The sequence below is a fragment of the Pseudonaja textilis genome, chromosome 5, assembly GCF_049901715.1.
Source record: "Pseudonaja textilis isolate UNSWEBS1 chromosome 5, rPseTex1.2, whole genome shotgun sequence".
Lineage (NCBI taxonomy): Eukaryota > Metazoa > Chordata > Lepidosauria > Squamata > Elapidae > Pseudonaja > Pseudonaja textilis.
The window spans coordinates 32,003,504-32,115,130 of record NC_141994.1 but is presented as its reverse complement, the minus strand read 5'-3'; the positions used below and the strand labels follow the sequence as shown (position 1 = coordinate 32,115,130).

The 111,627-nt window shown below is 36.2% G+C and overlaps 4 protein-coding genes and 1 long non-coding RNA gene across 19 annotated transcripts; 2 read left to right on the top strand and 3 right to left on the bottom strand.

Annotated features, from left to right (window-relative positions):
* Positions 1-4,976: 4,976 nt before the first annotated feature.
* On the bottom strand, positions 4,977-13,058 carry YEATS4 (YEATS domain containing 4). The gene is made up of 7 exons (XM_026699705.2): positions 12,850-13,058; positions 9,658-9,777; positions 9,159-9,225; positions 8,970-9,064; positions 7,984-8,076; positions 7,634-7,721; positions 4,977-5,555 (listed from the first exon to the last, which is right to left on the bottom strand). The coding sequence occupies exons 1-7, from the start codon at positions 12,898-12,900 to the stop codon at positions 5,386-5,388; spliced, it is 684 nt and encodes a 227-aa protein (XP_026555490.1). The 5' UTR covers positions 12,901-13,058; the 3' UTR covers positions 4,977-5,385.
* Positions 13,059-13,090: 32 nt separating this feature from the next.
* LOC148125587 (uncharacterized) lies at positions 13,091-39,284 on the top strand. Its single transcript, XR_015743977.1, has 3 exons — positions 13,091-13,265; positions 17,689-17,805; positions 39,153-39,284. It is a non-coding gene; the product is annotated as an uncharacterized LOC148125587 (long non-coding RNA).
* On the bottom strand, positions 20,098-50,308 carry CPSF6 (cleavage and polyadenylation specific factor 6). Of its 8 annotated transcripts, none has more exons than XM_026699719.2 (12): positions 50,205-50,308; positions 42,547-42,756; positions 42,060-42,163; positions 41,265-41,410; positions 40,781-40,843; positions 39,227-39,400; positions 37,621-38,125; positions 35,688-35,780; positions 34,683-34,798; positions 31,797-31,950; positions 30,543-30,735; positions 20,098-20,513 (listed from the first exon to the last, which is right to left on the bottom strand). In XM_026699719.2, exons 1-11 carry the CDS (start codon positions 50,262-50,264, stop codon positions 30,546-30,548), a joined length of 1,815 nt encoding a protein of 604 aa, XP_026555504.1. In that variant the 5' UTR covers positions 50,265-50,308; the 3' UTR covers positions 20,098-20,513; positions 30,543-30,545. The 8 variants fall into 8 exon arrangements, with proteins under 8 accessions (XP_026555504.1, XP_026555514.1, XP_026555531.1 ...); XM_026699729.2 differs by having other exon boundaries at positions 30,543-30,732; XM_026699746.2 differs by lacking the exon at positions 35,688-35,780.
* CPM (carboxypeptidase M) lies at positions 50,020-92,979 on the top strand. 6 transcript variants are annotated; one of them, XM_087935590.1, is made up of 12 exons: positions 50,020-50,038; positions 68,256-68,412; positions 74,476-74,525; positions 74,688-74,736; positions 76,812-76,909; positions 82,820-82,992; positions 83,814-83,998; positions 86,929-87,099; positions 88,387-88,539; positions 90,281-90,429; positions 90,651-90,806; positions 91,243-92,979. In XM_087935590.1, exons 2-12 carry the CDS (start codon positions 68,259-68,261, stop codon positions 91,288-91,290), a joined length of 1,386 nt encoding a protein of 461 aa, XP_087791716.1. In that variant the 5' UTR covers positions 50,020-50,038; positions 68,256-68,258; the 3' UTR covers positions 91,291-92,979. The 6 variants fall into 6 exon arrangements, with proteins under 6 accessions (XP_087791716.1, XP_087791718.1, XP_087791720.1 ...); XM_087935594.1 differs by lacking the exons at positions 50,020-50,038; positions 74,476-74,525; positions 74,688-74,736 and adding an exon at positions 67,808-67,962; XM_087935593.1 differs by lacking the exons at positions 50,020-50,038; positions 74,476-74,525; positions 74,688-74,736 and adding an exon at positions 67,959-68,079.
* On the bottom strand, positions 91,792-106,199 carry MDM2 (MDM2 proto-oncogene). 3 transcript variants are annotated; one of them, XM_087935596.1, is made up of 11 exons: positions 105,740-106,199; positions 105,559-105,649; positions 103,944-104,018; positions 103,107-103,240; positions 102,019-102,068; positions 101,667-101,728; positions 100,824-100,884; positions 99,629-99,783; positions 97,299-97,448; positions 94,752-94,829; positions 91,792-93,212 (listed from the first exon to the last, which is right to left on the bottom strand). In XM_087935596.1, exons 2-11 carry the CDS (start codon positions 105,640-105,642, stop codon positions 92,661-92,663), a joined length of 1,401 nt encoding a protein of 466 aa, XP_087791722.1. In that variant the 5' UTR covers positions 105,643-105,649; positions 105,740-106,199; the 3' UTR covers positions 91,792-92,660. The 3 variants fall into 3 exon arrangements, with proteins under 3 accessions (XP_087791722.1, XP_087791723.1, XP_087791724.1); XM_087935597.1 differs by having other exon boundaries at positions 105,559-105,646; XM_087935598.1 differs by having other exon boundaries at positions 105,559-105,646; positions 106,062-106,199.
* Between the last annotated feature and the right edge of the window lie 5,428 nt (positions 106,200-111,627).

The following is a 111,627-nucleotide window of genomic DNA, read 5'->3' as shown; positions in this document are numbered from 1 at the left end:
CAATTCTAGGCAAGCTTTAAAAAGTAAATATAAAAGCAATTAAAATTAAGAATAACTAAAATCAAGAGGACAGACAGCACTGGGACGAGATCTTTTCCTTACCATGTCAACCACTTCCAGTGAAGAGCACCCCCATTGTGGTTCCAAGCCAACTGGCAAAATCAAAGCATTGCATAGATCATGGGTAGGGAAACTTGGCTCTTTTATCACTTATGGACTTCAACTCCCAGAATTCCTGAGTGAGCCATAAAAGGTTCCCCATCCCTGGCCTACTGGTTTTTCAGTAGTGGGGAAAATCAATTTTTGACTTGAATGGGACTGTTTCATATACAAAGGTAGGACATATGTCCTACCTTTGTATATGAAACAGTCCCATTCAAGTCCTACCTTTGTATATGAAACAGTCCCATTCAAGTCCTACCTTTGCATATGAAACAGTCCCATTCAAGTCAAAAATTGATTTCCCCCACAACTGAAAAACCAGTAGGCCAGGGATGGGGAACCTTTTATGGCTCACTCAGGAATTCTGGGAGTTGAAGTCCATAAGTGATAAAACAGCCAAGTTTCCCTACCCCTGGCATAGATAAACCCACAGAATCATCAGTTGAAGTTGATTCAAGTTAATCTTTACTTTTACTTCATTAAACTTAATTGTGCTGCTTGATACATGAATATATTTCATAATTATGGCTCCATGTTACCTAAGGAACCATCTCAAGCTAATGGTGGATTGGTCTGCCTCCACCCATACCTGCAGAAAGGGCATGCTGTGAACCCTGTCAGTCAAGTTATTCTGCAGCCAGGGTCCAAGAGAAGAGCCTTTTCTGTCATGGTTCCCACCCTCTGGAACACTGTTCCTCCTAAGAATGTGTGCAGCCACCCTTTTAGCATCCCAAAAGAGCTTGAAATCATGATTCTGCCAATTGGCAAACTGGAGGTAATTAACGCACTGAGATAAGACCCTCTCATCCTTGTGTACATTTTGCTCCTTCCTTTCCACCGTTGCTAATTTTAAGGCTATTTTAATATTAATGTTTATTTAGTACATTATTACACTAATACATTGTTTCTTGTGTTAGATCTTGTGTTGATTAATCCACAAAGACCAAGAGGCTCTCACTTTTAAATTTGCTCTAAGACATCTGATTTAATGTAGAATTATATGCTAAGGTAAATTTGGCTTTGTTTCTTCAGTTCTCTAAATTCAGTATTTTGCAGGATTGCCTGCTGCAAACATGCCTAAAACAGGCAGTCTGACCTTTGCAGCTCCTATACACATTATAAGATATAAAAGTGTCAGCAAAAGTATGCTATGGCTGTTAAAACCCACATTTTCCCCTTGTCTTACTGCTTTTTAAAATACAGTACTATTAACTAGAGGAAGATGGTGTTTCATGGTATCTAAAGCAGAACAACTAGATTCTATAATAGTATCAATATGCTATCATAGTATCAATATGCTATAACTCTCAAGACTCTTTTTTCCACTATATATTCAAAATGGACTGTGATTGATATATGTGTGTGTATACAATGCATTCAGAAAGTATTCAGAGCCCCTTCACTTTTGTCATGCTGAAGCCTGATTCTACAGTTGTTGAAATCCATCTACACTCAGTACCCTATAACGACAACATGAAAACTGAATTTTAGAAATGTCTGTAAATTTATTAAAAAGAAAAAACTGAAATATCACATTGGCATAAGTATTCAGATCCTTTGCAACAACACTTGAAATTTAGCTCAGGTCCTCTCATTTCTCTTGATGGTTGCAACATGTTCCTACCCCTTGATTAGAGTTCACCTGTGGTAAATGCAATTAATTGGATATGATTTGGAAAGGACACACTTCTCAATAAAAGGCCTCACAGCTTACAGTGTATACTGTAGCTGAGCAAAAGCCATGAGGTCAAAGGAACTGCCTGCAGAGCTCAGAGACAGGATTATTGCAAGGCATAGATGGGGAGAAAGCTACAATAAAATTACTGCTGCACTGAATTTTTTTCAGGGGCCTACATAATTCTCAAATGGAAGAAGTTTAGCACACTCAGGGGTAAGAAGTGCACCCAAACTTTTATCAACTTGGGGAAAATTATTACATATAAAGATACACTAAATAAAAAGGGGGAACTAAAATCCAGACAAGAACTAAAAGAAAGAGTACAATTGGAATGTGGGGGCATACTTAAAAATCCAATTACGCTATAAGAAAGACAAAAATGAATGGGGCATATAGAAAGGACTGATGACATTAGATAAAATATTACTAGGAACAGATGAAAAAGCAATTAAGATAACCTACAAATACCTATTGGAATATAAAATGGAGGAGGAACAAGTAAAAGAGGAATCTATTTTTCCAATAGCTGGAAAAAGGGGTGAAGATTAAGAATATAAATTTGTATCGTTAAGCACATTAAATACCCAGACAACACAATGTTTATTAAGCACTACAAAATGTTTTTAATAGAAAATCAATTATAAAAGAAAAAGAAAAAATTGTAACAAGAAACAAAAAGCAACTATCTAGATGGCTGCATTCATAAACAAAGCAAATACTGCCAGCAGTTCATTCAAGACAAGATATTTTGAAACCCCTTATGGCAATTTTGACAGCTAACAAAACCAGAATGATATAATTAATTATTAGAGCAAGCAGCCCCCACTCAAAAATATAATACAGGACATAGCCATCAGCCACAATAACCCAACACCCTTTCAGAACACAAAGCCCATATTGCACAAATCCCAAACTTCAAAGTTAATGAACCATATAAGAACCCTTCCATTCACCCAGTTGGTTGGTCGGCTGCTCCAGAACCATGAACTCTGGTGGTTCTGTTCATCAATAAATGGACCTTATTTCCAATCAGTCTCCAGGCTCCATTTTATTTCCAGATCTTTCTCCCGGGTTGGAATTGAACAAGATGGATTTTCCTTCCAACACAGGACTCTTCCAAGAGCTGGTCACCCGGTCAAACTGAGCAAACTTAGTAAGGGAGGTGACCAAGAACCCTACGGTCACTCTGACTGAGCTCCAGAGATACTGTGTAGAGGTGGGACAGAGTTCCAGAAGTACAACCATCACTGCAGCCCTCCACCAATCTGGGCTGTATGGCAGAGTTGCTAGGCAGAAGCCTCTTCTCAGTGCAAAACACCTGAAAGCTTGCTTGGAGTTTTCAAAAAAGGACTCTCAAGACTGTGAGAAACGAGATTCTCTGGTCTGATGAAACCAAGATTGAACCATTTGGCCTCAATTCTAAACATTATGTCTGGGGGAAACCAGGCACCGCTTATCACCTGCCTAATACCATCCCAATAGTGAAGCATGGTGGTGGCAGCATCATGCTATGGGGATGTTTTTTAGCAGCAGGGACTGGGAGGACTGGTCAGGATTGAGGGAAAGCTGAATGGAGCAAAGTACATGGATATCCTCTATGAATTGATATTTCTTCTCTCATCTACTTCACTAGGTAAGATCATCCATCCATCCTATCTCTTTGTAGGAATCCCAGGAAACTACAGGTATTCTACAATTGATTTTAATTGTGCCCAGGTTTCATCTGCAATCATGTGCTTATCTGAGCACAAAAGCTTTTACCCACCCTCATCAAACCTATTGCAAACTGGACATTCACTTCAAAAGTTGACACAAAATGTTAAGCTAAATTACTATATTAAGCCAAATTATTAAATCATGAGGATTGTGTCATAAATATTGCAGTGGTTGTAACATTGGATTAATTTTTCTTATGAATAGCTCAAAGTGGTGAACATACCTAATACTCCACCTGTGAGTTTTCCTGCACATTTTAAACTTTTGGCATTTCTGATTACCTTCAAGCCTTGGGCTGTTTAAAGATATTTTCAGAGTTATGAATCAGACAAACAGTAAGAAAACTTACTGGAGATGCTTCAATTTTCAGGGGCCCATTTATTAGCCATGGAGGAAAACCATTTCCTAAATCATTCCCAAACAAAGAAATGTAATCCTTTGTGTTTTGTAGTTCTTCCCTTACAAAAGACCCTGTCTTCAGCCAGGCAATTAATTATTATTTTAATAGTTTTATTTTTTAAAGTAGCCCCCTTTATACTGTATATATTTACATATGGTTTAGGTTTTCCTGGTTTTCATTATTTTTAAAGTTTTGTGTAAATTTGTAATTTTCAGTTATTAGTGAACTGCAACACTTTCTGAATGGACATAAATAAATTGTTAACAAAAAAAAATCCAACTTTGTAACAAGCTTACATATTATATTACCAACAAAAGGAATTGTATAAAATTATATACTTTTTGGCAGTGGTTTGCTCTCCAAGCTTATTTCAATTTAGTTTCTGAATGTTTTGTTACCAGACTAGGTAACATCATCAGGATTTTCTTGTCCTATTATCCTTAGTTCATAAATGTCTTGTATACCAGTTTGGTCATGTGATTGGTTGTTTATTTGGAGCTATATTTAAATTCTGAGCAGCTGATTGGTTCTCTTGTTGGTTGTGTGAATGGTCTGGTTTCTTATGCATTCATATACTGGATCTAGATCAATATGCTTATTAAGTTGCTCCTTTGGTAGAATACCAGGCTTCAATAAATTCACGTGTGGTGGGTGCTGGCATAGCCAATGATTTGTGTTCCTTCCCAATTGAACTGGTGTTGTTTATTATCAAGGTATCTGAGATCAGGGAGTTTTGGTTGTGCCATTTAACTGCTGGTTGATATTCATGAACCCTTGTTTTGAATTGCCTTCCTGTTTATATAAATTATATACTTTATATTTTAATATTAAAGAAAATATATACGTTTAAACAAATTACTTTTATTAATGGAACTGTAGAACAACAGGCATATTATTTCCAAACAGGGTCATCATCAGTTTTGTCCTCTGTAAGGGTAAACCTACCACTGATATTTCTTTATACAGCAGTTCTATCTCAAGTTTCTGAGAAATCTGGAAAGAAGATAATAGGAGACTTGGTTTAGCTGCCTATAGTAAAGTTTTATTTCTCCTTAAGGCAGTGATGGTTTAGGTAAATAAGTAGAATTTTGACTACACACTTAATAACAGTATCACAGAAGAATGTCATATATTCCTCAATACATTAGAACATGAACAAGTTGTACCAGCAATTCATTCTTTTTCTTTAGAAAAAGTCAGTTTTAAGAATAAGTGAAGACAACTGCAACTTAAAACTGAAAATATTGCTTATTTTCTAAAAAAAACAACACTTAGTGAAATGTCACATACTGAATCTCTTTCTTTTTGCCTACCAAAAAAATCCTCTCCAGAATGTCTACATGCAATTCTTCAGAGAAAAGGGAATATGTTATTGGTTCCATGATCAAAATAGATTTCACATGAAGTCTCTTAAAGTAATAAATAGGTATTATATATCTTTAGATTGATCATCATCCTCAAGCTTCCTTATTTCATTTTTTAGACAGTTGATAGTTTCACGACTTGCTTTTAATCTTTCTTTAAGTTCTGCAATCTCAAAGCTGGTCTTCTTCTTAGCAGCTTCCAACTTCTCTCGAGTTTTTACTTCTACACTGGCAACTGGAAAAAAAATATATGTGGTGTATTGCTTATTTCAATATTTTTTTCAATGTTTAGAAAAGCAATCTTTGTTATTTTGAATCAAAAAGATTAAAATATTCTGGACCGAGCACCATGTGCTTCTGTTTGCTAGTATAACACAAACTGTATTTTTAACATACAATGCCTTTAAATTGTAGCTGCAATAAAAGTATCATTTTAGGAATTCAAACCAACTGGATTAACTTAAATACAAAAGATAATCTACATAAATCAAAAGTTCTCCAACAATAGATTGGAAGCCCTGAGTTGCACTGGGCTGGACACATATGGCTTTCACTAAGCTGCTGGCACAAGGCCATTATGGATTCCAGATCTTTGATATGTTGTGTTCACAACACCTCATACAATAACCCAAATGTGCCATCCAAGGTGACCTAGCCAGGATCAAAGTTGTCTCCCCCTCCTCTCTTTCAAGGACAGTGCTTTCTAGATTTCTGAAGGAAAAGGATTCAGTCCTCTTGCAGCTTTTCTGGGAAAGATTGTGATCCTTGTCTCAGCATAATTACAGTGCAAAATAAATTACTCAGCTTACTGATGCTACACACAACAGCCACTATTATTACTGCACTAGTAGTTAATTATGAACCTCTAAAATAAGCTGTTTAATAGCCTGAAACCCTCTCTCGATACAACAGCTGGAGAACGATAAATAAAAAGGTGTCTAGTTCTCTAAAAAAAATACTATACTAATTGAGACTTGATTTCTCCTCTGTTTGAGTGAGCCATTTTTTTCTAAATGCTTCTTTAGCAGGAAGAAAAAACACAAGGGCAGGCAGAAATAAAGGATATTTTGCCATCTGCTTCAGAATGGCCAAGATGGAAGTCAATTCAAATGTTCATCAAGAATTAAATTGCTGACCCGATACTAAGAGGTATTTAAAGTCCCAAACTGGTGGGCACTGTGGTTGGCTATCCTCATATTAATGTCATAAATAGCTTTCCCATAATTAGCTGAATAATGTAGGAATCCTCATTTTTAAAGAAGGGAACAAAACAAATCCAGGGAACAAAACAAATCCAGACAACTATCGCCTCAGCCTAATGCTACAGATAAGAGACTCGTTTGTTTGATCTGCAAGTTATATGAAGAAACTACCATGAAAGTTTAAATAGATCAGGCAGTGATATTAAAGAAAAAAATCTGGGCAAGAGTTGTGCCCTTCTTGGTTAATTTTGTATATCAATATACTTTGAAGAAGTAGAATAGAAAAATTATTGATACTTTTGAACTTTGATGTTGGAGAGGACTTCACAGAACACTACAGATACCGCCCCCAACCCCAAAAATCTATAATCAAACCAACCCAAAGTTCTCATTAAACCACAAATGACCAGATTTAAATTATCACACTTTGGACTTTGTGAATAAGACCTAGTTCTCTGGAGAAGTTTATAACGCTGAGAAAAGTAGAAAAAGAAGACAATGACCGGCAGCAAGATAGACTCAATTATAGCAGTGATCATTAGAAGACCTAAAGGACCAGGATGGGGACAAACCTTACTGGTAAAAATGTAACCATGTAGTTGCTAAGAACTGACACCAACTTGATGGTGCATATTTAACCATCTATCAACAATATTACCACATAACTTGAATTCCCATGGCTCCTGATAGAAACTCTCTGTACTTTCATAAGCAGGGTAACATGATGTTGCTCTCTAGAACACAAATAGACGCACACACGGCTTCTAAAAAGATGAATGGTAATTGTAAAATAGTGTGCTCATAGTTAATTAATTACTCTATAGGGTCATAACACCACAAAGTGTGAGGAGCATGACTTAAATAGTGAAGACCATATAGGACTAAAATATGATTATGCAGAACTGATCTTTCCATACCTTTTCATAATTACTTTTCTCTATCTGGATATTATAAGCTGAGAGGGTAAAATATAATTTTCATGAAAGACAAAGCTCAATTGCAGATCTTGTTTAAGTAATACAATAATGATAGGAAAGAGGGTCTTTAAAATCAAGTTTTAGTTTATCTAAAATCAACACATACTACTGAAATCTTGGCGTTCAGCACTTACATTCTGTTTCATGCTTATAAGCACCAAGTGTTAATTGACGAGATGTAGTTAGCAGTTGCTGCATCATAGCAGTGGGATCCTGAAAAATCTATTAGAGAAAAGCAATACATTTCTATTATTTGCTAGACTATGTAATGTTTCACAGTAAAATGGACAATACATATAATTATGCAATTTGGTTACTAGAATATTCCAGTCTAATGGATCTTTCCTCCTGTATATTCAAACATGCACCAAAAAAATTGGGGAACCATCCTCTAGTGCAGATTCAGACTATCAGAGTATGAAAAGGAAAGGGAAAGAAGGGGAGACTTTCATCCCAAAGTTAATGTAATTTTTTGTTATCTTACCATCTCATCATAAAATTCAGAAACAACCGTTTTCTTTCCCAAAATGGCATTTGTATCAGACTGAAACAGTTTCAGCAAATGATACAAAGTCACCTGTGCAATAGAGAAATCTGGTTACTACCCAAATATACAAATCAAACAGTAGAACAGAAATCGAATATTTTACATTTCAGCTTGCCATGATAACTGAAACTGAAAATTTACTTATATAGACAAGAATAAATAAACTTAAATGAATTAGTAATTACAAGTCACTTGCGATGGAACTGCACTATTTGCTGACTTTTTTTTTTTCAGAAGGCAAACCTTTTAACCTTCATTACTGACATTTATTTTCTGTAGAGACACAGGGAATCATTTTAAGATTATGCTGCAAAATAAAAAAAAATGTTTCCTCATAATTTGGCACATAGAATTGTTGTATCATTTCCAGAGACAAAGCAAAGAATGCCCAAAGTAATATATTTAAGTGATTCATCCTCTAAATATAGGTAAAAATTATCAATATTTCCCCAACTGTTATTTTAAACAGGATGCACTCTTCCAGGTTCTCAAAATTCCAGCTAAACTCCAGCTAAACTGAGCCATGTGTCAATCACAAATAATTTATTTTTGATTATACCATGAGCAGAATTATAGTCATTGACTGGTTTGGGAATTGGTGACAGATGAATTGGTGACAGATGTAATCCAATTTAAAAGTGTTTAAAAAGTCATGTTCAAACACATACGGCTATACCCAGTTAAGCTCTCTCTCACGCTAGTGCTTTTTTAATAAACATGGCTTAAAACAATTCAGCTGGCTTTTTTTTTTAACCTTAGCACAACATTCACAACTTTTACTGTTAAAATTCCTTTCCAACAAATACTAGCAATGTATACAAGACCCACCACATTTTAGGTAATCTGAAATAGAATGTGATTTCTTCAAGGTAATCAGATGTATAAAACTGAGTACTGCCATTTGCATTGGGAAAATTACTTACCGGCCTTTCATTAGGATCAATAAAAAATATCTTAATGATGATTTCAAATTCACCCCAACCTGTTTCAGTGATCTCATATGGTGGTTTAGTTACCACTAAAAAAGAAAGAAAACACTAAATATTAGATAATCCAACTTTATAAAATAATGAAACCATTCTACTTTCATCAAAGACTTGTTTACATCATACCTCTCAGTGGATTACCATAGCTTTCATGTAACTTGAACTGGATTTTCTTTACATAAGCAGACATATCCTAAAATTAGAAAGAGTCAATAAGAATTTACATATGTAGTTATGCTTTATAATGTTTCAATGTTCCTTCTAGTCTTTTTGTTACACAGTATTCCATTGATTAATTCCAGTACTTTTTACAGATTTTGTTATTTTCCTCATGCAATATTTGTGTGTCCTCCAAACTATAATAGATGATAAGACATTCTGAACAAATCACCAAATACTTGGTATATTTATCAAGATGTGACCTATATTCCATATAAAAGTTATAAAAGATTTCTAGTTAGCCAATTTCTGTAGATCATAATTTTCACAGGGCATTCGCTACAGTTTTCCCTATATATTTTGTCTGACTGTACAGAATAGCAATTTCCTAATTAAACATTTTAAATACCCAAAATATTCAAAATTGAAAACATTGCAAAATATTATTGAAAATATTTTTGCTTACCTCATTCCTATAAGGCTTAACATAAACTGTCCACTGATGTGTATGCCCATCTTCTTCTCGTTTCTTGCCAAAATAGCGGGCAACATTACCATAAACAATGGGTTTTACAATAGTCACACCCTTGAAGGAAAAAAGTAAAATCATTTTACATTCTTACTTTGAAGCTTTAACACAGAAAGTTAAAGATTATTTCTTAGATCAATTTTTTCTTTCAGAACTCAGTAAAGGGAGCCAGTTTGGTCTAGTCATTAAGGCACAAGACTAGAAAGCAGACACTGAGTTCTAGTCCTGCCTTAGTCATGAAAGCCATCAAGGTGACTTTGGGCCAGTCACTCTCTGCACTCACTTCACGGGATTGCTGTTGTGGAGAAAATAAGGGAGGAAGGGATGTTGGACATGTTTACCACTTTGATTTTTTTGTAAAAATAATAAAGATGAGTTACAACTAAAAAGTAAAAACAGAGGATTAAAAAAAGAGGACTATGGAGAAAGTGGATTACCTAGACCCCCTTATCCTGCTTAAAAAGTTGAGAAATTAGCAGATCTTTAGACAAATCCATTTTTGCAACCACACACACTCCTGGATTGACAGGCCATACAATCACCCATTCCTTACTCACCTTTCATCTGAATCACTACAGTGTGCACTAGTAGTCCTTGAAGACGACTCAGAAACTACAGTTAATCTGGAATGGTGTCACAAGGAATTAAAGGACCACTCCTCATGTGACACGACTGTTTTTCTAGCTGATTACTAGTAAGTTTCTGTTTTTGACCTACTAAGCCTTTCATGTCAAAGTGCATGGACACTTTGAAATTGCCTGGCTCTAATTAATACTGTCCAATTGATAGGATCTGAAAGGGTAAACACAGCTTTAGGTTTGTCACTGGTAGTGTCACTTGGTAGATAACATGTATAATCTGTTGCTATGCCTGACCTTTGGAACCAAATTCTCCCTGAAAACTGGATAGCCCCAATTCTGCCTGCCTTGTAAGGCTTTAAAAACTTGGTTCTTTCCCCAGACATTGGGTAAACAAGATTTGTGCCAATTTTGACTCATTTTTGTTTTGGAATGGCTGAAGTTGCCTCCAGCACAATATGTTTAGTATACTTAATTTTAAGTTTAATACTTTAATATGGTGATTGAGAGACTACATAAATTGATTTGATGAATAAAATTTAAGAAATTCAGTGTTGTTTATGTAAATGTTGGATCTAACCTCAAGTCATACTTAAATCCACTAAAATAAATGAAATCAGAATGGTTATGAGATATCAGCCCCACTAATTTCAATGGAACTACACTAAGCAATATTATATTTGCTATGAGCATTTAATTCACTTTAATATTCAGCTTTATACAGCTTCCAATGTTTATCAACATTGCAAAACAGTATCAATTTTATTATGATTCATTGTGTCTCTTTAGCAATGCCTGATTGGGAAATGATAGATATCCCATGTGGAACTCTGCAGGTAGTCCTCGACTTAGAACAGTTCGTGACCATTCAAAGTTACAATGGCACTGAAAAAAGCGACTTATGACCATTTTTCACAGTTACAACCTTTGCAGCAACCCCATGACCATGTGATCAAAATTCAGATGCTTGGCAACTGGTTCATATTTATGACAGTTGCAGTGTCCCAAGGTCCCATGATCACCTTTTGTGACCTTCTAACAAAGTCAATAGGGAAACCAATTCACTTAACTGGGTTATTAACTGATCAACTGCAGTGATTCACTTAACAACTGTGGCAAGAAAAGTTGTAAAATAGGGCAAAGCTTACTTAATAAATGTCTCACTTAACAAAAGTAATTTTGGGCTCAATTGTGGTCGTACTTTGAGGACCACCTGTACAGAGTTTCCTGAAGACAGAAAGTTAGAAGGTAAATATAAAAGTAGTGTTGAAAAATTTAATATTATAAAATAATAAGCAATCAATGAGACATATAGTCAAATCAGTAGTTCCAACGGGTAAGAAACTTGAACTCTTGGTTGTGTAATCCAATTCAAATAGTTCTAATTATATAAGGTACAAATGTACTTGATACAAGCCTTCAAAATTACAAAAATTTAGAGACCGACTATTTAAAAAAATTGTCCTCAAGGTACAACAGTTAATTTAGTGACCATTTGAAGTTACAACAGCACTGAAAAAGTGACTATTTTTTACACTTATGACCACTGCAGCATCCCTATGGTCACCTGAACTAAATACAGATGCTTGGCAACTGACTCATATTTATGACAACTGCATTGTCCTGGGGTCATATGATCCCCCTTTTGTGACCGTCTGACAAGCAAAGTCAATGGGGAAGCCAGATTCACTTCACAACCATGTCACTAACTTAACTGCAATTATTAACTTAACAACTGTGGCAAGAAAGGTCATAAAATGGGGCAAAATTCACTTAACAATTGTCTCACTTAGCAAGAAAAGTGTTGGGCTCAATTGTGGTCGAAAGTTGAGGTCTATCTGTACATAAATCCAGAGACCAGCATCATTTTGAAGAATACCTTACAAATGTCATTTTGTAAGTCAATTTGAATGTCATTTGTTTGTATTACAGCAAACTACACCTTCATCATACAAAACCAGGTAATATTTAATGGAGAATTCATTTTAACCATAAGTAGGTACTGTATATGGGTTTTTAAATATTAGCAATTACTTAAAAATTTGCAATAGCTTTAGCATCCTCTTTCTTACACCTATTAACTCTAGGAAGTCATAATCTAATGAAGGATATACATAAAATCTGAAGTAATATAAGTGCTAAGTTAATTCAGCAACGCCGTTGGAGAGCAACGAAGAGATTAAATTTAGGGAGAGTTAAATTTATACTTAAAACTAGGAAAGGTAAGTGAAGCACAAACAGCTTTCCAAGGAAAGAATTACAGTGGTTCAATCTTCAAAAACTTGTATGAACATCAATTCGTTAAGTCTCTAAGCTACAGAAGATTCTTCGGTGTTAGTTGCAGCACAACCCAGACGGTTCCCTCCTTCGAAACCATTTGCTCCGCAAGCCTCTTAAACCAATCGGTACACTTGAACCTGTGCAACGCACCGCCCCACGGGACCAAATGTGCGTCAAACCCTGCGATCGCCTTGGGATCTAACATTGCCCTCAGGAGGAAGAGAAGCCGTTTGCAAATGAACCAAAAGCTCCCTCCAAGAGGTCTTCGCACCTTCACTCTCCCACCAGAGTCAGGCCCGAACTCAGCCATTCTTTTGAACATATTGCACCGGAAGGAAAGGCTCCTCGCGCCGCTCTAGCGCAGCCAGGTCAAGGCAGGCCTCATCTGCCCGCCCACCGGCCGCGAGACCAGCGAAACCTCCCCTTCTCTCCGCAGCCCGGTGTCCACCATCCGGGCGAAGTGCGCGACCCTCATACAATAACTTCCGGGTGAGATCAACGTAACGCACATTACAGGCGCCTTCCTATTTGCAGCAGGAAAACAGCGGGTTGGTTGTGTCACGTGACCTCCCGTCGCTTTAGTTTGGCGAACTTGAGATAAAAGTGAAAGCTGGAAAGAGAAAACAAGAGTCTATTCGTGTGTTGCAATCGTGCTGGTTGTAAAATGCTACATTTTGGAACGCAAATGTAAGATTATAAATTCAAGTTTGATCTACTGGCAGCTGTTGGAATGCTCCTCGGAAGTTTCTATAATCCACGTTAGCATACTATGAATTTCAGAATACGTACATGTCTATGTACCAAGCTCCTTTCCCCAAAAATGTTATCTACATTTAACACTAAGCACTAGCAATATTGTTGTAATGAAAATGGGCGTTGTCTTACCTGAACGCCATTTCTCCTTGTAGGCGACAGGTCAGGAGTGGGTTCCTCTTGTCCAAGCAGCTAGCACAAAAGCAACCCACTCCTGACCTGTCGCAGCCTTACGAGGGAGAGCCATCAGTTTAATAAGATCATAGAATAAGAGTTGGAAGGGACCTTAGAGGTCATTTAGTCTAACCGCCTGCTCGAACAGGAGTGTCTAGTCTAAATAAACTTCCTAAACCAATATATTAACGGTAAACATTTCAACTTATAAGGCTGGATTGTGGATTATTCCTTCAGCATTGTCTTTCCTCTAGAGTATCGTTAGAGGAATGGATATACAAGTCACGCTTTTAGTCTTTGGGATGCTTTTGTCACTTCTGCAATATACTGGTATTTCCACTTTCTCAATTAGAAACGGAAGTATTTGAGGTTCTATTGTTAAATGTTGTTAGTGTGCTCTTGTAAATGCATTTAATGTATTTTATTCCCTATGCTTTTTATAAAGCTAGAATTGAAAGGGGACATCAAAGAACTAACATGGTGTAGTCGTGGTTAAGGAAGGCATCAGTCTAGAAACTGAGAAATGAGTTCTAGCTCTGCCTTAGGCACAAATCCAGCTGGGTTATCTTGAGCTAGTCATTCTCTCAGCCATAGGAACGAGGCAATGGCAATCCACTTCTGAAATCTTGCCAATAAAACTGCAGAACGTACCCAGGCTGTTCTCAGGAACTGAGTTCATACACTGTATACTTATTACTATTGTTAGAGCTGACTTCACAAATCTACTTGTCTCCAAGAATGTTGCACTAATGGTCTTATAACACTATGCTAGTTTCAAATGAAAGATTGATATCCAACAAATAGAAAACATAAATTTTAGGATTATATGGAATTAATAGTGTTATCTTAATAATGGTAAAAGCTATTCCAAAATACCCATTATTTTAAAATACAAGTTGAATTTGACATCTAATCTTCTATGTATATGTGAGCTTCAGCTTGTCTTGCTAACTGTTGTTACCTTTAAACTTCACAAATTACAGGGACATGGTTAAAGTCCCCATGAAACATGTTCATGATTCTGCATTTAGTAATATCTGAATCTTTTGCCATTCTGTCATTTAATTTAAATTTCATCAGGATTCATCTGGAATGTAGCTCATTTTCTTTCTTCAAAAGACAGGATAGTAGCTGGAAATTAAGAACTAGCAGACTGAAAAATTTTAAGGGCATTGATAAAACCTCCTGTGGAAAAAAGAAATTGATCAAAACAGCTTTAAGAGAAATTTTATACTGAGAAGGAAGTTAAAATAATCAAGTATGAAAAGAAGACAACAAAATGGATTCCCCAAGGATATTTGATTAACTTCAGAACTGGAAATACTGTAAATCGATTATTTCATTATATAAATGTACACTGTACACAAGGATAAAAGGAGATATATTAAAGATTAGTGACATCAGTCACTTTGTTTATATGAATATGTGTACAGAGAACAGTAATTCATTGTGTGTTTACATAGCAACAATTGACAAAATGAAAGAAACATATTTTCTATTTTGTTTTTCACAAGGTATTTTATTCAGCTTGTTATTTTTCCTTTTTTCAGTAAGAACAGTTTACATTTAACTTTAAAAAACCCCATAGTTCCATGAAAAAAAGACAAAATAGACTTAAGCTTTTATTAAAATGTGCTTTATTTTTCCCCATAAAAGGAAACTTCTTTTGCAGCTTAAAAAAAAACCAAAAAAATACCAAATTCTTAACAGTCGCCTAAAGACTAAAAATAAAGGTAATTAAAATCACCAAATGATGAAACAGAAGTGAAATGAAATTTTAAAAGCCATTTCTACAGGCAGAGATTTGGTTTATAAAATTTCATATGGTTTGACATTATTCCCTCTTACCTTGTGAAGCCATTTAAGTTCCAAAAATTCAACCCATTCAAGATGTTCTTGAGCTGCCAGGTATTAGAAAGTCAAAAGAAGCTGGGTTGGTTACATATACCAAACAATTTAAAATCTTGGTGTACATGGTGCTTTTTACTTTCATGTAAACATTTGTACAATCTATGACATAATAAATTCCAGCCCCAGCCATGTAAAACTATCTAAAATAGTAGTTAGCTCCACAGGCACTAAAGAAATATAAAATGAAAGTTAAATTTCCCCATTTTTAAGGCAAGTATTTACAAGTAAATTCATAGAATCTCAATGATTCACAAAAAATAAGCTGTTATCTAAATCATGCCAAATCCATCAATAAGAAATGCAAGATCATAGTTGCTTGGCATTTAATTTCACTTTCAAGAAAAGCAATTATAAATTATTCTAGGAATCCAATTGAAAATAATTCCCTTCTCTGCTTCAAGTGTGCACCTGATGTGTATGTGAGAATAGATAGCATAAAGGAAGTTCTTCAAAAAGATACTTGGCTATTTTGGCTCTTTCCACCATCAGCAGTCACTTCCCAATAACCTGCCAATAAGGCAATTAGCTTTTGTCTGCCCACCCCTTTAGATAGAACACCCTACTCCAAATGCTGATTAATTCAACATTTTGTGGAAGGTTCTAAAATTTTTGCCTAACAAGATTCTCAATGATAAATGCTCAACTAAGTACAAGGAAAAATTGTCAGAGTTGCAAGAAAATTGTAAAATTGTCTAATCCCCAAAATTTAATACAATATAAAAAAGATGTCATTCTCCATGGAGAAAGCAGGGCTCTGCAGCACTTCAAATTCAAAAGTATACCCGTATAAGAGGAAAACTTATCATCACCTTGTATTGCTCCAAAATAGTTATACTCCATTCTCAACATCATGCTGCAGGTGTGTGAGTTCAGAAAAATACTTATTTAAGGTGTTGCAGGTAGGCATTACATTGGTCTCTCTGCATGATCTGAAGCACTATTTTGCTTCAAAATCCATACTGTAGCAGAGTTCCATGTTTTTATTGCATTTTTGGATCTCAGCAGAGTTGGACTAAAAAATGTATGAAAACAGAAACTACTGATATCCTACTGATATCCTATGGTCTTACAACATTCTTTCGTTTTGCCCCACTGCAGTCCCATGTGCTATTCCAGAGAATGTGTTCTCAAAAGTAGCTTTTTATTTGAAAGACTGTACCCCAAAAGCTTGAAATAATCTACATTACATTTGCAATTTGGATACTGTGGCATTATTTTTATTTAAACTAACAATTTACAACTGCAAAGAGAAAGCAATATTTGATGGAAATGAAAATGTATTAATAGTTTGCATAAGCATGTGTATGTTTTGCTGATAGCATAGTATGTACACATAAAGAAGGAGTATCAAAGTTTTATATAAAATATTTCTAACGTGCTTTTTAAAATACCTTGTTCTCAGATTAACTGTCTGGTTGTTAAATAAATCCCTACTACTTTTTCTTGCTCAGATTAAAATGTTATTTTCATTAACACAATTTTGCCTATTTCTCAGATTTTTAAAGATTGACAAACAGTTGAAGTATGCACATTTTACAGAGTATGTTTAATGCTTTTACATTAAAAGCTGCATTTTAAGGCTGTGAAATCTTACATCAAACAAGTAAACAATGTGAATAAGACCCTACATATAAAAATTAGTAGGAAGCTGAAGTTGGAGTGAGAATCTAACTGCTATCCAATATTGTATTTACAAAAGAGTTCTTAAAACTAAAGTCATTATATACATTTAAAACCTGCAGTTCATATTTGATAAAACTTGAACAACCAAATAATCCAGGAATAATAAAAAGCAGTCAAGCATACACACTCTCAAAACTAACCAGGATTTTCATTCTAAAATTCATTAGTAACATGCATTGCATTCCCACTGCAATATTTGCAAACAGACTGTTTGGACAGACACATGATAGCTAATGGGCAAGATTTTAAATAGGACAACAACAATTATAATTAGTATTAGATAGTAATAATACTATCTGCTTAATATGCAATTTGAAAACTTAATTCTAAAAACATATCCAGCTATATGTATTGTTAGCTGAATATATTGAGAGAAAAGCTATCCAATTAATAAATTCACTGTTCTGGCTTAAGTTTGAATTAGTTCAGAGTACCACCTGCTGCAACCATGCACATTAAGAAATGTGACAGTGACATTACAAGCAGATGCTGACATACCTAAGGACATTAATCAATTAATTTAGTTCTGTGTTTTCATTTTTATCGATAAAAACCATAAAATACCTATTCTTAATCTATGAATATCTAGATACAGAACATCAAGTACCTATTTGGACATTTTCGTATCAGAAACAGAATAAATGCAGAAATCCAAACAAACTTCAGTAGAAGCCTAGAAAATATCCAGAATTTTTGTTACTGTCTGGTGAGTATGCACAATAATATATCCTGAGTTTGCTCACAGACATATCACAACTGGAATGCCTTCATTTGTCTTAGTATCTTTGGAATTCTTTAAATGTTTATTGAAATTAATAATTCAGATTGGACAATTTTTACCCACAATTTACTACCACACATCAGAAACTTTCACGCTACATATATAAAAAGTTATCAAAAAACCCATTCATACTCTGATTTTTGGCAAATCCACTGCCAGCAATGGAAATCTTGAGAAGAAAACATAAAATAATCTATATACAGTAATAACACTACTTTTCAACTGTAAAAAGTTACACTAAAGTAAGTTATGATTTTAAATTATTTTCATTTTGGTGCTTGATACTTGAACTTGTCCAAATAAAATTTATCCATGATGCATATCTAACTTACCTGGCTGTTTCTTCAGCTTTTGGTTTTTCCAGTTTTTAGTCCAGATTCTTTGTGCACATTTTAGCTAATTAAAAATGCATTACTGCACTGGAATTCTTAGGGCTATCACAACAACCCTAAATAAACAAGCCATTCCAAGCATATGAGCAACTTCCCATTTTCTGATGATATACCTATTCAACACTGCACAAAGGAAACAACTCAAAACCTTAAGTATAACTTTTAAATAACAGTATACAGACCCAAACATCTTAATATTTTACTTCAATTAATTTTTACTTCTCATCTTCTACCTATTTACTTCTACCTATTTATTTATATGTATATACACACACTCACACACGCACGCACACAATGAAATTGGAGGCTAAATCAAAAGTAATATTAACATTTCCACATATTAATTAGGTAAATTGATCATAATAATATGCTTAACAGAAGCCAATGTCACATAAAAATGTGTTAGATCAAGAAAACAAACCAAGTATGAATCATAAGAATGTTCAATGTACAAAAACGATAAAGGCAGCCATTATAAAAATCTTTTCAGTGAACATTAACATATCCATACAACTCCAGTTATTAACAACTAAAAAATTAATTTGAAATAGACAAGTCTATACAGTAGGTTAAGTTGCACTGACTGAACTAAGCACATGATAAACTGACTTTTACAACAATGTAAACCAGTCATATTGGATAACCTTCAGAGAGATATTTTATTTCTACTCTGAGCAGAATTATGTATAGAACCAGTAGAGAAAGTTGAGTGCTTTCATGTGCAGCTAATAACGGTGGATACATATAGTATGCATATTTACTTAAATGCAATTCCACTTTCAAAGGGATTTACTTCCAGGTAAACTGAAACGAAGATCCAGATAATACCTTATTATGAATATAACTGAAACATACATATATTTTAATATGTATGCTTCATTTATCTTAAAAACTGTAGATGTGTCAAGGATGCTATTTAAAATTATTACTACACAATTATATTCATTAAAAACCCAAGACTGATCATGGTTTTTATCAAGTTATAATTGCAGAATATATATGATGTATTTAATTTCCTATCTCAGCAAATTTATAATCCAATTTATTGAAACTGATTAAATATTAAAAAAAATGATTTTCATTAATTCACAAACCAATTACAGTAAATTTTGGGGAAAATAAACATTTAAAATGTTGACAGCTTTGAAAGGAGAAATTAGGCAGGTGCAAGTAAGAATCTCAGAAGTCTGTTTTTATCAACAAACAACATATCGCTGAGCACGATTATAAATCCACTGTTGATTCTGGAGTACATCAGATTTACATTTGCTTATTGGGACAAACTACATTTTACTGTTTAAAGAAACTGCTGGAATTTTTATTTTTCATGTTTGGTTTTTTAGGGAATTCTTTTGTAACTATTTTTAGTTGACACAGTGGGTCTATGTATACGCTATCAGAGTATTTGGAAATAGGACATAACAAAAAAGTAAAGAATGACCATCATCTGAAAATGCCTAATCTTTTTTTTTAAAAATTGTAAATAAATATGGGGTATTTAGTTCTGTATATTGCAACAGAAGTCTTTAATTCAACTTAAGCCTAAATCTTCTCCAATGGAATTTCAATCTACAAGGATCAGAAACACTAATTTTTTGGTACACCTTTAGGCATGTTCAAAAACCATCTATGTAAAACTGGCTATAAACTAATAATGTGATTTCTATTCTAGTTTCATCATAAAGTTATCAAATACAATAAATTGATGCATTTGTAAAAAATATGCATTTTGTTAGAGACATTTAACACCATTAAATATTGCTGAACACAAGACGCTCCCTGAGGTGTAAACATCAAATAACTCGAACAGATTTACACATCAGCCCCATCAAACAGTTTATTACAACACTACATCTATTATAATCAAATTGTTGCGCTTTACAGACATTATCTTGAACATTTAAACAAGAACCAACTACTATAAAAACAAGCATTTACTTGACTTCTTTCCAATTGCCTGCACATTTTAATTGTCAAATATATATATAACCAGTAATAGTTGCAAAAAGCTATATGTTTTAAATCACACAGGTTCCTTCAAATAAAAACAGCTAAGCAACATAAAAAGTAAGAGAGCTACTGGTTACCATATATGCAGATTTGCTTTATTCAGATCTATTCCTGTTCAATTTATCCATGAATCCTTTACAGCTCTGTTCGATCACAAGAAGCAAACTGCTGGACAAGCCTCTTTCCACGAAGTTACATTTCTTTTCTGGCGAGGTGCTCCTCTTCCTTCAGCTGTAATGTGTTAAAATTTGTGATGTAGATTTTGCTAGATCCCACAGCAAGCAAAAATGGTGGTTTAACTATACGTACACAATTTACAAACATCAAATCTATTTCAGCATAAAAATAAAAAATGGAAATAACAAGAATTTGTTTGAAAACCTTCCAAATTGCAGGTTGATCATTTTAGAATCATATTACAGGAATATATAGATACCTAATTTTATAAAAAGTAAACATAAATAGGAATGTTTCTTCAGATCAACATTCAAAAAAGTGCACAGAGGATTATGTATCAGCCAACCCATTTTGTTACATTGTTTAACCATTTTAATTTTAAAAATGAAATTATGTGAACAGCTAAATAATACAACCGTTAAAAACAAATTAATCTGACAAATAAATTATAAACAGTTCCTTTAATCTATGTAGTAATTCATGCTTAAAAGTCACATAAACAGACAACTAGATAATATGTATATAAACTAAAAGAAATGTGGAAAAATGAGAGGAGCTTGGTTCACTTCTAAACACAGGTAGCACTCAAGTATGATTGACTCTCAGGTGCAGTAATGTATACTTCTAAGCAGCAATCACACAAGTTTTTGGTACTTTGAAAATATCAAAGTCAACTCAATAGCAAAATTACTAAAGACTTTACCACAGTTACATAACTCTGCTATGATTACATGCTATGATTATATTTTTGCTTTGGATACCAGGAGTAATTCTTTAAATTTGTACTAAAACCAATAGCTGTGACACAAATAACGCCCCCTTGAAAGACAATTAAAGGCTAACATTCTTGCTTTTCTTCAGGCAGTATCAGAAACTACTTTTAAAAGTTTACTTGGTTTAACAAAAAAAATGTGTCCTAACACCTGAATTCCAGAAGCAAAACACTCAAAATTTATACTTCATATCTTTATATTCTAGCTAATAAGCTTTTTAAAAGTTCCACACTTTTTAATAACAATGTTATTGTAGAATATTCTATATAAAATCTACATGTAAATACACAAACACTGCTTGGTAACTATTATAATTGATATTAAAAATGATAAAAATACATTAATATATACGTTTGTTCATTACTATCTCAAATGCTGGCAGGAAGCAAGCTCCTAAATATGTTTCCAGTCTTAAAGCAGAAATTTTAAATCTTACTGTAAAGTAAGTCACGCTGAATCCAGTGGAACATGGTTCCAAAAAAGACTGTGAGGATATAGCATAAAACATCAAAGCAATAATTTCAAAAAAAATCAGACAATTTAAATGATTTGCAAAAGTACATATTGATATATTTGTACGCAGATATCTAGATAAATAATTTCAGAACACAAAGCAATATGCAAATGCCATAAGGTCACTCTTACTACTGATACAGTTCAAATTAGAAAAATTAATTCAATTAATAAAAAATTCAGATGCTCTTTTATCACACAATGGGTTTTAAGCAAGTGAGAATTTAATTACTTTTTACTTTGAGTGTTAAATATTTGGATTTTTTTTGTTGCACATTAAAACCCTTTTAAAATTGGTTTTATTAACAAGGTGAATCAAAATGTGCAAATTGTGATTAAGTTATAATGCACAGATGGAATCTCAGTTTCAGAGGAACAAAATGACAACTGCAAGACTATTATAATTTATCATTCTGAATACAGTGTCCATTAAGTACCTAAAGAAATAAGCATGAAAAAACATAGCAATAACTATAATAAACTATTTCTAAAATACTATCTTCTTGGTAAACACATTTTTAGATTACAATAATAAACTTAAGCACAGATTCCAAGCTTCTAAGGTATTGTCAGATTCTATTCTAAAATATTTCAATATAAATAAATTAATGAATTTATACTAACATTATTTCCATTGGTAGGTAGCATTTTTTAAAAAGTTATACTAGCATGTTGTGGATTGGGAATACTGTAACACAAAATCAGACTAAAAGTCTGTTTCATATACTGGGAAATATTAAGTGATTAAAAATTTTTATAGGATCATTGCTATTTAGAGACTCAATATTTATATTAAAATTATTACAATGGTGGTATAGTTTTGATATTACCAATTTTCTTTCATAAAAAGAAATTATCTATTCCTTATATTAAATACATAATATGTTTTTATTGGCCAATTATTTCAGTTGAGATGGCTGCTGCAATATCTAAATGCAAGTCAAAAACCCAATAGTTTTCACAATTCAAAGGTTTTTCACTGTAGCTTCAGTAAATAGCAATTCAGTCCTTTTGAATAGTTCCTAAATAAAAATGTAAAGATAAGGCAGGCTTGGGAACTATGAAAGCGATTAGGCAACTTCTCATCCTCTCAATTACTCCCTTCTTTCATTCTTTAGAGCAATTTATTTCCCAGTCTAATAATCTCTTGTGATACCAAACCCAGGTAAATTACTTTTTCTTTATTTTTAAAAGAGCAGGCAGAATTTATGGACATTATGGAAGACAGATGCAGTGTCACAGAACACACAACCCCCAAAACCTGACCTTATTTTTACAACTGCAAGCCCATGACTCTTTAGTATATTGTAATTCCTCATATTCAGAGCCTGACCGCTCCACCTCAAAATTCTCAATGAGATTAACACCCATATTGTAACAAACACTTATTTTTCAAGCATACATGACACAACCATAGTTGCAAATCAATCTTCTATGAACTCGTTGGCTTGTTGTACTTTAATGGATTATGTATTTTAATGGATTAAGTATGTTAAAAATGTATACTTTATTTCCTTGCTAATTAAATAATTTGGCTTTTCGATTCCAAAGAGACTCTTAACATTAACATTTCAGCTAATGGGAAGGAAAATGTATTCCAACGAAAGTCCAATTATGTATGTCTGCTTTTTCTGTTCTTTTACTTTTACATACTATTAAGTATTATATAGTTGTATATTCAAAATGAAACTTGGGAGGGGGTATGTCTTACTTTGCTTTTACTTGAGTTAGAAAAAATATTTACTAGTTTTGCCTAGTATTTGTCTGTTTATACAGCTACATTACAAGAACTCAAGTTGAGTGACTCAATTCTGGCTAACTTAAATTATCTGCATCATCACAAGATTCCTTTGGTTTGGCCATTTCTCCCTTCATGCAAGAGATAAAGAAGCCAGGAAGCCACAATCTTTTTATCTTTAATCCAAGCTAGTTTCCATATCTTGTTGGCACTAAGTTTTTATAAAACAGTTTCCAGTTTGCATTAGTGGAAAGCAGTTTCCTGCTCATTTATGTGGCAGAACACAAAAGCAAAAGAGATACCATATTGATACATAGTTGTGTGGCTAGGATCTGATAACTGATAATGCAATCAGTCACAATTTCTCATAATTTCAAACTGTAATCATGACAAATTCCACTCAGTTCCCAAAAATAATCTTAAATTTTCACATATTTCTATATATTTTCACATTGAGATGTATGAGAAACTGGTAAAGCTAAAACTGCAGCAAATAAAATAGAACAATACTGTTGAATTCCTTTAAAAGTTCTCAAACCACAGTAAGCAAGAAATGCACTCCAATATATTCATTGAAAAATGAATTTCAACCCCATGATCTTTATCACTTCCAAAATTCATATAAGGAAAGCAGTTCAAACCAAATTTTGTTATGAATCTATTAGAAAAGAGTGATTGTATTCACAACCATAATTATGAGAAAATGAAAGAACTGGACTAGCATAAAAACCATAGCACAAATATAACAGCAAAATTACTAACATGCACAAAATTGCTATTTATTTTGCCAATATAGGTGCTCACAAAATAATTCTTAATAAAACAGGTAGATGATTAATTATATTTATAATCACATTTTTTTCAACCACCAGCACTAAAGAGTACCAGTAAAATAAACATAAGAAAAAAAAGACATAAAATATACAATCACTTGGAATAAGAATTTCAGTTACAAATATCGTCTTTTAGATTTAAAATAATGCTTTCTAGCAAAGATTTTAAACAAAAATTTGGATTATAAAAGGGAGAAACATAGTTGTTGCCAACTATCTACTCTCTCTATACATTTCACTGATTTTAAAACAAATTAGCATTGCCTCTTAAAACAGGAGTAACAGTATTGATTAGTCTGGCATGAATATAGGTATTTAATACATCTGCCTAATCCATTTAATATTACACTTTACAGGGTCATGAACAGGACGTGACCGACTTAAATTCTAAATATAGTCTCAGTCATCTGATATGCATTTGGTACATAATTATTATGATCTTGTATCTTTATTTATATAAAGTTTATGCAAAATAGACAAGGGATGAAGTATACAATCATTATGCTTGGACACAAGCGTTGATTCTATTCTGTTAGGTTCTATTTTATTATGTGCAATGCCTGTACATAAAATGCTGAGCAGATGGGGGGAATGTTTCCACTTTTCATTAGGTACTGTAGCCTACCCCATCTGGTGCAGTGTGCATATGCTAGATTATAATTTCCATCATCTTCAGACAGTATAATCATTTCCTGTACCAACTGGAAAATGCAAACAGTAATCCAACATATCTGGAAGTCACTAGATGGTGAAAACTACACTGAATGTGCAAATACAAATATTCCTCCCAAGAATGAAACATTAGATTTTTTCTTCACAAAAAAAGACAAGACAATTTTAAGAACATGCTTTGTAATAAAACAAAGAAAGAAGCCACACTTTAAATTTTACATAAATCTGACCAAGAATTATGTGCATTCAAACTATGGTACTTTTAAATTACAATGAGGTTTGCTTATAGTGGTTTGAGAACAGAGATACATTTATTGTCAAATGAAGCTCAAATCTATCAATGCTAGGTTGATTCATTCTCTTTTTAATCAAGAACAAATCACCGTAAGCAAGTAAGTAAAAACACCAAATTGAAAACTTTCGAAATATGTTAGTTAAAAATCTTGTTTGTAATGTATATAACATGTGCCAGACTTAAGAAAATTTTTAATTTCCTGCATTTTTAAATGCTTATTCATGACAAAGCATAAAATTAAGCTCATCACATGAGATAATCTACAATTTTCCTGCCTGAAGCAATTTTAGATATTATGATTATTATTTCTATGCAATTATGTGGCTTTTAAATATGGGTATCATCCAACACAAATATGATGATCTGTTGGTTGTTTGCACATGAATTTCTGGGTTTTGTAGTAAGTACAAGAAAAGATACACATCTGAAATACTTACAATTTTCTTGTACTTTTATGACAATTTACAAAAGACATAACAAAAATACAGAAATTTATGAAAATGTCCAAAATAATCCAGCAGCCAGAAGAACATTGTCAAGGCACATTTTAAAAAATGTAATTAAACACATTTGAACCAGGTGAAAATCCATTTTGGGATCATTCAATCATTAACCCCCAAACAAGATTGGAAAGTTACATCTGATTTCAGAGGAACTACATAAATACAAGTAATTCCTAGGGCTGTAGTAAATGTGGGTGATTATCACCTTAACATTCAGTTATAGGAAGAAAGAGAAAACAAATTTTGGCACTTTCAGAAACTCTTGTTCAAAGGTGAGTGGTAGAGTTCTTGCAGTGTATGACTGCAAGATATAGGGGTTTCATCTTACTCATAAAAACTGAGTAGGAAAAATCTGTACAAACTTCAGAAGACCACATAGTAGTGAAGTTTTGTGAAGTCATTAAAGAAGAGCTTGTGCAAACCTGATTTCCTCAGGATCTGAGGATGATATCTTGCACAGTGTTTTTCCACCTAAGTCAGAAATATTTTTTCTCTTATGGGATGAAAAAGCTTTTGACACCAACCCAATATGACTAATTAACCTATTTATATTTGGAAAACATTATACACGTGTGTGCGTTCAATATCCTTCAAGTTTTAGGTTTGTACTAAAAATTCATTAAACTGACAGAAAATCATGTCACTATGTTACAGGTACATCTAGTTATATTACTAATTACCAGATGACACATCCAGAATGTAAGATTATGTACTGCTGATACATACAGCATCTGGTTTAATTAAAAACAAAGATGTAGGAGAAAATTGGGATTTAAAATTGTATCATTTATCCTTCAATATACTCTTTGGATAATCTATATTTTTAGGTGGACAACATGTCAATGTAGATGGAAAGTATCAGTTAACACAAATACTGTGTAATTTAAAGTGTGAGACGAACGTTTGGCTGGTTGTTCTATAATCAACACAGAAAATAACTTTGTTACCTTAACCATCTTCCTTTATATATAAAAAAATCTGGTACCCTCAAATAACATACATGGTATAATTACAATTCAGAACTGATAATGCATCTTTTTTAAAAAAAGGGTTTTATTTCAGAAAAACCAAATATAACTTTCAGAACCGGAGTTTTATGATTGATACACAGAACTCTGTATCACTCCTTGAGGCAGACATCTCATTCTATCTCACAATGGCAAGTGCTACTTATTTTCATATAACAAAATGTAGCTACTTTCATGTAAGTTTCCCAGTATCTTTCAAAACCTCAAATTCAAGTCTCCATTCAAATTCCTCCTAAGAACTATAATGTGAAAACTTAAAACATTGTATTTTATGGTTAGATTGCAAATTACATGGTAATATATTTCATATTTTAGGAATTTATTTTAGGTATAAATTACATAGTATTATTTCAAATTAAAAAATTTAGAAGATTATTCCAAGCATTAGGGCAAATCATATTGCTTTATATTATTTGATTAATACTTAAATTCATAGAATTTGAACTTATTGTACTGAAATTAGGTAACTGAAAGACTGTGTAAACTGGAACACATGTAAACAATGAAATTTGAAGGACATAAAAGCAAATAATAATTTCAGGCAAAATTCCTCCAGTTTGAATTACATGTGCAAGGATCACTCTATAGTCTATTCAAAATGTTTAATAAACTAACAACAAAGGCCAAATTATCATATTTATATGTAAAACCCCTTTTATTGTTTACTGTTATTTCACATTGGCCAGAAGCCAGTGGGAGTTTTACTTCATTCCACTTATCACCAATAAAGTGTTTTGAATGGGATGGCGATAGCTGAGCAAGAAAAAGAAGTTCAAAACCATGTTGGGCAAATGTAAAAGAACAGACAGAACTTTCTAGGCTTTTAACATCAAGTCTTTCATACAAAACAACTAGTGTGTATTTAATGTTCTTTAACTGATATATCAACATAATTATATTTTTTTAAAACATATATCTCATTTTTAATTAAAGGATATTACTTTTTCAGGCACTGTTTAAATTAGTAGGATATTCACATGGGCAGATTAGCAGGATATTAGCTATTAACTGTGACTGCTAATTGTATTACTAAGTTCCTGAAATGTTCTTCCTCAAAAATTTATTTACATTTATTAAGAGGTCCTTTTACACTTTGACCCAAACAGAAATCATGTGGCCTTCCAGATGCTGACAGAATACAACTTCCACAATAATATATCATTCCCTCTGGAATTTGGGGATAAGTTTCTCTAAAATAAGAATTTTCTTTTCTTCCCATCACTGGTAGATTACAGATTTTAACAGTTAAACATGCATAAAGGGCAACAGCTGTTATATTTATAAATTGAATAGCAAAACTATAATAATTCTGTACGAAAAACTCAACTTATATTTGTATAATTACTGGAAGTAGACACTGCAGTAAGATAATAAAATACCCAACTAATGGCCCTGAAATCTTCCCTCAGCACATATAAAATACCCACCCCCATATTGGCCCGTGCATCATTTAGTAAAATTCTAAGCATTGATAAATAAAGCTGTACTGTACTGCTGTACAGCAAATTCCAAGAACTTTTAGACTTGCAAGAAGTACTACAAATGTAAGTATTTTGGATTGAAAGTCTACCTTGTGCACAAATGTTTCCATAACATTTTTTGAATGAAATAAAAAATATGTAGGGTTAACAAGTGAGGAAAGAGGCTTAATGAATGTCAGGTGTAAGGGAACCTGGACTGCTTTAAAAATACTGTAAACGTTAATTCTTACTTGCAAATAACAAACATTTGTAAACATCTTACAAAAGAAACAGATCCTGCAAATAAAATTAAGTAAGAAGAGCATGCAGGTCAATAATAAATATTAAATACCATCTACTCAGAAAAAATTAAGATGATCAATAGTAAGAAAATCTAATATATTTTCACTTTGTATTGAGTGTGCTAATTATTCTTGAAAAAAATCATGAATTCCATGTGACAAATGTAAAAAAGTTTGAAACTCAAAATGATACCCATTATATAACGTGAAACAAACATGTTCATTATTCTCTACTTATGAAACAGATACCAAATAGCTATTCCTATAGTAGTAAACCGTCTTTATTAGATAACTGAAAAAACCTTGGAACCAAGAATGTCAATTGCTATACAATAAAAAAGGAATGTAATGATTCTCTAATGAGAAACTTCAAATAATTTTTGACCATTATTAGCATGTTCAAATAAATGTTCACACTTTTTTTTAAAAAAAAGGCAATAAACTGATGCAACTAAAATTTTAAAGGAATGATAATGACTTTTAAATGACCAGAGTCCTGGTGATGCAGTGGTTGCAATGCAGTATTGCAGGCAAACTCTGCCCACAGCCTGGAGTTCGATCCTGATGGGGGTCAAGATTGACTCATCCATCCATCCTTCCAATGACCCAGATTGTTGGGAGCAATATGCTGATATTGTAAACTGCTCAGAGAGTGCTGTAAAAGCACTATGGAACAGTATATAAACTTAACTGCTATTGCTATTAAAAGAAAGTGATACCCAAAAAAGTAGCTCACTATCACCTAATTTACTGGAATTAAAATATAAGACAGTATCAACCTTTGGAAACCAAATATTAAGCTACTCTAAATGTCACATTGCTGACTATATCCTATGCTACTTTTTAAAAAACCAAAACTATGAATAATATTAAAGACAACTATGTATTTTCTTGCTGTGGAAAAAAAACATGCAAGGTTTATCAAGAGCGGGGGGGAAAAACCAAAAAACAAGTTGTCAAAAAAAAAAAGAAAGAAAGAAAAAGCAACCCTTATGATTACATACATGAAACTGTATTAATACATTCAGCTAGAATCTTATTACTCTACAGACTATAAAGAGGTCTATTAAAAATAAGAAATTTATGTTGACTACATCTCTTACTGAATAGAAGAATCAGGAATTCTATTCAAAGTTCTATGAATAATCAATATTACAAATATATAACTGCTTTTCAGAATTTCTAATGTGTAGAAAATACTGCATTAATCAATATTTATTTTTAGTTTAATCCACATTTATATAGGGTAGTCAAACAGAACTTGAAAGAAACAGAAATATAAGTTCTAAAAATTTTCAACTTCTACAACTTTACTTCTACTAGCTATGATTTTTTTTAAATAGTTAAGGTCTAATGCCTAATGGTCTAATTGTCTAATGTCTAATGGTCTAATGTCTAAGGTCTAATGCTCAAATCTATGAATGAACCCAGTGATTTCAAAGCAATGTGTTCAAATTGTTAAGAAGAGCTAGGTCAGCCTTCAAGCATAGCAGCCACTGACTCTAATAGCTGTTGCTTCTTGAATCTTTTAGTTTCAACTTTGGCTTCCTAAACAAAAACTTTATAAAAACAATTTTACAAATCTGTGGTTAAGAAGACAGACTATTTTAATACTGGCTTCTTAAATCCTAAAGAAAAACCCATGTTGCTCTCCTTTTCTGCAGATATGCATAGACAGGGCATACAATAATAGGACCAACTGGATGCTACAGATCTGAATTAGCTATTTGGCAATTAACTGATAAGACAACAAAAACCACATATCACATCCAAAAAGAAATGCATGCAATTAGCAAAGGAGGGAAAGGGAAGGGATAGTTGGAGAGACCACTCTCATACTTACCTGACCATATCTTCCAATTAACAATGTGCTCAGTACAGCATACTGCTACACAATTCAAGAATATATATTTATTACATTATTTCAAGATTAATAAATTCATAATCCAGGAACAAATCTGCCCACCTCTTAACGATGACGATATTCTCGTTCTCTATCACGCTCTCTATCACGGTCTCTATCACGGTCACGATGCCTCTCACGTTCACGGCTTCTTTCCCGGTAATAATCATCATGGCGATCTCTGCTACGAGATTTATGGCGGCGGCTTTTCTCCCTTGATCTACTATGGTCTCTCTCCCTTGACCGTTCACGTCTTCTAAAAAAAATTACTTCCTTAATTCTCTAAAATCAATTTACATATTTTGTAATAATCTAAAATTTCTTAGTCTTGAATAAGAAGAAACTAGTCTGAGTACAACAACTTATGATGAATGTGTTTTGGTAGTCCTATTTTACTAAGTAATAGAAGGAATTATTGTTACTAAGGTGATGAAAAGGCAAAATAGATTTTTGTAGAACTAATTACAAATATGCAAAATGTTCTAGGCACAAAAGCTCGATGCATTAAAGAGCTAGTTTTGGACTAACCATGCCTGAACCAAAACATGCTTCTTTGAATGTTTTGGTCCATCCACAAATGAAGCAGGGTTATTTTGCTCCATGCATAGGAATGAAACAGGATTTTTGCAGGCCAGTGGATCATTGGCAACAGCTGAAAGACAGGAGGATAGGGGAAATGGTAGGATGACAGGAGATGGGCCAGTGGTACATGAAGTGTCGGATGCTGAGAAGCGAGAGAAGGGCAGTGTACACTGGCCTTGTCTTATTTGCTCAACCATATTTTATCTCACCCCAAAATCTGCAAAGTATTACATATTTTTTTAATTCTACTGAAGTATGGCTGAAATAAAACAGTTTAGTAGACCTCAAGAACACAATGTTTGGTCCAAATTTGGAAACAGTATTTTTCCTATCTCATGTATACTCTTGGCATTGATGTTGAAAATACAGCGTATTTCTTTTTAATGTATTCATTTCAGAGCTAGCTACCATTTCAAAAATGTTTTCCTGCTTCCAAGTCTAAAATCCCATCATTTTAGTTCCATTTGTTTGTAGAATAATTTTATGTATATGTTTGTAGAATAACACATGTATATGTTTCTATGTGTGTAAAAAGTGGTTTAAATAGGATTGCTATACCACTGAATAGAAATTTGAAAATTTGAATAGAAAATGAAATTTCAAATTTTATATGTATTTTCCTAACCAAAAAATTGAATGTGTAAAGATAAAAAGGGATCCAAGAATCATACATTTATTACATAACTCTTCTTGTTCTATGAAATTTCAGTCAAGATTTTTAAACAGAAGGTTTACCTTGATCCAGAACCGTAAGACTTTGATTCAATCCCATGAAGACAATCTTGCAGAGAGCTAATAAGTACTTTGCAGCGATCATCTGCAGATACTTTGGACTGTTTAATTAATGAAATTGCAGTCACCAAGGTTTCTATAGCACTTCCATATTCCGCTGGAAAATAAGAATTTGGTGAATAGATATGTTTGCTTATTGTAAAAATCTCTATAGTTCAAATATTTTCTATTCCTCCTCAAAAATGTACTAAAACTAAAATCATTTATTAAAGCTAATAAACCTATTCTTGGCTTATGCCACTTTAGATTATATTCTAGAACTTAAAATGAATGAGTAGGACTGAATCATAAGATTTAAGACCACCATTTAAAAAAATATAATTAAATACTAGAGGAAAAGAATCCACTCTAGTATTCCTACCAACACAAATAGTCTCTGTATAAAATCATTTTTAGAAAAACATGCTATCATAGTTGCTCTGTGAATCCACTCCTCCTCCCACTTCCAGAATGGAGCAACTCGCCTTGGCCAACTTCCCACAGCCAATTCTCTGCAGGACAAGTCACCAGGGCTAACTCGCCATGGGCCAATTCAACAATTCAATTTAATTAAAAAAATATTTTAAATGTTGTCATTCATATTCATTTTGTCCCTCCTTTTGCATCCTTTCTTTAATTATTCTATTCCACCATTTTTTCCATAGTAGTGTAACTCTTGTCCCACTGAAAGCTGTCCCGCAGCTAGTTGGCTGTGGTAAGTTGGCCGTGTGATTTGACCCAGCAAGTTGTCCTATATCCCCCTACTATCTGATATACAATACACAGATTTATTTATTCATCATTTGTACAAACAATAATTTAATAATGTTGTAAGTAACATTATTAGACATCTGTACCATAGTACTGTTCCAAATAATTCAGTAGATTGGGGAGCTGATAATACCTGCAATTTTTGAATTATAGTTTGGTTTACAGATATAAACTATACATGAACAATAAAACTATAGTATACCTATCCTTTCTTGAAACCTGTGTAAAATTTTTTCCACATGTATATTGCTAAGAAGTATACAATTTTGTTGCTGTTTTATTTTTTTCCTTTTAATTATTGCTTTCTTTTATTCTGTTTTATTAAATAAAAAAGCAAAATGTTTAAAAATCCAAAAACTATTTTGTATTTAAAAGTTAAAAGAATTTATGATGCCAAGGACTAATAAAGCTTTAAAATCAGGCAAAAATAATGAAAAATACTGTATGCTAAATGCTTTCTGAAAGGATAGCATTAGGCAGAGCTGAAACACTAATAGAGGGGCAAAAGGTCAAGTGTATGGTATAGACCAGGGGCCTGCAACCTTAAACACTCAGAGCCATTTGGTCGTTTCTCACTGAAAACACTGGGAGCCACAAAACCTGGGTGGGCGTGGCCAACTCGTCACTCACTACCAGTCACATGCCCCCCCCAGCCACGCCTACCCAGGTTTTGTGGCTCCCAGTATTTTCTTTTCTCTGGGAAACAGGTATTTCTCTCTCTCTCTCTCTCTCTCTCTCTGTGTGTGTGTGTGTGTGTGTGTGTATATGCCTCACTCTTTCTCTCATCTCTTTCTCACCTTTCTTTCTCTCTCTCATCTTTCTCTCATCTCTCTCCCTTTCATCTTCCTCATCTCCCTCTCATCTCGCCCTCTTCCTCATCTCCCTCTCTCCCTATTTCTCATCTCTCTCGTCTGTTTTTCTCTCATTTCTTTTTCTCTCTCTCTCATCTTTCTCTCTCATCTCTCCTCTCTCTCTCTCTCTCTCTCTCTCGTTTGTGTGTATGTATGTGTGTTCCCTCTTTGACCATTTCCAAAAACAGGTGAAAGTTGTTTTTTTTTGTTTCTGCTGATGTTGTTCTTTCTTCTTCTTTGGGTGCTTATGATTTAAATCAGGAGTCATTTCAGGTTCCCAGATAAATGAAGCTCTTTCATCCCTCTGCTTTGGCTTCCTGTAGGCTGAACCTACCAATGGCTGGCCCCATCCCTCCCCTCCCCTGAAAAAGTAATGGTAATGGTGGTAGATGGAGACTCGCTCCATATTCCAGAGCAGAAGTGAAGCCTCTTCTTCCAGCCCTTGTTGATGCTGCATGCACCTCAGCCACTTGGGGAGATGCACAACTTTCTCTCCACCCCGAGACACTGGCCTGGCCCGGATGTAGCCGATGCTCTGTGTCATAATGGGCTCCAGGAGGAGGAGGGGACACTGTTTCCCCCGTTGTGAAGTGCGCTAAATTTAAGTGTGCTGTGCAAGGCACTGCAAGAGCAGCGAGCAGGCCATGGAGGTGGTAAGAGCAGTGGCATCACTGCTTGGGGGGGAAAGAAAGTCATGCGTCTCCCCAAGTGGCCGAGGTGCACGCACTACCAACAACGGCCTAAAGAGGCAAGTAGAGGGGCACTTCAATCCCACTCTGGAATATGGAACGAGTCTCTATCCACCGTCGCCCTTACTTTCTCAGGGCAGGTGAGGAGTGACTGGGAGGGGAGGGCAAGGAGCAGGGCCAGCCAGTGATGGGATAGGGAGCTGCAGTAGAGGGCCTAAAGAGCCGCATGCAGCTCTGGAGCCATGGGTTGCCAACATCCGGTGTAGACGTATACTTTTTTTGTGCTTCAGAAAAAAAGCCCCACTTCCTTGCCCTTGGAAGTTATATAGAAGAAAATAAAGCCACAAAAATTACCTTTCCAGAAGAAATGTCCCAATTCACATAGGAGGAACTAGTCCTTTAGATAAGCATAGCAATAAGCAATAAATATCCTTATAATACATTGATCAGAAAGCTTTACTCCCTATATTATTTCCAGTTCATCTCTTGCTTACATGTAAATACAAATTATAGAAAAGTCATAAATTAAATATACTGACCAGCACTTGCGTCTGATACAGCTCTTGAAATGGCACTGCTAGAGATAGCCCTATTTCTATTCATAATTTCTTCAAATTCTGCTTCACTTAATGGTGTCCTTGCAGCATCTATTTCTCTGCAAACAGACACAATTTCATTTTTATTTACTCCCAGTAGCACAATTATTACAGTAATTTTAGTATGGAATTATAAGCAAAACACATAAAGGAAAGCTTTTTCTTTGCAATACAAAACCTGCAAGCTAGAGAGAAAAAAGTATACTATCATAAAAGCAACAAATCTGATATATTTATGCAGTGTTTTCCACCTTCAGAAAACTTCAGATGCTTACAAAACTTCTGTCAATCAATGTATGATAATTCAGGTACAAAACCAAAGTTGCCCCAATCAACAAGTATGGCCTCAATACATATGCTTATTTTTTATAAGGAACAATGAGTAAATTGTGCCAAGAATTAAAAATATTCTATGTTCTGTAATGATATAGTACACATAAGCAAGGTAATGTGATGGCTATACACTTGGCTAATTACTTAATTGCCTAAAATTGGAGATAGAAAATGTTAACTTATTCTGCTAGTGCCCTTTTGAACTTTGTGACATCTGTCAATCTCTGTCTTAAACAAGATCTGAAGACTGACAACATGAACAGAGTGCCCTTTTTCCTTCTAGAGACACTCTGCTGTGCCCAAGATGTAATTAATTAACCTGTTTTCTCCTCCCCTCAGCTTGTAACAAATACAAATCAAAATCACGTAATTTCACTGAGACACTTAGAAAGGAGATCATGCCTTGTGTGATGTTAGACTATATGTTCTTCATATTCCTTCCAAGCATTGTAAATTATATGGCTTAAATTGCTTTTGAGAAATGTTTCTTGCAAATGTTAGTTCTTCTGGTAGAAAGAAAATGCAGAATAAGCAATTCTATCCTCTTAAGAGCAAGAAGTGGATCAAGATCCTACAGCTGATTTAGCATAAGAGGAAATGTCTAAAAATTCATACCTCCCTGCGTTTTGAGTATTATTTTTCGTTTGTCTCCAATACAATGGCATATGTAATTGTTCTCTTATGGACATGTTATTTCCAGTGAAACGCCTATGATATATAATTGACAATTTAAATATAATTATGGATTGTAGTTGAGATCATCATGAAAATATTGGTCATTATGTGCAGAGGTTCTACTTCTCCTTTCACCACCCTCAGCCCTCCTTTGCTTATTAAATTCTCTATATAAAAATATAAATTTATTGAGTTCTTTGCATATTCTTTCAAGCAATTATGCATAATGCTTTAACTTTATAAAAATAAGCTTTCTTACATTTTATATTTTAAATTTTTAGATGTTAATTCCACAAATAAATTAATACTACTGGACTCAATGTTTCAGAAAAAAAACTATGATACTTATTTAACAAATCTTCACGCCCACAAAGCCTCACAACATGCAAAAAAAATTATGTATCACAATCTACAAAATTTTGAGAGGTGCTATAACATTAACATAATATAAATACCATCAAAAAATAAATATAAAGAAACACCATAAGCCTACAGCATGTTTTAAAATGAAGCTAGAAAATAAATAAGTGGATGTTAAAAACTGAAATATGGAGTGATGAAGCAGTCATGTGAAGTCACTATAGATATTCATAAGCTGAATATTGAAAAGGTACTGCTCAAATACACTGCAATATGCCTGATGTCATCCTTTATTTTGTAATTGGTGTTTCCTCATAGATTCTGCCATCTGAAAAGATTCTCAGACTCTATTACAATGCCTGGTTGTTCTAGACAATAGATATTGCAAATGAAGATTTCTATATACAGGTAAAGCAGACTGAAAAGAAAAACATGCCAAAGTAAGACAATCCACAAAGGTTTTATTAGAGGACGCTCTCGAATTCTGACTACTTAGTAGAGCTTTGTTGTATTTTGAATCTGAAAGGAAAAAGTGCTTTTGTATACCTAAGTGTACTCTTATAGTATTTGCAATAACTCCATAAACACAGATACTTTTTTTTCCTCAGGACTGCATGTTTGCTCTCTGCAACTGCAGAGCTATCTGTATCCACACAGGGTCCAAAACAACTTTATTCCTTCAAACCAGCCAAACTCTATCGCTTAAACTTTAAGACAGTAGATACTTGAACTTATTATAGGTTATCATGACACCGAGAGAACTCTGTCTGTCAGAATATGAATTTTAACATTCCAGAGCAGATGGGTATCTATGTATAAGAGGCAGAAGAAAGCAAAAGCCATGTCTATTGTCCAAACAGAAGCATCTCCTTGCATAAGGGTTAGCTGTTTTTGTGAGTAAAGGACTCATTAAAGGAAGGATATTTAAAGTTAAAAGCAAATCTACAGAAGGCAAGAGATGTAGTATGATATCTCATTAAAATAATATTCAGAATACATTCTTTAAAAGGCTTACATATAATACATAAAGGACAAAAACAAACAAATATGTAAATGAATGGAAGATAAAAAATCTAAGTAGCATTTTTAATCAACTGTTTCGTACACTGCTTTGGTAGGCAGGTATCACAACACTCCTGGGAAGCAAATAGTAACAAAGAGGAACAGTGACTATTCAGCTAAAATATGGGTGAGCTCTACATACACTTTTTTGCAATTATGAGCCTCAAATTTCTTTTAGCAGTTCTCCCTGGTGAAATGTATTTTCTTTTTGTATCACTTTCTAATGAAAAATGACAGATATTCCCCACTGCAGAGAATTCTAGAACTCTTTTCAGCAGAACATTAGAATCCCAAAGTCATAAAATACTCAGAGGGAGGTTAAAATTAAGAAAATACTGTTTTAATGACATCAGATACTGAATATCCCTTGTCCCAAATGAGAGAATACTATCCAAATGGGCTCTAGAATTCCCTTGTCAATAAATGTTATAAATGCAAAAGGCATACTCACCTGCCTGGTGGCCCATAATCACCTCTGTCATATGGTGGAGGTCGGCCATATGGGTCTGAAGGGGGTGGACCACGACTGTCTGATGTAGGTATGCCACTGTTGGCTGGTGGGGGGAAGAAAGCTGGATTCACGTGTGGGGCAGGAGGGGGAGCACCTGGTGGTGGCCCAGGTAAGTGAGGAGGAGGAGCCAGTGTAAGGGGTGGTCCTAAAGGACCAGGTGGACGAGGAGGGAAAGGACCTGGAGGTGGAGGAGGACCTTGCTGTGGGGGTGGAGGACCTGGTGGAGGACCATAGCCTGGAACTGGGGGTGGAGGACCAGGCGGAAGTGGACCCAATGGAGGTTGGCCAAACGGTTGTCCTGGAAACAGAACTGGAGGAGGGGGACGGTCACCACGATTAGGAGGACCAGTTAGTGGAGGAGGCAGAACCTGGCCAGGTGGAGGAGGACCTGGTGGGCCTGGTGGACCCGGAGGACCTAGAGGTGGACGTGGAGGAGTCTGTCCAGCTAAAGAGGGAGGGAAAAATGTCTATTATTAATATTCTACTGCCCATGTTTTCTCCAAACACATAAAAAATTTGCAATAAAATCCAAATAGATGTCAGATTCTAATTCTCCCCTTTCTAGGCAAAGGAAGGATAAAGACTGAAATAAAAATAACAGTAATCATATTAGGTAAAGGTTCCCCTCGCACATATGTGCTAGTCATTTCCGGCTCTAGGGGGTGGGGGGTACTCATCTCCGTTACAAAGCTGAAGAGCCAGCTCTGTCTGAAGACGTCTCTGTGGTCATGTGGCTGGCATGACTAAATGCCGAAGACACACGGAATGCTGTTACCTTCCCACTGAAGTGGTCCCTATGTTTCTACTTGCATTTTTACATGCTTTCGAATGGCTAGGTTGGAGAAGCTGGGACAAGTAACAGGAGCTCACTCTGTTATGCGGTGCTAGGGATTCGAACTGCCAAACGGATGACCTTTCTGATCGACAAGCTCATTAATGTCATCTATTTGCAATTTGTTTCCTTCAAAAGAATTATTCAAAGCAGTTTTCTTCCTCTTATCTCTTTTATTTAAAAGGCTCTCAGTTTGAGTATTGACTCAGAAGGGAAGTATCAACAGCAGAACACCAGAAAAAGTATACCATCAAAGTAAATAAAAATGAAAATGACCAAATATGGAAGAAACCTTATAAATAAAGCTACCATACCATACTACTGAGTCTTGCTGGGAATTAGGTGAAATATAAATTTAATAAATTATACTGTTATTCATTTTATTTTACAGAATTTAGGAAAGCTTTTAGCAGCCAACTTTAAAAGGAGTTTCATTCTATTCTAAACTGACTACTGTTTCAAAGGAAAAAAGCAGAATGCCTGTATTTTAATAGAAGAGAAACAATTAGTTTACAGTACAGCAACAAAAATTAAAATATTTTACATTTTTGTTCCTATTTATTGCAAAACTGTTTTATACTTGTCTTAGTTCAATATATAATACTTCAATATTTGATTCTGCACTATTCCTAAATTTCAGGAACAAAATAAAAAGCCTCAAGGCTCCTACCTCTGCAGGACAACAAAACTGCAAAATAGCAAGAAATACTTTACCTGGAAAAGGTGGAGGGGGCCCTCCGGGTCCAGCTGGTCCCGGAAATCTGTCCCCTCCAGGAAGGGCACCTGGAAAACGGCCCCGCCCTCTGTTACTTGGAGGAAAAGTTGCTCGTGAACTGCCTCCCGGTGGACCAGCTTTTCCTTCACCAGACATCTGGCCAGATTGTGTAGCTGCAGTTAATGAAATAAAGTCTCTGAAGTGTACTATAGAATTAATAAGACTTTTAAACTGGTTTATTCTATGTCAATTATAGTTTTCCTTGGCAATTCTGTTTTACAGGCAACATGGTCTTAGAGTTTTGTTCTGTATGTTTTTCTTGAAGAAAATTGAACAAAGAAATTTTTACTAAGAAAAAAAGAATTTGCCATTCTCTTAGGGTTTTTTTTTCTATTTACTAAAGTTTAAGATCTTAAAATACTTTTAAGGCTAGAATTCAAGTTAAAGGTAGTCTTCGACTTATAACCACAATTGAGCTTAACATTTCTGTTGCTAAGCGAAACATTTGTTAAGTGAATTTTGCCCCATTTTATGACCTTTTCTTGCCACAGTTGTTAAGTGAATCCACTGCAGTTCAGTTAATAATATGGTTGTTAAGTGAACCTGGACTTGCCATTTGCTTGTCAGGTTGCAAAAGGTGTTCACATGACCCCAGTCATAAATATGAGTCAACTGCCAGGCATCTGAAGTTTGATTATGTGACCATGGGGATGCTGCAATGGTCATAAAGTGTGAAAAACGGTCGTAAGACACTTTCAGTGCTGTTGTAACTTCGAACAGTCACTAAGCGAACTGTTGTAAGTCAAGGATTACCTGTATTATACATACATTTAGACTTAAGTGTGCCCAATGAGATTTCAGGTTTTTTTTCCCAAAATGACCCATGAGATAATCTATAGTGTTTCCGTGAGCGTTGAAAAAGCATTTCCAAAATCCCTGAACAAAGTATTAATTTGTTTAATTTGCTTAATTTTGACATGGTCTTTATTGTTTCTTCAGTAACATCTAAAAGGATTTTTGAAATAAAGATCACAAACCACATCTGATGGAAATCTGATTCACCCTCTTTGCTTGTGATACTTATATTGCTCACTACTGTGATTAAATAGCAGAATATCCAAATTGCTTAATCAACTTCAGGTGCCTGAAATAGTCCCCATACCAATAGGCACACTAGGAACTTACATTCTTCAAAAGAAAACAACTTTTGGTTTATTTCTATGGAAGTGTAGCTTTGTTCTACAAGACAGGCAGTAAAGCGTACCTTCAGGGAGCAAAATAACTTATCCATACAAGTAAACCAGTATTTAATTTAAGGAATTACATAGTAAACATTCTTGAGACTTTCTATTACAATATAAAAGTAAATTAGTAACACAGAAAACAGTTCAAATTCAGTTGTAGAACTCATGAATACAAGAACCACCACCTTATTAATGGGACTTGCACAGGCATTCAAGTTAACTGTTACCATTTTCTTATATAGAAGACATGAAATAGTAAAACTCTGCACATTTTATAAAATGGTTCAGAATAAATGTTTTGGACCTTACACAGATGCAGCACTCTTTGCTCTTCATTAAAGCAGTGTCTGTTTTTCAGACTTCCGCCTAAGTCTGAAAAAAGATGTCCTGCTTTAAGTGTCATATTAAAAACATAGTGCTTTAATTAATTCATTAAAACAGTAAAAATCAGGAAATATGTAGCCCTTAAAAAATAAAACATGCTGTGCTTGTATTCTATTCAAAAAACTTTATAAAAATAATTTTGAGCCATATAGTTAAAAATCCCTATGAATAGTTTGTTACTAAAACCAAGGAAACATGTTTTTCTTTTACTTCCAAAACATACTATTTCCAGCAGTCTTCAACAGTAGTTTGAACAAGACAGACCTTCAATAAATGAGACTGAAAAATAGCAGATTATATAAAAAGTATTAATCATTCAAATATGTAATATAGTAATTGGTAATTTCTATCCCACCTCCACCCAAAATGTTTTTCTAGTTCATAGGAAGTAGTCCAGAACAATTCTTACTTTTTCTCGATTGCAGTTCAAATTGACTCAGAAATTGCTTATTACAAGGAGTTACAACAGGATTTTGACCGTGTAACTCTCTTTTGGGCAACAGGTCCATCAGCTTTTTGGAAGATGCCTCAGATCCTACACCCACAAGAGCAAATCTGGAGGACAGACAATATAATCTTATGATGAGGATTCTTAACATATCCCTAAAAGGTGAATAACATGATAAACCAAGCCACATTATGATTTAGCATAATAGCAATTGCCCTTAGACTTATATACCGCTTTATAGTGTGTCACAGCCCTCTCTAAGCAGTTTACAGAGTCAGCATATTGTCCCCAACAATCTGGGTCCTCATTTTACCCACTTCAGAAGGATGGAAGGCTAAGTCGATCTTGAACCTGGTGAGATTCGATCTACCAAATTGCAGGCAGCTGTGGCTGCAGCAGAAATAGCTTGCAGTACTGCACTCTAACCACTGCGTCATTGAGGCTCAGTGTGAAATCATAGGCATATTATATTCAAACACTTAGAATATCCCACCGTAACTCTCAATAATTATAATCATGACTTATATTTCTATGTGTAACTATTTCTTACACTACCAAGTTTTCCAGAAATACTTTTTCTAGATTGTCTCAGCTATTATTGCAATCCGATTCTGCTAAAATTATTACAATTTTCTCTTTCTGATCTCTGGTGGTCTTCCCACCTATTCCCCCCCCCAATCATTCATCAGCATGGTCTTTCAAGATTAAAATATACTGTACGCATCTTTAGAAATAGCATCTGTGCTGAATTCTTACCCTTTAGACTGTCCATTAGCACGGTTTTCAAAAAATTTTATCTCCAAAATATCATTTACACCAAGTGAATGAACTGCTTCAGTTAAATCTTCATCTGTGGTCCACTGCAAAACAATTGTAAATACATTTTCTAACAGCAAAAGAGCGCAATATTTTTCTCAATACACCACTCACAACAATAATATTCAACATAATGCATAAATTTATGCCCCAACATATTCCCTATTTTAAAAATAAGCAAGCTGCAAGTTCGTTTCACCGTCTATTATTGATTACAAATCCTAAGAAGTATATTACAATCACAGTTATAGTTCAGCAATAGTTCATGTTCCACAGGGGAAAAAAGTTTCGTGTTTGCACTTCAAACAAGATTTTAGAAAAACTGTTTACCAACAAATGTTAGAGTGACTACTAAACTTAAATAATTCTGAATTAAATTGATTACAGACTAAATGACTTATACAGCTGTAACTAATCCAGTACTTACCCAAGTAAGATTCCCAATATATAATGCAATTCTCTTTCCTGTATATGTATAGACTACATTTGGTGCTGATCCTTTGCCCACATCATCTCCAACAGATGGTGGAAGAGAGTCCATATAATCACGATCCTCTGGTGCATCGCCGTTATTGGCAGATGGAGAGATGACGTCGTCATACAGGTCTATTTGATCATGCCCACCATATTCAGCCTCCTAAAAGACAATGTATAAATATTAATGATCAGTTCTTATTTTGCTTTAGACAAGTCTATATCTAAATTCCTTTAAAAAAAGTTACAGTTGCACGTGCTCTTTCTTTACACTAATTATCCTAGGATCTTTTTATACCGGAAAAATAAATTATACATTAAAATTAAGATCAATAACATATTTAAAATATTCTAAAGCAAGACAAAACACATTTCTACTGTTTAAAATGTTACCTTAAAAAGTATTAAAAATGTGTAAACCACATGCAACTAATTGATTTATCTTATCCATTACAAATGGGGCCCCCAAATTTTCATTACTTTATCCTGGGTTCAGCAGTAAATCCCACCCGAGATTTCATGGCTTGACTTCTTAGAAGACTTATAGACATGGTTCAATGAGATTAGAAATGAAGCCATTATGCAGTAATTGATTGCCTACAATCATCAGTACAAAATTGCAAATCACTTTATATTTCATGGGTTAAATTTGAGGTTTCCCCTTACCCTTCTAAATTAACAGACTTTTAGCATAACACCTAATAGCTATGAACCTAAGCAGCCGTCCTATGTTTTAGATAAAGGCCATCTCATGGCCAGGTAACTACTACTTCCTGCATCTGTTCCTTAATTAGCCTCCCAGATAACCAAGTATTTAATTTTAATATACAAGAAAGCCAATGTGGATAGTAGTTAAGATGCCGAAGAATAAAAGCCAGGTTCTAGTCCTTTCCTCTAGGAATGGAAGTCAAAATTGGGTAATTTGGGGGCACTCGTGTTCTCTCAGCCCATACTGGGGAGTCAAAAGTTACCAGCTCACATTGGGTCAGCATGGGAGATTATGTCTATGACCTTCAACGAAGAAGCTTTTATCATGCAGTGAAGTGATCTGGACTGATACTAAAGGCATAGTGGTTATCTACTCAAAAAGAACAAAAACTGATTTCACAAAACTAATTTAGACATCCCACTTCAATCTGTTTAAAATCTAGCATATACGTCAATATAGTTATGAGCAATTTCCTCATAACATTCAGCAAATTGTCACAGCAAATTTCTCAGAGAAGGGGAAATCAATCTTCAAAATCAAAAATATTCAGATTAGATGGCAACTTGAAAAAGCAGCAAATAAACTTTCTTGACAGGCTTATATGATAATATAACTTGATGTTCTATTTTTAACATAGTAACTTTTGCAGCAATTTTTCATCTACATTTTCTGTCATTGATTTTAAATGTACCAGTTGGCAAATTTACTAAATACATAGAAAACAAAAAGCTAAGCAGGACAGAAACATGTTAATACTTCAATGAAAAGCCACTAAAAAAATTCTAGACTAGACTACAAAGTTGAGAAAACTTTCTGGAAGAAGTCAAGAGAAAGCTATTTCTATATTACTGCCAAGAAAACTATACTGAATCACCAGATATTGTACTTAACTTAAGAAAGGATTTAAATTTTAGTTGTATTAATTTAATTCAAGGATAGTTTTTGTCAAAATTTTATCCCTTCTGGAGCAGAGTTCCAAGCCTGCTATTCAAAAATAGGGCAGTCCTCAGTCTGGAAAAACTGCATTATCCTTGCTTTAGCGTAATATGTGAAGTCAGCCATCCCTTCCAATTACATTTGGCAAAAACAACCATTCCTTGCAAAAAAAAAATACAGTACTTAACTTCAAAAAAAGAAAGAATGTATCCAAAAGTTATGTATCCTTTAAACATGTATTAATGTTTAGTGAATTTATAGCATTCCTAATAACTCTATTGTCATTATAGGTGTAAACTACCAGGAGACAGAAGGATTTTATAAATTGCAGAGGGTTAACTTATGACCTGTGGCTTAGCAACATACAATGGACCCCCCCCCCCCCCAAAAAAAAGTACTTACAACCTGGTTCTGATGTTTTAACTGCTGTCCTCCAGAGTCATGTAACCACATTTCGGACAACTGGTCCTCATAGCCACTTGCAGAGTCCTGCAGTTACATGACTGTGACTTATTTTTGCTCCAAACTGGCATTTATTTCCAGTTTTCAGCAAAAACGCTCCAGAGAATACTATGGGTTCACTTAATGACCATAGATTTGTTTAATGACCACCACAAAACAGCTGTAACATGTGGGTGACTATAACGTCTTTATTAATGTAATGGTCAGACTCTATTACAGTCATAAGTTGAGGACTAAGTGTATGAGAAATGTCCAAGAAGGAAAAAGACTTTAAAACACATTCTCAAAAGTAACTTTACAAATGAAAATGCAAAATCACATACAAAAAATATTTCTGTATAATATTTCTCTTGGGTTTTAGTCAGCACTATGAAACATGAATGATAGTTGCAAGAAATGTGCCTATTGTGGTCAAACTTCAACACCACCACTCTGAACCAGAGGCATAGACAATTTTTCTCAAGACTCCAGTTATTGTAGCAAGAATAAAAACATTAGAAGAGGAAAAAGTAGCCCAATAAAAGGATGCCTGAACTTTTTCATATCACCTCACATGCAGGCAAAAGAAAGTGATATTTAATCCTTTTTCATTTAATACAAAACAGACTACAAGGGCATTGAATCTTTATAGAATATAAAATACATCCACAATCAAATCCCCGAATGGGTTTGAAGAGATGTATAGAGATGTGACACATTTGGAATATCTTTAATTTTGTTCTTTGATTCATATGAAGCGGTCAAGCAGTGCTCATAAATCATCAAAAACTTCGGTTAAATATTGCTTCTGCAGGGAAATCTAAAGATGGAAAACAATGGAAACTCATCATTTTCAAGAATCATCCCACAAACAGCAATACTGATTCCTATGGCATGGCTCCTATTAAAAAATCCAGAGAATAAATGAGTTAGATTGCTTGTTTTTCTGCAGGATCACTGTAAAATTGCTCCAGCAAATCAAGGTTTCTCTCAATCTTATCATTCCAGGGTACATGCCAGATACTCCAAGCTTTTTACTGTATCTGTCAGCTTCACTGCACTTTCATCTCCCAATGAGTCAATAATCACTATCTACTATGTGAAGATGCACTTGTAGAGCTACTTCTTCTAACTGGAGTTGAGAAGCAAAGAGTAGCTACAGATGCTGATCTTTATTAAAAGTAATATTACAGGTAGTTTTTTCTATGTTGATATGCCACTCATTATATATAACTCCAGCTACAATGCTAAAACTCCAGTACTACTATCAAATCCCATTGAGGACCACCATTTTACACTGATCTCCAATTGCAATGATGACTATATAAACATTCCAATTCTTGATACAGCACGTTTGGAAATCCCTGGTACAAAGGCCCAAGGTACAGTGATGTCCAGCAGAGAGGAACTAATCATTCATCTAATATATCTGAAACTCCCTGCTATCATGTTTATCAGCCCATTCAATAAGTAATGTTTCAGGAAGTCTAAGAGAAACAACTCAGTAATTTAATCCCAACATCCTCAAGAAGTTGCAGACAAGGAAAGGGTTTAACTTGAAGACATCATTATACAGCCTGAGTTGATTATGCACCCAACAACACCAAGCTTGCTATTTTCTGGTGATCTCCCATCCAAATCCTAAGCATGTCTATGAGTGCTTAGGTTCTACAACTTCCTCTTTATTGTTTCGCCCTGGGTTTCTCGGAACTGGGTTTCAGGCAACTAGGTATTCACATATACATAGTACGTATACATACATGTGCCATATATTTTTGAGTACACTGGGGTCTCTAGGATTAGTTTCAATTAAAGCTGGCAACCTAAAGCAGGGGTCACCAACCTTTTGGACCTCAGACACCGCCAAACTCATAATTTTAAATCGGGGGGGGGAGGGAGGGAGGGAGGAGGAGGAGAGGGAGAAATCTAATCTAACCTCTGTCCCTCCCTCCCTCTCTCTCTCTCACACACACACACACAGGCAGGGGTGGGATTCAAATTTCTTAACAACCGGTTCTTGGGTGTGACTTGGTCATGTGACCAGCTAGGCATGGCTTGTATGTAAATATTATAAATATTTATATAAATATTTAATTTCTTATAAAAAAGAGCAACTTTTACCAAAATCAGGCAAAGTAGGCAGGCAGATTGAGTTGCCCACAGAATCACAGATTCACTTAGAGATCCGTGTTTCTGCAATTGGCTATCTGAGTCTGCAACTGAATAATAGAACCTTCAGTCCTAAGGGAGGTTCGGCTCGGCTTAAAAGCAGAGCCGAAGATCTAAAGAATAGCTAGAAAGCAAGAAACCCAACGATTTCCTGCTTTCTAGCTAATCTACATCTCCCGGCACAGCAGAACAGCTGATGGTCAGAAAAAGGAAAAATAGCAACTTAACAGGCAAGTTTGCCAGGTAAGGAGTAAGTGGGCGGGGAGGGTTCCCACAGGCCTTACCACCAGTGGGCCACAGCCTACTGGTTAGTGACCACTGACCTAAACTGATAAGATTGAGGAGAAAGGCATTGCACAACTCTATCACGTTATCTAACTATGTTTACTTTCTATTTAGATAAACAGGGTAAAACTAGTGCCATAAATGTAATCAATAAGGGAGAAGTCTATCTTTGAACATTCAATAATGTGTCTGCAATACACTTCTGTATCTTGTAAAACCATCCAGTTCTCCTATCTCACTTGTGTCCAAATTTCTGGGAATGATATCATCTTTTGAAACATCTTTGCAATATTATCTGTATGGACTATACAGAAGTTGCTAAGTGTAAATATTTCCTGCTATTAAAATATTCAAATTACATTTAAATATGAGAAATCAAACACTAAAAATTTAAAGAGTCACACTACTACTATGAGTATAGATTTAGAATTCATAACAAATGTGCTGTTTGCACTTGATGACAATAGTAATAAAATATAAAGCAATGGACTATGACTTATGATCAAGCCAATTATGCAAAAGCACAGAGCAAACCCACTACAGACTACTTTTCCTTGGATTCTTTTGCCAAGTTCTACACTTAAGTACAGGAAGTCCTCGACTTACAACAGTTTGTTCAGTCACTGTTCAAAATTAATACAGCACTGAAAAAGTGACTTACAACCAACCATTTTTCACATTTATGATTATTGCAGCATCCTCTTGGTCATGTGTTCAAAATTCAGGTGCTTGGTAACTGACTCATATTTAGGATGGTTGCAGTGTCCTGGAGGCATGCTGGAGGCACCTTTTGTGACCCAAGTAAAATCAATGGCAAAGCCAGATTCACTTAACAACCGTGATACTAATTTAACAATGCAATTGTTTGTTGCATTGTTAAATACTAATTACTAAGTATTAGTAATTAATTAATTGCATTGTTAAATACTAATTACTAAGTCTTTTTAATTTAACTTAACAAATGTGACAAGAAAGGTTGTAAAATGGGGCAAAGCCCACTTACCAAATATCTTGCTTAGCAAAAGAAATTTTGGGTTCAATTGTGCTCATAAATTGAGGACTATCTGACCAGTTGGAATTTTCAGAGAATATTTTTTTCAGGACTGTAAGTATAGGAAGTCCTTCACCTACAACCATTATTTTAGATTATTCAAAGTTACAACGGAACGTAAAAAAGTGACTTATGATCATTGCAGTATCTCTGTGATCACTTGATGAACATTCAGACTCTTGGCAATTGGCATTTATTTATGATACTTGCAGTGTTCCAGGTTTATGCTACTAGCTGTTGCAACTCCTGACAAGCAAAGTCAATGGGGAAGCCAGATTTGACTTCCTAACAACTGTTGCAATAAAGGTTGTAAAATTGGGGAAAACTCACTTAACAACTGTCTTGCTTAGCAATAGAAATTTTGGAGTCAATTGTGATGGTAAGTTGAGGACTACCCATACTCTAATTGTTACTCTGCATTTGATTAGCCAATGGAAAATTACTTTGCATTGGAAAAAATTTTTGGATGCAGAGCTTTGAATGCTTGATATAGAGAAGAGCTATAAAACTGTAATCCAGAGTATGATAAAGGGAAGATTGTTATTCAGATAGTTCAAGTACTGACAGTTTGTTGTAGCCAAGTCAAGTTGGGATGAATATATAGATTATTTCCCTCTCATGGTTTTTTAAATTATGTTGCATTGATTTTAATGAGTAAATCGTATATGCTAGCCTAACTTTGATGTCAAAAATGGAGATAACAGGAGTACTTTGAACCTTATAAATAAGCAGAACACATATGAACTAATATGGGCTGTTGGACTAGACATAAACCTGTAAGCTTTTTATAAATATGTCAGAAGCTCAGACCTAATTTCTCTAGCATCTATTTTGACAATTTCTCCTTTCTTAATGAACAATAATTTTAAAATATGGAAGAATGCAAAGAAAGCAGAGAAATTAACATATCAAACAGAAATATATATATATGTGCGTGTGCGTGTGTGTGTGTGTTTTCTTAAGCTGAATACTTGGAATACTGACTACTATACACACACACACACACACACAGGGGGGGGGGATTATTAGAAATACATTGCTTTAAAATAAATATCCTATGATAACATAGGAGAAACAAAATAGATGACTGAGTATGCCAAGGTAGAACAGAGCCAAATTGCTCAGCCTTACATCATATGGTAGATAGTATGCTATTTAATGCTGTCGTTGACTGGGACCATAGTTATGCAATCGAACCGTTTTACAATTCTGTTCAATTCTACTGATTTCAAAAGTAAAATTTCCCCAAACATGTGAAATACGCCCATTTAATCTTTATGAATTAATCTGTGGAAGCCGATACTTCTTAAAAAGTAACGGAAATGTCATTCTGGCATAATCGAGTTTATTATTAAAACTTGCACATCGAACGTTGCCATCATTACACCGAATCATTTTGTGAAAAAATAAAGAGGGCACCAAGGGAACCGCAAACTCTTTTGGGGGGGGGGATTATTTTTTTATCTCCTACAGGTTAAAAGCGATCACCCGGATGGATCCGCGACAGATAGGGAGGCCGTGGAAGCCCTATTTTCCCCACAACGATTGTAGAGCTTAATAGGCCGCCGTGTTTTGGGGCCGCGGCGTTGCAGCTTCTCTTTCCTCAAGGGAGAGAGCCGGGGGAATGGGGAATAAACACTACGGGAGTCTTAGAGAAGACTCCTCCTTCGGCTTATTGTCTCCCGGCGCTTGGGAGCCTCGTCAGGAAGAGGCGGAGCGGGGAGGAAGGGGGAGAGAGAAAAGGCGCATTCAAGGTACGATGCCGCGCCCCTGTCGTGAGATCCTCCGGACGCTAAGCACAGCCGGTGTGCGGCCATGCCAAACGCCAGGCGGGAAAGTCGCGCGGGGCCGCTGGTGAGCGCCAGTCAACAATGGCGCCGGCTTCCCGCCCCCCCTGCGCTGAGAGGCCCGCACCAGCCAGCCACGCTCTGCCCTCAAAACTGCAGGCCTCTCTCCTTCCCCCGTGCCATTTCTGGCTTGGAACGTCCCCGTTGAAAGCCGGCCGCGCACAATTTTCTACCTGGTTAAATTCCTCTCCTACATCGGCATAAATGTCTATGTGATCCACGCCGTCCGCCATATTCCACGGCTGCTGCTTCGCCTCCGCCAGCCCCTCCTGCCTCTGCAGCTGCCGCAGCCAGCCACCGCCGGGGAGGAGGAGGGCGAGTTAGCGCTGGGCGACGTCACTTCCGGGAACTAACAAGGGAACATCCGGCGGGTAAAAGTGCGGGCGCTCTGAAGGACCGCACGTGTGGCCACGCCCACGGAGCGATGGAGGAGGCGACTCACCTTGTCCAAACGTCTACCAAGGTTCTCAATCATTCAGGTCTTGGTTGTCCAAACGGGGCTTTTCCAAAAGACAGACAGTTCTTCAGAACTGGAGAAACTTCTTGGATGAGAAGCGAAACGTGTTCAAGGAAAAAAAACAAGAAAGTCCAGTTGCCTTTTGGAAAAGCACCTTTGGGACACTTTTCTTATCCGTTTTTCTGGCCAGTTCCACGCAGAACGAGCTGACAGCAAAGCGAACGTTGTATTTTTGCACTGGCAGGTCAGACCGTTGCCATTACGGTAAAGTCCCATTGCCTTAGGTCAGGAGTCTCCAACCTTGGCAACTTTAAGCCTGGCGGACTTCAACTTCCAGAATTCCCCAGCCAGCAAAGCTTCAATTCTGGGAGTTGAAGTCCGCCAGGCTTAAAGTTGCCAAGGTTGGAGACCCCTGCCTTAGGTGATCCTTAAGTCGCGCTACAAAATCAAAATATCACCTACCAACAGCAGAGGTTTCGAAGTTGCCTGCTTGTGCTCCGGATCCATAGATGAGGAGAGGCCGAGTCTAGTTTCTCAAAGCTGGCAACTTTAAGATGTGTGGACTTCCACCCCAGAATTCCCTAACTACCCATCTTGCTGGCTGGGGAATGGCAGCTGAAGATCAAGCATCATAAAGTTGCCAAGGTTAAGCAGCCCATTTAACTGGCAGCCACTTTCCAAGTCCTTCCAACTTGATCTTTCTAAAGTCCTTTCTAGTACCTGCAATTTTCTTAGGCTACAATGTATTTTCAGGTTACTCACCTCTTGCTTTCAAGATTGAATGGAGTATTCCTAAATCTTAGGGCAAAGCACAAGCAGTGTTGGAATAATAAACAGCACCCGATGCATTAGCTCCTGGTCCAGGCATCTCTCTTGCAGCTTTTCTTTATCTGATGCCCTCCAGAGGTTCTTTTAATTCCCAATTGGCAAAGGGAGAACCTGAATGGTCATCAGGGAACCTCAGACTTGTAATTGGAGACAGCAATAAGGATTTGAGATTAGATTCTTGTAAGGATTCCCTTAAGAAATGAACTCTTGTCCGTTCTTTAAATGTTTTTGCTTTTGCTGGTATTATTAGTGGATAAGTAGAAAGAGCCAAGGTGGGGAAATAGTAATAATAAGCAACATTCAAAGAAATATAGTGTGGTCTTTCTTTGAGGTAGGGTATATTGTATTTCACATCAAGTTTTAGCCTCATAATAACATTAAATATATATGCTACTTGACTCCCAGTGATTCCGGGCAGTTTACAATTAGTAAAACATTTCTCTATTCTTCCACTGATCCACACATACAGATACCCACACATATACATACGTATGGGGGAGAGGTATTGGGTATTAGGACTGCCAAAAAGAGCCAGTTAGGTCGGGTGATTCAGATGTTCACCTAGGAACCAGGAAACTGTGAGTTCTAAGTTTCCGCTAGGTATAAAAGCCAGTTGGGTGATTTAAGGCCAGTCACACATTCTCATCCCAACCCACCTCACAGGATTGTTGTGAGGAGGAAATAGGAGACATGAGAAATTACGTGAATTGTCTTGAGTTGACCAAAGAAATTCTTTTTTTAAGTTGGGATTAAAAACATAATAGTGTGTGCCACAAAAAGCTGGATGCATTGGAAGTTTCTACATACCTGCTGCCATCTAATGGTTGTTTAAAATACAGCTCAGTTAGCCCTAAGTTAGTAAAATTGCATCTCATACAGTACAAGACTTCAGACACAGGAGACTCTGTCACTGCCCTCAACTTTAGTAAGCATTGGCAGTTAGGCTGGACAGTCCTGCAGCCAAGCAGGAAGACAGTTTGCTTCCTTCCTCTCTGTTCCTTGGTGACAACTGCTTTTTTTCAGTCCCTGCAGCAACCAGCAATGCCATCTTCACTTGCATCCGTGTATCCGTGCCCTGTTGGTCCTCCATTGCCTGGCCTTGTATACTCAGTGAAGGAGGCAGATAGATACACTATAAGACATTACAGAAGATCAGCAAGTAATGATCATTATATTGGTGGGCACACCATAGAGAATGGTAATATGTGGAAAGAGCCTTGTTTAGAGCTACCATTTTTCTGGGCCCAACTGCAGCTGTTGATACTACAACTTTAAATTGCTTTTGATTGACAGACCTGTTAGCACTTCAATTTCCTCTTATGCAACTATAGATAGTTCAGTGGGTTTTTCTACTGCAGTGCTGTCAAACTCCCAGCCTGTAAGCCAGATGCTTCACATGTTGGCCACACCCATGCCTGGTTTAGCGAAAGGGAAAAAAGTCTCGCTACGTCACATGTCGATGCAAGTTTGATACCCCCGTTCTATCGCTTGTTACTTCTATAGCTTCTTTTGCCTATTATACTTCACTATCTAATTGAATTGGTTCAGGTGTAGAAAATCTACTTGTGATATTCTACAATCTGGTTTTGTAATTTGTCTTATCTGATCAGCTCCTTGTGATCTGATTTGGGAATTCCTTCTTTTAATGGTTTGTATATTATTTTTAATTTCCACATTGTTAGACTTTGCATTCAAGAGTGATTTTTGCAGCAAGGTTATTAGGGTTCTACCACCATATAAAGATAATAATCCCCAGAAAAAAAGACTAATTTAGAGAGATTTTAAAAAAATTAAATTCCACTTATGAAATAGGTGTATTCAGAATTATGAATGTCTGTCAGATTGTAAAAAGTACAGAAATGTGAAGAAATTAATTTTATAATGCCAAATTGTCATACATTACAACAGATGTCATTGTGGCTACCACATAAGAAGCATGCACAGATGTATCCTGCATCTTCCCCAGATGAAATCAGAGATAGGAAGTTTCCATAAATTTTGTAAAGAAACTATTTTTGCTCAGGGCAGTATTTGTAGCTCTTTTACCAAATAATCAGGCAATACTTTAGTGATAAATCAAGCATTCAGATTGTCAGCTTGAATTTATTTCCATTGAAAAACTGTGACAAGATACAAACTTTCTTAGTAACTCAAATGGGACATCAGTTCCTTTTGAAAGAAGGATAATAACTGGAGGAGGGGAAAATAAGAAAACACAATACAAGGCATGATTCACAGAGGACCACATCTAAAATATATAAATATCCAGTATTACCTATGCTAGGTCACCCTCTTAATGAACAGTATTCTGCTGCTGCTGCTGCTCCTCATAAACAAGGAAGAGCAGAGATCTGGAGATGTCATATAATCAAAAAAAAAACTAATTATACGAAACTAATTAAAAAGGAGAATGTAGGCAGTTGTAAAAAACAAGATAACTAGCAGGGTGATTGTATTTGCAGATACTTTATTTACAAGTTTATCTACAGGTTTTGTTTTACTGTTTTACTGATACTTGAAAGCCATTTTAATAGAAGCAATTATTTCTAACCATGTATATCACATGATGTAATTTTACTAAAGAAATCTGCTTTTTTGGAACTTATGAATCATTTACTTAAATTCTTTTTAAATTAATTTCTTTGAGACATTTTTATATTTCTCATCTAAAATATGTTTCTGTTCATAAGTTTAGTCTTAATTTGTTTAGTGTAATTAAATATTAGTCATGTACACAATATATTATGTCTGCTGTTTTAAAATGATAGGCATTACCTTCCCAATGTACACAAAATGTTGTGTAGAATTACCATGAAAGAGAAAAAACAGTGCTTAAAAGACAATTATTTAAAGAATTTTTGGTATAAATGGGTTATCTGTTAAAAGGTGAGAGGACAGAGAATAAAACTTTTATTCTTAATGTTCACAAAAAGAAATCATGAATGAGGAGATGAGTCTTTTTTCAGCAGTTGCTTAAAATACATTTTGGTAGGACCATTACTGGTATGTGAATGCTGGGAGCAAAAGCCTAGAAGAACCACAAGGTGGCAGTTTGCAAGTTCAGGCACAAATAACAGGATCAACTCTGATTATCTTAGTAACTATCTAAGTCAGCTGGTAATATCAGCATATTTTTAAGCTGTGCATAATCAGGTTAATTTGACAGCATTCAGCATTAATTGAAAAGCTTTTAGTAAATGTATATATATGATAGATTTACATCAGTGTCATAGTGAGATACTATGCTTATTGAGATTCAGCATGTATTGTTACAGTGCCATAAATTAGCCTTTTGGATTGGATCTCAATTATTGTTTGGGTAGATGTTAATAGTTAAATTTATTTACCCATTCTGTATCAGCTCTTCTATTCCCCCCACCCACTATTTTTTCTTGATTGCATTTACAAGATTAAGGAAAAGTCAAAAATTCTGCATTGGAGAACCTTAGATTCATTAATTAAATTTGATCTTAAAATTCATTGCCTATTTTTTCACTTGGGTTCAGTTATTATTTAGCTTTAAGTAATATAAAAATCAGACATCTACAAAGATTTAGAGTTTTCTGCATCTCTTTGCTGCTGTCTAATAATTTTCAGATTTTTGAAGACCAGATACAGTATGGTGGCCCTAAGATGGTAGGAAAAAATACTTAAATTACAGTATAAAAATAATGTAAGAGCTCCTTAAGGCAATGCAATGCTATTAAGAAAACCATTGTAATGCAGTGTAATGAGCTAAGAATATAGTTAAATGTCCTTCCTGGTGGATATACAAACTCTTATAGTAATGAAAAGGAGGTTTAAAAAAGGCTAAGGTGAGACTACATATTAGACCTATCATAAAAAAATATTTAGGCATTATCCAACATTAGCAAGGTTCAAAATTACAATACATGTTATTGTTGTAACAACTTTATGCCTTTTGGTATCCTTGTCTTCTATCTTACCATAGTTAGGTACTGCTTTTCTTCCTCAGAGTCAGACAAAAAGCACTTTCTGTCTCATTTTCCTCCAAATTAATTAGAAAAATGTTTATTTTACTAACCCTACCAGTCACAGAAGGGAAAATAATATTGCCTCCCCAATTCTTAGCTTCTATTTCTACCCCAGCTGGAAAGGCAAGTGTTAGTCATCAATTGTTAGATTTTCAACTAATACTTTTACATTATCAAATTTCAGGTGATTGGGAGAGCATTTAAAGAGAGAAATCAAGGTAATTATACTATTAATCTGTAGCCTCTGGGAATTTGAATATAAAGAAAAAAATTGAGTTGAAAATTGCATATTTTCAAGCAAAATGTTATCATCTGCAGGTATTACTAATCCTTTCTGGTCAGGGCTGCTTTGAGCTGAATCAACATCCTAACTGCATTTCTTCTGCTTTTTCTATCAGTATTTGCCTGAGGTTGGCAAGTGAAGTTGCTGTCAGTATAGTTACATCCTTATCTCATAAATGTAGGCTCCTATTTCATTGAAGAACTTGCTGTTTTCCTATGCCAAAGAAGAAAAGAACAATCTATCAGTTGTTTGTGAACAGCAGATGTTCCCAGATCACCCCCTCCCCTTGACGCTTTAAAAATGAACAAAAGCCTAGAGACAGGAACCATCTAGTCCCAAACAGACAGAAGATTACTGAGCAGGTTTAGTTCCACAGAATTCTGAGTGACTATGGCTGAATGGAATGGTCAATGGCCTAATTCAGACATAACTAACGCATTGTTTAATTATGATTTGTTAAAGTGAAAGTCTCTAATTTCACACAATACATGCTAATTTTTGACCAAACGTATTATGCTCAGGACAACAGAGGAATCCAGTCAGCATGAGTGTAGAATATGATTTCGAGTAAAATTCTGCTTCCACATGTCCCCCTATTCCTTTAACAGTAGTGTCTCTATGTACCATGACCAAATTGCTAACCTCAAGCTGCCTATTCTATTTTTATGCATTTCACATTACAAGTTTTCAGTTGTTTCGGATGACTCATATGTCTAAAGATTTCTTTCATCAATTCATATTACATGTTGTTCTTCGTTACAACTCAAGAATATTTTAGTAGACAGCAATAAAAATATCTCTTTAAATGAAAGACCATGTTTCAAAGTCAATTCCAAAAACTCCCAGCCCGCAGGCCAGATGCGTCATGCGCTGGCCATGCCCGGTTTAACGAAGGGAAAAAGTTCGATATGTCACGTGACGCTGCCGTGATGGGTAAATTTGGCACCCCTGTCTTAGAGCATGTGTGGATACAAATATATCATTCAATTGCAACTCTTTAAAGCAGTGTGCTTCCCCTCTACCTACCCCCAGACATAGGCAGCTGTACGATTCCTGGAAAAGATGCACCTGCCTTAAAGAGTTACAAAGAGATTGCATGCATACTTTCCCCTCCCAGGAATCTGCAAAATCAAAATTATTGGCTAGCTTTGGATGAAAAATAATACAAGATTAAAGTCCCACCAAAGAGTCATGAGAAATGACAGCAGCAGCAAATTTGTCAATTTTAATTTTTAATATTGGAAATGTCAATTAAATATAACTCAAGTGCTTTGGAGTTATCCATAAGTCCTGAGAGAAAAATATTTAAGAAACACTGTTCTATACACTGTTTTTGGTGACATAAGAGCAAAGAGAGCAGGTTGAACTGGGAAGCATAGACCTCCAATAACTGCCAGTTCCTCTCTTGCTACTCCACACATCACCTAACTGCATTCATTTTTAGTATTTGTGCTGATGCATTCCTGCTGATAAAGAGGTTATGTGATATTTTCCTTCTCTGTGATACTATAAGGGCAAAGAAAATTGAATGTAGTTCATAATACAATCTATCCAGAAGATGTAACTTACGATACAATCACCCTTAACAAGTATATTGCTTACTTTCCTCATTTCTCTGTCTCCATGCATCTTTTAAATTAAATTCTTCTGTTATTCGAAGGAAGGATTTCGGTAGTATCTTTCTAACTTTCTTTGTTGTTTTCTGTGTTTTATAGACCAACTGGTCATTAATTATTCCATTAAAATCTCCCATCATACAAATATTAACAGTTCAATTCAATTATTTTTGTATGTAATTTTCTGTAGAATTCTTCTTATTTATCATTTGGGGCTTAAATTGCAATTAAAAGTGTTTTAACGCTGTTATCCATTATTTCCACTATCGGAATCCTTCCATCATCATCTGTGTAGATTAGTTCTGCCAAAATTGTTTCTTTAATATATAATGCCACACCTCTTTTTTTGGATTGTGCCAGCAACGTAAATAATTTCCCTAGTTTTCCTTGTTTTAGTATATATTCATGTTGTTTTTTAATATGTACCTCTTGTAAGCAGATTATGTCAAATTTTAATTTTTCTAATTTGTGAAATACTTTCCTTCTTTTAGTAGCCAAATTAAGTCCATTTACGTTAATCGTAATTAACATCGTAGTTTTCTTTCATCCATGTTAAGCTTTATAAGAGGGTTTTATTGCTCTAGTAGATCTCAATTCTCGTTCTCTGAGTTCACCGCCTACTGCACCTTCTTCTTTTTCTTTTTCAATTACTGCTATACACTCCTCTTGGAATTCAATTAGTGACTCTTCCTTTCTTTCTTCTTCCTCCTTTCCTCTAAAGTATTCTAAGTAGAATAGCTCAGCTTTTTCAACTGTGTCAATTCTGTGTCTTTGTTCCTGCCAAGTGAACAAGAATGCCTTCTAGCATCAACCATCTGTAGTTTACTCCACTTTTAAGTAACTCTTTAGTCAAGAATAAATATTCTCTTCTCATCTCTCTTACTCTTCTTGGTATCTGTTTCAGCACCACAATTTCTTTGTCTTTATATTTTAGTGTTTTCTCTCTTGCCACATGGAGTATCCGTCTTAATCTTCTTAGTAAATCTAATGTGAACTTCTCTTGGTAGTCTATTCCTTATTGCATAACTTGTGTAGACACGAAACACTTCATCCATCCCATCCATCATCTTTTCTTTGGTTATTTCCAGTGCTTCTGCCAATATTTCTGCCATTATTTCAAAAAGGTTTTCACCTTTTCTTTCTTCTATATTTTGAAATCTTAGATAAAATTCTGATTTATCTATTTCCCATCCTAACGGTTCACATCTGCCCTTCTCGACATCGCTCAATTGAATATCAATGTCTCCAATTTTCTTATCTCTTTGTATATCTTCTTCAATTTTTTAAAATCTGTCTTCATATTTCATCATCATCTGTTGAATATTTTCCATATTCAATATTTTCTCATCTGTCTGTTCAATTTTTTGCTCAATCTTCTGAATTCTTTGCATAATCATCTACAATGTCACTTCCTTCTCTTTCTCTTTTTCCTGCTGTAATATTATCTGTATTGATCGTTGTTCTCCAGATGGTATCAAAGAAGCTGGAGCTGTTGTCTTTCTACTCATCTTGTAATGCTTATCTATAAAGAGAGAAAAAAAAGAGGAAAAAAACAAAAAAACAAAGGCAACCAGTTGCCACTCCAAAGGAAAAAAGGAAAAGGAAAGTCTTCAGGCACTTGTATACCTTAATCCAATTAGGTTGCAATGGTAAATGTAAAAAGGAAAAAAATCAAAGATAAAAAGGGGAAAAGAGAAATATTCTATATGTTCCTCTTAATAAACAAGAAGAAAACAAAAATAAAAGATTTACACCCTGGTTCCTGGTTTAAAAAGTCAAAATCCAATTAAAGAGAAAAACCTAACTAGTGGGGGGGGGGGATAGAAAGGGATGCAAAAGGAAAAAAGCAATTCTAATATAAAACAAGCCTCTGCCACCAAATATCCAAGGCTCTTTGATAAATCAGCTCAGAGTTTTTCAAGGTCACTTCAATCTTCTTTCTTTCAACTTCAACTCCAGACTCCAGCTATCTGTTCACAAATGAGCACCTGAATAAACAAACTGCCATGCTCATCTCTATCTTTTCCAATACGCAGCTCAGAGTCCTTGATTGTAACACAAAGTAGTGAAAGAAAAAAAGAAGAAACAATGTATCCAAGCCTCTGTATCCAAGCCTTCCTTCACTTTCAATCTACAGCCAGGAACTAAAAAAAAATAAAATCTTTTCCTTTTTTTAAAAAAAAAAGGAGAAAAATAAATCTTAAATCAAGCAGAAGAGTCTTAATCAAAAAAGAATTTTCAAAAGGATTCTTTAAAAAAGGAGAAAGAAATACAAACAGAAATAAAAAGATGAAAAAGTATCAATCCAGCTTAAAGTTAAACAGCTTTGCCAAGTTCAGAATTCCAATAAAAAGGGAAAAAAAGAAAACAAACTTTCACTTTGACAATTAATCATGCTGCTTAAACTCTTTTCTCTTCACTTTTAGTCCACTTTAATTTTTTCAGGGTGTTCTTTCCAAGAAATAATAAGTAAAGGTTCATCTTACCAAACTGACATACTTTCTTTCCAATCTCTTCCATTCTGGAGTTGTCCCAGCTTCAGCAGCTTGGAAGGCTGCCTCTCCGCCGCCGGCAAAAAGGGCTTTTTCTGGATCAACCAGGTACTTTGCAGTGTCCCTGGGATCAACAGGATGTGCCCTTGTCAATCACCGTCTCTACGGGACGGTTTAGATCCGTGGGGACCAACCAGCAGCTGAGATATTGATGGTGATCTTGGAGGATCAAGATCACCCGTCGTACCGCCGCGACGCCAGCTCCACCCTCCAAGAATCAACATAAATTTGTATGATTTGGTGGGCAAGGAATTTTGGATATAATGCTTGAACATGAATGTGATGCTTGAACAATGGGAGAATATGTAAATGAAGGGTTTTAAATTTACATTAAGTTATAATCTAAAAAAACATTTAATAAGATGATGTATTGCTGGTATTTAACACTAGAAAAGTTATCTAAGATGTATAAAGGTATGTCAAATGAATGTTGGAAGTGTTAAAAGTAAAGAAGGGACTTTTTAATCATCTATAGTGATCATGTGATAAAGCAAAAAAAAAAAGGAATATGATTCATATTTTAATACAGAAAATTTTGAAAATGAACATAAAGATGAAACCAGAAATTTTCCTTTTGGGACTAATAGAAAAAGACTTGGAGAAAAAATTGGATTCCTATTATGGACGAATGGTTGCAGAAGGTGATGGAGTTGGCTGAAATGGCAAAAATTGACCATTTTGATTAAAAAAAAGGAATATACCGTAAGTACTTTTTCTTCCCCATGGAGACTACTTCTGAACTTTGTGCTGGAAGTAGAAAAGAATGAAACTTTGATTTTGGGTTTTACTGATTAGACTGACAGATCCTTATAAAAATGGCTAATTTATATTATTATGAAAAAACAAAAGTTGTAATTTGATGTTAATGCCTTATTTTGCAACAAGTTGGAAGTCAATGCTTCTTTTTCTGTTTCCTAATCCTTCTTCAACTTTTCTTCCACCTTCCCCTCCACCAATGTTTTCCAATATACTTTTGTATTTTGTATCTTATTTTATCTTATAATTCAATAAAAAAGTTAAACTGAAAGAATCAACACAAATTTATCTGATAATAGACTTAGAAATTGAAACATGAGGCCAGACCTAGAAATACTTCTTTAAAGTTGATTATGGATATGGATATGTTTGAAATAAGCTTAATAAATAATCTGCCAATAAAATAGCTTTCTGGAAATGCCAATAGATGATGGGTGTTAATAACATCATTTACATTACATGAATAAATAGTTGTCTAGATTAATCTAAACAATTTTGGAACTGTCGTACCATTGCATTCATTTCAAATGCTAGTAAAGTTATGCTTAAAATCCTATAAGCTAGGCTCCAAACATGTGGATTGAGAACAACATCTGCTTCATTGACTATGCTAAAGCCTTTGATAGGTAGTGACAGTTTTTATTTTCCTGGGCTCCAAGATCACCACATATGGGGACTGCAGCTAAGAAATGAATAGGCTCTTGCAGCAGCTCCTGGAGAGGAAAGCTGTGGCAAATTTAAACAGCATACTAAAAAGCAGAGACATCACCCTGCCAACAAAAGTGCGTATAGTCAAGGCTATGGTTTTCCCAGTTGCAATGTATGGCTGTGAAAGTTGGACCATAAGAAAGGCTGAGCCCCAAAGAATTGAGGCCTTTGAACTATGGTGCTGAAGAAGACTCCTGCGAGTCCCTTGGACTGCAAGGCGATCAAACTGGTCAGTCCTAGAGGAGATCAACCCTGACTGCTCCTTGGAAGGCCAGATCCTGAAGATGAAACTCAAATACTTTGGCCACCTGATGAGAAGGAAGGACTCACTGGAGAAGAGCCTAATGCTGGGAAAGACTGAGGGCAAAAGAAGAAGGGGAATGAGAATGAGGTGGCTGGATGGAAGCAGTAGGCATGAGCTGAAGCAGTAGGCATGAGCTTAAATGGACTCCAAAAGATGGTAGAGGACAGGAAGACTGGAGGACGGTTGTCCATGGGGTCGCGATGGGTCGGACATGACTAATAACAACAATCAATAGATTACCTGCATTATTTTATCATCAAATAGATGATCTTTCACCTGACCCTGATCCTAAAATTAGTCAGCCAGCTTCTTTATCACAGGAATAAAACACTGGAACTCTTTAAGCTAATAGTCTCTATTTCCCAACAGGAGCAAATCTTAATTTCAAGTGTTGGTTGCCTTAATCCATCTCTGTATGGTACAACAACAGTGCATTGTCAAAAGAATTTACGTAATATAGAAGTTAATTATTACTGCAGGATTACCATCTAACTTTCCTTATAGAGTTTTTAGTACCTTCTATTCAGTATCGGTGTCGCAACATATTTTAGTGCATTTGTTTGCTCTTTCTTGTCTTCTGCTAATCTCTGTGTCTTTCTCTTATCTATGTACCACAATAGAATTTATGGAGGTTTCACTTCACTTCCAGTTTATGAGGAATGACTGTAAAACAGAGAGGCTTTTTTCCAAAGAATGCTGAGAGGCTTTGTTGAGGTAATCAATGAAAACATGAATATACATGTTCAGTTTTACATTGGTCTCAGTAAAGCAGAATTGGGTACCAGAATTGATGCAGACCATGCATTCTGCCAGCCTAATAAACTCCAAATTATTTTTAGCATGATTTGAAGCATAAAGCTTTAATATATACTTACTATCTTAACAGCTCCTCAGGAAAGGATTCAGAACTTATTTCCCATTGCTAGCTTTTCTCCCCAGGAGCAAGCGTCTTTTAATTTCTTGGCTGTAGTCCCCATCTGAAATGATATTGGAGCCCAGGAAAATAAGATCTGTCACTACCTCCATTTCCTCCCCATCTATTTGTCAGGAATTGAGAGGGCTGGATGCCATGATCTTAGTTTTCTTAATGATGAGTTTCAAGCCAACATTTGCACTCTCTTTCTTCACCTGCATCAAGAGGCTGTTCACTTTCTGCCATTAGAGTGATATCATCTGCATATCTGAGGATGTTGATATTTCTCCCAGCAATCTTAATTCCAACTTGTGATTCATCTAGCTCTACCTTTCTCATGATGTGCTCTGCATATAAGTTAAATAGGCAGGGCAACAGTATACAGCCTTGCCGAGTTCTTTTCTCAATTTTGAACCAATCAGTGGTTCAGTGTCCAGTTCTCACTGTTGCTTCTTTACCCACATATAGGTTTCTCAAGAAACAAATAAGAAGGTCTGGTACTCCCATCTTTTTAAGAACTTGCCACAATTTTTTGTGATCCAACAAAGACTTTAGCATTGTCAATGAAGCAGAAGTAAATGTTTTTCTGGAACTCCCTAGCTTTCTCCGTGATCCAGTGAATGTTGGCAATTTGATCACTAGTTCCTCTGCCTCTTCAAAATCCTACCTGTACTTCTGGTAGTTCTCGGTCCACATACTGCTGGAACCTACCTTGTAGAATTTTGAGCAAAACTTTGGTAGCATGTGAAATGAGAAGAATGGTGTGGTAGTTTGAACATTCTTTGGCATTGTCCTTCTTTGGAATTGGAATGTAAACTGACCTTTTCCAATCCTGTGGCCACTGTTGAGCTTTCCAAATTTGCTGGCATATTGAGTGTAGCACTTTTACTGCATCATCTTTTTAAGATTTTGAATAGCTCAGCTGGAATACTGTCACCTCCACTAGCTTTTTTGTTGCTCAGACTTCACTTTACAGGATGTCTGGCTTGAGGTCAGTGACCATCCCATCATGGTTATCAGGGACATTAAGCTCATTCTTGTATAGTTCTGTGTAATTTTGCCATCTCTTCGTAATCTCTTCTACCTGTGTTAGGTCCCTGCCACTTTGGTCCTCTATCATGCCCATCTTCATGAAACGTTCCCGTCATATCTCCAATTTTCTTGAAGAGATCTCTGGTCCTCCATATTCTATTATTTTCTTCTACTTCTTTGCACTGTTCATTTAAGAAGGCATTCTTATTTCTTCTAGCTATTCTCTGCATTCAACTGGGTATATCTTTCTGTTTCTCCCTTGCCTCTCACTTGCCTTCTTTCCTTAGCTTCCTCAGACAGCCATTTTGTTTTCTTGCATTTCTTGTTCTTTGGGATGGTTTTAGTTGCTACTTCTTGTACAATGTTGCGAACTTCCTTCCATAGTTCTTCAGCACTCTTTCTATCAGATCTAATTCCTTAAATCTATTTGTCACCTCTATTGGATATTTATTAGGAATATGATTTAGTTCATACCTAACTGGCCGAGTGTTTTTCCCTACTTTCTTCAATTTAAGCCTAAATTTTGCAATGAGAAACTCATAATCCGAGCCACAATCAGCTCCTGGTCTTGTTTTTACTGACTATATAACAGTGATAGCTAACCTTTTCATTGTTGTGTGCCGAAAGTATGTGTGCATGCGCATGCATGCCTTCACCCATAATGCAATGCATGTGTGACTCCCCTGTGCTTGCCCGCCCCCTGCGCATGTGCACACAACCTCCTGCATACCCCCATCCCCCTGTGCATGTGTGCACCCCCTGTGCTCTCCTACCCCCCCGTGCATGCGCACACAACCCCCTTGCACTCCCCCTGCCCCCTGTGCATGCATGTGTGTCTCCCGCATGCATCCCAGGCAACGCATGCACGGCAGATACCCAACAATCATCTGGCGCATGTGCAGTGAAACCACTGGGGCAATGGCTTGCATGCTGGCAGATGGCTCTGCATGCCACTTCCGGCACACAGGTTCACCATCACAGGTATAGAGTTTCTCCATTTTGGCTGCAGAGCACATAGTCAATCTGATTCCTGTGTTGACCATCTGGTGATGTCCAGGTGTAGAGTTGTCTCTTGGGTTGTTGGAAAAGAGTGTTTGCTATAACCATCGTATTCTCTTGACAAAATTCTATCAGCCTGTGCCCTTCTTCATTTTGTACTCCAAGGCCAAACTTGCCTGTTATTACAAATATCTTTTGTCTTCCTACTTTAGCATTCCAATACCTCATGATGATAAGGACATCATTTTGAAGGTGTTGTAGGGCTTCATAGAACCAGTCAACTTCATCCTCTTCAGCACCAGTGATTGGGGCATAGACTTGGATTACTGTAATGTGAGGTTTGCCTTGGATTCGAAGTGAGATCGTTCTCTCATTTTGGGGATTGTATCCCAGGACTGCTTTTCCTACTTTTTTTATTGACTATGAAGGCTACTCCAGTTTTTCTGAGGGATTCTTGCCCACAGTAGTATATCTGATGGTCATCTGAATTCAGTTCACCCATTTCTGTCCATTTTAGTCCGCTGATTGCCAAGATGTCGATGTTCAGTCTTGTCATCTCTTGTTTGACCACGTCCAGCTTGCCTCGATTCATGGATCTTATATTCCAGATTCCTATGGAGTACAGATCTTTACAGCATCGGACTTTCCTTTCACCACCAGATGCATCTACAGCTGAGTGTCCTTTCGGCTTTGACCCAGTCTCTTCACTCTTTCTGATGCTACTAGTATTAGCCCTCTGCTCTTCCCCAGTAGCATATTAGACACCTTCTGACCTGGGGGGGCTCATCTTCTAGCGTCATATCTTTTTGCCTTTTGGTACTGTCCATGGGGTTTTCATGGCAAAGATACTGGAATGGATTGCCATTTCCTTCTCCAGCACTAAGATTGAGTTCTAGTCCCGCCTTAGATATGAAAGCAGGCTGAGTGACTTGTACCTAAGCCTCGCAGGATTGTTGTTATTGTGTGGAAAATAGGAGAAAGAAGAAGTGTTAGTTACGTTCACTACCTTGAATTAGTTATAAAAACAATAAAGGTGAGAAATAAATAAAATGATGATTTCCTTGTTACCTTTCTATCTTTGATGACTTTATAGACAACATTGTAATCCTTCTTCCTGTCTCTTTCTACCATTCTTTGCTGTTAGCTTCCTTTTCTGGATCTTTCTCCCTCTTGGCTTTGGTATCTCATAGCTTGCCTTCAAAAGCTGTAGGAGCTTCATCACTGGAGGCTTTCAAGAAGAGATTGGATTGCCATTTGTCAGAAATAGTGTAGGGTCCCCTGCTTGGGTGGAGGATTGGACTAGATAGCCTACAAGGTCCCTTCCAACTCTGTTAATCTAATCTAATATTGGCAAATTCCATTATGTCCTGACATCCAATTTGCTTTCTTCCGTTTCTTGTTCTCTGTTTTCTCTTTTCATATTCATTTTTAACAACTCTTTTGATCTCATTCTACAGTTCCTCTTTTCCTCCTCCTATCAGTGAGATCCAGGACTTCAAAGTGATTACTCAGGATTCTCCTTGAAAATGATGGGTGTACATAAAGATCACATTGTGGAAACTGGTTGGCTTTATCCTGCTTTAACTTGACTTGGAACTTACACATGAGTGTTTGTGATATGCATCTATACTGATCTCCTGGTCATGCTTTCCTATTGTAACTGAACTCTTCTATCTCCTTTACCAGTAATAAGGGGGACAGGGAGATATCTTTTTATACAGGGGTGGGATTCTACTGGTTTGGCCCAGTTCGGGCAAACCGGTAGCTCCGGGGATCAGCTGTGAGTGAACTGGTTCGCTCCGATGATCAGCTGTTGGGCCCACCCGCCTGCCCTGGCTCTAATCTGTGCTTTATATTCTGGTTTTCAAGCTCAGCTGATTTGCGCAGCACAGCAGAGTGCCAAGCGTCGGCTGTTTAACACATAGAGATTGCTGGAGAAGTTCAGTAGCAAACACTCTGCACGTGTACTCACCAAACTGGTTGTTACACCGGTTGAATCGCACCCCCTGCTTTTATATAAATGTTGTTTTGGTTGTTTGAAGATAGTGCTAGCAATGAGTCATTCTCCTGCCTCGTTTCTGTTTCGTAGACTGTATAATCCAATTATATTTTACTATTTCCAACTTTAGCATTCTAATTTCCTATTACAAGCCACATCTTGCTTGTGCTTTCTGTCAATTTTAGATTGAAGTTGATCATAAAACTTGTCAACCTTCTCTACTTCTGCACTGGCGGTTGGAACATAATTTTGGATAATTGTTATATCAATTGGCTGTTCACGAAGTTTAATTGATATTACTTGATCGTTGGTGGCATTATACCCAAAATACTATTTTTGTTATATCTTTTCTTCATTTTTGCTGTGTGTGTATGTGTCCAGTTTTAGTCCATTTCATTTACTAAGATATCAGCATGGAATCAATTTGTTTTATCTTTCACTGTGTCAAGTGTTCCTATGTACATGTTTCCCGCATTCATAGAAGTGTGATGGGTAGCTAGAAATTTGATTGATAGATAAATAAAATTAAATGTTCCCATTGTAATTGTTTTTGCAGCTTGGGATTTCCTTTTCCCAAATGGCAACTTCAGCAAATAGATGTCTGAAGGGCTTTATTCTAGTTGTGTCACAAATACCATCAGCACTCTGAAAGATTCTAAGCAGTTCCTCAATAACGCCTTGAGCACTACTGACTTTTTTTGGTATTATTTTTTTATTGTGCAATTTCCATTATTATATATAAAATTTGGACAACTGAACGACTTAAGGCTGCCTTGTTATAAATTACAGGTGAGATGAAGGCAGTGCCTTAAGGATATGGCAAAAAAAAAAAGTTGTCAAGGGTGTCCTGTGTTTTATACACTAGAAATAGACCTATAATCCTTTTCACTTGTTGAAGGCAAATGTGGCACATCACTGTTGCTTCAGAATGCATCTGAATGACCAGCGTCCAATACACAATACTATTTATTTTATTTGATTTGTCAATTGTTTACAAGATAATAAGTATAAGTGTATACATAGTTATGAATACATGAAATGGGTACATATAAGAAAAATAAAAGAAAAATAAAAGAAACAATAGGACAGGGACGGTAGGCACGTTGGTGCGCTTATGCTAGGGTAGTTTCCTCCTCTCCCTCTTCTAATATTGAATTTCACTGCTGCTATCGCAAAAGAGAGGAAAGGAACGAATGGGGGTAAATTGGATTTGACAGCAGCAGGATTTGAAGAGCCCTCGTCGGAATACGGAGCAATATTCAGAAATACTTCGTGAGCGTGTGCCTCAGTCCCGGAAACCGGCCTGCTCCGCAATCATCTTTGGCATCAGGCCAAAAGAATTCGCGTAAATCGAGCCGCTTGCTTCGCGCGCTCTTTGGCTGCTGTGTCGGGACTCTCGGCGCGGGGAGGCCGTGGTGGAGAACAGGGGAGGGCTGCCCGAGCAAATCAGTCTCTTCTCACTGGATTGGGCACCTCCTGTGTAGCTAAGGTCCCGCCTCTCTCCTCCTGGCTCTTCGCCTTGCGGTTCGGCTCAGGCAGCATATGTCTGGAGTAGCAGCGGATTTGGCGGCTACCTCTGAGAGGGTGGTTGGCTGCCGTCACTTCGGTAACAATAAGGCAGCGCCTGGCAAAACTTGCCCCCCATACCCCTTCTGCCAGTCCTGAGGCCGCTATAGCTGCATGCTGGGCGCTTTATTCGCTCGACTTAAATTCTTTAAGGCGGATCTCGTTGGTGCTCTCCTCCCCTCGCGCTTATTTCCTTATTTTGCTTCTTTCGAGTAGGAGATGGGCATCCTCTCCCTGCTTCTTCTGCTGCCTTTGGTATCCAGCTTGGATTTCCGCTACCATCACACCAAGGAGTTGGAAGCTTTTCTGAAGGAAGTGCAGAAGAATTACCCTGCCATCACTCACTTGTACAGTATTGGCAAGTCAGTACAAGGTAAGGCTGGGTGGAGCGGGGATCTTATGCTTTTTCAGCCGGTTTGCCCAGAGTAGAATTTAGCATTTGCAAAAGAAAGAAAAAAAGAGATATCACCCAGATGTCTGGCCTAAGTACCTTTGCTTGGAATACAGTGTTACTGAAACCATTGGGCAGCCACCCCAGACGAGTTGAACTACACTTCCTACCCACTCTAGTTACTCCTGAAGACCTAAGAGTTATGTGGGGGACTGTCCTCATCTAGCTTGAGGGTGTGTGAGTTTGAAAAGGGCTATCTCCACTTCAGGGAAAGAAGACTGCTGTTACTTTTTAAACATTTTATAAGGGCCACCACATCACCCTGTCATAAGTAATCCAAGTCTTCCCAGCTTTTTTTTCTTCATCTCTCTCTCCTGTTAAAAAGGAAATAAATGCATATAAATTTTGGTGAGTTAGTTTAACCACTGAGCTCTGTCTTACATATTGGCAAAAAAATTATATATAAATATCAGAAAATAAAATACAAGATGAATAGTCAAGACCTTGTTGATGATCCAAACTCTGTCAAGGACTTTGGAGTACTTATCTCTAATGATCTAAGTGCTAGAGCCCACTGTAACTACATAGCCAAAAAAGCATTAAGAGTAGTTAACATAATCTTACATAGCTTTTTCTCTGGTAATATTACACTAACTAGAGCATACAAAACATTTGCTAGACCAATACTTGAATACAGCTCATCAGTCTGGAACCTGCATTACGTATTTGATATTAACACAGTTGAGAAAGTCCAGAAATATAGTTCTTCATTCCTCTAATCGTTACAGAATACCTTATGCCATCAGACTTGAAATTCTAGACCTAGAAAACCTAGAACTACGCCGACTTTGGTCCGATCTAACTATAGTATATAAAATCGTACATTACAATGTCCTACCTGTCAATGAATACTTCAACTTCAACCATAACAATACAAGAGCACACAATAGATATAAACTCAAGGTAAATCGCACCAAACTTGATTGCAGGAAATACAACTTCAGCAACAGAGTGGTCAATGTCTGGAATACTCTATCTGACTCTGTGGTTTCTTCCCCAAACCCTCAAAACTTTAACCTTAGACTTTCTACTATTGACTTCACCCCTTTCCTAAGAGGTCTGTAGGGAGCGTGCATAAGCTCACCAATGTGCCTACCATCCCTGTCATATTGTTTCTTTTTATTTTTCTTATATGTATCCATTTCATGTATTCATAATTATGTTTATACTTAAACCTGTTATTTTATAATCTCTTGACAAAATAAAATAAATAAATAAATAAATAGGATGAAATGAAATCATCAATGCTATTTTCAATAAATAATTTATGCAAGATTAGTTTTTTTCTTTGATTGAAGTTAATAAATTTAAGATTGGGGTTTATATTCTATTAAACATTAATACAATGTAATCCTAAACATAATTAAAACTAATAAAAATAAACTAAAAGAAAAATAATCCTAGTTCATTAGGAGTTGTCAGAAATATCAAACCAATAGTTTGTCTCTAATAGTCCAACTTTATAGCCCATATTTTTGCTCTGTACAATCTTGACTTTTAAATCCTCCTTATAGGGGATTGTAAGATTTGGTCTTTCATCATTTTTGGTTCTTAAAAAAAGTCTTCAAAGCTTTCACCGGGATACTCTATAAATCCCATAAAGAGGCATCACCCAGATTTTCTTTTCATAGCTATTCCCACTTCCAGATCCTTTACTCCCCATAAAGAGACATCATTCAAAATTCCCATATTCCCATATTTTTTTAATTGTCTTTTGTAAACCCACTTGGATAATATCAATTTTGTTGTCTTCCATGCGTTCAAAGGTCTATGTCACAAAAAGGGTTTTGAAGATTTTCTCGTCTTTTAAAACCTTATCCACTGAAATCTGCATCCTTTCTGAGATATTATTATTCTAGCCAATGTAAGAAAAACTCTTTAAGAAATACTCAGCCTGGCCCTTTGGTTTCCTCTACTGTTTATTTATATTTATGTACTGCCGAGAATTATTTGATAGTGAGGTGGATGACATATAAATTTAATAAATAAATAAGTTATCAAATAAATAAATTCTATTTGTGGCTTCATCAAGTCATTCCTAACATGGATTTAATTCTGTTTCATTTGTTTCCAATGAATATATTATTTATATATTAATTTTTTGAATCTTTCATAAAAATACCCAATATTCTGAATTTCTCTTGTCTCTCAATCTGTTTAAAACATTCTTAAATCAAAATCCATTTCTTTTGCTTTTAGCCAGTTATATTTAAAGTTATTGAAGCTCTTTTTAAAAAATATTAAATCTGAACCTGAAACTCACTCATCAAGTGTCAGATTGATCTCACCATTTTAAAAGCCTTGAATAGCGATAAAGTAGTTAAACTGAACATTACCAAAATGATTAAAAAGTGAGTTTAACTGGTTTTGTGTTGTTATGAAAGGCTCTACTGTTGTGAAAGTACAAACATTTGCAGAGCATTCTTTTTTAATTGTTAAAGTGGTTGTAAGAGTTGATTGAAATTCAAGAGACAGTTACTGTCCTGTATGCACAGAATACATATTGTATAGTTACTGCAGAATTCCCCTTATGTAGACACCTGCTTTCCCATTGGTTCATCAGAAGACTATTAGAAGGAGAATCAGAAAGACTCCGTTGTAATGTGCATGGAGCTATATTAGTTCTAAAGCAGGGGCCCTAAGCTCTTTGTCTCACTGACCCCTTCATGAAGTTCCAGATTGTTCATCAGTTCACAAATATTTATTACACAGAAACAATGTAATAAATGCTACTTTAACTAATAATGCTACGAATAGCAAAAACAATAATAGAGACAACTCAAGGCCTCTCACTGATGGCTGATCATCAGGCCCTGGGTTAAGCCTGCCTTGCTGCTAGGCTCTTCATCTTGAGGCCTAGAGACAAGTTCTACAGAGACTCCCAAAAATTAATTGACTCCAGTCAACCTCAAGTATTCATCAAACTACATACTGATCCCCGTAGCAATTTCTGACTCTCTTTTGATCCCCAGCCTTTATAATCTCCTTGGATAGTTCCATTGATCTTGAGAGGATCAGTATTGATCACTTTGGCGAACGGTTCTAACTGAAATAATTCAGTTGGTGGAATTCTTGTAACCTCATTTTTTTCAAGCTAAAGTGTATAGTGTGTGACTCATGCTTGGAATAGAATATCTTTCATTTAAGACAGCTGCCAGTGAGTCTGAGAGAAACCATATCTATTCCCAGGCAAATGTGGTTATGCCAGTCACTCTTTTTGAGACAAATTCACTTTACAGGTTTATTGTTGTGAGGAAAATAGGAGGAAGAATGTTAGGTATGTTTCTGCCTTGGGTTATTTATAAAAATAATAAAGTAAACAAAGAAAAAAGTAAATAAAAATTAAATAGTAAAGAAAAAAGAAAGGAATTTAAAAAATAAAAATTATAAATACAATAATAAATTATATTGGGTTTTTTTTTGCAGCTGTTTGCATTTAACTTGTTATTCACCAAGATAACCAGATTCTTTTCAAATGTACTTCTGCTCAGTATGGTCTCCCCATACAGAATAATTCCTTTTATTTCTCCTAACTAAATGTAGTCCTTTAGGTTTGTCCCTGGTGTTTCAGTTTAATAAGGTCTTCCTAAACTTTGATACTGTCTCCTAAGGTGATTATTATTCTCCCTACTTCTATATTAACTCCAAATGTGAACTGTTCATACAATTTTAAGCAGAGCCTAGAGAGGACATGTAGAATGTTTGTTCAGTCAGTTCTATGTCCATCTGGTCAGCACATCTGGCCCATATTTTGACATCTTTTCTATTAGAATCTCATGGGTAACTTTGTTAAATGTTTTGCTGAAGCCAAGGATTCAACAAAGTTTCCATGATATTCTAATACTGATATACTATCCTCAGCATTCCTTTGGACAAATAATCTGCTTGATCTATCAAAAAAACCAGAATCAGGTGTTATAATACATTCAGGCTTGGCCCTTCCACAGTGCTCTGATCTTTTACTTGACCATGGAAAAACTGATGTTTCAGAACTCACTCCATCCTTTTGCATCACATATTGCTTGAGCAGTCCCCCTTGCCCAGGCAGTTTGTGATACCCCATTCAATGTTACAACTGCAGAGGAGGTGTTACCTGCAGTTTGAAAAAACCCTGTAATAAAAACAGGACATATTCAATCAAGTACTCAACTGCAGGAGAAATAGATATACAAATAAGATGGCTTGTTTTGGGGATTGGGGGGGAAAGGTACTGCAGGCTAGAAGCTTGAAAATAGAACTTACCACGTTGATGTATATCACTCAAATAATTTAACGGATAAAGGCTAGAATAGCTCAGTTATTTTTTGTTATTTGAGGGTTTTCTTTGTGACCCTCACAGCCCTTCTAGAGATTTGTTTCAGAACCACCAGCTGTTTCCCTTTATATTCTAGTGGTTCTTCTCTCGCCTTATTAAGGATCTCATCTCGTATTTATTTTTTTTACAAATCTTACATGAACTTCTCTAGGAAGGTTATATCTTCTCGTGTAGTTTGTGTAGATCAGTATGTTTCATCCACTTCAATATCCATCTCCTGTTTATCTGTACCTAGCACTTTTGCCAAGTGTTCTTTCATTAACTCTGGTAGATCTCCCTTCTTCTCTTCTATATTTTGAAACCTTAGGTAGTGGTCTGCTTTCTCTGTCTCTAACATTATCATGGTATTCTCTAGCTCTTTATTTGCTTGTATCAGCTTGTGATTTATATCATCATCTACCTGTTCTGTTTTTTGTTCCATTTTCTGGATTCTTTGCTCATTGTTAATTATTGTTTGTTGCAGGTTCTCGAGTTTTTCATCCATCTTTTGGATTTTTTTTCTTCATATTGTTTCTCACTTCCCCTATATTTCTGTGTGACTTTTAGTCATAGATTCCTGTAATGCCTGTAACAGCGTTAATACCTCCTTTTGGGATGAGTTAGTTTTCTCCAGCTGTAAAACACTCTCAATCAATCTTTGGTCCGAAGGGCTTGAGGACACTGAAGATGGATTGGAGGATATCTTCTTACCTATTTTTGCTACATTTAAGGTTTACATTTTAGCAAATAGTGTTTTTAGCAGATGGATATTCCCACCAAGCCTACTGTCCACTAAAAACGTAGGCCAGCCCAGAGTTAACCACCTAAAGTATACCAACACAATCAATATTTCCCACTTTCAATACCCAATAGTACCAACACCAAATAGTCCCCGTATCAAAGAACCAACCAAAATAGAAGAGTAGTATAGCACCTTCCACTCCTCTTCAAGCCAGCTTCAGTCTGTTTTTCATTTTCAGAGTCTTAATAGTTCAGAAGTTCAAAGTCAAATCTGAATCAGTTGGTTTTTGTAGTCAAGAAGAAAAAAAGAAAAGAAAAAAGGTCCACAATAGCTCCAATATTATATTTTCCTCATGCCAGGTAGGTATCTTCTTTTTATGTCTTTTATATTTTCTTCATATTTATAATCCAAAGCACCCTCTATTTCCCAAATGTCAGTAAGATAAGAGTCTACTTTATTTTATTTTTATTATTATTATTTAATTTTAAGTCAATTAATCTAGGTTATTTATAGTCCATCAGAATTCAATAGTATTTGTATCTATCGCACTTCCAATCTTGTTTACTTCCCACCAATTTTCGAAACAGGATACTGTCCTTAGTTGAGTCTCTGACACCAGATGTTATAATTCTAGCAATACCTTTCTTCTGTCTGCACAGCTTAAAATATTCTTTTTGGTATATTCCGACTTTGACGAGTAGATGGCAACCTTGCTTCTTTTTCCTTTCCACTCTATGGTAGAAGCCCGGAAATAGAATAGCCCACAGGGAATGAAAAGGGAAAAAAGAAAGCCATAGTCTGAGAAAGTTTAAACAATCAAAGATACTCCTTTGAGCTAGAGCATCATATCCCTTTCGTCAAAGCAAAAAGTAACACTCAATTAAATCTAGTCCAGTCTTTCTCTCAATTTAGAAGTAGTTATCTCTCATTTCTCTTATCGTTTCAACAGATGTGTATTCCTCTCCGATCTTTCATTTGTTGTTTCTGGAGGGAGGCAAGGTAATAATTCCCTCTCCTCCTTTTTCCTGGAGTATCCCTTCTACAAGCAAGTATTTTAATGGGGTTGGTCTAGTTCATGGTAGAAATTGTACGTTCCTTACCCCATCCAGTGCACTGTGAATTTTCCGCTTGTTTTCCATGCTTGCTTATTCTGGCCATCAGATCTTTGGTTGGACCCGTCTGTCAAGAAGATTTACCTGGATCAGACTTGGTGAGCTGCCATCCACCTGCAATCTACGGGAGCCCTTCCAGCTTGGCCGCCCCTTCAAGGTGGCACTTGGCCCTGAGGAGCTTTCAGGCCGGCAGAAAACAGCTGATTTTCATGGAGCCCATAACTTTCAGCTGTCACGCTCCCACAACCAGAACCGGAACCTATCAATCTGGGTACTCATTTTACCAACATTGGTAAAGGATAGAAGGCTGAGTAAGCCTTGAGCCTGGTGAAATTTGAACTGCCAAACTGCTGGCAGCCAGTGATCAGAAGTAGCCTCTAGTACTGCATTCTAACTACTGCGCCACCGAGTCAAAGCCTCAAAGGAGTTATTGCTCTGTCTTGTTTCACAATGCATAATTCTTACCATGTTTTATAAAATAGATTTTCAGTGAAAATATTTTACTGCGTAAAATATAACAACTCATTTTAGAGCATTTTGCTTGGAAACTTTTGTATTCTGGGTCTGAAGTCTTTTGTATTCTCTCCTCCAATTTAGACATGTTTTCTCTAACAGTGTCAAACTCTTTGGAAAGATGGGAATTTTAATTCAACATACGGGTGGGGGGGAACAACCGCTTGGAAAGAGGATAGCATTAGAATGAGCAGCTTCTTAAGGCATACTGCTCATTGTCCACTGATTACTTAAATGTTTATATTTTTTTCTATTTTTCTATATTTTTCAACAAATTTTATTACCTGTCTAGGGCTGCTCTGAAATGGAAACATTTCTATTTCATTTCTTGGTGCTGACTGTCATTTCTCCTTGATTTTCTTTCTTTTTCTTCCTGAGCTACCTGACAACTTCTACCTGTTTTGCCTGAGGTTTCTTAACCCTGCTAAATGAGAAGGGAAAAAAGAAGTCAGACATAAAATTAAGAATGGAATGAAAGTTAAGCTGTGAAATCATAGTTAACTATGATTTATTTAACCTTGTTTATATAGCATTCTAAATTAATCACACTGGGTACATTTATACTACATGCCTGACTATAATACAGAGTTGCCCAGTGTCTAGTTCAATCTGTTATAAGAACATACTTGGGAACTTATACATTATTAAAAAGGACATTATTTTTTTCAAAGACATCAACAGCAAAAGTTGGAGTGATAACTTTGACTTAGACTACATTACATAGAGAAAATAAGCTTAATTCTTCCTTCTCAGTTTAAAATCCATCAAAATAGGCGCCCTCCTTCCGTCTGCCTCTTTTAAACTTAGGAAAATAGTTTCCTTTGCAATTAATTGATCTGGGCTCATAGCTATCTGAGTATAAATGAGTGATTTTGCTAGGTTTATAAATAGGACGGGAAGGTTAAACTTTAGCTCCCTGAATACTGCAGGCATTCAGTTCTTCCAAATGATGCTTTTATTTTTCTCCAAAACAGTTTAGAGAATTATTTTGCACATCTTCCTTTCAGCAAATGTCAAGCACTGCTGTCAAGGATGATTATTCATCAGGATCCTTTCAAATAATATTTTGAATTTTAAGTAAAATGAATGGTGGATGTAAAAAATAAATAAAAATAAAATAAAAATGTTTTAAAAGGGACTTGTCTTCCCAAGTTAAATATTTGTTTCAGCTACACAGGGAAAATGGTTCTTCTAAGTGCTTCCAAGTATTCAAACAAAATTATTCTGTTTTAATTTAGACATATATTATAATATAGATGTATATTATATAACCTTTGCAGTCCTCTGTTGTCTCTCACTAAGCCTTATTGATCTGACTCCTTGTTTATATCTCTTTTTTGCAGATTTCTTCTTCATGTATTTTTAAACTTAGCTCTCTTCAGTAAAATTATTTAGTTATTATTAATGGATTGTTTTAGGAATGAATAAAAATTTTATATTTATTTAATTTAAAATATTTTTGTTTAAATAAAAGAAAAAAAACATTAGGCTTTAATTCATCTGAATAACTGCCTACATTTAAAACTCATTTATTCAATGCCATGACAAATGAATTAAAGATAAGACAGTTTATTTTAGCTCTTCATTGTTTATGTGTTATTATTTTACAACTATGTGCATACATATACTACGTGTGTGTAAAATTCTTTTCCACTTAAAGGTAGAGACCTCTGGGTTCTTGCTCTGGGAAGGTCTCCAACCCAGCATAAGATTGGCATACCAGAGTTCAAGTATGTTGGTAATATGCATGGGAATGAGGTACGTCTATAACTTCAGCTATTGTGGTTTCCTTATAGCACTGTTTATAGGAAGCACCCCAATTTATATACTTGTGGGAAAAGATAAATCTTTTATCTAAGCAGCCAAAAAAAAGACTGAGTTATATTTTACTATTAATGAGCATGACCTAGTAAGGTACATTTAAACAAATGGTTTTCAGTGAAAAGGACATGCCATAAATAGTCTGATGAAATTTATGTCACTTAATAGATTACCATTCTAGTAGTGCTTATAATTAGGAGTAGAATTACAGCGTCCTTTATATAATCTTATTAGCATTATCCTTTCATTTCCAAGAACATTTTCCCACTATAAGTTCAATTTCATAAAGCTACCATTCAAATAAAAGTTCATTTTTTTGTATTTGCATTTTTGTATTAATGCTGAATGGGAATACCATATTTTTCAGAGTATAAGATGCTCCAAAGGATAAGATGCACCTAGCTTTTGGGGAGGAAACAGGAAAAAAGAGATTGCCATAGCCTACTGCCGCCTCTGCGCGCCTTATTTTTGGCCTCTGCATCTCATTTTCAGCCTCCTCACGCCCCGTTTTTGGCCTCCACATGCCATGTTTCGGGCAGTGGGGATCGGAATGGGTGGAAAATGGGATACATGGAGGCCGAAAACGGGGCACTGAAATGGCAATCCCTGCAGCCTGAAACAGCTGATTGTCAGGAGGCCAATCGAACAGACAATCAGCTGCTTGTGCTAATCAGGCTGTACTGAAGGTGAAACTGAAACAGGCTGTTTTCTGTTTGCTGCAAGGAGGCAACTTGCTGGGAGGCAGAGGCCAAAGGGTGGGAGCTGGCAGGTGGGCGGGGCTTCGGCAACATTCACTGTATACGATGCGCAGACATTTCCACTCACTTTTGGGGGTGGAAAAAATATGTCTTATACAGTAAATGCAGTATATGATCCTGACAGCAGGGGTGGGATTCAAATTTTTTAACAACCGGTTCTGTGGGCATGGCTTAGGTGATGGGCATGGCTTGTGATGTGACTGGCTGGGTGTGGCCAACTCAGCATCACTCACATCAAGGCACTCATCTCCTCACCTGGCCTCTCATGACTGTGGGGATGCTGCAACAGTCATAAGTATGAAAAATAAGTCACTTTTTTCAATGCCAATGTAAGTTTGAATGGTCACTTCACACAAGCAAAGTACCAGCAAAGGAGGAAAAAAACCCCAGAGAAGTTCCACAGGCAGGAAGTCTAGTTCTGCCAAGAATGTAATAAGGGTTAACGGAGAGGCAGTTTCTGTAAGCAACACCAGAATGTTTCCTTCCTGCCTTCCTTACAGGATTAGGCCAGTAATTTCTTCTAACAACCAGTTCTCCAAACTGCTTAGAATGTTAACAACCGGTTCTAGTGAATAGGTGCAAACCTGTAGAATCCCACCCCTGCCTGACAGCTTATCTGTAAAGATTAATGGGGGGGGGGAGCATAACAATTCCAAAGAAAATTGAAGAATCAAAATATTTCTGATTCTTTTTAATCCTTGTGGCCATTATTATTAAAAAATACTTAAATTATTTTAGAAACCAGCCATATGCTTTCAGTAATGTTTATCAATAAGGAGAAAACATAAATGGTCCTGTGGCCGCTGGCAGTCCACATCAAATTTTGGATCTCTGCTGTTCCTTATGCCTTACCTTACAACAACCAAATAGTTTTTCCATTCCCCCTCTCATAAATAGAAACATAATGGCATCTAAAGGTGAAAGAAAAAAACTGTCTCAGCTCCAAAGGTTTGTATTGATCTGCTTCCCCAAAGAGAAGCAGCAAAGTGGGAACAATTGGATCAGACATATGTATTAATTGAATAAACTAAAGCAATGCCATGCCTTCTTTTTCTTAGTGTAGCATTACTTCTTTATTGTGAGTACTGAACATCAACTCAGAAAAATTAAAATAACTGATCGGAATGAATGTCCACAGTCGGTCATTTAAGCCCAAAACATAAGAATATATTAATCACAGAATACAAGGCAAAAAGGAAGTATTCACTTATTTGTTTGTACAGTATGTTTCTATTTTGATGCCACCCAACTCTAAAATGATAAAGGAAATAACAAAGTGGAATTAACAGAAAGGCTATCCAGACAACTTGCCTCAAACATATGCATACCTCTGAGAGAGTCATATCCAAAGAATGAAATCCTATCAATCCACTAGATGTCATAGGTGGACTATTCAAATGGTCCCAATGCCTTGATGTCCAGTTTATTGAAGCACTAAAAACTGCACTAATTATGGTAAAGGGAACATGTAATTTCTTCCATTCTCAGATCATATCTCATCTGCTCTGAAACAAAGACTAGGTCAAGTGTGTACCTGCCTGCATGTTTTGGGATGACAGTTGCCATGACAGAACATGGAGGTTGAAGTCAGCTAAGGAAATGATAACATAACATTCAGGATTTGCAGAGACATGCTGGTAGTTCATACATCAGCAACAACCAAAGATCCTCCTTGTGGCACAATTCCATTCAAAGGAACTAACTACCTCTGGAACAGTGCTTGATCATTGTGAGCCTCTTTATGATGTCACAGCTGATGAGGGCCCTAAAACTCAGGTAGCCAGCTTTGTTTTGGATTTCATCTTCATCATGCCTGATTCAATAAACCATAACAAGGCTGTATATTCATTCACATATCATAGATGGATATGGCCATGTTCTGCATAGACTTGGCATTTACCAAAACCACTAGGGGATTAAAATGCCCAACAGTTAGACCACTTGGACTGTGGAAAATGGCTTATTGCTGAACTAAGGCTATATTGCTGAACTCCACTATTCGATTCAGTTTATAATAATTATAAAGCAGTAACATTAGTTAGCTCTGTATTGCAACATGTATTGGTCCTATTGGCAAAATGTATGGAGTTCAAGCATTTAGGGATGTGAGAATATGCCATTCAGTGGTGTAATAGTTAAGATGCTAGACTAGAAACAAGGGGAACATTAGTTCTGCTTCTCTCTTCGGAATGGAAGTGACTGAGATAGTCAATTATTTCTTAGTCCAATCTACCTTGGAAGGGTTTTCTTGGGAAAGTAGGAGGAAGGAGCATTATACACACTGCCTTGAGTTATACAAAATAAATGTAATAAATAATCCAGTTGTTTAATATGTTTTTATATTGAAGCATATTTATTCATAAAGGAGTGCTTGTGCATGAAATCCCCATTTTTTAATACAACGAATAATGTAGTATCATGGTAACAAGTCAGTTGGTCATCTGAGAATAAAGTAAAAAATTGATATATATTTTTCCTTACTAATTCTAAAAAATACTAGATAAGCAACTATTCAGATCCCCATTGCACTTTGACTTGTAGCAATATGTGTGACAATGGAGTGAAGGATAACTATTAAAATTCAGAAATAAAAAAAAAACAATAACAGTTAAATGTTTTAACTATGCCGTAGGTTGTCCCAGTGATACAGGAGTCCTGGGAATTTTCAATACAGGAAGTCGCTCTCTCTACCTAGTCCCTTCAGGTATGCTGGACTTAAATTGCCATTATTACCATCCAGTGTATCAAATATGAAAAATGTCACCCAATATTGGTTAAAAGCAGGGAGGGTATTTTGGCTGGCTAGTTTAGGAAAAGGGATTAAGTGAGAAAAAGTGGCAAAGTGATTAAACAACTATTTAACAAAGTGCTATTATTTGATACTTCATTGAACCCTGAGGAAAAAACAAACAATGTATAAATTGTAATTTTTATGTACTTTTGTAGCCCACATTCTTTCTCTGCACCCAAAATGGGCTCAAAAATTGCTGGAGAAATATAGTTACAATGCTGTAGACTGCTAAGGGGTTAAACAACTACAAGCGTATCTGGCTTCCAGACCAGACTGAACAGGTCCATCAAGGAAGTTCCTTTTAGTCAGAATAGTGTTCTATATCTAAGTCACAATCTATACAATATGAATCCAAATCAATGTCCTTTATTTTTGCCTTTTAGGTCATTAGCCACTTTAATTCTTTTGTCTTATTTTTAACTACTAGAATTTATTGGATGTTTCTGCTTTTTTATTATCTTTCTTGGTCTCTGTATCCATACAATACAAATAATTGTAAACTTTTAACCCTAAATTGCTTCATCTAGAAACTTATCCTTTTGTATTTGTTCAGGCATTATGGTATTATTTTAAATGGTTACCTTATGGTAAGATGGGCAGCCAATAAATTTTACAAATAAATATATATTATGCATTCTGGCCTGATTTAATTATTGACTTCTTTTGTTTTTGTTTTAATTGAATTTGTAATTGGTATTAAGTGCATAGCAATTTGCCTTTAATAATACTGTAATATATTATATTTACTTGTCCTATTAGACTATATATTTTTTCTTATGTTCTCTTATTATTTTTTCTTTCTAGTAATTTAAATGATTATCAGAAGTACTTGGTCAAAATTACACATGATTACAAGATTTTAACTGTTCTAATAAAAACAACATTCTGGGATACAATGAATGTGGCAGTTTTGGTTTGCCCAGTATGATCTTGAAGAAACAATATTGGATTTTATTTAATTTTTTTTAGTCTCTTGTGGGGCAGTTAATGATTCTGAGCCCTACAGGCAAGGACTTGAATATTTTATTCACATAAAGAAATCTAGAATACATTCAGAAATGGACAATGGACAATAATTTCTTAACCTTTAGCTTGATTTCATTACTGTTGCAAGTTTGAGGGTTGATATTACAGAACAACTAAGTTTAAAGTTAGCAATTATTACTAGGAAGAAAAATAAAAATATCCTCACTTTTTTTAATGACTACTGGTTGTTAAATGTCAATAATAGTATATTTATTGTTACCAAAAATATAATGTAAGATATGCATATACTGGTAGTTGCGTTCTCAAGCATGGAATCCCATTAAAAGCTGATGTTAAGGAAAACAGGCTGACTTCTGTTATGAAATCTGTTTCTCTCAGTAACTGAAACCATTGCATGGTTTGTTTTTGATTTGGCAAGCTGTATGACTCCAGCTATTGTGGTTTGTAATCCATAATCACAGGCAGTTCTTAAGTTAGAACAGTTCTTTAGTGACTGTTCAAAGTTATAATGGCACTGGAAAAAGTTACGACTGTTTTTCACAGTTACAATCATTGCAGCATCCCCATGGTCACATGATCAAAATTCAGATGCTTTGGAACTGGTTCATATTTATGATGGTTGCAGTACCCAAAGTCATGTGATCCCTTTTTGCAGCCTTTTAGCAAGCAAAGTCAATGGGGAAGCCAGATTCACTTAATAACCATATTACTAATAATTACAGTGATTCACTTAACAACTGTGTCAAGAAAGGTTATAAAATGAGGCAAAATTCACTTAACAAGTGTCTCTTAGCAACAGAAATTTTGGGCTCAATTGTGGTCATAAGTCAAGGACTACCTATATAGTTTAGTATATATGATAACTCAATTGAATTTGGCTGATCATGCTTAAACCAAACTTTATCACATTACATGAATCCACTGAATCTAAGATGTATTTGTATGATTATATGAAGAATACCCTTGAATTAATTAGTCTGGTCATAAATTAAGTATTTTTTTAAAAAATTCTGTTTTTGTACATATGCATGCTGTGTCCATACATATATATCCATTAACTAAGTACATGCATTATGGCATTTCTCTGTATGTGGTAATAGAGACAGTTTCATGTAAATAAGATAGCCCATGTTTTTTTCTGACTCTTCCGTTTTCAGGGAGATTATTTGTAAGTTGAAAATATTAGCTATCACATTATTTGCTTGTTTTGTCTTATTTCTGTATCATGTGATTTTTGTCCAACTAATATTGATTTGCTGCCTCTTATTGTCAATTTAGTTCAAGTACTTATTCCTCTGCTTCCCGACATAGGCTATTGGGCGGGAACTGCTCCTCCATTTGATTAAATATTTGGTGGAAAGTGATCAACACGATCCAATCATTACAAAGCTCATTAATAACACCCGGATACACATCATGCCTTCAATGAACCCTGATGGTTTTGAAGCATCAGTTATGCTTCAGTGTGCATCCACAATTGGCAGGTAAGAAAAAAGCAACCTAGGATATAATGAGGATTGTCTTGGGTATGTTTTCAACATGTTACTTAACCCATAATACACTTAACTGAAGAACAATTTTGTAGGTTCAGTTCTTAACTATCATATCGTTAAATCAAGTTATAGTTATATGTAATAAGGAAGATTTTGTTAATTTAAAAGCAGGCTGGGGGCGAGGGAATGGTAGTTTATGAGTTTTTGCAAAGAAGTTTTAGGATTTCATGTAATCCTGCCCTCAACCCACAAGAATGAATATTTATCATTCCTCTTCTAATGCATGGGTCACCTTTAGTTACTTCTTCAAAACTTATGTGCCTCTCTGAATTAATTAGTCTCATATCATCCTTTATCAATACCTCTCATAACCATGTCCATCTTTCATTCCAGGTTAGCACAAACTTTTCTGCTGGTCTTTAACTTTCCTTTGATTAAAACAATCCCCTTTCCCTGGTTCCTCTGAGATGATGGTTTCTATTGCTCTTCCTACAGGCTTATGCCTTGTTTACTCTCCCTACAGGTCATCTCTTTGTTCCTTAGATTTACTTATTTTATTATCTACTCATCTTTGCTCTGTTTCCTTGGAATTGTTATTTCCTTATCTACCTGTTAACAGACCATCCTGATTAATCATCAAGATACTTTTAGACACCTTTCCTGGTAAAGCCAGTGCAGGTACTGTTATTTGTTACTATTTCCTGCAATTCTGTTAGCATTAGCCTAGCCTCTGTGATCCAATTTTTATGGCTGAGCTCATATATTCAAAAAGTATGTTAAAGATTATATAATAACAATGTTATCTCTTTAAGGTACAATGCTAATAGAAAAGATCTGAACAGGAATTTTCCTGATCATTTTACCACCAATAATCAAATTATCCAGCCAGAGACTAAAGCAGTTATGAAATGGATAAATACTGGAATGTTTGTTCTTTCTGCTAATCTGCATGGTGGAGCACTGGTTGCAAGTTACCCCTTTGATAATGGCAATCGTGGTAAGCTAATACTAGGATGACCATAAGCATACTACATTAAACGGTTCTCAATTCTTAGTTAAAGTTACATAATCCTCATCTCAAAATAAATTAATGAATGTATTAACAGCAAGTATTATACTAAATCAAAATAAGTTAGCTTTGGATCACACACACACACACACATACACACATATACGGTACTTTAATTTATCTATTAACTCACCAGCACATTTATTTGTTAACTTATGCATGTTTTTTATAGATCATCCACTACCAGAGACTCAAGGTGGTAGGCAAAAAAAAAAAAAAAAAGGAACACTAAAAAGCATAAACAGTCATTCAGTTTAACAAACTAACTTAGGCTCTGTTAATCCAGTCCATGATTTATCTAATTCAAATCAATTCCAAGGCAGGGAACAGTTAGAAAACTAACTTTTTATCTGCATGTGCATATTCATTTCAGTCTGAATTATGAGATTTTTTTAAAATGTCACATTTAATGGAATATGTCACATGAAATCCATCTTATAATAACAGCTCACTATCATATAGGTTAGTGATGGAGAACCTTTTCAGCACCAAGTGCCCAAACTGGAATGCATGTGCATACACATGCATGTGTGTATTCCAGAGTGCCAGAAAACTGAAGACCACCTGGCCGGTGTGCAAATACCTGGGTTTTTTTTGCCATTTTTGGGGCAGTTTTTGACACGAAAAACAGCCTGAAACAGCCTGGAAAATGACCTGAAATGGCCCAGAAAATGGTCTGGAAAACAGCCTGCTTTTTGGCTATTTTAGGCCATTTTCAGGCTGTTTTGGGGTCATTTACAAGTCATTTTTGTGCCAAAAATGGCCCAGAGCCTGAAAATGGCTTGAAAAGGCCCAAATAATGGCCTGTTTTTTGGCCATTTTTCAGGCCTTTTTCCGGCACTCTGGTGCCAACAAAGATCAGCTGGCTGGCACACCTGTGTGTGCCAGAAACCAGAAGAGCAACTGGCGATGGTGCATGTACTCACTGAGAGGGCTCTGTTTACCACCTCTGGCATGCATGCCACAGGTTCACCATCATAGCTATAGGTAATAAACCAAGATAAATTTCCAGTAAAATACAGGAGTTTTTTCTTCATCCTGAACTGACAAAAGGGAAAATTTACTGCAACAGCCAGATTATAAAAGTAAAAATGTGAATTGTACAAGAAGTGACTATAAGAAGAATGCTGGTAGAAAAAGAAGAGTGAGGATCTGCTGTGATATTCTCGTTGTGGAAAACACTTCCCACCATTACCAGGAAGGCAAAAGAGCAGCAGAACTGGAAGTCTAATTTCCTGCACAATACAGTTATCCAAATTAAAATTTCCCTAACAAATTGTTGTTAGCTACCATCTGAACATGCATGATGAAAAACAGCTCACTATTTCTCTCAGTAATCATTTTCCCAATTGAACTACTCTTACCCTGAGTAAGTTTTTCTGAAGGAAACTTAGGAAAACATTCAGCTGGACTTTTCTTTCTTGTGGCTTATGAATGTTAACTCAAGGTTTGCACTGTGGAATTAGAAAAATATATTTTGACATTCTCTGCACCACTTAATTATTTTCCTTTTTTCACAATCAGATATATCCAGTCCCCTCAATCTCTCCACATAAGACTTTGTTTCCAATTCCTGGAGCATTCCTGTTGTGTTGTTGTTGTTGTTTGAAAAAAAAACTGTTTTAATTTCTCCGATTTCTTTGTTTTAATGTGGTGCCCAGAACTAGAAACAATACTTAACGTAGGGTCTGACTGATGAAAAAGACAGAGTTGTTAAATTTCTCATTACTGAAAAGCTGTCCTGTTGATGCAGATTAAAATGGTATCAATCTGTTATATGAAAAAAGTAAGTAACCCTGAACTGCATGATTAAGCTGGATGCACAGGAATATGCACTTTAGTCAAATAATGGAGGTTTCCTATATCATGGCCCCGAAAGGCAACAAGAGAAGTTTTAACTAGTAAAACTCCTAAATATCCAGTCAGTGGAGAAATCCATGGAAAAAAAGTATGGTAAATCAGAAAAGGTCCTAGGATAATTGATTGTATTGTTCTAGAATCTAGAGTCACATAAAGAACGGAGAACAAAGCATGCCAGTTAGTTCAAATGAGACATTACCAAGGCATGAACTGTATGGCCATTTCAACAGTAAGAAATGGATAAATTCTCCGGACATTCAGAAAATAAACATTGCAGGTTCTTGTGACTTTATCAATCAAAGGTTTTAGATAAAATTTCTCCTTCATAAGAACATCCAAATCTTGCACCATTAGTAACACTACAGCTGACAGTCCTGAAAAGTAAAAGAAATGGGAGAAGGGTGATCAGGATAAGAGACAAACTTAATTATCTTCATATCTAGTTTAAGCTGGTGAGAAATAGACTCAACTGGAAATTCAACTGGGAAGGCAACAGAAAAGGGAGGATCATGCCATATCATTTATAATCAGAATAGAGAATAACATCTGGATGTCATCAGCATAACTACTATATGATAGTTTAAAAGAAGAAATGAGAGCACTCAAAGAAAAATGTAAACTGTGAACAGATTATTGAAAATCAATGGTTGACACAAAATATTTGTGATTCTATTCTTGGGGTGTAAAATGGCATGGACTTTGAGATCCAAGGATCCATCTCATATTTCATCCCTCCAAATATTTTTATTTACCTCTGGTAAATATTTTTATTTACCTCTGGTGTAAAAATTCAAATTTGAAGAGGCACCAGCTGTTTTAAGACACTGTCTCTGTCTAAGTACAATCATCTTTTTGTCCTTGTAGGAGAAAACTGAAAATTCTATGGTCTGTGGAAGACCTGGGAAAGGAGTTCTAATTATTACCTGTATTTGTATATTTATTCATTAAATTGACTAAACATTAATATGAATTTCATTGCAACCACTTTCTTTCTACAGTTACAGTTGATGCAAATGGTGTTAGCAAAACAGTGGACGATGATGTTTTTGTTCATCTTGCAAGCACATATGCTAACAACCATCGCACAATGCATAAAGAGATTGTGTGTGATGATATGAATTACTTTAAAGATGGTATTACAAATGGATATCACTGGTACATAGTGAAAGGTACAATTTTCCATTCGTTCCTTGTGCCTCTTCTGTTTCTTTGATAGTATAATGCTTATAGATTTTAAGATATTTGTCATTCATAAAGAGTTTGAAGAACTCATAGTAATGAATGTTGAAATTAATATGGAATCCAATATGGATTAATTTTATGCTAAAAACATAAAGGCCAAAGATGGAAATAAGGAAGAATGGGGAACTGTTTAGATGCTTCATGCATCTTAAATTGTTTGGATTTGTTTCAATATACATTTGGTTGCATAAATACACTGGCTAAAACATCTCAGACTGACATCTAAATTGCATTCAACATTATTTGTATTCTTTTAGCATTATATTTAGCAGTGATGTCATTTTGTATGCCTGATCTTACGTGATATGTTACACCAACAAAAAGAGGTATGAATAGGCTAAAACAGTAATGCGCTGTTCTCATTGTCTATCACCCCATGATACCACAGCTATCACTATTACTAAGAGTGTAGCCTTTTGTAATTTGCTAGCATGCTTGAAACCTTGAGCCAGATGTGTCTTAATAGCAAGTCCATCCTCATGTGGGACATATTCTTTCTTTGTAGTCTTTGAAGTTCTTCTGTCTGAAGTTGTTCTTCTTTTCTCCTGACTACCACAATTCTTTAAATTTCCACATTCCTCAATTTAACTTCAGATTTGCTACATAAAAAGGCATTTTAATTCTTACCTTTGTTTGAATAGAATTGTAGATGTCAAGTCTTACTTAAGAATGTAGACATTTTTGAAATATATATATTGCTATTGTCTGCATCAACTTTAGTTGTCTCCACATGCAAATGTGGATACATTTGTAGATATCTATTGGGTGCAATCAGAATAATTACAGTGTTATGGTTGATTGCTATCAACTAGAAAAAAATGCTGTTCACACCTAATTACACAAGTTTTTTAAGGTTTAGAAAGTGTATGAAATCAAGTGTAATAGGGAGGAGACACAAATTATAGAGTTTGCCCCACCTGACAGTAGCAGTTCACAGCAGTTATTTGTGAATCCTTAAAGCAGAAGCAGTGACTGGACAATAGCAGCAATAAAATTAATAATTAGCATTATTATAATTATTTGGAGTTGCAAAAACCTGATGGTGACATCTGCAGATAAATTCAGTGTTGGTGTTGTCCAGCCTCATTCATGATGCAGAAGATCAAGAGCACATTTTGATGGATGAGAAGCAATATGGAAGTGATCAGGAGAATAATATGCTTGTTTATTTTTGGACTGATCTTTCAGTGATGCAAATGAACATTTTACTTTAGGTAGCATGCAGGATTATAATTATGTTTGGGGACAGTGCTTTGACATTACTTTGGAGTTATCATGTTGTCACTATCCCTCAGAAGATAAGATTCAAGATTTCTGGGATGACAATAAAATTGCTCTGATTGAATACATTAAACAAATTCATCTAGGTAAGTCAGTTCTACTCTTTTTAACTTATTGGAGTCTGATACTGTAAATCTTGTGGAATAAACTACTGAAAGGACTATTTACATTTGTTGGGTCGTTTCGACAAGAATTGTCACTGATAATAATATTGTTAAGCAAATCTACCACCCCCAATTAACACTGCTTGTGAGAAACAGGCTGGGAAGGTTGCAACTAGTTGCCAAACTCCCGAATTGTGATCATGTAACCACTGGGGTTGTGGGAGCATCTTAACTTTGAGGACAGGTGAAAATAACTTTTTCTGAAGCTGTCATAACTTGGAACCATTATTAAGTGTAAGTTGTATCTTGTAAGTTGATGACCACCAGTACTGACAAACCATCCTGGCAAAATAATGTCCATCTAATCACATAGAATCAGAAGAGGCTGAATGACTGAATAATAAATATACATTTACAATTACAAATTATAATTCATGTGAATATGCAGTATATTTTTTCCAAAAAGTACATTGATATTGTCTTGTTGCTGTTATTCATTCTACATGCTCAATTCATTTTAATGCGTATATGCTTAATATTATCATTATTGTTGTTTGTTAAATTTATTTGCTGCCTGACTTGCTGTGGGCTTGCAATAATAAAAAGGGATAAATGAAGAGGGTAAACAGAGCAACAAGCTAATAGAGCAATTAAATAAAAAGAACACAATGAGAATACACCATCTTGTAATGTACTCAGCAGCAGACCGGTTCTAGTGAAGTTCACAGAGCACAGGTATAATATGGGCCATCATAGGCACCCTAAAGACTGATCCCATTACTGCACTTTGTACCAGTTGAAGCTTCCAAATTGAGTAGCCCCATGTAGAATGCATCGAACTAGTCCAGATAAGCACAGGGAGTCATAATCTAGGAAAGGTCGCAGCTGGTGCACAAACCGGAACTATGCAAAAGCTCTCCTGGTCATGCTCACCACCTTCTCTTTGAGCAGAAGGCAGGAATCAAGGAGAATTCCTAGATTGCAAACTGGATCTGAACAGGGATGCACAACCACATCCAGAACTAAGATTGACAAACACCGAAGTCTTGAGGCTTGATGCACCCAAATCCACTTGATCTCATCAAGTTTAAGTCAAAATCTGTTGTCCTCCATCCAAATCTAGTCAGCCTTGAGGCAACATGAGAGGGCATAGACAGCATCACTTGAGTCACCTGGTGCAGTGCTTTCCAGGGAAAAGATTATTCATTCATGATTTTTCCAGACTCTTAGTGGGTTACAATCATCATAATGAAAACATGTATAGTACAATTTCAAATTACCTAACAATAAAACATGTAGTTCCCTAAACTAAAATCATGTATTAAATCATAAAATGATTTACAGAAGAGCAATAAATATAAATGGCAATATCTAGTGTATTAATCAAAGGTCCTCTGAAACAATCCTATTTGTAATACTTTTCCTAAAGCCAACAAGCTGATCAGATTTCAGGGAATGGGAGTTAACAGTAACACCACCACAGAGAAATACTATTATCTGCATTAACTCTGTCTGAGATACTTTGGAATATGTATTTGTGTATTTATTGATGATTTAGGTTTGTTCTATTGTGCAGCCACAGCCAAGAATTTGCCCTTCGGTCACAGTTGTTCCTGCAAAGTCATTACCGAATTACAATGTTCACTTGTAGCAAAGAAAATTCTCAATCACAGGCTGAAAAAAAAATAAAGAAAAACAACACCCTTTCATTTTCTCCTTATAGGTGTAAAAGGCCGTGTTCTAAATCAAAAGAACCAACCCATTGCAAATGTGATAGTGGAAGTTCAAGGAAGGATGCATATATGTCCTTATGTAACCAATAAAAATGGTGAATATTACCTTCTCCTCCTGCCTGGAGTCTACATTCTCAATGTAAGTACTATAACTCTTATCCAGCATACTTTTGTGTTTTGTATACTCTGTCCCAGGCCCTTAAAATGTATTAATCTGAGGGATTTGAAGTAACTTGTATTTCAGACTTTAGGGTATGAAATGAGCATTCTGCACATGGAGCAAAGATTTACTTTGATAATGGAACTTCAAGTTATACTCAAGAATAGTAAACATACTGACAGATTAAATTTGTTTTTCAGGCAACCCTCCCTGGATTTATGTCATTACAACAGAAAGTGGTTTTACCAAACGGTGCAGAAAAACTCAGTGCCTATGAATATGATTTTATTTTCTCCATGGGATCTACCTCAAAAAAGCCTGTTCCATGCCCATTGAAACCACTTTATTCAAACAGTGTTAGTACATTTACTGTTACAGTGTTTTATTTTCCAATTTTTGTATATATATATATATATATATATATATATATCTGTAGGCATGTAAAATTTTATATTAAGTTTGGTTTTTAACAGTACTTGACTATAGATTTTAAATTGTATTGAGATATTCTGAATAATAAAGCCTTTGAATTAACTGCATTCTGTTTCAACCTTTGAGAATAGGAAAATGTGCACAGGTCACAGTGGTACAATTATTTATTAATTTAATGAAACATCCCCTTTGCCCTTCACTTAAAATAGAATTACTATACTAATACAACTGGATCTTGGGGATAAAAATGAGAAGTCAGAAGAGACCAATGCATATTTTACCTGGTCAGTCTTTTCTCTTTAATGAAGACAAATGAATGCAAACATTTGCTTGAAAAAAATGTTTTTTTCCATTGTTTAGGGTATCTGTACACACATGGAACCTATTCTGAGCAACCTGAGCCAATGAGATTATTTTATTAGTATCTATTAAGCATCTATAACAAATGCTCTTGGATATGGTACTATATAAAAAAGGATGATCTGTTGCTTTTACCTTTCCTTGCCTCACCTTGGAATCACATTTTAGAATTCTGAAGTCAAGAGAACTCTAAATTAGGGAAAATATTTCAACGACAAACTATTTTTACATTCCAGGTAGAAAAAAATACAGTACTGATGCAGAATTTTGCCCCAAAATTAATACAAATGGGAAAATACTATTTTATGTACACACACACACACAAAAATAGCCCAAGACGTACACCATGTGGAGGCTCTTCTTTGTCAGATCTCATTTTAGAAAATATGACTTCAAGGAAATTGATCACCATTACAATCTTTAGATTGTAGTTAGAAAAGAATCAACATTACACATTGCTGCCTCTCCCCACTACCAAAAAAAGACTGGAAACAGATAAATTATTACTGTTGTGAACTGAATTACTATATAAGAATAAAATATGGAGGATAAACAAAAGCAAAGGTTGTTTATTTGTAAATTATAGATTGCAACTCACACTTCATTGTATACTATTTGCTTGCTGTGAATGTTACAATCAGTAAGTACTTGGGATGCTACATCTTATTTCAGTGACTTTTAGAATTAGTTCTAAAAACCTTTTAAACAGAATTCTTGCCATAATACTTGACTACAGCACAAATGTAAGTCATCCTTTATAATTTCACCAAAGAAATACACGTATGGTAGCCTAAAGAACGTAACTCTACCAAAACTTTGGATTCATTGAGGCAAAGGTAGAGTGCTTTTACATTGGGAACAGATTGTAAAACTTGTTCCCGAAACAACTGCCTCCTTCTTGTTTTAATCTGCATTAAGGGATCTGTCAGAACTAATTTTTTTCATGTCAGCTTTAAGTTCTTTTTGAGATAATCTTAGCTTGCTAGCCAATAGCCACTCAGATGCAATAAAAATATTGGAGGAGGAAACCTGGAAAACAACTAGTAGGATTACTTAAATCGTTGTTAAGCACTTTCCATTGTATCCGCTGTGTTTGGCCTACAGTGTTTGAATCAGCTTAGGTAGGTAAATCATTTTCAGATTTAGACCATAATACATACTTTATTTCTGTGGCCCCTACAAGAGTATTAAGATTTCATTATATTAAATATAAAGAATAAACTCTGAATTATCAGTCTTCATTATATGCTTATTGTTTTGGCAGATTTCTAACAAAACCGGAGAATGTTATGATCACATTGTTGATGGTGCAATGTTTAAAAATTTCTCTCTTTTGGAAAATAAATATATGCCTGTAAACATTCAAAATTGCATTGTGTTACTTATTCTTCATATAGGAACGGTCGCTTGTACTGCAGCTAGCAAAAATAAGTTAGTATTATCATCTCAATAGGCTGCCTACAGACTGGACAAGGTTTGTTCCTTTTCTTCAGCTTTTTTGCACATACAAAACATGACATTAAATGTCCTGTCCTTCCATGCACTATGCAACCATTTTTAGGTCTTGTTTGACATATGACACAAGGCTCTACACTGGAGACAGGCTGCCCCAGTTCCAGTCTTTCTTCTTTGTCTTCACTGTTTTCTTTCTCAGATTCTTTATAGTCGTCTTGGCTACTACAAAGCATACTGCTAGATGTAGATGGCTGTGAATATGCTTCACTTTCCTGAGATTCAGGGCTTTGTTCTGCAGTTTCTTCTTCCTTATCCTCATTAATTTTTCCTTTCTTACAGTCAGGAACATCAAAGCCCTCCTCAGTATATAATGATGAGGGATTTAGAAATGTGCTCTTCTTAGCTGTCTCAGTCTTTTTATCAGGAAGCCAATCCTTCCGAAGAGTCCAGCATCTTGGGCAATGGGATGGAAGAGGTGGGTTCATTTCATTGCATTTTGAGCATTTCCAATAATCCTTTGGTGAATTAGATAGAAATAATTTGTGTTAATTGACATGCTTTATCAAAATAAAAGAAACTATAAAGTTCTTTGTACACATGATGGGCTATAAGAAGATCTTAGAAGGGGCCATATTTGCAGCCAAAACTTATAAACTACCCTCTCTCATTATTGCAATCCTTATTTGTACAAAATAGACATGTAAAGTCAAAGCAAGGGCACTATGCCATAGATGCATGGTAATCAAGAAAGATGTTGGAAGGGCTAATAATGTTGAATGCTTTCACATATATAAATACAGTATATAAAGCCTGATACTCTGGCCTCTGGTAAGATACAAAGTGAATACCGGTATATTCTGAAAGGCAAAATGTCCATGACTGGAACAAAATTACATTTTGCTTAATATACTTTAGGGTACACCTATTCACAGTACTTTGGCTTTAGCCGCAGAATAGTTATGCTTAAGGAAAAGCGATTTAAAATTGATACGTTTTTGCCAATATTATTTCAGGAGAGAATCCTGACAGGATTTCAGACTTGGTGCCATATTTATTGTAACGCACTCTGCTGTCTGAGATACTTGATTTCCTGCAGATTGATTTGGTGATATACCCAATTTTGTTACATCCATGTAATCACATTATTAGGGAAATGATTATCTTTCCAGTGGTTGGGAAAAAGGATCAATTCTTTCCTAAAGTATACTCTTATTACTCTCTATATAACAAAATAATTTTAAAAATTTAAAAAGATTTATGAAATACATTTTTCTATAATTAGGTTGTTATATTAGTATTTATTAGAGAAAAATATACAACTATAACTGGCACCTGAAAATAGATTGTAACTCTCCAATTCATTGAAATAACACTCTGAATTAAAGCTGAAATCAATCTGCATTTTAACCTCTTGAATTATGTATGTATGTATGTATGTATGTATGTATGTATGTATGTATGTAGCGGCATGCATGCAGTATCTAGCTCTGTTTCCCCGAAAATAAGACTCAGTCTTGAAAATAAGCACTTGGGCTTGAAAATAAGCACTTGGGCTTATTTTCAGGGAGGTCTTATTTTTTTAAGTGCAGGAGGTGATGAGTGCATGAGCCGATGGGAAAGGGAGTATAGCTACCGCTGTCCCCCAGCCCCTGGTCCCATTCTCTGCTTGCCCACAACTGCAACAGGCCAAGCTCTTGACGTATATCAGCCTCCTTGGCACATCACAAATACTGTTTTGCTGTGAGAAATGGGTCCAAATAGCTCTTTGAGTGTTTTAAGGTTGCAGACCCCTGGTGCAGAGGAAACAAAGTTTTCTTTGCTTGCAAAGGGGACGCTTTGAAAGGGAACCTAATCGCTTCATTTCAAACCGCCCCTTTTGCAAGCACACAAAGTTTTGAGTCTCTTATCTTTTCTCCATCCTGACAAAATGTGTTTGGTCGCTTATCGAACGTTTGGGAACAGAGCAAATCGCTCTGAAAATATCAAGTGAAGGAAATGGAAGTAATCTGGAGAATTCAAAAGTGCAATTTGTCTCAAATCAAGATTTTACTTACTGCTAGTGAAATTTCAGGGTCTTCATCAAATGAATCTATATCACTGTCTTCAGTCTGATATATAGTTACTTGATATACCTGATGAAAAATTAATTTAATTAAAATTCACACAAAATGTATTTTATAACTCTAGATTAAAGTCAATTTACGAAGCTTTAATTATCTTTCATCAATGAAAATAAATAAATATTTTACTGAGAATATAGTAATTTCACCATCCCAAGTCAAATGACTCAATATTGAATTTTATAATCAATAAAATTGTTAACATGGCTCTGCATTACATCCCACACCAACTTGAATCTTCAAATACCTACACAAGGGTCCTCTTTGTAGACTTCAGTTCAGCATTCAATACCATCATTCCAGACATTCTTCTAAGTAAATTAAACCAACTAGCAGTACCTGAACACACGTGTAAGTGGATCATAAGCTTCCTAACAGACAGGAAGCAGCAGGTGAAGCTAGGTGGAATCACATCCGATACCTGTACAATCAGCACAGCCTCCCCACCCACCCAGGCTGTGTGCTTTCCCCACTTCTCTTCTCCCTATACACCAATGACTGCATCTCAAACAATCCATCTGTTAAAATACTGAAGTTTGCTGATGACACAACAGTGATTGGTCTCATTCAAGACAACGATGAATATGCATACAGACAGGAAGTTATACAACTTGCCTTGTGGTGTAACCGGAACAATCTGGAACTGAACGCATTCAAAACCGTAGAAATGTGGTAGACTTTAGAAGAAACCCTCCTATACTACCACCTCTTACAATACTAGACAATACAGTATCAACAATAGAGACCTTCAAATTTTTAGGTTCTATTATATCACATGACCTAAAATGGACACCTAATATCAAAAATGTCATTAAAAAAGCACAACGAAGAATGTCCTTTCTGCGCCAACTCAGAAAGCTCAAACTGCCCAAGGACCTGCTGATACAGTTCTACAGAGCAATTACTGAGTCTATCATCTGCACTTCTATAACTGTCTGGTTTGGTTCTGCAACCCAACAGGACAGACACAGACTTCAGAGGATAACTAGGACTGCAGAAAAAACAATTACTACCCATCTGCCTTCAATTGATGACCTGTATACTGCATGAGTCAAAAAGAGGGCTGTGAAAATATTTACAGACCCCTCACATCCCAGACATAAACTGTTTCAATTCCTTCCCTCAAAACGATGCTATAGAGCATTGCACACCAGAACAACTAGACACAAGAACAGTTTTTTCCCGAAAGCCATCACTCTGCTAAACAAATAATTCCCTCAACACTGTTCAACTATTTACGAAGTATACACTACTATTACTGTTAATCTTCTCACCACTCCTTATCACCCATCCCCTCCCACTTGTGATTGTAGGACTGAAACTTTGTTGCTTGTATCCTTACGATTTATACTGTTTCCTGGTATGATTTGATTGTTGATTGTATCCTATGACTGTCATTAAGTGTTGTACTTTATGATTCTTGATTTTTAATGAATGTACCTTTTCTTTATGTATACTGAGAGTATTTACACCAAGACAAATTCCTTGTGTGTCCAATCACACTTGACCAATAAAGTATTCTACTAATCTTTAAAATCAATAAAATCTTATTAGGAATTATCCTTAAGAACAAGATTGAGATAAAAAGGAAAGTTGTCAGCTTCCCCTTTCAGAATACTTCCAAAATCAGCTATCAATTTTGTGCTTTGTTGTGCAATTACTTATTTTAAAAAGCTATAGAGATCCAGTTCAGAAAATTAAAACCTTAATTAGGCTATTCAACACAATATCTGGCTTCATACAATGTGCTAAACCATATTAAATAAACCCAGCCTTTGTCTAAACATGGATGTAAGAGAAAAAGCTTTATAGGCATTGCACAGCCTTCAAGTACATTGTTTTTGAGATTAGACTTTTTAGATTTCCAAATTTTTTACTAATCTTCAAAGTATTGAGAACTTGTCAGTACACAGTTTAACCAGACACATTCAAAAAGACTAATGATGTAGAATTTTGCACTGAAAAGTTCTAAGTTTAAAACTTGGTTTCTATTTTCAAAATGAGGGGTCCTTGGTACTTACTCTCTGAGTTTTTTTTTTTTTTGCAGATGTTTCATCCAAACTAGGTAACATCAGTGCTCAGAGCTTTACCCCTAGCTTGGGTAATGAATCGTCTGCAAAAAAGCAAGCAAGCTAAGACAGCATCAAGGACCCCTAATTTAACTCCGAACTACAAATATTCTCCTTTATTGATTTTCAAAATAGAGTGATAGAATATGCCATTCATGGAGGAAGCATTTTCTCCCAGCATCAAACTTTACTTCTTCATTCAGGCTCCTTTTATATTTATCAGAAGGACTTACATGAAGATCTGAGAATAGTGAGTAGCAAAGATAAGCAGAACTTCTGAAACTTCACAGAAATGTACCTCTAGATTTTGAGAGATTGACAGTTCACTCGGTTATGTTCATTTTTAAGTGTCCTATATGAAGTTACATTTCTCAAACAACATTCCATCTGATTTTAGTTCAAATATACATACCTCATCATCCTCATCTGTTAGTTCAAACCCTTCTTCATTAGGACTGTAGTCTTCTGAGTAAATAGATTCAACTTCAAACTCTACACTGAATTGATCTGAAATCGAATCCTCGTCTAACCAGTCTGAATTTTCACTTAAACTGGCATTATCCTAGAGAGAGAGAATGCTTCTGATTAGAATAGTAATGAAATTGATAAGATGTCCCTAAAATTATAATGCATATATGGAATGAAAAAGAGCACCTGCAATAATGGAAACAAAACTGTGCTAATAGGATACAAATTTCTAGTAAAATGCTAAGTAAGCAGTTAATTATATTTATTTTTTTATCAAAGTACAGGAACTCTTTGATTTACAACCATTTATTTAAAAATCTTTCAAAGTTGAGACAACACGGAAAAAGGTGACATATGACTAGTCTCTCCACTTACGAATGCTGTAGTTTCCCCAAGGTCAATGATCAAAAGCCAGATGCTTGACAACCAGCATGTATTTACAATGGTTCCAGTGTCTTTGGGTTACATGATCACCATTTGCAATCTTCCCAGGGGCCTTTCAACAAGCAAAGTCAGTGGGGAGACCAGATTCACTTAACAACCATGTGATTTGCTCAACAATCATGGCAAAAAATGTCGTACAATTGAGCACAACTCACTTAATGACATCAGTTTAACAATCCCAATTGCTTGAGGTCCCAATTATGATCCTAAATTGAAGATTACCTGTAGCTCCTACAACGAAGAATGAATATTCCCTGAACTAGAGCAGGATTGCTATAGGAAATAAATATTTTCTTTCTTTAAAAACAAGGCTACTTCCATGATTAAAAAGTAAACATTCATCTTTTTAAAAAAAGAACATTCTTGAAATGGCATGGGTATGAATTGAACAGAAGAGACAAACTATGTTTAAGCAGCAATGATCATAAGGCATCAGTTGTCATACGGTTTTAGGAATTGCCCTACCATGGTTTTGTGTGGAATATTTAGCATTTTAAGCAGGTGTTATGCTGCACAAGTCTAAAATAATTGTCTAGCCAGCATTCTATTTTACTGTGCTAGTTTCCAGCTTGTAGAGGCAAGTAATGATATCACTGAATATTCTTGATTCACTATTGCATTATTTATCAAATGTTGCAGAAAATGTCAGTTAACCCTGAAATTCTATTACCCACCCTGCAAATTCAAAATCATATTTCAATAAAAGCTTCCTCTGCTTTACAGTATCTAATTTAACAAACCACTGCTTATTTAAGCACAATAAACCGCTCTTATTTTAAAAAAATTGTACTGTGATTGCATTTACAGAAAGGCTCAGATCAGGACTGTCAAAACTGCTGGCCCATGGGCTAGATGTGTCATGCGCTGGCCACACCCACGCCTGGTTTAGCAAAGGGAGAAAAAGTCTTGATAAGTCATATGATGCCGCCATGATGACGTGAATTTGACACCCCTGCTCTAGATATAATATAATAATATACTAGCTAAGAATGCATTGCAGTTAAAATTGCTGAAGCCCCTAAGAAACAGCACAGATAAAGGCAGGAAGGACAAGGATATTTAAGTTTGAAAGCATATAGTGGATGGGGGTGGACAAAATACAGCATCTTGAAATATGCAACTCAGGCTGGGGTGATATGATATCAATATTTAAGGAGCTCTCAGAAAGAAGAGGGGGTTAACCTATTCTCCAAACCACCTGAAGGCAGAGGAAGCAATGGATGGAAACTAAATCAAGGAGAGAACCAGCCTAGAACCAAGGAGAGGTTTCCTGACAGTTATATCAATGGAACAATTGCCTCAGAAATCATGGGTACTCTAACACTGGAGGTTTTTAAGAAAAGTTTGTACAAGTATTTGTCTGAAATGGCATAGGATTTTCTGGAGCCGAGGGTTAGACTACAGGACCTCCAAGACCCTTCCAATTTTGTAATCTTTTTGGTGGGTATATTCCAATGCAACAGAATTGGGATAAAACATAATTAATATCAAAGGAGAAAATGTTTCCTCTTGCATACAGTGCTATACATGAGAGCTAGTTGTTACTAGTACTTCCTAAGCGGCCTTTCAGCCTCTCACTTCATGAAAATTTTTATCAGCCACTCTCTTAGAATACGGACATGAATTTAATACTCTCCTATTTCTGATGGAGAAACTCTACAGATAACAAATTAGCATGCTTACTGCAAAGCCTTGACTAGTTTTCTCCTTTTTTGACATGTCAGGTTAAAATACATATCATTTTCTCATGTTATTATCATTTCCTTCCAGTGGTATAGATTTAACACAGTTAAATTTCTTGTTTAAAAATTAAAACTAGTATATACTTACTGGACTTGGTGAGGAATTGATTGAGCTGCTGCTGTTGCTTCGCTCACAATCTACTACACACCATTTAAGACTTTCATCAAATGTAAGAGAAATACTGTCGGATTTCTGTCTTTTTCTTTGTCTTTCATAATTTATATCTTCTGAAGCACTTTCTTCTGTTGGAAAAAAAACTCTCTTAAGCAAATTACCAAATCTTTGACTTTGTGTTAGAAAATAATTCAATGAAGAAAATCTATTATGCAATTCCTAAACTTTAGATAGGTGATTGCTGTCTTATTCCTATCATTCTGAGGATTGAATCTTCTTTCCATATTCTGAAAGAAAATCACCAGTACTACCTAAAATGCTTGCATAAAATACTAACAGATCACTAAGATATCTATTGAGATCCCTCCAAAAAGTTACATATTTTCAATGTTCTCAAATTATGAGAAATTGTTCATTGGATTGCTATCTTTAAAAGAGACACTCCTATTTTTAAAAGCAGACATTATTTTATAAAGATTAAAAAAAGCTTCTACTTAACAGTAGTAACGGTAACTACATTTAAAATGTTTCTCGTACAATTTCTTTTCACGAAGCCAGTTGGAACAGTGTGAAGTATATGATCTATAGCAGAGGTGTCAAACTCAAGGCCCAAGTGCCGGATCTGGCCCATGAGTGTTTAGATCTGACCTGCGGGGCTGCCTTGGAAACAGTGAAGGACCGGCTCAGGGTGCCTTTGCCAGTGAAAGCGGAGCTCGAAAGGGCAGCCCTCCCAAGCTCCGTCTTCTCTGGCAGAGTAACTCAGGCCACTACAGGTGCTCCCTGACACAAGTGACATTGAGCTGGCCACACCTACCCCAGCCTCTCAAGATCGAGTACAACCCTGATGCAGTCCTCAATGAAATTGTGTTTGACCTTGATCTATAGAATAAATAATATTCGGGATATAATAGAATAAACAAAAGCTGCTATATCTCACTTACATATATCTCCATTACATACTGTATTAAACAGACAAGTTAAATTCCAGTGTTAAATTTGAGGCCAGCAGCCAATGTATTAAAGATTATGAGAAGACAGATCTCAATCAGAGGCCAGCCAACCAATAAACAACTCTACTTCCACACAATGTATACAATCACTTTACTACTCAATGATTACTTTTGAATATTCAAATGACTCTAAGGACTGAAACATAAGATTTATATACCTGTTTCACTGGATCTTGTTCTTCGGGAAGTAGTTGCTTCAGTGGCTTCTTGTATTGTTTCCTGTTTAATAATATATTGAGTAACTATTTCAGATTTACATGCGAAAGAATAAAGAGGCATATACCATATATATTCCTGAGGAATTATCTCAACCCAATGGGACATGCCTGCCCCATCTGCACCGCCAGAAGAGGTATGCTGTAGATCCGGCTACTTAAGGAATGTTGGCTGGTGATGTCCAGAAGAGCTTTCTCTCCTGTGGGGTTCCTGCTCATTGAAACATCATACCCCCTGGGGTGAGACCAGCTTCCACTCTCCTGACCTTTCTTTTCTTTTTACATCCCTTTAATTCCTTTAAAGGGAGTTGGGGCAACTAAATGGGGCTGAATGTTTACTGGCCAGATGCCCTTCCTGACACCTACATGGAGTTAGCAGCACATATTTTCTCTTTGATAAACCTCTGCTGCTACCTAGGATTGAACTTTCAACCTTCTGAGTGGGAGGCAAGTGCGTTTTCACCTCTAGACCACCATGCCGCTCCCTCCTGACCTTCCATAAGGACCTGAAAACCTGGTTCCACCAGTTGGCTTGGGGTCCCAATGGGGGAATGCTTCACTGAAGATGCTTGGTAGATTAATAGCTGATCCCACCTCGCCACCCATACAACTTGTTACCTCCTCCCCATATTTTTATCGTAATTTACAATGTTATTGCTATATGTATATTTGTATAGTTTTGTTGGTTTGTAACCTGCCCAGAGTTGCCTTGTGATGAGATGGGTCGCAAATAAATTTAATGAACAAATGAATGAACGAATAAATGTAATATAACTCAGTGATCACCTTTAGAATGTTTCCATTTTCTAGTTGGCATCTGGACTGATTCACAGCTACGTTATTAGAGTCTTCAAAAAAAAAAAAAAAAAAGGAAGTCACAAAAGGAGAAAGCTGGCAATTCAGACATACATTTTAAAATAATCTAGTTATTTTATAATTGTACAAATTTGAATTCCTTAAAATTCAGTAATAAATGTTGGCCAATAGTTAGAAAGGATTAAATAGATATTTATATAATTGCATTTCAGGACCTTTTTTACTCGTTTCAAAATTTTAACCATGCAAGAATTCAATAGGTTTCTTATTTGCACCTAGCCCTCTGTACATCAGTTATAAGTGCAATTATACATTAACTTACCTTGCTGGGTGGCTGTTACCAGGTTTTTGGAAATCATCAAATATAATTGCCTTTTTAAAAGATAAAATAAGATTTTAGCTTTAGATATAAAGAACAGTGAACAAAACAATGATGAAGAAAGCTTGTATGTATTCAGAACCTTCGGGGGGAAAAACAGCAAACTGAAAATGGCTGCTAAAAGCAGAGTGAAAGAGGGCTCTAAGCCATTCAGCAATCAGTACATATCTTTCAATATAGGTATCATATGATTCTCTTCCTCTCCCCAGCCTCTTTTTTATTTCTTTGAGTTCTGATAACTGCCTGGACAAGTCCTTACAGTTTTCTTGGCAACATTTTTGGAAGTGGTTTGCCCTTGCCCTGTTGCTAGGCTGAAAGTGGTTAGTCCAACCTTGCACAACTTTGTGCCTAAAATATGACTACAACTAGACAGGATTGGAATTAAATCTGCATTTACTTTGATACCATTTACTTATATCAAGTAAGAGCCTAGCTGACACTAACCATCTGTCCACTTCTGAAGCTAGAATGTTGGTTGATAATATTTTACCTTTTTTTCAAATTCTGAATGAACATATTAAGGCTACATTCAGATCTACCCATATGATATACTGTTAAGCTGCTGGGTTAGCACTTAGGATCCAGTTTCCAGCCTACCTTCAGTCTTGACCCAAAGTCATTCCAAGTTTTCCAAGGCTAAAAGATGACTGGAAGCTCTATCCTCAGTTCCAGCCCAGCACCTTAAGCACTGTATCACGCTGGCTATAGTTCTTTTTAAAAAATCTAGAAAAAAACTCTTATCTCCCATCCCCCCAATAATCTACTGTGAGTTCTTACAGAAGTATACAAATGTAATAAATAATTTGGATGATTTTCTTGTAGACAGTATTTTATTTTACAGTATATTTATTACAGCTACTAAGTAAATATAATACAGAACTATAAAAGGTTACATTAGATTTTTACATTAAAAATAAATTCACTACAAGCATACAGATAATCTGAATTGATATATTTGTAGCACATAATGTCATGCCAACAAAACTATAGCACAGCATTTAAGACTAAGCTACAAGTTTTGTTTTTTTTACCTGTGTTCTTTTATAGAAAAACTCTGTACTCCAAACAGATGCCCCAGAAGGTCATTTGCACAGTGGACAATATGCTGTTGCTTTTCATCATATAGACGTTTAGACATAATATATTGGCCAATATAGAACAAAATCTATAATAACAAAAACAGCAAGAAAGGTCACAAAATGGGGCAAAATTCACTTAACAACAGAAACTTTGGGCTCAATTGTGGTCGTAAGTCAAGGGCTACCCGTATCTGTTTTCTTTTTTGCTTACTACTTTCGCTGTGAAATGGTAGCAATCAAAGGCAGAATGGAGGCTTTTCAGAACAACTGTTAGAATACAAAACATAATCATAATGAAAATAAAGCAACCCCTTTAACTTTATTACAATCAATGTTTGATGAATTCAGGACTAAAATTGGCTCAGCTGCTTGAAGCCGAATTTATGAACCCTGAAGAAAAGACAGATGAAAGATGGATATTTAAAAGGTATAGTGATATATAGGTAGTCCTTGACTTACGACTAGTCATTTAATGACTGCTCAAAGTTATGACATATATGATAAAATCTAATAAGTTTATTTTTAAAATTAGAAATTAATGTATTATTTCTAATGAAATTAGAAATATCCACAATGTAGAAAATATTTCTTTGAAAATGGGCAACTCTAGAAAACAGAATATGGGTCTTGCCTTTGCTCTCATACATAAAGTCACAACCCACCATCTCAGCTGTGTAGTATTCTTCACTCTTCCGCCACATTACTGTTAAATCAGCATGTTGTTCAGTGTATGAGAAATAAATTCCTAAATCACTTTCACTTCCTAGGTTGACTGCAATGAATATTTACCTCCTTCATGGTAAAAGTATCCTTTTCTGCACCAGCAAACTGTAGAAGTTTCATAAGCAGTGGTTTGGGTTTAATCTGAAAATATAAAGAAAGATGCAGTTTGTTTAGTTGTGCCTTGTTCAAAATATGGGAAATGTTTCAAAAACTAACCTACCTCTGAAGTTTTTAATATGCTCAACAATAGCAAATCTTTCTGAGGTCAACCTCAAAAAGGCTTGTATTTAAAAGCAGAAGGGGGAAAAAGCACAATTTCCTAAAACGTGTTTCTATCATTCCCCAAGATCATGTCCTAATAACAGAGAATGCTATTTTATTTAAATCTTATATTCTGCTTATTATAAAATGGGCTGAAACTGGCTCTTAACGTATTTATATATTCACATAAAATGTAATAACATAACCAAAACTAAATAACAGAACAGCTTTAAACTATCAAGTGAAAAACACTCACACATGGGTCTTGATAACCAACTGAATCTTATTCTGATGCCCAAAGCAATGTTGGGGCTTCTCGGATACTTTGCTGCCACTATTTGAAAATGCTTTGAATGCAGCTGATCAATGCAAATACAAATTTTCATATGTACACATTCCACTTTTTTTTAAGAATAGAATTCTTTATTGGCCAAATGTGATTGGACACACAAGGAATTTGTCTTGGTGCAAATACTCTCAGTATACATAAAAGAAAAGATACTTTAGTGACAAAGGTGACCTAAGTTTTAGTTTTCCTTTAAAAATGGAAACTGCCTGCGAGACTTTTAGCCAGCCAGTCTTCACCCCTGAACTGGGAAGTTGAAAGCATCCCTCTACCAACCCACAGATAGGTGAGGTTTGCATAATATTCTTATATCCAGGCTAAATTACAGTTCACCAAGTGAGTAACCCATTCATAGCATCTTCAGCCTGTCTCCAAATGAGGATAAAATTTTAAGTGATCTTCACTTTGCCTCAAAAATGCCTTACCATCTCAAAGAGTATTACTCAATTACTGCAATTCCACTTAGCAATCTTTTATACCTTTCCAAGTGACAGATTCTACCTTGCACCAGATAAATTTATGCCCAGAAATCTCATTAGCCTGAACTTCCCATTACATTTTATAGCTTTTACACTGGATCTTTGGTTTCATGTAAACAATAATCTCAGGCATAACTACAGAAAAACATGCTCTTTATGTGCAACGGATTTTCCCTAAGCAAATTAACATTAGCTTTTTTCTGAATTTCTAAACTAAGACACTGCAAAGGATTTGGAACAATTTAGTGAGTCAGAGTTCTCCAATTTATAAAAAACGTATTAGCAGCATTCCCACATTGGCTAAACCAACCTGTCATTTGCTGATCTCAGAATGCTGACGGAATCCCTCATTGCAATCCTAAACCATGGTTTAAAATTTAAAACGTGTGACCCTCCTAGTTCAACCATCTTCTTTCCCCCTCGCCAGGGTTTAAAGAACCCTCGTCCTAGTTTGGGGTGCGTACACACGAAATAGCTAATAACACAAACAATCCGCCCTCTCCTTCCTGTTGTCCTGTCGGCAGGACGTTCAACAGGGGCCTCTGGAAAAATGCAACCGCCTCGGAAGGGCCTCAGCTTCGCCTCACACGCTTACCAGGTTTTCTTGATCCGAACGGCCAACGGCAGCTGAGCCAGCCGCAGTCTGGTTGGTCGCAGAAGCCATTTTAGTCTTGCACATTTGCCTGCTAGGGAGGAAAGAAAAAAAAAACTAAATAAGAGGCGGTGCATTAGGCGACAGGGCAGCAAAACCCATAGAAGCACCTCGATGACCTTACCGTACAGCTACTCAAGTCTCAACTGCCTGGCAAGGGCCGAGCATAAATAGCGGTCCCGCGACCTCTTTTCCGGGCATGTCTGAACTTCACTCCTCCAAACAGAACCGCCCGGCATGTCCGAACATGACTGTTGAGAGGCGCTGAGTTAAGAAGGTGGGAGGGACCAGAACGGAGCGAATCCACCACTCGTCCCCTCCGCTCTTTCCCAACGATCCCTCCGAGCTGAACGCGCGGCTTCCGCAGAATCTAGGCCAGAAATCCTTCTTCCCGCCAGCTCACAAGCCGCTTGCGCTCGGCCCCCCTCGCCCGTTTCCGTACGCGCCTCTTTGAGTTAATGAAAGCAAACCGCTTCCTCCTGAAAGCGGAGGCCCAATTTCACGCGAGGCGTCGCCATTTCGAACCAAGGCGCTCGAAAACTGCTTTCTTTTTTATGCGGCGGCAGGAGCCGCTTCCTGGCTGCGGTTGCGCGGGAGGCCTAACGTGGCGCCCCCAGCTGGGCCTGCTGACTCTCGCGCTGTCTTCCCCCAGCCAGGCCGAACAAGCGGCTTTCTACGGAAGGACCCCCTTTGTTCCCCCAGTACCTGCCCCGCGCTATGCTTCATGTTTGAAAGCGGGGAGGGGATCATCTGCTACTGCAGACTTCCTGCATTGCATTGCATTGCATTCCGCGGGTTTAATTTAAAAAAACTGGACAAGGTTTATAGTAAAGCAGCCACCCTACCCTATCAGCGGGTATATCTAGGCTTGACTTCGATTATTTTTTGGTCCATACATAAACATAAAAACCGATGCACGTTTACTCCGTCTTTTTCCATTGTAGGAAATTAGCACTCAATCATCTCCTAGAACATTGAAATATCCTAGGGAATATTAAAAAGGCAGAATATTTCCCCTAAAAATAGTAGAAACTTAAGAGTAGAAACACCTCAGAAGCAGAAGCTCACCCCCACCTTTATTAATGGATGGGCCGTTAGGCCTTGGCCAGAATACTTTACATTACAAAGATCTCCAGGTAAAACCATACCAATTGCTCAAAAGCCCTTTCATGCATAGTCCAGCAAGGCTCAACCAAGCCTGGAACTCAGGACAGCCTATAGAGTTGTCCCTGAATGGCCCCATGGGAGTCTGACAACCAATCAGAATACAAGCTTCAATTCAAATCCCAACAAAGGTTATAAAACCCAGGCACTCTCAGCATATTTATATTTATTTTATTTTATTTGGTTTGTCAATTGCTTACAAGATAATAGGTACCGTGTTTCTCCAACAATACAGCTTCCCCCAATAGGAAGTCCCAGCATGTTTTATTGACATAAAATCAAATTAAGTCCCTCCCCCCAAATTAAGGCCTATATTAAACATGTGAAATGGGGGGGAATGGCAGGGGTGGCTTGCCATTAGGAAGTACTTTTGTTGCATACCCGGAAATGGTGCTGCCTGCGTTGACTTTGGCGTTGGTGAGGCACTTCATATCAGGAGACCTTCCACCACCGTTGATTTCCCTTCTCCCCATGCTGCTGCGGCATTTAGAACAGTGCTGCGGCGTTTGGCGCAGTCACGCGCGGCCAGCCAGGGCTCCTCCCTGCAACCGGAGCCCAGCGGAGACACTTGGCTTCAGCCGCTCCTGTCACCGCCTTCGCATTCGAAGGCAAAGCCAATTCTTTTAAAAACGACGCCCTACTACTAGTATGACAAAGCCTCCCCTGCTCAAGAGGGCAGCCCAACCCCATGTGGGGAGGCGAATTTCCCGGAACTGCAGCGCAGGATTGGCCCACCCCAGGAGAAGGGCCCAGCCGCCATCCCTGCCTGGAGCTGGGCAGAGCGCAAAGAGCTTTGCCAGGGCACCCAGCGCAGCTGACAGGCAGGCCCTCTTGCCCGGCGGCAGAGCTCTGGCCAAGGCAGCGAGTGCCTCCCCGCCAGGCCCTCCACTCATCCTGCCAGGGCCATGCCAGAGCCATGCGGGCTGGGCAGACCCAGGAAAGCAAGCTGCGGGTGCGCGCCCACCTGCCAAGCAAAAGAGCCGGGCTGACCCGAGCTTGGCTTCCTTCCCAAGTCCCTCCAGCCCAAACCTGAAGGGGCCACCGGGAGAGGCCGCCTGAGGCAGTGATAGTGCCCACTCATCCGTGGACAGGGAGGCAAGGTGTCGGCCTGCGCTGCGTCATCCGAGCTGAGCCCCACCGAGTCAGTGCCTCTGCCCGAAGCCCGTGCCGCTGCAGCGTTTGGAGCTGCCGTCGCATTTGGAGATGCGTCGGGACGGGGACGGGCTGGACGAGGGGTGGAAAGGATGGGTGGCTTCGGGCTCTCTCTGCCAGACCCGCCGGCCAGGGAAGCAGCCCACCTCGCCTGTCTGTGGATGGGTGGGCGCTATCACTGCCTCGGGCGGCCTCTCCCGGTGGCCCCTTTGGGTTCAGGCTGGAGGGACTTGGGAAGGAAGTTCTTCCATCATCAGAATTCACAATCAATCTCAGTTTCAAAAGGCAGTTTTCCTCAATAAAAACCTTCTTCACACCTCTTCTTCTCATCTAGTCCCCACTTTTTTACCCTCCTTTAATCACACTTTTCTCAAGCTGCCATTTAACTTCCAGAGTTAGAGGGTAAAAACATAAATTAAGCCGCTGCTGCTTAATCTCCACACTCACCCCTTCCACTCTGGAGTCTTCGCTTTTTAAGTAGTTTCTGACTCAGGTCCACAGTAAATTTTTGAGCCGTTTACCCGCTCCTTCCTCCCACTGAAAAATGCACTGCCAATCTATAAGGTGGAGCCGGGGAGACACTCACCCGCAGGTAAGCTTCCAGTCCTTGCCGCAGTTGCTGCAAATCCACAGCTCGTTCGTTCCCTCTCCCGAGACCAGGCAGATTCTTTAGACCAGGTAGCTTCTTTTCACTAGGCAGCTTTTTCCTCTCCAGGCAGCTGAAAAATCGCTCAATCGCCTTACCCAACAAAGGGAAGCTGCTCAAGACAGGATTTCTGGACCCTGGTGCTCTGGATCCTTACGCTTTGATCTTTTGTCAAAATCCTTATACTGCTACTTTGTAGATCCCTAGGACCTAACCTGTGCATTTTTGTAACATTTGTTACTTCTACTCCTGTCTCTGAATTTAGTTACTGGTACTTTTCTCTTCTTCGGGCTCCCAGTGGCGTGATTATGCATCTGCCTTGGTCGCCATCTTCCAGGGATATCAGCCCTTCCTTCTCTTTTCCTTCACCTTGGAGCATGTGATCATCCTTCTTTGGAGCTTCAAGCCATGTGGTCCTGCTGTCCACCATTAAACCATCTTTTCTAACAGCCTCCATGTTTCCAGTGTCTTTTTCCCCACTTGGAACTGAATCCAGAAGGCTATTTCTTCCAACACCACAACTTGAAAGGCCTAGGTTAATACCGTGGAGACCGTGAGTTCTACTCCCGCCTTAGCCATGACAGCCAGCTGGGTGACTTTGGGCCAGTCACTCAGCCCAGCTCATCTCACACGTTGGTTTTGGGGAAAATAAGAAAGTGATATATAAATAAGCGTGGAAGGCCAGGGACGTGTAATAAAAATGGGATATATATGTCTATCTGTGTAATATATATCACACACACACATACAGGTGTACCTAATAGGAGCTGAGCTTCACTAGAGAGCGCCTTAGCTGTATTTTCCATAGGCTGAAAGCATAATGTATCATAGTACATTTATGTTTCTAACCTCTGTCAACCTATGGAAAATATAGCTCAGCTGCTCTTGTGAAGGTCAGCTGTTGAGTAAGCAGACACATCCTTAATCTTTTTTAGCGACCACAAGGTAATGATTTGCCATTGCAATCTTCATAGTCTCCTTTACAGCTCTGAGGATTCCTGGTGGTCTCTCAACCAGGTTGAAGTCCACTTTCAGCCATAGCACTTCCTGGATGACTTAGGGCCTGTCATTCTCTCAACCCAACTTACTTCACTGAAGTTTTATTGTGGGGGTGGGGGGAGGAAGGAGTGCTGTATATGTTGCCTTGAGCTTCTGAATAAAAGGGAAATATGTCTGGGGCAATGACCCTGCTAAACAAGGGGGTCCTTTTTTTGCTACTGCACCTTACATTGGTCTTCTCAATAGGTGGCAATGTTCACTTTTTCTCTGAGATCCTGAACCTTTCAATACAATAGGGAAATGCAATAATACAAAGGAGACATACAATTTTATCCTTGATATGTTGGAATTGTATTGTAGGTATACATCAGTGTTGCTTAAAGTATGATTTGAAAACTCTTTGTGTCACTTGAGACCTCTTAGGTATTCATGAAATGAAGACTATTTTCCAGATATTGAAGATATTTGCAAAAATTCAAAACAATATAACTTCTCATTTTTACTTCTTAAACATATAAGATATGGAAAAAATACATTAATATCCAGTTGGTTTAATATTTTATATGATTAAATAAAGTAACATGATTAATGTTTCGATTTTGATTTTTAATACACTAAATATTGATAAATATAATCCAGACATATAAAAACTCTGGGGTTCACCATAATTTTTAACAATGGGAAGGGGAACTGAGCAAAAAGTTTTCACACAACAAACATGGCACTACATTCAAACAAAATAAGTTCTGTAAAAAAAACGTATAAAATAATCAGAAAAACAATTTGGTGTAGTGGTTAAGAAAGTGGGAGGCTGCTAGTTCTAGTTCCATCTTTTGCATGAAGTCAGCTGGTGGATCTTGGATCACAGATTCACCCTCTGTACTAGGAAACAGATAGTGACAAACTACTTTCGAAATTTTCCAAGAAAACTACAGGGACATGTCCAGGCAGATGCCAGGAGTCAAGACTGAATTGAAAGCAAAAAATAAAATAAAATCATGTGTCATGAGTAGGGAGCATGCACAACCTTTATCTTGATCAATTTCTGAAGCCATGACAGCTTTAGATAGCTTTAAGCTTTAAGAAGGGACATGGTGTATTCCTAGATGATAAAGTGACTAGTGGCTACTACTACAAAAGCAATATTCTACCTTCAGATAGAATAGTCCTGAAAAACAAAAGGTTTCCTCTGTGTAGGCTTCACAGGTATTTCTTTGTTTTTTTTTGTAAGCATGACCTTTGGTCTGACTCAGCAGGGCTACTATGAGATTATCTTTGCCCAGACTTGTTCTGTTCCAAAGCATCAGCAAATACATATTACAGATTGTTGAGCACATAACTTAAATATCCAAAACCACATAAAAATAGTATTTTAAAAATTATTGGGTTTTTTTTTTCTCCAGAATTTCTCAACATCCAAAATACTTGCACTCTTAAAACTGACCAGATCAAGATCTTCATTTTATTCTTTATTTGGCTACTAAAACATTCTTAGATAATTCCATGTTTAAAATGGAGTTGCTCCAGAAATGCGGGTAGATTTCAGTATTTGGAATAGTTTCCCTCTAGAACAGAGGTGTCAAACTCGAGTTGTCATGTCATCACGTGATGTATCATGACTTCCCCCCACCCTTGGTAAACGGGGGTGGGGGTGGGTGGGCATGGCCAGCATGTGATGCATCTGTCCTGTGGGCTGCGAGTTTGAGACCCCTGCTCTAGTACATAGACTGGCCATTTTGATGACATTTATCAAAAAGTTATCAAAGACCTAACTTTGCCAACGGACCTAAGGGGTATGATTGCACACTTGATGTTTTATATACTTTTATATTAGAATTTCTATTTTAATTGTACATTTGTATTGTGTGACTATGATTGAAAATATTCATTTTTCTACTGTGGATATTTATATTGTTGTGAGCTGCTATAAGTTTTGATTTTTAAATGGTATATAACAGTAATAATACATTGCATCATGAGCTTTTATAAATAATCGTGCATAAAATACTGCTTTTTAGGAATTATTTATTGAAAAGATCACTCATTAAATT

Excerpts from the sequence above, each read along its gene's own strand:
- YEATS4 (XM_026699705.2), bottom strand. The coding sequence starts at position 12,900 with ATGTTCAAAAGAATGGCTGAGTTCGGGCCTGACTCTGGTGGGAGAGTG. Across the intron at positions 9,065-9,158 it reads CTATGGTAATCCACTGAGAG|TGGTAACTAAACCACCATAT; the intron begins GTATGATGTAAA and ends TTTCTTTTTTAG. Across the intron at positions 7,722-7,983 it reads CTGAATTTTATGATGAGATG|ATTTTTCAGGATCCCACTGC; the intron begins GTAAGATAACAA and ends TTTCTCTAATAG.
- CPSF6 (XM_026699719.2), bottom strand. The coding sequence starts at position 50,264 with ATGGCGGACGGCGTGGATCACATAGACATTTATGCCGATGTAGGAGAG. Across the intron at positions 35,781-37,620 it reads GATTATGGGCCACCAGGCAG|GCGTTTCACTGGAAATAACA; the intron begins GTGAGTATGCCT and ends TATATATCATAG. Across the intron at positions 30,736-31,796 it reads TCTTACGGTTCTGGATCAAG|AAGACGTGAACGGTCAAGGG; the intron begins GTAAACCTTCTG and ends AATTTTTTTTAG.
- CPM (XM_087935590.1), top strand. The coding sequence starts at position 68,259 with ATGGGCATCCTCTCCCTGCTTCTTCTGCTGCCTTTGGTATCCAGCTTG. Across the intron at positions 76,910-82,819 it reads GTAATATGCATGGGAATGAG|GCTATTGGGCGGGAACTGCT; the intron begins GTACGTCTATAA and ends TTCCCGACATAG. Across the intron at positions 87,100-88,386 it reads TCACTGGTACATAGTGAAAG|GTAGCATGCAGGATTATAAT; the intron begins GTACAATTTTCC and ends ATTTTACTTTAG.
- MDM2 (XM_087935596.1), bottom strand. The coding sequence starts at position 105,642 with ATGTGCAAGACTAAAATGGCTTCTGCGACCAACCAGACTGCGGCTGGC. Across the intron at positions 103,241-103,943 it reads ATACTTTTACCATGAAGGAG|ATTTTGTTCTATATTGGCCA; the intron begins GTAAATATTCAT and ends TTGTTATTATAG. Across the intron at positions 102,069-103,106 it reads TTTTCTATAAAAGAACACAG|GCAATTATATTTGATGATTT; the intron begins GTAAAAAAAACA and ends TCTTTTAAAAAG.